Here is a 144,179-nt window from a genome sequence, read left to right on the forward strand (position 1 = left end):
TTTTTTTTTTATCTATGCCCAATGTTTGTGTATAGATATTTAGTAGAATAATTTAATAAGAAAAATAAGATTTCAAGAGCTGTAAATAGCGAGGTTATGATATATATTAAAGTTTGCCTTAAAATATGCAATTTATACAGTTAATTATAATATCGCCTGCTTACTTTTTTTTCTTTTCTTTTTATCGCGCTTGGGGGGCCTCAGATTTATTTTCGCCTAAGGCCTAAAAAAGTCTAGAGCCGCCTCTGCATGTAAGTCTATGGCTGATGGATGGCATTCATCACAGGTGTATGTTTTATAACATGTAAGTCTATGGGTGATGGATGGTATTCATCACAGGTATATGTTTTATAACATGTAAGTCTATGGCTGATGGATGGCATTCATCACAGGTATATGTTTTATAACATGTAAGTCTATGGCTGATGGATGGCATTCATCACAGGTATATGTTTTAGAACATGTAAGTCTATGGCTGATGGATGGCATTCATCACAGGTATATGTTTTAGAACATGTAAGTCTATGGCTGATGGATGGCATTCATCACAGGTGTATGTTTTATAACATGTAAGTCTATGGCTGATGGATGGCATTCATCACAGGTATATGTTTTATAACATGTGAGTCTATGGCTGATGGATGGCATTCATCACAGGTATATGTTTTATAACATGTAAGTCTATGGCTGATGGATGGCATTCATCACAGGTATATGTTTTATAACATGTAAGTCTATGGCTGATGGATGGCATTCATCACAGGTATATGTTTTATAACATGTAAGTCTATGGCTGATGGATGGCATTCATCACAGGTATATGTTTTATAACATGTAAGTCTATGGTTGATGGATGGCATTCATCACAGGTATATGTTTTATAACATGTAAGTCTATGGCTGATGGATGGCATTCATCACAGGTATATGTTTTATAACATGTAAGTCTATGGCTGATGGATGGCATTCATCACATGTATATGTTTTATAACATGTAAGTCTATGGCTGATGGATGGCATTCATCACAGGTATATGTTTTATAACATGTAAGTCTATGGCTGATGGATGGCATTCATCACAGGTATATGTTTTATAACATTTAAGTCTATGGCTGATGGATGGCATTCATCACAGGTATATGTTTTATAACATGTAAGTCTATGGCTGATGGATGGCATTCATCACAGGTATATGTTTTATAACATGTAAGTCTATGGCTGATGGATGGCATTCATCACAGGTATATGTTTTATAACATGTAAGTCTATGGCTGATGGATGGCATTCATCACAGGTATATGTTTTATAACATGTACGTCTATGGCTGATGGATGGCATTCATCACAGGTATATGTTTTATAACATGTAAGTCTATGGCTGATGGAAGTTATTCATCACAGGTATATGTTTTATAACATGTAAGTCTATGGCTGATGGATGGCATTCATCACAGGTATATGTTTTATAACATGTAAGTCTATGGCTGATGGATGGCATTCATCACAGGTATATGTTTTATAACATGTAAGTCTATGGCTGATGGATGGCATTCATCACAGGTATATGTTTTATAACATGTAAGTCTATGGCTGATGGATGGCATTCATCACAGGTATATGTTTTATAACATGTAAGTCTATGGCTGATGGAAGTTATTCATCACAGGTATATGTTTTATAACATGTAAGTCTATGGCTGATGGATGGCATTCATCACAGGTATATGTTTTATAACATGTACGTTTATGGCTGATGGATGGCATTCATCACAGGTATATGTTTTATAACATGTAAGTTTATGGCTGATGGATGGCATTCATCACAGGTATATGTTTTATACCGCATTGGCCTATGTCTTCTCGCACGATTTTGTTGAGCCAAGAAAAAAGTTAAGAGCGCACACGTCTATAGAACTAAACATAGCATTACAATAAGCTCTCTGGGTCTCCTCTGTTCTAGGAGACTGGGCACGGGGTCCATCTTTCATCTTATGCTGCTGCCTTGGCATTAGTGAGGGTCTGCCAGCAGAGAGGGAGGAGGGGAGCAATTAAACCACCAAACAACTTGACAAGTAATTGTTTCTTGACCAAATGGCAGGAGGGTGTACAGGTCATTTCTGAAGTACTATTGAATTAGAGAATGCTAATTCACACTGACATGTCAGCAGAGGCCAGGAGCGAATCCCGGTAACATTTTGGAAGCCTGAATTAAACAGATCAGGGAAGAAGTAATACACAGCCATGTTCCTAGGAAAACATGCCAAAGCTGCTCCAAAGACCCAGCTGTATTTACAGTTTCCATGGCTCCGTGCGCTGAGGAAGACTACTTACTGTGCCTCATACACATGCTATCGTAATGAAGATGGTTCCCGCTATAGTTTTTAACCAGCTGAATTAAAAATAACACTAAAAACTGAATAAATAATAGAGAAAATGTCATTAAAAGAGAAATAAAGAACAGATTTTAGATGGACTTCCCCTTAAACCTGGGAGCTTTACTGAACTGGCATCTTATTGATCAGGGATAGAAATGATGCAGATGCCTGGAACACAATAGGATTCACATTAGAATATATACAGTCATGGCCGTAAATGTTGGCACCCCTGAAATTTTTCTAGAAAATGAGGTATTTCTTACAGAAAAGGATTGCAGTAACACATGTTTTGCTATACAAATTTTTATTCCCTTTACGTGTATTGGAACTAAACCAAAAAAGGAGGAAAAAAGCTAATTGTACATAATGTCACACCAAGCTCCAAAAATGGGCTGGACAAAATTATTGGCACCCTTAACTTAATATTTGGTTGCATACCCTTTGGAAATAATAACTGAAATCATTCACATCCTATAACCATCAATAAGCTTCTTACACCTCTCAGTCGGAATGTTGGACCACTTTTCCTTTGCAAACTGCTCCAGGTCTCTCTTATTGGAAGGCGCCTTTTCCCAACAGCAATTTTAAGATCTCTCCACAGGTGTTCAATGGGATTTAGATCTGGACTCATTGCTGCCACTTCAGAACTCTCCAGCGCTTTGTTGTCATCCATTTCTCGGACGCAAACCCAGCTTTTTTACACTGGGCTGTAGAGTGCGACCCAAAATCCGTTGGTAATCCTCAGATTTCATGATGCCTTGCACACATTCAAGGCACCCAGTGCCAGAGGCAGCAAAACAACCCCAAAACATCATTGAACCTCCCCCATATTTAACTGTAGGTACTGTGTTCTTTTCTTTGTAGGCCTCATTCCATTTTCAGTAAATGGTAGAATGATGTGCTTTATGGAAAAGCTCTATCTTGGTCTCATCTGTCCACAAGACATTTTTCCAGAGGGATTTTGGCTTACTCAAGTAAATTTTGGCAAAATGTAGTCTTGCTTTTTTATGTCTGTGTCAGCAGTGGGGTCCTCCTGGGTCTCCTGCCATAGCATTTCATTTCATTTAAATGTCGACTGATGGTTCGCGCTGACACTGATGCTCCCTGAGCCTGCAGGACAGCTTGAATATCTTTGGAACTTGTTTGGGGCTGCTTATCCACCATCCGGACTATCCTGCTTTGACACCTTTCATCAATTTTTCTCTTCCATCCACGCCTAGGGAGATTAGCTACAGTGCCATGGGTTGCAAACTTCTTGATAATGTTGCGCACTGTGGACAAAGGCAAATCTAGATCTCTGGAGATGGACTTGTAACCTTGAGATTGTTAATATTGTGAGTTTGGTGTGATATTATGTCCATTTTGCTTTTATTGGTCCCTTTTTTGTTTAGTTCCAATGCACACAAAGGGAATAATCAGTTATATAGCAAAACATGTGTTACTGCAATCCTTTTCTGTGAGAAATACTTCATTTTCTTGAAAAATTTCAGGGGTTTCAACATTTAAATTCATGACTGTATATTGTATTCTGGTACCCATGCGACCCATGGACTGGTTTGAGTGGCATTGGGGCCGCTCTGCCAGTGGGTCGTTCCCCTGTGGGCACTGGTGTCGCGGCGGTGGTGGTCGTCGCCCAGTGCTACGCCATTTTATGCTAGGGACATTAGGGACCCACTCTAAATAGGTGGCCTTGATGTGACGAGTGGGCTTTGTACTTTTTGATCAAAACGTATATACTAACAACCTGTTAGTTTTTGAAATTATGCTGAGAAGCAATCAGATCATTATACAAGATTGTAGATGTGCACCATGTCTGTTTTCTACCTGAATTCTAATTTACATATCTGTTTAACTTTCTGGAGCCAGTTGATATGAATAAAAAATTTTTTTTCCTGGAATACCCCTTTAACAGGTTTATTGTGAGGCAGTAGGTTAGGGCTAGATGATGATTCTGGCCGAGGTTGCACGTTCAAAGATGATTGTGTTACACTACAGTAATAGTGCTGCATTACAGCCTAGGTAAGTGAATGGAGTCGTGTTACAACCCTTAAGTGGCCACGACCAGGAGCTGACAGTCACAAGAAATCCATCCAATGTGGATTTCTCGTGGTGGTCAGGTTTCTGTCACTACAACATACCTAGGCTATGATGCAGTACGATCACTGCACAGCAATATGGCAATCTTTGGTTGTGCGACTTGCATTATACTGGCAGGCAGTGATAAACCTGAGTAAACAGACCACCTTATAATGTGTCTAGAGCCCTTTCTTCCCTAATGGTGGTAGAGATGAGTGGATATGAACATAGATGGTGAGATCTACAGGACATCTCTATGAGAACTCATGACATAAATTGGAATGAACCTGTCACCAGGGTCTATCAGAATGTGCATCCATAGGATTTTGGACTGTAAGTGAGGATTCACACCAGGTACCGTATTTTTCGCCATATAAGACGCACTTTTTCTTCCCCAAAACTGGGGGGGAAAAGTCGGTGCGTCTTATACGGCGAATACACCCCTATCGCGGCGGTCCCTGTGGCCATCAACGGCCGGGACCCGCGGCTAATACAAGACATCACCGATCGCGGTGATGCCCTGTATTAACCCCTCAGACGCGGCGATCAAAGCTGACCGCCACGTCTGAAGCGAAAGTGACACTAACCCGGCTGTTCAGTCGGGCTGTTCGGGACCACCGCGATCTCACCGGGTTAGTGCTTACAGGACACCGGGAGGGACCTTACCTGCCTCCTCGGTGTCTTCTCCGTTCAGGGATCCCCTATATGGCTGGCGCTCTCCTTCCTCGTCATCACATCGTCGCGTATGTGCGTCGGTGTGCGTAACGACGTGATGGCGGCGACGGAGAGCAAGGATACCCAGCCGGCAGCAGAGACGTTCCGGAGCGACGGCGACAGCGATGGAGCGACATCCAGGGCAGCAGTAACGGGTCCGGAGCGGCAGGGACACGTGAGTATTACCTCCTATGCAGTGGCCTTCAATCTGCAGACCTCCAGATGTTGCAAAACTACAACTCCCAGCATGCCCGGACAGCCAACGGCTGTACGGGCATGCTGGGAGTTGTAGTTTCGCAACATATGGAGGTCACAGGTTGAAGACCACTATTGGGTTCAAAATCTTTATTTTTTTTAGATTTAGCACCTATAAATTGGGTGCGTCTTATACGCCGGTGCGTCCTATAGGGCGAAAAATACGGTAATTTCCTGCATGTACAGTGGGGCAAAAAAGTATTTAGTCAGCCACCAATTGTGCAAGTTCTCCCACTTAAAAAGATGAGAGAGGCCTGTAATGTTCATCATGGGTATATCTCAAGTATGAGAGACAGAATGAGAAAAAAAAAATCCATAAAATCACATTGTCTGTTTTTTAAAGAATTTTTTGCAAATTATGGAGAAAAAAGTATTTGGTCAATAACAAAAGTTCATCTCAAGACTTAGTTATATACCCTTTGTTGGCAATGACAGAGGTCAAACGTTTTCTGTAAGTCTTCACAAGGTTTTCACAATGTTGCTAGTATTTTGGCCCATTCCTCCATGCAGATCTCCTCTAGAGCAGTGATGTTTTGGGAATGTGTCTGGGCAAACTTTCAAAAAGAGGGAGAGCTCGGCACAGCTCTCATGCACTCGATATCTTGGCGCTTAGGGACCCACAGTCAGTACACCTTCCACGGGGTGCTTAATCCGAAATTCAGTAGATAATGCAAGAAAATAAATGATTATGGCACTCACCATAAACTGGGTGACAGCTGTACTTTATTCAATAACCGTCAGATTACAGCATGGGGAGGAGGGATGCCAGGAGCGCGTTATAGCTATTTCGTGCACCAGGTGCACTTCTTCAGACCCGAACACGGACTTTCAACTCCCTCCAAAGGTTTTCTATGGGGTTTAAATCTGGAGACTGGCTAGGCCGCTCCAGGATCTTGAAATGCTTCTTATGAAGCCACTCCTTTGTTGCCCGGGTGGTGTGTATGGGATCATTGTCATGCTGAAAGACCCAGCCACGTTCCATCTTCAATGCCCTTGCTGATGGAAGGAGGTTACATCTTCAATGCACTTGCTGATGGAAGGACGATACATGGCCCCATTCGGTCTTTCCTTTACACAGATCGGTCATCCTGGTTCCTTTTGCAGACCAACAGCCCCAAAGCATGATTTTTCCACCCCCATGCTTCACAGTAAGTATAGTGTTCTTTTGATGCAACTCAGCATTCTTTCTCCTCCAAACAAGATGAGTTGAGTTTTTACCAAAAAGTTCTACTTTAGTTTCATCTGACCATATGACATTCCACCAAACCTCTTCTGGAACATCCAAATGCTCTCTAGCAAACTTCAGACGGGCGCAGACATGTACTGGCTTAAGCATGCATGATTTGAGTCCCTGGCGCCATAGTGTGCTACTGATGGTGTCCTTTGTTACTTTGTTCCCAGCTCTCTGCAGGTCATTCACTAGGTCCCCCCATGTGATTCTGGGATTTTTGCTCACCGTCATTTACCCTTTGTTGGCAATGACACAGGTCAAATGTTTTCTGTAAGTCTTCACAAGGTTTTCACACACTGTTTCTGGTATTTTGCCCCATTCTTCCATGCAGATCTCCTCTAGAGCAGTGATGTTTTGGGGCTGTCGCTGGGCAACACTGACTTTCAACTCCCTTCAAAGGTTTTCTATGGGGTTGAGATCTGGAGACTGGCTAGGCCATTCCAGGACCTTGAAATGATTCTTACAAAGCCACTCCTTTGTTGCCCGGGCAGTCTCTTTTGGATCATTGTCATGCTGAAATACCCAGCCACATTTCGTCTTCAATGCCCTTGCTGATGGAAGGAGGTTTTCACTCAAAATCTCACAATGCATTCTTTCCTTTACACGGATCAGTCGTCCTGGTCCCTTTGCAGGAAAACAGCCCCAAAGCATGATGTTTCCACCCCCATGCTTCATAGTAGGTATGGTGTTCTTTGGGTGCAACTCAGCATTCTTTCTTCTCCTCCAAATATGACGAGTTGCGTTTTTACCAAAAAGTTCAACTTTAGTTTCATCTGACCATATGACATTCTCCCAATCCTTTTCTGGATCATACAAAAGCTCTCTAGCAAACTTCATACAGGCCCAGACATGTACTGGCTTAAGCAGGGGGACACGTCTGGCACTGCATGATTTGAGTCCTTGGCGACGTAGTGTGTTACTGATGGTAGCCTCTCTGCAAGTCCTTCACTGGGGATTTTTGCTCACCATTCTTGTGCTCATTTTGACACTATTGGGTGAGATCTTGCGTGGAGCGTGAGATCTTGTGTGGAGCCCCAGATCAAGGGAGATTATCAGTGGTCTTTCAAGTCTTCCATTTTCTAATAATTGCTCCAACAGTTCATTTCTTCACATCAAGCTGCTTGCCTATTGCAGATTCAGTCTTCCCATCCTGGTGCAGGCCTACAATATTGTTTCTGGTGTCCTTCGGCAGCTCTTTGGTCTTGGCCTTAGTGGAGTTTGGAGTGTGACTATTTGAGGTTGTGGACAGGTGTCTTTTATACCGATCACAAGTTCAAACAGGTGGTATTAATACAGGTAACAAGTGGTGGACAGAGGAGACTCTTAAATAAGAAGTTACAGGTTTGTGAGAGCCAGAAATCTTGCTTGTTTGTAGGTGATCAAATACTTATTTTCCACCATAATTTGCAAATAAATAAAAAAAAATTTTCTCATTATGTCTCTCATTATGTCTCTCATACCTATGATGAAAATTACAGGCCTCTCTCATCTTTTTAAGCGGGAGAACTTGCACAATTGGTGGCTGACTAAATACATTTTTGCCCCACTGTACATGCCAGAAATGGCCTGAATGTTATCACTAGCTGACTACCTTTGGGCCTTTGAAGTAAATGTGGCCCATTTTTGACAGGTTGCCAACATACATGCACAATAGTGGGCCAAATCGTGAAATGCTAAGCCCTAACTTCAAGAAATCATATCTTAGTTTAGGTTTCAGATATTTTTTAAACATTGTGTATATTTCTCATGCATTGCACAGGGATTTGTTAAAATCCATGTTATCTGATAGATTTCCTAAAAACTATGTGACTGTCACTTTATAAAGTCCCTTTTAACTTGTGTTAGCCATGTAAGACCCCTTCCAGACAGAGGAAGGCCGGTGAGTTTTTATAAGTTATAACATTTGCATTCTGACACTTTATCTTATATAATTGTGTTTTTACTTCTGTAGACAAAGACCGACCAATCTCATAATCTCACTGGCTAAACTATGACCGCTCTGAATAGCTTACCTGTCAGAGGAGATCTACCATGGAGCTCAAAGTAAATCATTGGGGGAGTTGAGTGTTAAGGGAAGTCTATTGTTGACACTTCAGGCCATGAGTTAATAATCCACTCTTTGCAAAATGTGTCAAATTTTAAAAGCTTGGTTATCAAACTTCATGCATTTAGAATAAACCTTCCCGATAGGTATTTTAAAGCCAGACGACACACCTTAACAGCACATGAGTCAGCGGCATATCGCAAAGCACCCTGTGCAACAATGAGTTGACTTTTTCAGGTTACAATCCAATGTTTACCTAAAATCTGAGGATATCAGAAGCGAGATAACGTGCAATAATTACAGCGGTAGATAATATATCGAATGGCAGACTATGCACATTTACTTTATGACTTTGGTATATTTCGGAGTACTATGCTTTGAGTGGAAACTCTTCGTCAAACATTCAGTAAGCAAAGGGCAATAGAACTGATAATAGGAAATTGTAAAGATTATATTCGAGTCTAGTAAAACTATCCATTCTGATTCTTTGGTTGCTGATGGTCATAATCCTGAAGGTTTGTCTATAACCTTGGCATAGACTACACTATGGGGGGTATTTATCAAAGGATTTATGTGGTTTTTTTTCCATGTAACTTTGGCGCAATACTTTGGCGCAGTGTCTTTTTGCACCAAAGTTTGGCGCATCTTCTCCACTGTCATTTTTACAACTTTCTCAAAATCACACGGTCCTGTGTGTGATTTCCACTTTAGTCAGTAATTCATCGACTGGCGCAATTTTGGCGCAAATCCCGTTTTTTGGGGCGCAAATCCCCGCCAAGAAATTTTGCACATGGAAAACACACTTAGCAATGTCAGAAAATGTAAAGGCGTCAAAATACATAAATAATTTTTTTCGTGAAAGCAGCGACGCCTCCAGGGCTGCTCAATACTATCCTGCGACATAGTTGTCTCTGAGGGACCTTCACCCTCCGTTGAGCCAGCATTGGACATGGCCGCACAGGTTCAGGAAAGGTAAGCACTAAAGCAGTGGTCTCCAACCTGCGGACCTCCAGATGTTGCAAAACTACAACTCCCAGCATGCCCGGACAGCCAACGGCTGTCCGGGCATGCTGGGAATTGTAGTTTTGCAACATCTGGAGGTCCGCAGGTTGAAGATCACTGCACTAAAGTAACAAAAAAAACTACCCAAGTTGAAAATAAAAATCATTTCACATGGTGGCTATAAAACCCACAAAAGAAAATAACTCATGTCGCTTGCTGATATACTGCAGGGGGGACTCCGAAATGGCTGCGCTACAGGGTAAAATACGCGTCCTCTGTGGTGGTAAGTTCTGGGTAAAAGGCGCTGGGAACAGCTGATTTCAACATTTCCGCCAAAATTACTAACAACTTTCACCAAATGATAAATTTGGTGCATGTCCACGAAAACCAAAGTGAAAAAAAAGGGTAAAAAGAAACTGTCAACAGGCAAAATTGATAAATACCCCCCTATGACTTTACTCACACAAGTGTATGAACATATAAGTTGCACTTAGTTCATGTCACTGTTGTTCTCTATAAGGCATGGCATCACAAACGGAAAGGACCACACACAGTTTGAGTTGTGACCAGGTCAGATGCTCCTTCTGCTATTTTTTATGGATGGCCCTATCTTCTGTTTGACCAAACTTCTCAACTTCAGACGTGCAACAAGGGTTATGTAGGCAATACAAATGCCTGCATAATGCCTGGATAACGTCAGCTATTTTCTTCTCTGAGGGTAGTAAGCTGGGAGCCCTCTGCAGTGTAGTCCAGAACCCTCTGCAGTGTAGTCCAGAACCCTCTGCAGTGTAGTCCAGAACCCTCTGCAGTGTAGTCCAGAACCCTATGGAGGGTTTTAAAGTTGAAGAGCCGGAAGACCCTTATACTCTCCAACCCCGGTCTAACCAACACCAAGTCTGATAGCAATTCAGAGTTTTCATTACTACTGCAGACCTCGCAACAGAATGTCAATGACAACAGTGGTACATTTCAGGGCTTAAAATTTACCAAGGACAAAATACATTCCACAACCCTTTTCCATGTTCTTTTAGGTTGCCCAGTATGGATCTCCTCTACTGGCCCTATTAGGCAGTGTTCCTTGCCCCAACAAATCCATTTATTTGAATAGCCGCATGTAATTGTGGTGTCCCAGCACCAAAGACTGTCCTGTGGGCTGCGGATCTTCTTGGGCATGCCTGCTGCTCTAGTGTTGGGTCCACTGTGAAAATGTTTACTATGTTCATGCACTTTATTACATTCATTATATTTGTTGCATTCATTTTGTTATTTATCTACTGTGCCTTTAAGAGAGAGATGCAGTGGTGATCAGGTGACCCTGTCTGCCTAATGGGAACCCCTAAATTCTCCTGTATATAGTGTAGGGGGGAGGAGTTGCCCCAGCCTAGTGCAGAGCTCCATGTGAGTCCAGTGTGAAAAAGAGGTGGAATACGTGTGTGGTGAATCAAGAGGGAAGCCTAAGAAAATATCTTCTCAAGTAAGCCCCGCCATTCTGCAAGCCCTGGCGGTGTTAGTAAATTGACCTTGTCAGAACCCTAGTCAGTGTGGGAAACCTTCAAGTCTCATATCTCAAGTCCAAACAATTCAAGTGGGTGAAGAGCACCAAAAATCCCAACAAGGCAAAAGAGCTCCCAAGGGTTACACTGCATCCCTTCTTCCATACTCCATACTGTGTGTTGTACCATCTACACCTGCTCAGTAAATACAGTTATCCTTCCCCCAATGTTGGTGTGTTTCTTAACCCCCCCCCCCCCCGTGTCTGGCCCAGGAGAAGCTGTCTCCACCTCGGACCATGTATAGGATAACTGTACCCTGGTGTCACTAGTTGACACGAATTCCTTGCACCCCCGTGCCACCACATAATACTACATTTCTGTACAAAGCCATGCCCCTTCTGAAAAAAAAAAAAAAAAGGAAAAAATGAAAAATGGCAAAACCTGCTGTTTACCAGAGATATTTGAAGCATTAACTGAATTTTCAGGACAAAATTGCAAAGTGGAAAGAAGTCCTCAGAAACTGGCATCAGTCTCTTTGTTTCATATCTGACTATTCAGAATCAATGTATGGTTGTCGATATTTTGGGGGACACATCTTTCAGTTAGAAGTTACTTAGGCTGAGAAAGACAAGGCAGGCACCAAAGCTGGGATGTCAGGGGTTAAAGACACGGTGTGGAGCGTGGAACCCGCGCAGAGGTGATGGATGCGTGTACTTCAGGGGGTGCTAATCAGAAGTTCAGACCTTGTAAATGCAATATGCAAGTGGAAAAAAAGTAGATTGCACTCACCCACTAGTGAAGTTAAAACGTCTTCTTTATTGGAACATCGTTAAAACAAGCTGAAGGGAGGGGTAGAGAGATGCGGTCTCTCTCTACCCCTCCCTTCAGTTTGTTTTAACAATGTTCCAATAAAGAAGACGTTTTAACTTCACTAGTGGGTGAGTGCAATCTCCTTTTTTTCCACTTGCATATTGCATCAGTTAGAAGTTAGCTTTACTGCCTTGCAATGCTGCGGGTGATGTCGGAATCTTGCAATGTTAGATGTTTTATGTCCTGTTTTTCTGTAGGATTCCTTTTAAGTCTATAGTTACTGCAACTCCAAAAACATACTGATGGGTGACCCGGCCTGCAATAAAATTGGCCCAAGTGTGTGTTGTAGACTAGATCATGAGCCTTATTAGGGGTAAAGTTAATTTGGATGATGTCAGTCTCTGTACAGTGCTTCGGAATGTGTTGGCAAAAACTCGAATTTGCACACAACATATAGAGTAAATAAAGGTATGTACCAATCCTGTTGAGATCAGTTGGGTTAAACTGTCCCACTTAAGGGGTTGGAACTAAAATTTCCCATGCACCATAAATCCATCAACGCCTACTATGCATCATTCCATGAAATCCCAGAAACTTTGATGATTTTCCTGGTGACAAACTGTATCATTTGCTGAACTCTGAAATTGATGTTAACAAAACATATGGGTCATGCAGAAAAACACAAAAGGTATCACAATTTTTGTGGTCATTAAAAGAAACTCAAATTCTCTGCTCAGCAAACCCTTTGATCTTCTTCACCCTAAAGGTTAAACCACTCTGACCTCTTCCATGCTCTGGCACCAAAGACCAGGCTTTCGGGTCAGCTGTTCCATTGTTTCCTTCATTGCACATTAACTTCAAAATGAAGCTACAATATTCCTGGTCACCTAGAAAATGTACCCAATCTTCCTGGAGGAGGTGAGCACCTATTGTTTCCTAGTGAGTCCACTGCCTATTGTGCCAGCCCTGCAGAACAGCTATTTCCTCACTGTCTTGACAACATCCTAGTCTGACCCCGCAGTGTTCTTTCACCGCTGACTTTGAGATCCTTTGATCTTAACTTTTTATTTTCATGTCGGTGAAGTTATCCATTCATCCTAAGCCAGGCTGTTTATACACTATAAAGATTAACTCCCATATCTTTATAACATGCATCTTAAACCTCTGGATTCCTCACATTCCCCATTCGTCTCTTCTATATTAAAATCTGGTGGTTTTAGTTTTTTTTTACTCATTTTATATAACATGTACTCATCTACTCCTTAGAAGTACTCATAGGAGTCTATGATATATGCTGCTCAGCCTCTGGTTTCAATAAGGATGTAAAAATCCTACTACCCAAGTGAATTACATCAACTAAGTTCATTTCGAAGCCTTAGAGCCCATAAGGAAAAGGGGCCTCCATAGCAAAGAATAAAATGACACTCTCTCCATACCTTTATACTACTTCACCTTTAACACCCCCATACCAATGCAAAAAGGAGGACTTGATACTTGTTATGCCTCTACCATTTCTCTTTCATAGTACTTGCATTAAATCCTGACCGCCATGTTTTCGTGGAAAAGATCTTGTGCACACCAATTACAATTAGTGATGGGCCTTTGTTCTTCAGGACCCCAATGTAGCCACAAGGGCTGCCTCTATGCCATGTATGCCCCTGGTTTACACAACATAATGGGCAGTGACAATATACAGATCATTCATTCCCTACTCCATGGACCAAGCTTGGCCACACAGAAGTGATGCAGGGTGTAAGAGAAGAAGGACCAGACTGAATGCACCTGCACTGTAATCGAGCTCTCTCTGCATCCTATTCAACTCACTGATTATACTGTACATAGGCCATAGGAATTATTAAAGGGTACCTCTCATCAAATAAACTTTTGATATATTTTAGATTAATGAATGTTGAATAACTTTCCAATAGCATGTTAATGAAAAATACGCTTCTTTCTATTATATTTTTCCCGATCAGTCCTGTCAGCAAGCATTTCTGACTCATGCTGGAGTCCTAAACACTCAGAGCTGCCAGCCTGCTTTGTTCACAGCCAAACAGGCTGTGAACAAAGCAGGCTGGCAGCTCTGAGTGTTCTCCTTTGTGAACAAAGCAGACTGGCAGTTCGTAGTGTTTAGGACTCCAGCATGAGTCTGAAATGCTTGCTGCCAGGACTGGTAGGGAGACCCCTAGTGGTCATTTCTTCAAAGTGGAAAATTAAATAGAAAGAAGCATATTTTTAATAACATGCAGTTGTGAAGTTATTCTGCATACATTAATCTATAATATATCAAAAGTTTTTTTGATGAGAGGTACCCTTTCACAATATAATCTCATTGTAAACCTCCTATTTGATCACTTGCGGTGACTGAATTCAGTTTATGAAGCACCAGAATTTGATGCGGAATACATCAACTTATGGTTCTATCCTGGCCAGTGTTGGGAGTATAATGGTGTGGAGGATGTTGTGTTAGCATATGTTAGACACCTTTCAGATATGTATATTCGATCTTTTAACCGCATTGTTTTATTTTATAATGATCCTAAGTAATAGTCTGTATTATAAACCAAAGAAGCACCAAAAATTTTGCAGGTTGTCATTGGAAACAGTCGACAAGGTTGTTGACAGATACATCCCTAATAGCTTATCTGAACAATGTAGAGGGACAGAGGACGTTTTAATGGCTGTACAGTGTCGGCTATACAGTACATTATTTAGAACTGTGAATCTGTTAAATTTTAGGGGATAAGATGTCTGATCACGGGGGTCCCGCTTCTGGGGACCCCCCGCAATCTAGCATGCAGCACCCACCTGTTAGCACTGCAGGAAGCGCTGGAGACTCCAAGTCTTATGCCCCCTCCCATAGACTTGCGTGGAGGGGGTGGAGTCGTGACGTCACTATACTCCGTCCCCGTGGTTGGAAGGCATAAGACTTGGAGCCTCCAGCACTTCCTACAGTGCTAACAGATGGGTGCTGGAGGCTAGATTGTGGGGGTCCCCAGCGGCAGGACCCCCGCAATCAGATATCTTATCCCTTACTTTTATCTTTTCCCATCCCTACTGCATCCTTTTTTTTTTTTTGGTACCCAAAAAATTTTGAAAAAAAAACCAAAACGCCTAAGGGGCCAAAAATGCAATTTCCACTCAAATGCAAAAATGCCAGAAAAAAATGCCAGAAAAAAACGTCAGATGCAAAAAACTTGCACTGGTGTTTTTAATAATATTAATGTGGAGAGAGTCACACCCTCTTCCCTTTATCCACCCATACCCCTTCCCTTCATCCCTCCTTCCCCCTCCTTTGTTAAACTTGATGGCCATGTGTCTTTTTCCCAACATGCTATGTAACTATGACACTTCCCATAATGCAGGCCACCAGCACAAGCTCTTTGCTGACATTGACCTCCAAATGATGGAGTAATTCTGCTCTAAATCTTGCAGTTTGGCTTGAATAATGAATGCATGAGTTACGTAATACAGACAACATTCCATCATCTTTTTTTTTGTTTAATTCACAATGTATTTACAAAGTTACAGAAGTATTGAGGAGTTGGTTCCAGATTGTTATACACATTTGAAAACTCTATTTAAAAATGTAAACATTCCAGGACTTATCAGCTACTGTATGTCATGGAGGAAATTATGTAGTTCTACTATTCAGACACAGTGCTCTCTGCTGCCCCCTTTGTCCATGTCAGGAACTGACAAGAGCAGGAAAGGATTCATATGGGCTTTGTTCAGGGTCTGGAAAGTTCCTGACATGGACAGAGGTGGCAGCAGAGAGCACTGTGGTTAAACTTCCTCCAGTGTATCTGTGTAAAATCTGTATACCTTCTGTTGCCATTAGAGTTGACATTTTAAGTTATTAAGTTATTCTATTACCTAAATGTCTCTGCCTACTTGATTATTATTATTAGTTCTGATTATGTGGCCACAGACACCAGAAGAAGCAACATGTTACAAAGCAAATCAAAGAGAACCATGACGATGTGACCAACTCCCACAGGCGTGAAACAGTGGTGTCGCTCAGGTGTGGCTCTTGCTGTTTCAAACAAAGAGAAGTGATCCAGCGTGGGTAAGTAGAAACCCAGACTTTATTAGAACTCACGGTAAAAGCAGTACAAGCAACCAGCAGATCAGACGCGTTTCAGGCGCATGCGCCTGAAACGCGTCTGATCTGCTGGTTGCTTGTACTGCTTTTACCGTGAGTTCTAATAAAGTCTGAATTTCTACTTACCCACGCTGGATCACTTCTCTTTGTTTGAAACAGCAAGAGCCACACCCATGTGCCTGAAACACGTCTGCTCTGCTGGTTGCTTGTACTGATTTTACCGTGAGTTCTAATAAAGTCTGGATTTCTACTTACCCACGCTGGATCACTTCTCTTTGTTTGAAACAGTAAGAGCCATACCCATGTGCCTGAAATGCGTCTGATCTGCTGGTTGCTTGTACTGCTTTTACCGTGAGTTCTAATAAAGTATGGATTTCTACTTACCCACGCTGGATCACTTCTCTTTGTTTGACTCTGTGTGCACCGGGCTGGGTACGGATCCCTGCCGGGGTGGAGCGAGCTGGATTATCGTGAACTACAGTGGCTCTTGCTGTACCTGCACGAAGGTATTTTTTATATGTACATTTGTATGGAATAAAGACTACAGCCAGAATTCCATAGTGAGTGCTCCATTTCCTCCTATCTATTTAAGTTGTGTGTACATGAAGCTTTTATCTACGATGTGAAGCATCACTGAAGGAAGCTGAATGGCTTTCTCCCCAGCTGAGCTGATAACGCATCAGTGTGAACCCGTTTAATACGTGGCCAGTATTATCTATTTTTGGAACTATATTATATCTTACGAAAGCAACAAGTAATGCTGCTCACCCCTTTCGAACAAATCCGTAGCACCTGCGCAAGGACACGCCGTTCCCGCCCTTGGGTTTGTACAATAGCAAAAAGAAGAATTGTCCAGCGCTGGGTTTGCAGGTAAAAACTTGCTTTTATTTAGAAAATCCGACAGAAACCCCTGACAGAGGACAATGCCTGACGCGTTTCGCACCTGGGTGCTTAATCGTAGACTGACTTCTTTTTATATTATATCTTAGTATAACAAGGAGATGCGTCAAATAACAAACTCAGTACAGCTACATCTTTATTTAACTCTCTTAAAAAGATTCCACCAGGGGTTGTTGTTCTCCCACCAGTGATAAAGTTCAAGGAACGGGCCTCAGGAAACCCTCCAATAGGTTGTGGAAATTTATGTAACACGAGGAGGCCCCGAGAACCCCAAAAAGAGGGGTCACACCTCCTTTTCTGTGAAATATGAGCGGACACAATAAAAATCATGAATCAGACCAGATAACTGAAAACTGAACCATTTCTGCAGAGGGAAATACATTATTCATTACACGTGATGCTTTCATAAGTGCCGGACAAGACCATCCATCAGGGTTCTGTGCTTCCAATGACCCAGTTTACGGGTCCTTTCGGGGGCACAGAAAGTAGAGACTATTGTATAGGGACGAGCGAAGTGTAATTTCAAGTTTGGGAATTTTCCCATTTTGTGTCTAGTAGATTCCTTGTTTGAAGTTCAGTTCAGATGCTTATGCTTTATGGACAGAGCTAAAGAGTTAAGGCAAAGAGTAGTTTTAGTGTAGGACAATGGTAATCTATGGAGGGATGAACAATAGACTGAAGAGCAAAGACCTCGACCCAATGTGCTTACACTCTAATGGGAGCGCATTAAGAACAACAGTAGGAGTGGAAGCGTATTGAAGGAAAAGTTCAAGGAAGGAAGGTCAAGTACATCAACATTCTGCTGTGCGGAGATGAATAATTTAAGAGGTTTATTCTGAAATACTCGGATTTTCAACTGAATTTTGGGATCGTTTTATATATATATCACCAAACTGTAAAAGACCAATATCGGATTATACGGAGTTCGTGTTTTTTTTGTTTTTTATGGCAATTTGTTTTTTAGATAAAATAGTGACATTTTTACATTCATTGACTTGTACTCATTCTATCAAGAGAAATAAATACTCAACATCTCAAGTCCTTGACATCAGGTTGATGAGTGCCCACTGCTGTATCGGGAGAGCAATACAGTGGTCCCTCAAGTTACAATATTAATTGGTTCCAGGACGACCATTGTATGTTGAAACCATCGTATGTTGAGACCAGAACTCTATGGAAACCTGGTAATTGGTTCTGAAACCACCAAAATGTCATCCAAAAATAGGAAAAAAAAGTCAGGATTAAAGATAAATAAATAGATAACTAATACAGGTAAAGCAAATCCTTACATGTAAAAGTAAGAAAGATCTGCTGGGAGCTGTAATCACTGTCTAATTTAGTGTTTCCCAACCAGGGCACCTCCAGCTATAGCAAAACTACAACTCCCAGCATGCCCGGACAGCCTTCGGCTGTCCGGGCATGCTGGGAGTTGTAGTTTTGCAATAGCTGGAGGCACCCTCTTTGGGAAACACTGTCTATGTAGAGGACAGAAGCTTCTTCAGGGTCCTGTACAGTACACACAGTGTCCTAAAAAAAGGAAAATGGAGCCCCCTCATCTGGTATCCAAAGGAGCAGCTAATCCTGGCACAGGTAAAGTGTACAGAACATGTAATACCTCCCTGTACTGTAGGGGGCGCTACCAGACACCAGTCAGTGCATGCACTTTAGGAATACAGGGGTTTTACCAGTGAAATGTCCATTCTGATTGGTCGGTTCTTTCAGCCATTGACACATTTCACAGATTCCATAGCATTGTATGTTGAGTCTGGTTTCAAGTTACAATGGTCCAGAAAAGACCATTGTATGTTGAAACTATTGCATGTTGAGGCCATTGTAAGTTGAGGGATCACTGTACAGATAAAGCAAGTCCTTACATATAAAAGTAATAAAGATCTGCTGGAAGCTGTAAATCACTGTCTATTTCAGTGTTTCCCAACCAGAGCACCTCCAGCTATTGCAAAACTACAACTCCCAGCATGCCCGGACAGCCTTCGGCTGTCCGGGCATGCTGGAAGTTGTAGTTTTGAAACAGCTGGAGGCACCCTCTTTGGGAAACACTGTCTATGTAGAGGACAGAAGCTTCTTCAGGGTCCTGTACAGAACACGCAACGTCCTAAAAAAAGGAAAATGGAGCCGCCCTCACCTGGTGTCCAAAGGAGCAGCTAACCCTGGCACAGGTAAAGAGTACAGAACATGTAATACCTCCCTGTACTGTAGGGGGCGCTACCAGACACCAGTCAGTGCATGCACTTTAGGAATACAGGGGTTTTACAAGTGAAATGTCCATTCTGATTGGTCGGTTCTTCCAGCCATTGACACATTTCGCAGATTCCATAGCATTGTATGTTGAGTCTGGTTTCAAGTTACAATGGTCTAGAAAAGACCATTGTATGTGTAAACTATTGTATGTTGAGGCCATTGCAAGTTGAGGGATCACTGTATAGGCAGAATATTTATTTTTATAGATATTCTAACTCTGAAACGTCTTCATAGGGCTGGATCAAGGTTGAGGTAGTGCCCTCTGGTAGAAACATGGTGAAGGCCTCATCCACAGTAGCATTATCACGTAATGGGTGGATAAGTTATGATGACAAGATGCTATAGGTATATGTTGGCAGATCTGGTTGGACCAGACCAAAATCTTTTGGGTATGAAATTAATTTGCATTGTCACATGGTCTGCTATTCAAAGAAACAAAGTTTAGAGTGTTGAATGTTAACGTGTTCTTTTCATCAAGCAGATAATGTGTTATAGCAATAGACATTCATATTTGCCCACTGGAGGTAGCAGGGCAGGTCGGACAATGAAGCCCTGACGTCTTATTTAAATATTTGTTAAAGTCTGGTATGATCATCTTCTCTTGTACATATTAGAACTACAGTGATCCCTCAACTTACAATGGCCACGACATACAATAGTTTCAACATACAATGGTCTTTTTTGGACCATTGTAAGTTGAAACCAGACTCAACATGCAATGCTACGGACAGTCCAGATCTGTGAAACGTGTCAATACCCGGAAGAACTGACCAATCAGAATGGGCAATTTACTGGTAAAACCCCTATATTACTGAAGCGTATGCACTGACTGATGTCTGGTATCGCCCCCTACAGTACAGGGAGGTATTACATGTTCTGTACACTTTACCTGTACCAGGGTTAGCTGCTCCTTTGGACACCAGCTAAGGGTGACTCCATGTAACTTTTTTAGGACACTGTGTACTGTACAGGACCCTGAAGAAGCTCCTGTCCTCTACATAGACCAGTGTTTTCCAAGCAGGGTGCCCCCAGCTGTTTCAAAACTACAACTCCCAGCATGCCCGGACAGCCTTTGGCTGTCCGGGCATGCTGGAAGTTGTAGTTTTGCAACAGCTGGAGGCTCCCTGCTTGGAAAACACTGACATAGACGGTGATTACAGCTCCCTGCAGATCTTTCTTACTTTTATATGGAAGGATTTGCTTTATCTATATTAGTTATCTACATATTTTTCTTTAATCCTCACGTTTTCCTATTTTTGGATGACATTTTGGTGGCTTCCGAACCAATTACCAGGTTTCCATAGAGTTCTGGTCTCAACATACAATGGTTTCAACATACAATGGTTGTCCCAGAACCAATAAATATTGTAACTTGAGGGACCACTGTATAATATTGTTGGAGCACCGTAACTTTTTTTTTTTCAACGTCTCATGTAGTGCTGCTGGAAAATATTAGGAAGGTGCAGAAGAAGTAGGTGGTGCAGGCCCCTGGAGAGTTACCCCTTTTGTCCTATCCCTATTGAATAGATTATCAAATCAAAATGTTATTGTTTAGGGGTCTGATCTGTGGGACCCCCAAAGACCCAGCAGAATGAAAAAGCTGCACCTCTTGCTGAAGCCAAAACTACATATGTGAACATATCCTAAAACCTCACAGACCTGTGGCATAATATGGTTTCGCACAGTTTAAAGGTTTTATAGAGCCAAAATGTCCCCAGGGCCATGATCGCTAACTCAGAACTTTCCAAAAGTCTCTATGTAGCCCCTTCCCTATTCATACCGAATGGATACAATTTAGAATTTATGCAAATAACATGCAGTTGAATCCACACGTGGTTTCCATTTTAGCTTCTATTATTTTGTCTAGCTTCCGCGAACAAAAATAAAATAAAATAAAAAAAAATAAGTAAATAAACACAATAAAGTTTCTAATGGCTAAATTCTGCGGTATATTACATTTTATTTTTTTTTTATTTTTTTTATTTCTCATTACGGTTGAGCCCATCAGTTTTCCATCAAGTTTTATACACTTCAGATTGAAATTTCCTCACCTGTGTTTTCGTAACTTTTATTGTGTTATCTGGGGCCAACAGGGAGCACAATACATATGCACTGGTTTGGATCTAATTGCCTTAAAAATGCTTAGCTAGGTTCATTGTAAATTGCAGGGCTCGGAGTTCTGTACAGGTTAGTTAACCTCAGTGTGTTTTATGGTATCAGTATAAAAAATTTTAAAAAAAGAACATTTGTTTTGTGTAATAGGAAACATGGCATAGAATATTTTCTCTGAGAAGGTCAATTTAAGTGCCAAGGGCACTCAAGTGGCATAATGCCACGTATCCAATAAGTAGGGCACAAGCCATAGCACGTGGGCATAGTAGAATGTATTCTAGCTGCCGGGTGTTGATCTCTTTCATTGTAAGTGAACTTGTATATGTAATGTTACAGTCTGCTCTATAAATGCCAGATGCCGTTATCGAAACTATGAACATTTTGCCTGGTGGTAGAAAGGACTTGGCTGCTTCCTGTTATTCAAATCAGTCTTAGAAGCAATTAAGGAACGGGGAAGTTTCTTAGAGACGGCAGCTTGAAATTGCTTCAGAAAAGGTTTTCAGAATAAGAGAATTATTCAAGGATAATTTGCTAGATACGTTTTCTTTAAAAAAAAAAAATTTATCTAGAACAACAGCTTCGAAATGTTCAAATGTTTACTGGGCAATCCAAAGCCATAAAAGGTCTCCAGCCTGTGGCCTTCCAGCTGGTGCACCGATGTTACTCCTAGCATATCATGACATCCTCCAGTTGCCAGGCCATGATTATTGTTGTAGTTCTGCAAGAGCTTGTATGTCATAGGTTGGTGACCAATGAGCTAGTACTTACATTTAGTAGTGTAGTGGTAAGGGGTTGCATAAGTAACATATTGATATTGGGAAATATTTACTTAGACTTTGCAGTGGTTGTGAATTTATCATGTGCGACTTGTGCGGGTGAAATCGTTCACCTACACAACCCTTGATAAATGCCCCCCCTGACTTGTATAAAAGAACCATCCACATGTATATTTTATCTGAAACAATTAGGTTCCTCTTATAGTGAGCAGCAAAGATGTATCTTTGTATTTTTACGGTCCTGACCTGGCTTTTTATGACGATTCTCCTCATTGTGCCCATCCTGATGTTCTGCCTGCTACCCATGAAATCAAACACTGCCAGCTCTGATCCAAAACCTGTTGCCCATGATGACCTTACTCCACCTGCCTTGACCCTAGCCTACACAACTTCATCTTCTGCCTTTTCCAATAATAATGTGCCTGGAAAGGTTAACTGGAAATTACCACACTACAAGTAAGCTACCTGTGGACTTCCTGGGAGAAAACGGTGTAATGGTTCGTCAGGCATTGTGGTACTATGGGGATTACCCTGTCTCTTAAGGTGCTAAGCTGGGCTTTCACAAGCTAAATAAAAAAAAGAAGAGAGAATGGTGCAATGTTGAGGTGGGTGTAATGCTGCTTCATACATAAGGGTACTGGGGCAAATTTGTCAAGTTCAGTCTTTGGTATGGTATTTTGATGGAGTTTTTTCTTGCTAAAACTCCTAGATTCCATAGTAGCCTAACAATTAACTTAGAGGTAGGTTTCTGGGTAATGCAGCCCAAGGAGTGGCGCAACATTTGCAACTGATAGGCCTTTATCTATACAGTATGTAGCAAGAAAGGAAAGTAACACGTAGCGACTCACCACTTCTGTAGAATCTTGTTTAATAGTGCTGGTAAGCGTACAGCTGGCACAAAACAACGGGAACGGGTGTGCAGGGAGGGCTAGACGTGGCGGGGGGAGCTCGAGACAATGGATCCTATTTCGCGTCCAGTGACGCTTCTTCCGGTCCTAGTGAGCCCAGGTGAGTCCGTATCTTATGCATCCCGCCCCTCTCGGGGGTGGAGCTAATAGGTGCGAACAGACAATGTGAACATAGACATATACATAAATGTAACACCGATTATAATGTGATCACCCAGTTAAAAAATATCAATCAGACCTGTCACAGGTAAGGGGACAGATCATGTCGATCATTCAGACCCAATGCGCCTAAAGCGTTGAGTCGGTTGATCCAATCGATTTCTTTTCTCATAAGAATATTATTGCGATCTATCCCTTGTCCCTGTATTAATACCCTTTCTATACCTGCAAACTTAATTGTATTAAGGTCATTTTTATGGACGTCTCTCATATGTAAGATGAATTTGGGGGCTCCTTTTCCAGTTTTTAAACTATATAGATGTTCTCTGATTCGTTGATTCAGCTGTCTTTTAGTTTTTCCTATATAGTAAAAACCGCAAGTACACATGAGGCAATAAACCACATGTGTACTGCGGCATGAAATAAACTGTTGTACGGTAGTGTGAACTCCTCCTAGTGAAAATTCCCGTTGTCCTAGATTGTATTTGCAAAAGCTACAGTTTTTACATAAAAAATTACCATTAGGAGCTGTTTTGTGTAGCCATGTTGTGGCATCCTGTTTATTTTGCCTAGCGGACAATTTTTTAATGTATCCTCCTATTGTGGTATTACGTTTATAGGTTACAATAGGGCGATTCTTTGCTATTTTTTCTAGGTCAGGATCAGCTTCGAGTATATACCAGTTTTTTTTTTTTTAATGGCTTGGCTAATATGACTATTCATGGGTGAGTTATGGAATGCAAAGACAAACCACTGTGTCTTGTTTTTTTGCTTTTTTTTCTTCCTAATTTCTTGTCTATTTTTGCTCTCTACCTTTTCATAAGCCCTCTCTATAATTTGTACCGGATAGTTGCGTTCTGTTAACCTTTGTTTTAACTCTTCTGCCTGTAGCTGGTATCCTGTATCTTCTGAATTAATTCTCTTAAGTCGCATAAACTGGCTGTATGGAATACTATTGTGGACGTGTTTGGGATGGGAACTATTGTAATGTAGTAATGAGTTCTGCATGATGTCCTTCCGATACCCTGTGGTTTTCATTCGGTTATCCTCTATCCAAATTTTAACATCCAGAAAATCTAATGATTTACCTCCGAACTGGTATGTGAAATACATATTTTGTTGGTTCTGTTCGTTCATGTATTTAACGAAATCATGGAAGGTTATTTCATCTCCATCCCATACTATGAAGAAATCATCCACATAGCGGAGATATTTTTTAATTCTGGAAATGTATGGATTGGACGTGGAAAATACCATTTTATTTTCTAATATGGCCAAATAGATGTTTGCGTACGTGCAAGATACCGGGGTACCCATTACGGTACCCCGGTTCTGCACGTACCATGTGCCATCCTGCATGAAAGTGTTCTGGGTCAAAACTAGATCCATGCCTTTACAGACAAAGTCTTTGAAAAGGTCGGACTTGTCCGAGCCGTTCAAAAAAGTCTGGAGAGCCCATAAACCCGCACGGTGTGGTATGCGGGTATATAGGCTCTCCACGTCAATGGATGCCAAACGATAGGTAGATTCGCAGCTGAAATCTTGCAAGATATCCAACAGCTCATCTGTATTTTTAAGATAGGCTGGGATGCTAGGTAGTAGGGGGGACAAAAGCCATTCTAAGTACGACGACAGGGCCTCGGTCGTTGACCCAATCCCCGAGACGATAGGTCGTCCCGGGGGCTGGGTCAACGACTTATGGACCTTAGGGACAATATACCATCGGGCTGGACGTGGTATCTTGGGGATAAGGCGTTCTGCCATTTTTTCACCTATAAGTCCCTGTCGTGTGAAGTTGGTCAAGAAGCCCCTGCGTTTATTCATAATTTTTCCCGTGGGGTTCTCATTCAATTTGGTGTACACTTCTTGGTCGGATAGCTGTCTAACCACCTCTTTGTCATGCTGGTCTTTGCTCCATATTACTATGGAGCCTCCCTTATCGGCTTTTGACACCCTTAGATGTGTCTGTTTTGCTAACCAGGTAAGTGCCTTTTTTTCTTTGGCAGTTATATTGTGTTGTTTCTCTGGATAGATTAACGCTTTGACATCTTTCATTACAGCTTTTATGAATAAACTCAGGGGCTTCTTGACCAACTTCACACGACAGGGACTTATAGGTGAAAAAATGGCAGAACGCCTTATCCCCAAGATACCACGTCCAGCCCGATGGTATATTGTCCCTAAGGTCCATAAGTCGTTGACCCAGCCCCCGGGACGACCTATCGTCTCGGGGATTGGGTCAACGACCGAGGCCCTGTCGTCGTACTTAGAATGGCTTTTGTCCCCCCTACTACCTAGCATCCCAGCCTATCTTAAAAATACAGATGAGCTGTTGGATATCTTGCAAGATTTCAGCTGCGAATCTACCTATCGTTTGGCATCCATTGACGTGGAGAGCCTATATACCCGCATACCACACCGTGCGGGTTTATGGGCTCTCCAGACTTTTTTGAACGGCTCGGACAAGTCCGACCTTTTCAAAGACTTTGTCTGTAAAGGCATGGATCTAGTTTTGACCCAGAACACTTTCATGCAGGACGGCACATGGTACGTGCAGAACCGGGGCACCGCAATGGGTACCCCGGTATCTTGCACGTACGCAAACATCTATTTGGCCATATTAGAAAATAAAATGGTATTTTCCACGTCCAATCCATACATTTCCAGAATTAAAAAATATCTCCGCTATGTGGATGATATCTTCATAGTATGGGATGGAGATGAAATAACCTTCCATGATTTCGTTAAATACATGAACGAACAGAACCAACAAAATATGTATTTCACATACCAGTTCGGAGGTAAATCATTAGATTTTCTGGATGTTAAAATTTGGATAGAGGATAACCGAATGAAAACCACAGGGTATCGGAAGGACATCATGCAGAACTCATTACTACATTACAATAGTTCCCATCCCAAACACGTCCACAATAGCATTCCATACAGCCAGTTTATGCGACTTAAGAGAATTAATTCAGAAGATACAGGATACCAGCTACAGGCAGAAGAGTTAAAACAAAGGTTAACAGAACGCAACTATCCGGTACAAATTATAGAGAGGGCTTATGAAAAGGTAGAGAGCAAAAATAGACAAGAAATTAGGAGGAAAAAAAAGCAAAAAAACAAGACACAGCGGTTTGTCTTTGCATTCCATAACTCACCCATGAATAGTCATATTAGCCAAGCCATTAAAAAAAAAAACTGGTATATACTCGAAGCTGATCCCGACCTAGAAAAAATAGCAAAGAATCGCCCTATTGTAACCTATAAACGTAATACCACAATAGGAGGATACATTAAAAAATTGTCCGCTAGGCAAAATAAACAGGATGCCACAACATGGCTACACAAAACAGCTCCTAATGGTAATTTTTTATGTAAAAACTGTAGCTTTTGCAAATACAATCTAGGACAACGGGAATTTTCACTAGGAGGAGTTCACACTACCGTACAACAGTTTATTTCATGCCGCAGTACACATGTGGTTTATTGCCTCATGTGTACTTGCGGTTTTTACTATATAGGAAAAACTAAAAGACAGCTGAATCAATGAATCAGAGAACATCTATATAGTTTAAAAACTGGAAAAGGAGCCCCCAAATTCATCTTACATATGAGAGACGTCCATAAAAATGACCTTAATACAATTAAGTTTGCAGGTATAGAAAGGGTATTAATACAGGGACAGGGGATAGATCGCAATAATATTCTTATGAGAAAAGAAATCGATTGGATCAGCCGACTCAACGCTTTAGGCGCATTGGGTCTGAATGATCGACATGATCTGTCCCCTTACCTGTGACAGGTCTGATTGATATTTTTTAACTGGGTGATCACATTATAATCGGTGTTACATTTATGTATATGTCTATGTTCACATTGTCTGTTCGCACCTATTAGCTCCACCCCCGAGAGGGGCGGGATGCATAAGATACGGACTCACCTGGGCTCACTAGGACCGGAAGAAGCGTCACTGGACGCGAAATAGGATCCATTGTCTCGAGCTCCCCCCGCCACGTCTAGCCCTCCCTGCACACCCGTTCCCGTTGTTTTGTGCCAGCTGTACGCTTACCAGCACTATTAAACAAGATTCTACAGAAGTGGTGAGTCGCTACGTGTTACTTTCCTTTCTTGCTACATACGTATATGCTTACTTTCCATACACGTTTAGCACCACACTTCACCAGTCAGGAACGGATAGGTCCCATCACCTTGCCACAGTACGGAGAGCCATCAGTCAGCTGTGCCAGGTCTTTCCGCTTTTTTGTTACAGACTTTATCTATACAGGTTGAATGCATTACCTCAACCCAATGAAATGGGCAGCTCCCGAGTCTGACTGACTACATCCTTACAGGCTTTTCTGTGACAACAACAAACCAACTAGTATTTACTGGTCTCAGGAGTGACTGCCTGCTCCGCCAAGTAACCCAGTGGATTCACCGCCACTGCTTAGTAGGCCTTGTACCATGTACAATGGGACGTGTACACAATTTGTCATTTGGCTGTATGTGTGTGTGTGTGGGGGGGGGGGGGGGGGAGACAAAATGCATTCAGAAAATACAGTGTCTTGCAGCTTCCATTACCATACACTATTTGTGGGGAGCTTCCACAGAAAGTACAGCACAGGGCATCATTTACTTCAAGATCATAAAATCATAAATGGGTGAGAAGATGTGATGGACTACCAGGAAGAGGTTGACTACTATGATTAAGTTAGCTATAAGGATTCCTCTACTTTATGTTTAATACTTTTTCATAATAATTCACAATATCTGAAATCCCAAAGGTCTGTTCAAGAAATTTAACAGAACGAGATGATTTTTTAAAAATGCCATCATTTGGCGGAAAATAACTAACAGAATGAAGTAAAGTCTGGTAAATCTAACATTTTATAGGAAAAGTCTGTGAGATTCCTCTGGTGCTAGAAGCGTTATTAACATTCACCAACTTGTGCCACTAGGCGGTGATTAGCATTTCAGAGAGCGCTATGGAGCTTGTAGCCATAATTAGAAGTCATATGTTAATGAGCCGGATTTTACCAGTGTGAATCCGTCCTTTATACAACATACCATTCACCATCAGCCTTTTGAAGCAGCCTGGTGTGCCTTGAGGTAACGCTATAGTCTTCGCAATCACCCCGCTCTTTGATAGGGATTCTCTATTCTTATTTCTTGTTTAAAGATGGAACTCATTCCAATTTACCACCTGTTGCTGGTATAATGAAAAGGGCATTTATTTAATTAGCGGCTTAAGTCGGACGCCACATCCGCAACCCTGCATTATATCATAGAGGCGAGTGTTAGCTCTTAAGATGATGAAGATGGATAGGAAGAGTTTATCTTTCTTTATCATTGGTAAATTTGAATTAATCTATGTAAGGGCCCCTGACCTTAAGCTGATCACAGGGTATCCTGCTGCTGAGATCTTCAGTGATCAGCTGTAATCCGTGGTTGAACCTGGCACAAAGCGTCCAACTTCTCTACAGCACCACTGCAGGCGAAATTGAGTATTACACAGTTTAATTTTAAATGACTCTTCCTTAAAATGAGATTTATTATTAGACAACTCTATGAAGTCTATTAAAATGCTACATCAATTCTAAGTTTAAAATAGTTTTTATTCATTTTTTTCTCAAGAAAAAAAAAATCTTTCTTTCATCTGAAGAATACAGCATCACAAATAAAATGAAAGCAGCAGCTGGCCAAAGACACATACATAGAAGAGTCCAGTGTATAGATGTGTATGAATGTGTAAGTAGCCCCCACTTTTAACATGTTGTTGATTATTGAAGCTGTCATTTATTTTGTGTTATTCATTTTGTGAGTCTATTGGAACCCTTAGTCGTCATCATTAACCGCCTCAAGGAAATACTATGGACTTTGAGGATCCCAAGGTTGCGGTTCCCAGAATAGTCATGGATTGGTTCTATAGGGTTGATGCAGTAGTAGAGTATTCAGAAATGGAGCTGAGGGTCAGAGCCTGGAGAATGGTTAGGATGTGACTGGTCAGAGCTTCCTATCGGAATGTAGTTAGGCATGGAGCCAGGAGATTTAAAAAAAAAAAAAAAAGAGAGAAACCAGACAAACCCCTTCAAGGAGCGAGGCAGAGGCTTTATCTTGAATGAGACTGAGGACAGGATCAAGGTCAGTCAGGAGTAAAACAAGGCTTGACAAAGGGGTGGAGCCCTGAAGCATAGCCAATTGTGGCTCTGAGTGTAGCTGAGCACTATGCCATTCTGTGTGGAGATCTCAGGGTATGTCCCTCCAAATCACCAGCTCTCCTACTTTGTGGCCAAACAGGGAATTGATGTGGCCAACATTGAATGTATGCAACTGTGGTGGACCACTACGGGAAGTGTTCCCTGGGCCCCATGCATCTGTCTCCCATGTAAATATGTTTTTTATGTATTATGCTGCATAATGTAGGAAGAAAGTGTTGTCACTTTGTGTCTGTTTAACATGTGATTTGTCATGTGATTGTTACCCAGGAGGTATCAGTGACCAGGTGACTTAAGGATGACCAATGGGACCCCCTAAAGTCTCCCCCATCATGTTGCTGTATCGATGCCGAAGTGGAACTGTAAAGATCCGACGCTTGTTGCCGGGGGAGCGAAAGTCAGCGCTGCACCGCTGATGCATTTCCAGCTGGCAGCCATTTTTCTGAAGCCCTGCATAAAAGGAGTAGCGTTGCCAGATCCTCCCAATTTGCAAGAAGTCAGCAAGTAGAGCAACATGGCGTAACAGGCAAGCAAGTATGCAGAGAGTGCCAAGATGCCGCCGGAGGCCCGGAAAGTCACCACAACCGCGGCACACATGTTTCAAGAGTTAGCTGACCGTCTCCAGAAGATATTCATCAGGCCGAAGAGGCCTGCTACCAAATCCTGCTGCTCAAGAACGATGGAAACTGGCCAGCAATCCTGGCAGAGGGAACGCTGACATCATCCCGTGCATCATCGCCGGTGAGGCTGTCCCCTCACCACCGGACTTGCGGTTCTGGGCCAAAATCCCCACCGAGGAGTCAGAAGTGAGTACCCTGGCTGAGGCCACTTTCTCACTCCTCCTTCTACCCCTAGCCCAGAGCAAACCCCCCAGGTCCAGAAGTCTGCTAAACGTCCCCGGTCACCATCATTACCCAAGTGGTTGTTTGGTGATGAGCCCGGACTGATACAATACATGAGGGAGGACCTTCTTCCCCTGCCACTGAAGTCCCATCCCCAGTCCGGAAGAGCCAGAAGAGAAGCCCAGGTGGCCGAGATTGTAGAAGGGCTGAGAGCCCAGAGAGTGGAAAGATATGGGCCGAAGCTGCTGCCATATGAGGTGCAACTTGTTTCTGACTTGTTTTCCACAATCAGACCTGTGAAGGACATTACACCAATATGCCCCGGGAGTTGTGCTCACCAGGCCTCAGTGGCCACTGTTAAGTCGTCCGCCCTCCAGGACTGGGTGCTGAGGACGGCTGTTTTTAAGAGGGGGAGTTTATGGTGGCTCAGTACAGGAGGTGTTACCCCGTACCCTTGCTGCCCTGTCAGGCAGCCTTCTGCAGTGTCCCCTGGGCCTCATGCATCCTTCCCCCATGTAAATATGTTTATTATGTATTATGCTGCATAATGTAGGAAGAAAGCGTTGTCACTTTAAGTCTGTTTAACATGTGATTTGTCATGTGATTGTTACCCAGGAGGTATCAGTGACCAGCTGCATAATGTAGGAAGAAAGTGTTGTCACTTTGTGTCTGTTTAACATGTAATTTGTCATGTGATTGTTACCCAGGAGGTATCAGTGACCAGGTGACTTAAGGGTGACCAATGGGACCCCCCAGAGTCTCCCCCATAAAAGCCCTGGGAGGAGTCTCTTCTCTCTCTTGCTCTCTTGTTGCTGAGGTCCAGTGCAGTCGAGCCTAAGTGTGTGTGTCCAGAGTCAAAGGAGGCCTCAAGTCCAGTCTGCAGCCACCATCTACAAAATCTGCAAGTAAGCCACAGTCACAGTCCTGTCAGTCATAAGTCAAGTCAGTCACAGTCATCATTTGTCAAGTCAACGTGGCCTGCATTATATTGACCCTATCTACTACAAGTCCCAGAAAGACACCGGTCAACTCCGTGGGCACTGGCTGAACTGTATAGAATTTTCCACCTGTCTAACCTCAGTAAAGCTACCCTTGTCCGTAATTTGGCGTCGGAGTCATTATTGCCCCCATGCCTAGCCCAGGATCCAGCGGTATAGCTTCGGGTGGTATTGAGGATAAACCACGCCCTGGCGTCACTAATACAAGGGGTTAATGCCATCCGCCCCTAGGGTAATTTCATCGGCTCTGCATTTCACACCCCTTACCACACAACTACTATAGCGTGTTTTTTTGCATAGGAGTTGGGGAACTCTGATTAACACAATTTCATCCAGAGATTTGTAAGCCTTGGCATTTATGGTATAAAAGTGGACTATATGACGTGACCCTGTAAAGTAGGTGATCCAATGATGGAGGTGAGACTCAGAGGTTATAGAGCAGCAAATTAAAGTAGGTTTCTTTAAAAAGGAGGTACTCTAAAGTTTTCTGCCGCTCCCTCCCAAATCTGCCACACTAGGCGCTAAAAGATTAAGTGGTTAAGAACTGTAGAAAGATCACAACTCACCAACTCTTCCTGGATGTGGCCAGACAAGTCATTTGATAAGTCTGCCACCAAATTGTAATTGTTCTATGCCAATTCTAAAGCCAGGGTGGGGAACTTGATGGTATATTTACTGGCCGTGAAAGTGCCATGTAACAGGGACAGCAATGTAGAGGTTATAGAGAATGTATGGCTCACAACCTCAAAATCTCTCCACAATGCAATCGGGAAGGAAGTCAGAGATATAATAGGTCATTTTGTTCCTACAAGCAGGAATGTTGGTGTCCTTACAACCAAAGAGTAGGGCCTAGGATTAGGATTTAGGATTTGTGTCCATTGTGTTGGTGCTGGAAGATAAGGCATGGACTGGTTTGTCACAAATGTCATCTGCTTGTTCATGAAAGAAACAGAGGCAGATGACTATACAGCATGCAGATGCCGGGGAATTTCCTGAAGGGCTGGCAGGAATTTTACCAGGCCACTTGTTTGGCAAGTTAACAAACATGTACAGGCAAGGAAATAGATGTAACTATGCTGTTGGAATCCAAGGCCTCCTAAAACTATTATTTTAATCGACTATTTTTTTTATCGACATATTTTATTTTACCATCTATATTTTAAGCTAATCCTGAAATCTTGCAGTTTTTATTCTAGCTATTAAACCTAAAACTGAGCTGAGGCTTTTGTTCTGTACAGCAGTGTTTATTTTTATCAGTATAGTGACACCAGTGTATAGATAAGAGACCATTCAAAATAGCTGAAGCTCAGAGCTCAGCCTTCCCCTTCCTGTAAAATAACATCTGCACAGGTCACAGAGCAAGCCTAGAAAACACTCCCAATCATGTCAATGGGTCAGCTCCAGATCATCATTGCCTATGTGCACGGGCCTTGCTGCAAAGCATATCTCTAAATGATGTTATTAACAGCTCAGGCAAGGTGACTGCCCCCATAATTATGTTCTTGCAATAAAATAAACAAATCTACAATGAGATAATAGAACCTGATTACAAAAAAGAATGCTACAGTATTTTACTCTAGTTTGCAAAAATAAAAATCTAGGCGATACATTCCCTTTAATGTTCATGCAGTAAAAAGTTATGGAAACTAAGGTGCAGATTGTAAAGAGGTTTAAGCAGGTTATTGGCAAATAAAATTATATTACCATAAAAACATTATGTTCCATTTATTCACCCCAGTAATCAAATGTGTGTGCTAGGGTCTTAAAAGAAAACTTTTATAATACATGATAGGATGAGATGCACCAGCTCAGCAATAAAGAAGATCAGCGTAGAAGATCAGATCCCAAATACTTTACCCATTTTTAGTAGCTTATCTCTGATGTCTGTGATAGAATATCTCTAAATAATACAGCCATACAGTTACCATGTAATACCACTATTTAACGGCCAAATACCATGATCACATCATGACCACACAATATCACGATATCATTGCTCAATAAACACACTATACAGTGACTATAGTAGTAGATACCATCTCTACACAGGCTCTGCAGCTGACAGTTCTTTCTGGCCTTTATGGTAACCTCCAAACATTTAGGGTGGGGTCACACGTAGCGCATCCGCTTTGTATTTGACACTGCAGATTCGCTACTGCCTGTCCCTAGAGTGTACCTCCGGCTGCCGCTGTTTTTCCCGTGTCCTCTTCACAGCAGCAATCCGCCGCTACAAGCAGACACAGAGGGAGCTGCAAATCGCAAGCAATACGCAGCTCTAGACAATGCTCCTTGAGCTAGGCCGCGAGCGGCCTCAATGTCTAGAGTACACTGCGCATGCGCACGCTCAAGTCGCAGCTCCCTCTGTGTTTTGCTCGTAGCGGCGGATTGCTGCTGCGAGCAGGACACAGAGGGGAAACAGCTGGAGGCACACTATAGGGATGGGCATTAGTACATCACCAGCGTCAAATACGCAGCAAATGCACTACGTGTGACCCTACCCTGATAGCGCCCCTTATTATCCCAGGATCAAATTTTTACCCCCAATTGCTGCTGCTAAATGTCTGGCTGGGCCCGGTGGCTGTGCCCGGTCCGGTGCTCCAGGGACGAGTTCATGCACAGACCACACTAGGGTGTCAAGGCTCTCAGCACCGGTGCACTCTCAACTCGGCCCTGATGTTGCCAATGTCCTACTGCTCGGCTCCGCTGATCCCAAAATTAGGGCTGATGTGCAAACAAGGCTACAGGTGCTGGGGGAGTGACACCTTACCATTTCTCCTGCCCAATGCATATAAAGGATTACTGCACCAGAGCAGATTGGATCCCAGCCCGACACCAACTTCTTCCACCATTCTGGGGCAGAGTGACGGATGTTGGTGCAGATGTGTGAATGCAGGATGCTCTTCACTCCTGTTCGGGGAACCAGCTGTCATTTTAACAACTGTTTCCCATGAACTTTTTAGAACCGGCTGAATCCCACCCCTGAGGAGGCCTGAAGTACACTGCAAAAGCTTTTCACAGGTCGGGACCTGGTGGCTCCCTGCTCCACTATAGTATTTAACTGTATCTATGATCCATGTCCTGTTCTAATCCTAAAGTCCAGCACTCATGGAGGAAATCAGGTAAAACCACTAAAAGTTAAGACAGTATTAAAAGTCCATATTTTAAAAACAAAGATATGGTCCCCAAGATACACAGCAACGCATTTTAAACCCCTTAAAATGGGTACTTTACCTTTTAGCTATGACCCTACAGCCAGATCCCTGCCAGATAAAAATTTTACACATTCTACATTCTACTTTCAGCCCAATGTCCCCCACCTAAATAAATGAAATAAACCAACATTTTTGCATAGAGGCCCTGCTACTGCAGTAATTTCTTATATGCAGCATCACAGTCACGGTAAAGCACTTTAAGCTCTGCATTGCCAAGCCAAAGCACGAATCACATTACCACTATATATATATATATATATATATATATATATCAGAAAGAATACAAAATAATGTAGCACTCATCCCCGTCTTTGGGAATGTGATGATGACTTATTAACTGTACATCTCGGTGCAAACAAACAGGGGCTCCTCTGGGCTCAAAGGAGCGGTGACAGCTCAGATTTGCAGGATAGCACTATATAACTTTAAAGACGCACTCCCGTATTTTGTTTGTCACTTATATAGTAGCGAGTAGGCTATTATTATAGAATAATGTAGAGGTTCTTGTATACGCCTTCTGCTTATATGTTTTAGCTGATGTGGCAGGCATGAGATTGGCTTCATGTTGGTTTTCAATAACACAAAAGTCATTATGTAATGCCGCCTACATTTTCCATGAATCCTCTGGATGAGGGTGTGGTGTTTGATTAATGCAACTGGCTGTTATACTGCAACTGCTAAATAGACTGCTGGTGCTGGAGTTCACAAAGGTGTACTCATTAGACCCATAAGTGGGCTGACAACAGTTCACACCATGTGTAGTTTTTGCCATTAGGTGAAAGTGATTTTACCTATATCAAGACCACAGGGCTGTGTTCATATGCTTAATTCTGCATTTTGGCATTTTTTTTTCTGCAATTTTCAAAAATTTTTGTAAAAATAACATGTTTTAACTGTGATTTGCACAATTGTGGTAAAATGTCACAATTTTGCTATGATGTGGTAGGGAGGGTTCTGGGAGCTAGCAGAAGGGGATCTAGTAGGTAATGATGTCATCCTGTAGTTCACAGGAAGTCAGCTGACCAAGAACAGACATCCTGTGACACACATTAAGCACGGTAACTTTGTTAGAGTTAGACTGGTGATCACATGTCCACATAGATGTAGCTTTGCTGGAATAAGAAAAATTGCTCTTTATGACCCAGAGTGCTTCTTTAAAGGGGTACTCGGGTGGACATTTTTTATTTTATTTTTTTTAAATCAACTGGTGCCAGAAAATTAAACAGATTTGTAAATTACTTCTATAAAAAAATCTTAATCCCTCCAGTACTTATTAGCTGCTGAATACTACAGAAGAAATTATTTTCTTTTTGGAACACAGAGCTCTCTGCTGACATCACGAGCACAGTGCTCTCTGCTGACATCTCTGTCCGTTTTAAGAACTGTCCAGAGTAGAAGAAAATCCCCATAGCAAACATATGCTGCTCTGGACAGTTCCTAAAATGGACAAAGATGTCAGCAGAGAGCACTGTGCTCGTGATGTCAGCAGAGAGCTCTGTGTTACAAAAAAGAAAAGAATTTCCTCTTTAGTATTCAGCAGATAATAGATACTGGAAGGATTAAGATTTTTTTATTTAAGTAATTTGCAAACCTGTTTAACTTTCTGGCACCAGTTGATTTAAAATTTTTAAAAATTCCACCGGAGTACCCCTTTAACCACACACCACCCTACAGTGCAGTAGACACTTCCAGCATCCTATATATATCTACACTGCTACAGCATTTGTTCACAAAATTCCCCTTCTTACATCTTCCATTATTAAGGTTGCCACCCTTCTTGCAAAAAAAAATAAAAAAAATACCGGGCATGCTAATTTGCATAATTAATTATATATGCAGAACATCACAGGATACACATATGCGGGGGAAATTTTGTCCTATTTTGACCCTTATATCTTTTTCAATTTTTTTTTTTATTTATCTTTATACAGGCCTAATTTTTTGCGCCCTGATCTGTAGTTTTTGACAGTACCATTTTTGTTTTGATGTGACTTTTTGATCGCTTTTTTTAAAATTAAAAATTCGGGAGTTGCAGTTAGTTGCTAACTACAACTCCCAGAATGCCCTGATAGAGCCTGTGGCTCAGCAGCCGCCCCAAGGGAAAACTATAACTCCCAGCATGTTGGACTATATAGTAGGATATAGTATAGGTCAGTGTTTCCCAACCAGCGGTGCCTCCAGCTGTTGCAAAACTACAACTCCCAGCATGCCCGGACAGCCTACGGCTGTCCGGGCATGCTGGGAGTTGTAGTTTCGCAACAGCTGGAGACACCACTGGTTGGGAAACACTGGTATAGGTTATGGTGCAAGATTCCGGGAGTTGGAGGATTGGTTGGATAAACACCGTCTATTGCATTGCTGGTGTTTTTTATATTTTAATATAAAAATACAGGGAGGGTGGCCAAAATACCAGGTGGCAACCCCATCCAGTATGGACGGAATCCCATTGCAGTCACTTCACAATCTGTAAGACCTGCACTTCTACCTCCAGCACAACAATACCCCCCCCCCCCTATTTCGGCTTCCCCCCCCCCCCTGCAGCTGCTCCCATTTCCTCCCAGCAGTACTGGGTGGTCTCCCATAGTGACAGGTCTATAGTGTTGTCATGTGTCGGGTGAGCGAGGTCTGGTGTATAAGTGTTAACATTGGTAGGGTGTCCCGGCAGGTGGTCTCTACTAAGAGCACCCTGCTGCACCATTCCAGTCAAAGATTTTGTCATGGCAATGCCCTGGCACATCCTGGCATGATGGACGCCCTTGTTAGCCTAGTCAGGAACTGAGCCAAGGGTTGTCACCGGGAGAGCAGTCAGGATGTGACAGGCCAGAGGATGGGTCAGGAACGGAGCCAAGGGACACAGCCAGGAGTAGGACAACAGCTTCTAGAAAAACCTTTGAAGGTAAGAGGCAGAGATAGGGATGCCACCTGGCCGGTATTTTACTGGCACAGCCAGTATTTTGTCCACCCTGCTGGTATTTTATATATTAAAAATACTGGCAATGCAATGGCTGGTATTTATCCAGCCAATACTCCAATTCCCGGAATACTATACCAGTGTTTCCCAACCAGAGCGCCTCCAGATGTTGCAAAACTACAACTCCCAGCATGCCCGGACAGCCAATGGCTGTCCAGGCATGCTGGGAGTTGTAGTTTTGCAACAGCTGGAGGCAAAACCTGGTTGGGAAACACTGAATTATACTATATGTATGTGTATATATATATATATATATATATATATATATATATATATAAAATTCAATGTGTATGTATGTATGTGTGTATGTGTGTATGTTCCAGCATCACGTCCAAACGGCTAAAGATATTAACATGAAACTTGGCCACATGTTACTTATATGTCAACAACAAACATAGGATAGGTAATTTAACCCTTACTCACCCCCATTTGCCAGGGGTGGGGTTTATGTTTAAAGTCCCATACAAGTCAAAGGGAAATATATGTTACTGCATAACTTCCAAACGGCTGGAGATATTTCGATAATACTTGGTCACGTGTTACTTATATGTCCACTTAAAATATAGGATAGTTAATTTAACCCTTAACTACTCCCATTTGTGAGGGTTGGGGTTTTTGTTTAAAGTCCCATGCAAATCAATGGGAAATGTATGTTCCCACATAACTTCCGTACGGCTGGACATATTTCAATACCTGGTACACATATTATGGGCCGGGATAGGAGGCCGGGATGTGATGATGGGATAGGAGGTCGGGATATGAGGACGGGATAGGAGGTCGGGAAAGGAGGTCGAGATAGGAGGTCGAGATAGGAGGTCGAGATAGGAGGTCGAGATAGGAGGTGGGGATAGGAGGTCGGGATAGGAGGTCGAGATAGGAGGTCAGGATATGAGGATGGGATAGGAGGTCGATATAGGAGGTTGAGATAGGAGGATGGGATATGAGGACAGGATAGGAGGACCGGATAGGAGGACCGGATAGGAGGTCGGTATAGGAGGTCGGGATATGGGGTTGGGATATGACAACAATATATGAAGACGGGATGTGAAGTCAAAAGCTTCCTCTGTTGATTTTCCTCCACTACAAGGATTAGGAAGGAAAAACCGGGCAACAGTAGGTACTCAGGTAGTACTACTATATAGTCCAACATGCTGGGAGTTGTAGTTAGGAACTAACTGCAACTCCCGAACTTAATAAAAAAAAAGTGATCAAAAAGTCACATCAAAACAAAAATGGTACTGTTAAAAACTACAGATCGGGGCGCGAAAAATGAGCCTCATACAGGCCCGTATAAGGAGAAATAAAAAAGTTATAGGGGTGAGAATAGGACAAAATTTCCTTCGCATATGTGTATCCTGTGATGTTACGCATACAAAAATAATTATGCAAATTAGCAGGGCCGGTATTTTTTTACAAGAAAGGTGGCAACATAAAGCAGAGACAACATCCAGGAACAAGGCTGAGGTCATGATTAGGGTTAGTCTGGAGTCAAATCAAGAACAGTACTGACCCACAGCCAGGAGACGAGGTATTGCTGGATAATTCCCGTTAATTTACTCTTTGAGTGCTGATTCAAAACAACTTTACAGTAACTTGTGTCATGTGTGCCAGTGCAATAGCATCATATGACTCAAGTGTTTTGATGTAATATCCAATTCCATTTTTTTTCCTGATAGAAGACTTGTGTGACTACCATAGACATACATTAAGAGAAAAAAAGCTATGTGTTCCTTTATTTGTGTTTAAAGAGATTTCGTCCCACAATTTATTATTTTTTTTGCACTTTAACTTTCATTGACTGACACCTCAGATTAGGGTGACCACATTTCCTAACTGCCATTCAGGGACACTTACTTTCACAAGTGCATTTCGTCAAACTTCGACAATTTCCCATGATAAAAACCTCTAAAGAAATCATACAGTTACAAAATAACACCAATATATAAGGAGAAATATTATCACAATACATATTACCATCATATTGTTTCTGACCAAATCCTGTATACTGAGACCAATATTACCAATAATACCAGTATACAAGGAGGAGTATTATCACTATACATATCAACATTATACGGTTACTGACCAAATCTGTATACTGAGACCAATATTACCAATAATACCAGTATACAAATAAGAATAATAGTGACTGTATAAAAACTACAGAAAATAAACCAATATCCCTCATACAAAGCCCATATAGTAGTGACCCTGGCTCTATACAGGCACTGCAGACCATATAAGTGATTACAGTGCAGTTACATCTACTGACTCACAGAAAGAGTCTTCTTGGAGTCGTTCTCTTATCTTTTCTTCTCTGTCTTGCTTAGATCGTCAGGAATTCTTCTTCCAATCATGAGTTGTCACCGCAGAATCTGCCAGGCAACAAACATATTAGGCTCCACACTTTTTAAGCACATTCCCCACCTGTTCCCTACCTGTGCCCTTGGTAATGCCCCCAGTAGGTAGGTAGAGAATCTCCCCAATAAGGTAGAAGCCCCCAGTAGGTTGGTAGTGCCCCCAGTACGTAGGGAATGCCCCTCGTATTGCTCCCAGGGAGGTAAAGCCCCCCAGTAGGTAGGATGTAGGTAATGCTACCAGAAAGTAATGCCCCCAGGTAGGTTATGCCCCCAGTAGGTACCAGGTGATGCCCCCAGGTAGGTTGTAGTTAATGCCCCAAAAGGTAGTAGGTAATGTCCCCCAGTAGGTAGTTCCCCCGCAGGTAGGTAATACCCCCAGTAGGTAGTAGGTAAGCCCCAAGACAGGTAATGTTCCAGTAGCTAGTGCCCCCCCCCAGGTAGGTAATGCACCTTGTAGGTAGTGCCCTCAGTAGGTAATGCCCATAATAAGTAGTGCCCTCAGTAGGTAGTACCCCCAGTAGGTACTTTACCCAGGTAAGTAATGCGCCCAGTAGATAGTGCCCCCAGTAGATAGTGCCCCCAGAAAGTAGTGCCTACCCCTGGCAGCCCATGTGCTGGCTTTAAAGTACCCGCAGCCCATCCTGCAGTCTAATTGAATAGAGATTTGGGGCTAGACTTGGGGTTAGGGGCTGGCAGCAGGCCCACCTTTCTGCCATTTAAAGGAAAACTGTCAGCAAAGCACCCTCACTAACCATTGGTACTGGCTGGTAGTGCGAGTGATGCTGATTAAAATGATGCTAACCTTGCCCGAATCCGTCACCTTGTTGCGCTGTTATATTCCGTTTTGTGATTATGGTAATGAGGACCAAGTGGCACAGGCGGGGTGAGAAGCTTGCCTTCGGGCACTGTGACATCGGCCGGGCTAATGAATATTCATTCCCTCTCCTCTCCGTGTCCCAAACACGTCTTCTGCTCATGTGCCGCTTCCTGGGCTGTACTGAAGCTGCGCAGAGGCCACTTCCGGGTGTACCCAGGAAGCAGCACATGTGCAGAAGACGTGTTTGGGAAGTGGAGAGGGAGAAGTGGAGGGAGGGAATGAATGTTCATTAGCCCGACCAATGTCACAGTGCCCTAGGCAAGCTTTTCACCCCGTCTGTGCCACTTGGTCCTCATTACCATAATCACAAAAATGAATATAACACCACAACGAGGTGACAGATTCGGGCAAGGTTAGCATCATTTTAATCAGCGTCACCCACACTACCAGCCAGTACCACTGGTTGGTGCGGGTGCTTTGCTGACAGTTTTCCTTTAAGTATGCTATGAGTAAATGGGAAAACATTTTTTTTTTTTTTTTAAATCTGTCCCCCTCTCAGGAAAGTCCCTGAATATAAGAGATATAAGATAAATAGAAAGACAGACAGATATAAGATAAATAGATAGATAGATATGATATAAGATAGATAGATATGAGATAGATAGATCAGCGTTTCCCAACCCCCCCCCCCCGTTAGAAAACACTAATAGATAGATTAATAGATTAATAGATAGATCAGTGTGTCTGAACCAGCAACTACAACTCCCAGCATGCCCACACAGTCAGAGACATGCTGGAGGCACCCTGGTGAGATGAAAGAGAGTGAGATGAAAAGTAGAGAGATATATAGAAAGTTACTTACTGTACATGGCACCAGCTGTGAGAAGAGAAAGGCTTCCTTTTCCCTGGGCAGCTTAAGGGTGCGTTCACACGTCGGTCTCTCACGGATGAATTCCGCAAGCGGAGCTTCCGCCTGGGGGCCGCCGCCGAAAGTACTTCGGTGCTAGGGCCGTGGGGCGCTAAGCCGTCACCATTCTTTCTTTGCGCGGAACACTTTCAGCGGCGGAAATGTCCAATGCTGAAATTCCGCAGTGTGAACGGGTCTCGCGGAAACCAGTTCACACTAATGTTAAAGTTCACAGGAATTCCACAGGAATTCCGTAGTGTGAATGGGGCCTAAGAGTCTGTTGTGGAGCAGGAAATACAGCATGATCCTGCTCCTCCAATCAGACTGCACACAGAGGGTCATGTGGGAGAGGGGGGAGGAGCATTGCTCTCAGCTGTTTTTCTCTTCCCAGAGAGTCAGTGCGGCCCCTGCGCTGATTGAAAAGTGCCTGAAGGGGGAAACTGTCAGAAAAAACTCCGGCAGCAGCGGCCACTTCACAGGCTCTCAGACCTGTCAGTCACTGTATCCCCTGATGACGGCCCTGGGCACAGCTCTTATAGCTGCGGCTGCTTAGTATTAAGAGCAGGCAGGGGGACGGCCCGGCCCACTGGGAAAATGCCTGGTGTGCCCAATGGCCAGTCCGGGCCTGATTCCAGGACACTGCATTGTCCCAGAATGATGGTGACCGGGACAGACTCTCCAAATGCGGGACTGTCCCGGGCAATCCGGGACACGTGGTCACCCTACCTCAGATAGGCGGCACAGTTAAATTGTAGACATATGAAGGCATTCCTATGAGCTGATGTGTAGCCCTAAGATGTAAGGATGAGCATACATAGGAGATCGGTGTTGGTCTGATGCTCATTTGGCATATGCTATGGCTTCCGATTCTACCATATACATACTACACGCCTGGAATGTGAATGTCAACATTTTTACTGGGAGAGGGTAATCAGCTGCTGTCAGACCCTGCTAGTCAGCCCATCCCACTTTCTAATGATAAGCCATTATCCAGGAAGGGTTCTGCCTGGAGGCACAGGGTGGACGCAGGGTCGTATACACAGAAGGGCCACTGGCAAGTAAACCCAGGTTCAGGAGGCACCACGGAGAGTCACAGAAAAAAACTTGCTTTATAACTGGAACAGACTGTACAATAAATAGTGAACGGCATTAGACCCCTAATGTCATCATCTCCAAAGACCAGCCATGATGTTATTCTGCTTGTTTTTGCTGGTTGCAGCACACACCTTGCATGGGCATGACTCCCTCTGCCAGGGAAAGGTGTGTGGGTCTGCCTGATCAAGTACATGACAACTCATAGGCCCATGTCGTCCCATGACCTGGCTGTAACACCAGGATACTAAGGCTACCTTTCCGTTGTGAGGTGAGCTCAGACATTTTAAAGGGGTTATCCAGGTATTAAAAATGTATCCCCTATCTCCAGAATGGGGCTCAACTCTCTGTGCTGAACACTCTGGCCCCCACCTGACAGTTTGACATAGCAAGTACAGGTGTAAAAGGAAATACATGTTACACATTATATAGTATATAAGCATGAGTACAACAATAAAAGAGGTAGCATAATATATGCTCTTAAAGGTACAGAGCATGGCTAAACACATAATGTAATGTCCGTACATATGTGTTTTGTATTTTCTGCTCTGGGATGTGTTCAGATATGCAGTTTATGTCTGAACAGTTTCTTGTGTTAATTCTTTCTTGAATGGGAAGAGTTAACCTTCTTGGCTTCAGCACTGGGAGTGGATATGAGGCCACTTCAGCTGTTGTTTGGTGCTGGTTATTATTATTGTTCGTTCTGTATATGATTTGTGTTTCCTGAATCCGTATTCACACTGTGCGTTTTGTCAGTCCTGTTTTGATCTTGTTTGATCCTGGATCTCCTAGGATAGAATCCTGTTCTGAGCCTTGTGCTAATCCGTCTATCTAGGAGTGAGTTAGTGTTGTATATGTACTTGTGTTTGCTTGTATTTGGGATATTTGTTTCCTTCTAGGTCAGTATCCTGAACACTTGGTGGAGAGTGCCCGGTAGTTAGGCTTTGGTATTTATGTCACTCCATGACTGGAGTGGGGTGTCCAGTGTGTTTCTAATTCTGAGTCCCGTGTAAACAGTGCTCTTCATTTCCTGACCTGTTAGTATGCTATTTCCTGCCTTGTTTGTATTTATATATCTGTTTGTTGGTTATTGAATTCCTGTTATGTTCCTGACTTGTTCCCCTGACTGTACAGTTCTGTTTGTTTTGTTGACTTTGACGCCCATGTACTTTAGCACATCTACCTCTTTTTCAATAGCTAATGAAAAAGAGGTAGATGAGTACCTAGAAATGCGTCTAGCCTCTATCACCTGTACCCCAGTATTGGCAAACCTGATGATCTTTACCGTCATTCACCGGATCGCAAGAAATTAACCGGAGCACGCTTCCTGGGTGGTACGCATCCCGCCTGCCAGCAGACGTCTCCCCAGTGAAAACCTTTTTCTGGCAACCAGGCTCCAGGACATTGCTGGTAAGAGGCACAGTGTGCCAAATCCAATCAAAACTTTCCCTGTGTCGCCGGGGTAGAGTGGTCCACATTTGAGGGGCCTTCAGCGCTGCAGAGCGCAGCCCCATGCACCCACAGAATTACAATTAAGAGACTATCTATATCCCACTCACCAATCTCTATCCCTGTTCCGCCAGGGTAGAGTGGGATACACACAAGGAAAACCCAGCACCACAGAGAGCATTGATTTTAACCCCTTATCAACACGCTGCCACATGCAGTATCCTGACCAGATACAAGTTATACAGAGACATTGCTACTCAGACTATTTGTAATCAACCATACAAGGCACGATCTCCGTGCATACATCTATAAGCGCTACAGACTATTTGCCACACTGGGATACCAGCACTTTTTTACCCTGTATATTACATGTCTATTTTATTTTATTTCATTGTATGAATATTTTATACATTCACTACCTTATTGTGGAGAGTCCGATGAAAGGGCCCTACAAAGGACACCACAAGCACTATCATTGTAATAATAAATTGTTTTAAATTAATTCATTGGATCTACATAATTTTTTTACATATATTTTATATACCCCCATTTATTGGTGACAATCAAGCCCAGACTTGAGAAAAGTGTACCCCCACTTTATACAATATCCCCCTTTAGCTAAAAAAATCACAGTGACCAGCATGTATAGGTTGGCATGTTGCTGCTGGGATCATTCATACAATAGCAATCCTGCGGACTATGTTTGTGGACGATTCTATATGTATGACCCGCATTAATATAGTTAAAATTACATATAACAAAAGGCGTGTGGTTTAACCAAAACTTCAAAAATGACCCCTGGGGGGGGGGCTATTAAGGCCAAAAGTCAAACCTAAATTCCTAACCCCAAGGCCGTAGCCCGGGGTGCAAAAACACCTCTAATTAACCCCCCTTTTAAAATGTAACTTTTATTATATATATATGTGGCCACATTTTGCCTCTTGAAAACGCCGTGCAGACGGCGAAACATGTAGAGGCGGCAATTTAGTGTTTTAATTTGGTGTCAGTGTAGGAATGTTGGGCTGCTGCAGAGCCCTTGACTTTGAAGCCATACTGCTCTAATCACATTTATACTATCCTACCTGACATCCCAATTTTAATCATCACCTTGCTGGGTTATTCTTATTTTTAAGAGTATATATAATAAAAGTTAAATTTTAAAAGGGGGGTTAATTAGAGGTGTTTTTGCACCCCGGGCTACGGCCTTGGGGTTAGGAATTTAGGTTTAACGTGTGGTTTAGGCATTAGTTTTTTTTTTTTTTTTTAAGGAAAGCAAAGATGAAACCCCAGTCATATGCAAAATACAATCCTTTATTTGTATGTTGTCTATGCCTAGCTTTCCTAGGAGAGTGTTATCTGATTAAAGAGCGCATTCCTAGAATTTCTGGCGTGATAGGTGAGCCTCATCAGTGGGGAACATATTAAGATAATTGTGTCTACTTTTGTTTCCTCTTCAACCCAAATCCTCCAGAGGACCCTTCAGGAGACATGGTCTTATTTATTCATCTAATTCAATCATCAGGCCTGTGTACCTACTTCCTATGGCTTGTACTGTTTACCAGCTCTTGGTATAGAACTCTTCCTAAGTCAATATCTAGAGGAAGCGCACAATACCCCACTGAGAGGCATGGAAACATTTGCTATATTCTCTCGCAGTTTAGTCTGGGGGTAATGAAGAGCTCACAGATGACCTGATTTCATTAAATTAGGTCACAACCAATGGAAGCTGGAAAGAGAGGACTCTAGCTACAAGGCCTTACTCCAGTTTTCACATTTCCCTAAGGAATATTGTAATGTTCCGAAAGTAAAGCGTCTGTATCACTTTGATGTCACTTTAAATATTTTTGTAAAACAAGTAATTTACATTATAACTTAAAAGGTTTATTGTAACTCATATTATGCTGCTGAAACATTGGCTTTAAGAATGTCTCTATATTTTAAATATATTATATTATTATATGTCTCTATATTATAAATATATATATTATTTTTCTGTGATATGTTCAACATTATATAATATAAATATATATATTTATTGGATTATATGTATTGGATATTATATATTGGATCAAATTAATATTAAAAATGTTATTTATATAGTTTATACTATGTCATAATATCTTATATTGCCTTGTGATTTTATTATCACTTTATTAAAATTTTATATGAAAGGATCCAATTCCACTCAGAGGTGACATGTAAGTATTGATAACTATAGATGATAAAAGGTAAGAAGGAAAATAAATGCAGATCACCAGGAGACATAAGGTACCCAGGGGTGTCCAAAACAATATTAACCTGTTCAGGACGCCAGGCGTATGCATACGCCCTGCATCCCGAGTCCTTAAGGACGTGGGGCGTATGCATACGCCCGTGGGAATTCCGGTCCTCCGCTAGCCGGTTGGGGACCGGACCGGAATGCCTGCTGAAATCATTCAGCAGGCACCCCGGCACATCGTGATCCCCCCCCCCCCCCCCCCATGTCGGCAATCGCAGAAAATCGCATGTCAATTCAGACATGCGATTTTCTGCTATTTCGGGCTCATTGGGTCTCTGGTGACCCGATCACCCGGAAAATAGGGATGATCGGAGCTGTCAGAGACAGCCCCGATCATCCTGAGGGCTAGGAGTGAGGTCGCAGTGCTGCGATCTCCTCCTATCCCTTGCCATTGGTCAGAACTGATTCTGACCAATGGCAGAGCAGGACAGTGGGTTGCCATGGCAACCCCCATTCTGCCCACCCCTGGATGTTGAGGGGAACATGGACAGAAGATGGAGGCTGGGTACCTGCAAAGAAGATGTCTGGGGACCGCCTGATCTTCGCTGGAGACTGCTGGATCCTGGCTCAGGTAGGGAAGCGACGGGGGGTGGGGGGGGGATTGAAAGTGAAAGTAAAGTGATCTTTACTGTGGCAACAACTAGGAAGGCCAAACTGCAACTCCCAGACTTTGGCTGTCTGGGCATGCTGGGAGTTGTAGTTTTGCAACATCTGGAGGGTCACAGTTTGGTAGCCCTCCAGATGTTGCCAAACTACAACTTTCAGCATGCCTGGACTGCCCAGGCATGCTGGGAGTTGTAGTTCTGTAACATCTGCCCCTTCAGATTTAGCAATTTTCATGACATTTTTGAAAATTGCTGCTCTATTTTGAAGCCCTCTAATTTTTTCAAAAAGCAAAAATATGTCTATTTTATGATGCCAACATAAAGTGGACATATTGTATTTGTGAAGAAAAATAAAATGTATTGGGAATATCCATTTTCCTTATAAGTAGAGAGCTTCAAAGTTAGAAAAATGCAAAATTTTAATGAAATTTGGGGATTTTTCACCAAAAAAGGATGCAAGTAGCGCCGAAAATTTACCACCAAAATAAAGTAGAATATGTCACGGAAAAACAATCTCAGAATCAGAATATTCGGTAAAAGTGTTTTCGCGTTATTAATTCGTAAAGCGACGGTGGTCAGAATTGCGAAAAAGGGCTCAGTCCTTAAGGTGAAAAAGGGCTGCGTCCTTAAGGGGTTAAAGTAGTTGTCTGGTGAAAAATAACTAATCCCCTATCCAAGGATAGGGGATAAGTTATAGATCGCGGGGGTCCTGCACAGAGTCCCAGCAGTCGACTGGAAGGGGGCGTGCTGACTCCCGCACGGAGAACCGGCTGACACACCCCTCCATGTACCCCATAGAGATACATGGAGGGGGTGTACCGGCTGCGGCTTCCTGTGGGGTACGGACGTCAGCTTCCGGCAGACTGCCGGGGCCCCGTGCAGGAGTTCGCAGGGGGTCCCAGCGCTCGGACGCCCCGCGATCTATAACTTATCTCCTATCCTTTGATAAGTTATTGTTCACCAGACTACTCTTTTAATATTGTCTTTTAATTCCATGTGTAATATCCTCAGCTGGTCACTAGAAGGCAGAACTGGGCTTAATCTAACTGTGGCCCTCATTACTAAAATACCCTTAGGACTTATGGTAGTGCTTAATAGTATTGTGGTGCACCAGTACTGAATATGGCCCTGTCAAGTAAATGCTGCCCCAGGTGCTTCATGAAATGTCTGTTCTGGGCCCCACTATTTCAAGTTCAAATATGTTATAATAGAATATAAAATATGATAAATCTTATAATTTATTTCACTGTAACACGTATTGTCAATGCACTTTTATTCTCTTTGTCTCCTTAAAGAGGTACATCTTATCCCCTATCCAAACGATAGGGGATAAAATGTCTGATCGCAGGGGGCCCGCCGCTGGTAGCCCCCGCCATCTCCGTGCTGCACCCGCATTCTATGCAGGGCTGCGTCTGGTGTTCTTTGGATAGGGGATAAGATGTCTAAGCGCCGGAGTACCCCTTTAAAACTCTCCAGGCGACCTTCCAAGTTGCTTGTTGTTACACCCTTGGATATTTTATCTAGTAATGTAATAGACACTGATGGAATCATTGTTGTGGATATCACTGATATGGGGGCACCATGCAGCTGGTACTGTTATGTCGAGCCCTGTGAGGCTGTATGAGTTCTATGCTAAAGCTGGACCATATACAGTACATTAGAATAATGTCAGTCAACTGAGATAATTCCCATCTTCTGTTTACATGGAACAACATGGTAAACACCTTAAATATCCTTCAAGGAGCCATGTCTATGTTTGCCTAATTCCTTCTAATAGAGCTAAAATAGTTCCTCCATGCCCTACATTTTGACACACAACCGTTAACTGTGTAACTCATGAATGAGGACCTGTGAGGGTCATCCTGAGCACAAAATGTATTTTCTTTTAGTAGTTTTGAAAATGTCTGTTATGTGAGTCTATTACCAGTGGGCCCGAATGATATTTACATTACAGTCAGAGACAAGTCAATGATTCGGATCATCTGAAGACTAGGTCCCAATTGCCCCACATAAAGAAAATACTATTCATGGCCTCTATTGATACAAGACATATGTATGAAAAGAAAGAGTTTAAGTAATAAAAATACATAGAAATGCCTAGACATAATGATAAAATAATATACCGTATTTTTCGCCGTATAAGACGCACTTTTTCTTCCCCAAAACATGGTCCCTGCGGCCATCAATGGCTGGGACCCGCGGCTAATACAGGACATTACCGATCGCGGTGATGCCCTGTATTAACCCTTCAGATGCAGCGATCAAAGCTGACCGCCGCGTCTGAAGCAAAAGTGACACTAACCCGGCTGCTCAGTCGGGCTGTTCGGGAACGCCGCGGTGAAATCGCGGCGTCCCGAACAGCTTACAGGACACCGGGAGGGACCTTACCTGCCTTCTCGGTGTCTGCTCCGTGCCGGGATCCCCTGCATGGCCGGCGCTCTCCTTCGACGTCATCACATCGTCGCACACGCCGTCCCGTCATCCAATAGGAGCGGCGTGCGTAGCGACGTGATGACGGCGACGTAATGACGGCGACGGAGAGCGTGGATCCCAGGGAAGAAGATGTCCGGAGTGTCGGGGACACCACGGGGACGAGGCGACAGCGATGGAGCGACATCCAGGGCAGCGGTGACGGGTCCGGAGCGGCGGGGACACGTGAGTATTACCTCCTATACCAGTGGTCTTCAACCTGCGGACCTCCAGATGTTGCAAAACTACAACTCCCAGCATGCCCGGACAGCCGTTGGCTGTCCGGGCATGCTGGGAGTTGTAGTTTTGCAACATCTGGAGGTCCGCAGGTTGAAGATCACTGTTGGGTTCAGAAATGTTTTTTCTAGATTTTGCACCTTTAAAATTGGGTGCATCTTATATGCCGGTGCGTCCTATAGGGCGAAAAATATGGTACATAACAACATTCCAGTCTACAGTTAGACTGGCCTACCATGGGACTGGAGATGGGCCTGAGGTCTAATACAACAATGACTACCGAAGCTCCAGCAAAAGACAACACCATTTGAGGGTGACATTGGAAACCATCACTTACAACAAGGCTCTATATCTCATTTAGATTCATTTGCAAATAATATTTTAGATACACTGTAACATGCAGTAGATTTAAGAACTAGCTTTCAAAGTGACAAAATGTTGCTACCTATACAGTAATACGCCAAAATACCCTATTAATAATTCCCCTTTGTGCTAAAAAAAATTTGTTTTACTTACCTTGTCCCCACTGCAGCATCGTTTCCTGTGTCCGCTAATTGTGACAAAGCACGTTGGCTCCCTGCTATTCTATAATAGGCCATTAACAGCTAAAGACATGAGAACTCCAGCTAATCTTAAAGGGGTATTCCCGGATTTTTTTTTATTTGACTATGCTACAGGGGCTGTAAAGTTAGTGTAATTCATAATATAGTGTCTGTACCTGTGTGTGACGGTTTTCTCACAATTCTTCTGTCATTTTCACCCCACTATTTATTTTTACCAGCATACAAAATGACTGTTGTCTCAGATTTTTCCCAGCTTGCAATGCGGCCGAGACCTGACTCACTAGTCAGCTGATGACAGGGAGCCTGTCTGCTTCAGTGGGTGGAGCGATCGCTTGGTGGGAGAGAGATCAATCTGCAACTAATGCAACAGATGGAGGCACCCTGATTGAAAACCACAGGTCTGCAGCTCATTTATGTTTCAATGGGTGGGGTGGCTGATGTGTGGGAAGGAGGAAAATGGATGGAGGAATTGTGGGATTTGTAGTCAAAAAAAAGGACAGTCAAACAGGAAATACAAGTTCACAAAAAGCTAGCCACAGTATTATGGTAATCTCATGACATAGCCATTTAGCCCAAAGACAAGCGCAGATCCTTCATAAGCATGTCCATTACTGTCTGCCAGATACGTACTAAAATCACCTTATGGTGGATAACCCCTTTAACTTATCCCTTATCCACAGGCTAGGGGATAAGTAGCTGATCGTGGGGGGTCCGACCACTTGGACCCCCTGTGATCTCTGGAATGGGACCCTGGCTCTCTCAGTGAGGAGCACGTGTTGTCTACCAGTAGACGGCATGTGCTCCGTTCATTTCTATGGAGCACCAATGTTGCCCAGTGCTGTACTCGGTTGTCTTCTACCTCATGCGCTCCTCACTGAGAGCCGGGTCCCATTCTGGAGATAACGGAAGGGGGGGGGGGGGGGGGGGGGGAAGGGGGATAAAGGATAAGTTAGTTTTGGCTGGAGTTTTTCTTTAAGCTTCACAGTGTAATGCAGCGTCAGTGCGTCACGCCAAGAAGCTGACATCTTTAGCTACACCTGGCCTCTTTGGCAGAACAGGGAACTAATGGCTCTCTGCTTCATCATGGTTTTTCAACTAGATCTGCATTTTGAAGGTGCAACTCCAACAGAAAGCTGCAGTGACTAGGGGCAATTGACTGGACAGGAGGGAGATGGGACCATTCAGCTCTGAGTAGTGATGAGCGGCATTGGCCATATTCATATTCCCGATATTATGCAAATATATAGATGAATATTCATCCTATATTCGCGAATTTCGCGTATTCATTATATTCCCATATTCACATATTAGAATATTCGCATATTCGAGGAAGAAAACAGTGAGGGGGTGGACAACTTTACTATTGGTTGCTAGGGATGTTGTTGACAGAAGTGATTGCGTGCCAGTCTGACACAGTAACTAGTATTGAAGCCTTGTTTAGACCACAAGCTGGAGGCAGGGAGGGATGATCACTGTGATGTGTCCTGTGAAAAAAAATTTGAATATTCGTAATTGCTAATGTATAGCGCTATATTCACAATATTCATGAATTCGCAAATATGCGATATTCACAATAAATATTCACGCATTGCGAATATTCACAACCAACCCCTCCAGCTCGCAGGCCCCATAGCATCCATGTGCTCTGCTTCCATGTAAGGTATACCACTTGGTATAGGTTGTATTGTTATGTTATGCCATTTCCTGCATTTAACCAATTTTGTTTTGATCTTGGCAAATCCTTTTAATATTTGCAGTACTGTCTCAAGCAGAGAGATCGAGCAGATCACTTTATGAGCACTCTACTTAAAGGTACTCAGGTGGAGAACTTTTTTTTTTTATCGACTGGTGCCAGAAAGTTAAACAGATTTGTAAATTACTTCTATTTAAAATACTTTATCCTTCCAGTACTTATTAGCTGCTTTCTACTACAGAGAAAGTTCTTTTCTTTTTGGATTTCTTTTTTTTTTCTGTCCACAGTGCTCTCTCATGACATCTCTGTCCATATCAAGGACTGTCCAAAGTAAGATAGGTTTGCTACGGGGATTTGCTCCTGCTTTGGAGAGTTCCTGAACCCCCCCCCCCCCCCCCCCAAAAAAAAAAAGAACTTTCTCTGTAGTATATAGCAGCTAATAAGTACTGGAAGGATAACTATTTTTTAATGGAAGTAATTTACAAATCTGTTTAACTTTCTGGCAACAGTAGATTAAAAATAATGTTTTTCACTGGAGTACCCCTTTAATCACTAAGAAACTGGTCTATGGGCAGGAGAAACTGGTAAAGGTTTGAAGAAGTACAATATGAACTACGCCAAAGTACAGACAATAATAAAAAGTAAAAATTCCTCTTGTACATTTTTCTGTTGACTGTACCTTGTTCTTATCTATAATGCTGTATCTTAATTTGCAAAGTTATGTTTTACAAATAATTACAATGTGGTTAAGATGCCACAAATTGCCAAGGTTACTTCAGGTGAAAATGAGATTTTAGATTAGAACTTATGTAAAGTTAAAACATGAAAAAGATAAAATAAAACACACCGTGCATCACATGCTTCTTATCTGGGTTCAGCAATGTAAAACGATAACACTAACACAGTCCTGTTTACAGTTATGCTGTTCATATGGGTATATTAAAGGGGTAGTCCAGTGGTAAAAAAAAAAAAACTGTCCGAAGCATTAGAGGTTTGCTATGAAGATTTGCTCCTACTCTGGACAGTTCCTGAGACAAGGAGAGGTGTCAGCAGAGAGCAATGTTGTCAAACAGAAAAGAACAACTCAACTTTAGCAGCTGATAACTACTGGAAGGATTAAGATTTTTTAATAGAAGTAATTTACAAATCTGTTTAACTTTCTAGAGCCAGTTGATATATAAAGTTTTTTTCCTGGAATACCCCTTTAATGGGAGACTTTTTTTTTTCGAACTTGTTATTGTGGATAAGACAAACCAAGTCCAACTGAATTCATACATCATAGGCCTTTACTCATCCAAATGGGTGCTGCTCAACATATGTCTTTTCCATTATATAAAGGTAGTATTCTGAAGTGTAATAAACACACTATGCTATTATCTTTAAATCCAAGTGTCCCGAGATACCCCAAATGTTTTGAGCTTCAACCGATGCCCCTAATGGCCAGTTTAAGAGATGCAGCTATTTACAGACTTTTTTTTTTTAACCTGGAACTCACCCTGAGATGAGACATTTTGGCAATACATGGGTTTTTATATCACTGGAGTATATGAAACTGCTAAATTTTCAGAGCTTTTATTACATGCTAATAACCGGGAGATAAACATTAGATTCCTCATTCTGTTTCGCGCTCCAGGGTGACTTGGTGAATTAAGGACAAAGCATTTAAATTCTGACATATGTAAAATGATTGTTCATTGGACATTAAGCGCATTTAGGCTGTAGACAGGAATCATTTGTCACGCCTTTCCTATTGAAGACGTCACGGTGCAGCAGTCGCGTTCACACTACCCTGGGCTTATTGCTTGATTAACAGACATTCTTTAGTAGGGAAAATAAAAATATGCTTTCATTGTAGTTCGAGTTTGTACATTCCTTTTTCTGCACGCTGAATTTATTTTTCCACTGAGCTTTGCTATAATACCATCCGAGAGACAGTAGATGATAATGTTAAAGGGACATTTCACAGAAGATTATCATGATATAAAGCAGTGGTCCACAACCAAATGCTCAAGGCCCACCGGCATTCTGTTTTTTTAGTTACTCTGTTAGAATAAAGAAAAATTCTAACCCTGGACTGTCGGTGGGCTTCGAGGACAAGCTTGGAGAACTCTGACATAAAGAGTACAGACATTTTAAAGCTCCTAGAGCCTAATTCTAAATCTTTAAAGGGGTACTCCACTGACCAGCATGGAACTAAATGTTCAGAATGCTATTTTCACGCTGCGGGGGTCGGCCACGCCCCCTCGTGACATCACGACCATGTCCCCTCAATGCAAGTCTATGGGAGAGGGCGTGACAGCCGCCACGCCTCCTCTGATAGACTTGCATTGAGGGGGCCGCGGTCATGACCTCACAAGGGGGCATGGTCGACCCTGCAGCGCTGAAACAGCATTCAGAACATTTAGTTCAACACTGGCCAGTGGAGTACCCCTTTAATAAGCCTCCATTTGGGTGAAGCTTTAAGCATAGGTAGGGCTTAAAGTGTGGGTGGAGCCTTAAGCTTAGGTGGAACAAGAAGCATAGTTGGAGCAACTAAAGGAGTTCCTGTGTCCCCTGAGCACTTTGGACTGCCTCCCCCCTGCTGATCCTGTGTATGGTAGGGACATTCTGAAGGACAGCCCTTTTGTTAAATGGGCACTATCAGATACAATAACTTCTGATATGTTATAAAGCATGCAAAAACAATATTTTTGCAATTGCTTTCATCAGAAAATTTTCAGTATTTCATACTGTCAAAGACAGTCAAAAAAGTTGCTACTAGGGGTCCCCCTGCCTCTTGGGACACATACCAGTCCGGTAGTGTCCAGTGGTCATCGACACATCATGGACACCATGGGGGAGATTTATCAAAACTTGTCCAGAGGAAGAGTTGCTGAGCTGCCCAAAGCGACCAATAAGATTGCTTCATTTTTTTTAAAGGCCTCTGAAAAATGAAAGACACGAGCTTATTGGTTGTTATGGGCAACTTAGCAATTTTTCCTCTGGACAGGTTCTGTTGAATCTCCCCCCATGAGTGATTGACAGGGCTGAAGGCAGGTCCAGAGCTGCTGTGCTTGCTCCCAGCCCTCTGTGAGTAAGAGCAGAGTGAGGGAGGGGGAGGAGTCATCACAATGAGGAGAAGAGAGGGACATGCCTCTGCATGGACAGAAACTTCACTGAGCAATGATGGCAAGAAAATAAAGGTAATTCTGAGCGAAATATAGGTCATAGACACAAAATTAGATGTACATGATCAGGATGATGTACTGAGCAACATATAAAGGTTTTTTGGGGTGGGGGATCTGACAGGCATGCTTTAACCCCTTTAACTTCCGCTGATAATGGCGGACATCAGCAATCATGCTGATGTCCACCATTAACCCCTGAGATGCCGGGATCAATACAGATCATGGCATCTTCGGCAGTGCTGCACTTAAAATGGATGATCAGATCGCCCGCACCGCTCCTGTGGGGATCAGATCATCCAGCATGGTGGCCGGAGGTCCCCTTACCTGCCTCCAGCCATCTTCAATGGTCTTCTGCTCTGGTCTGAGATCGAGCAGACCAGAGCAGAAGATCGTCGATAACACTGATCAGTGCTATTCCCATGCATAGCACTGAACAGTATTATCAATCAAATGATTGCTATAAGTATTCCCGTATGGGGACATAAAAAGTTTAAAAAAATACATTTAAATGTAAAAAAAAAATGTAAAAAAATTTGAAAAATCCTCTTCCCCAATAGAAATGTAAATCGTCCCTTTTCCCCATTTTACCCCCAAAAAGCGTAAAAACAAAATGTATAAACATATTTGGTATTACCGCATGCGTAAATGTCCAAACTATCAAAATACAATGTTAATTATCCTGTATGGTGAATGGCGTAAATGTAAAAAAAATTTTTTTACAAAATTGCTGACTTTTTTGTCACATTTTATTCCCAAAAAAAATTTATAAAAAGTGATTGAAAAGTAAAATATAAGCAAAAGGGGTACCAATTAAAAAAAACTACAAATCACGGCACAAATATATGAGCCCTCATACTTCCTCATATACGGAAAAGTTTGAGATTTTTTTTAAAGCAGTATAATTATAGGAAAGCATATAACATGGGGATCATTTTAATCGTATTGATCCACAGAATAAAGAAAAAATGTAATTTTTACCGAAAAGTGTATAGCGTGAAAACAAAACCTTTTCCCCCACCAAATTATATTTTTTTGGTTGCACCGTACATTTTATGGTAAAATTTGTGATGTTATTACAAAGTAAAATTGGTGATGCAAAAAACAAGCCCTTATATGGGTCTGTGGATGGAAATATAAAAGAGTTATGATTTTTAGAAGGTGATGAGTAAAAAATAAAAAGTAAAATTGGACTGGTCCTTAAGGGGTTAAATAAGGGAATGATGAAGCAGTTACTTCTGGGGTGCCCTTCAGCCATAGGGAGAAAACCCCTACCTAACAGAACTTGACCAGCACTGGCCTATTGTTAAAGACAGAGACTGCTACCATCCAGGGTCTCTTGTAGAACTGTCCTGCTACAGTAGGGAGAAACTGAGAAGTGTAGGACACTGACAACTGGGTTGCTGCTGTAAGCAAACACTCCATCCAGGATCGGTGAGTGTGGATGGTCAAGTTGCACAGCAGCCATACCCTTGGGGTAAACCAGAGACCTAAATAGTGGCTAGCCACCACAGGGACCTTCCCGCAGGCTTGCTATGGGGCAACTGATGCAAGTATTATGTAAAAGCATCCCATGGCGATATTGGTTCGTGACCTGCTTTCAAGCTTGTGAAAGGGGATGGTGGCTTAATAAGTGAAAAAAAATAAGGAACCACCTTAGTATACTTACCTTTTCACTGATTGAATACATGGTAGGTGAAAAACAAAACACAAATACCCCCTTATCAGTTGTATCTCTGTTTCTTAGTTTTTAATGCACCCATACACTTAAGACAAAAGTTGGCCTACCACTTCAGTGGCTTCTGCCAACTCCTGACTGTCTTCCAACAGAGCTGTCCAGCAGCGGCTTCTCCTCTATTCACAACACATGAATATTCAGCTGTGCCGAACATTTATGTGTATGTGGAGATCTGGAGAGATAGCTCAAGGCCAAACATTCAGCTGGCAGCTATTGAAGGTCTACGAGGGGAATTTTTTCATTGTATTTAGAGCTTTTTTGTGTGTATTTTTTTAACGCAAAAATGTTTGCGTTTTTTTTTTTGCCGCAAAATCTGATAGAATTCTTCATAGCTGTCACGATTCGGCTTACGGGTTGTGGATCCGCTGTGTCAGCGAGGGATTGGCGGGGACCGTGCTAGTGGACCGGTTCTAAGAGGCTACTGGTTTTCACCAGAGCCCGCCGCAAAGCGGGATGGTCTTGCTGCGGCAGTAGCAACCAGGTCGTATCCACTAGCAACGGCTCAACCTCGCTGACTGCTGAGAAGGCGTGGGACAGAAGGACTAGGCAGAGGCAAGGTCAGACGTAGCAGAAGGTCGGGGGCAGGCGGCAAGGTTCGTAGTCAGGATGGATAGCAGAAGTTCAGGTAACACAGGCTTTGGACACACTAAACGCTTTCACTGGCACAAGGCAACAAGATCCGGCAAGGAAGTGCAAGGGAGGAGATTAGATATAGCCAGGGAGCAGGTGGAAGCCAATTAAGCTAATTGGGCCAGGCACCAATCATTGGTGCACTGGCCCTTTAAGTCTCAGAGAGCTGGCGCGCGCGCGCCCTAGAGAGCGGAGCCGCGCGTGCCAGCACATGACAGCAGGGGACCGGGACGGGTAAGTGACCTGGAATGCGACTCGCGAGCGGGCGCGTCCCGCTGTGCGAATCGCATCCCCGACGGCCATGACAGTGCAGCGCTCCCGGTCAGCGGGACTGACCGGGGCGCTGCAGGGAAAGAGACGCCGTGAGCGCTCCGGGGAGGAGCGGGGACCCGGAGCGCTAGGCGTAACAGTACCCCCCCCCTTAGGTCTCCCCTTTTTTTTGTCTGGTAACTGCCTCCCCTGGGATGAGGACACCGGGAAAGAATGGAGGGTTTCCTCAACGGCAGGCAGTACAGCAGGAGTTGGAATGGGGAGGGAGGGCAGAGGGTGAAGCTTGGCACGGGGCAGGGTGACACAAGGACGGGGGCCATGAGGAGGCACTGAGGTTTGCCTGACGGGACTGGGAGGGGGGGAGAGGCACTTCCTATGGCAGGCAGAGTCCCAGTTCTTGATCTCCCCGGTGGTCCAATCAAGGGTGGGGGAATGAAGCCGGAGCCATGGCAGACCGAGGAGGACCTCAGAGGTACAGTTGGGTAGGACGAAGAGCTCAATCACTTCGCGATGGGGTCCGATACACATCAGGAGGGGTTCTGTGCGGTAACGCACAGTGCAATCCAGTCTGGCTCCCTTGACCGCGGAAATGTAGAGCGGCTTGACAAGACGGGTCACCGGGATGCGGAATTTATTCACAAAAGACTCCAAAATAAAATTCCCGGAGGCACCAGAGTCCAAGCAGGCCACGGCTGAGAGGGAGGAGTTGGCTGAAGGAGAAATCCGCACGGGCACCGTGAGACGTGGAGAAGCAGACTTAGAACCAAGAGACGCCACACCCACGTGAGCTGGGTGCGTGCGTGCGTTTCCCAGACGTGGAGGACGGATAGGGCAATCCACCAAGAAGTGCTCGGTACTGGCACAGTACAGACAGAGATTTTCTTCCCTACGGCGATTCCTCTCTTCCAGGGTCAGGCGAGACCGATCCACTTGCATGGTCTCCTCGGCGGGAGGCCCAGGCGTAGACTGCAAAGGATGCTGTGGGAGAGGTGCCCAGAGATCTAAGTCTTTTTCCTGGCGGAGCTCTTGGTGTCGCTCAGAAAAACGCATGTCAATGCGGGTAGCCAAATGGATGAGTTCTTGGAGGTTGGCAGGAATCTCTCGTGCGGCCAGCACATCCTTGATGCGACTGGATAGGCCTTTTTTAAAGGTCGCGCAGAGAGCCTCGTTATTCCATGATAACTCGGAAGCAAGAGTACGAAATTGGATGGCGTACTCGCCCACTGAAGAATTACCCTGTACCAGGTTCAACAGGGCAGTCTCGGCAGAAGAAGCTCGGGCTGGCTCCTCGAAGACACTCCGGACTTCAGCGAAGAAGGCCTGGACTGTGGCTGTGGCAGGATCATTGCGGTCCCAGAGCGGTGTGGCCCAAGACAAGGCCTTTCCTGAAAGAAGGCTTACTACGAACGCCACCTTAGACCGTTCTGTAGGAAACAAGTCCGACAACATCTCCATATGCAGGGAACACTGAGACAAAAATCCACGGCAGAGTTTAGAGTCCCCATCAAATTTGTCCGGCAGGGACAAGCGGAGGCTAGGAGCGGCCACTCGCTGCGGAGGAGGTGCAGGAGCTGGCGGAGGAGATGGTTGCTGCTGTAGCAGAGGCAGAAGTTGCTGTAACGTGGCGGTCAACTGCGACAGCTGCTGTCCTTGTTGGGCAATTTGCTGCGATTGCTGAGCGACCACCGTGGTAAGGTCAGCGAGACTTGGCAGCGGCACCTCAGCGGGATCCATGGCCGGATCTACTGTCACGATTCGGCTTACGGGTTGTGGATCCGCTGTGTCAGCGAGGGATTGGCGGGGACCGTGCTAGTGGACCGGTTCTAAGAGGCTACTGGTTTTCACCAGAGCCCGCCGCAAAGCGGGATGGTCTTGCTGCGGCAGTAGCAACCAGGTTGTATCCACTAGCAACGGCTCAACCTCGCTGACTGCTGAGAAGGCGTGGGACAGAAGGACTAGGCAGAGGCAAGGTCAGACGTAGCAGAAGGTCGGGGGCAGGCGGCAAGGTTCGTAGTCAGGATGGATAGCAGAAGTTCAGGTAACACAGGCTTTGGACACACTAAACGCTTTCACTGGCACAAGGCAACAAGATCCGGCAAGGAAGTGCAAGGGAGGAGATTAGATATAGCCAGGGAGCAGGTGGAAGCCAATTAAGCTAATTGGGCCAGGCACCAATCATTGGTGCACTGGCCCTTTAAGTCTCAGAGAGCTGGCGCGCGCGCGCCCTAGAGAGCGGAGCCGCGCGCGCCAGCACATGACAGCAGGGGACCGGGACGGGTAAGTGACCTGGGATGCGACTCGCGAGCGGGCGCGTCCCGCTGTGCGAATCGCATCCCCGACGGCCATGACAGTGCAGCGCTCCCGGTCAGCGGGACTGACCGGGGCGCTGCAGGGAAAGAGACGCCGTGAGCGCTCCGGGGAGGAGCGGGGACCCGGAGCGCTAGGCGTAACAATAGCCACATCTACGGTTAAGTTTACCATAGAGCACTTCCTACTGTCCCTGGATTATAACTGTCTCAGCCCCTGGACTATAACTCCCACCATGAATGGAGTCTGTCCATGATGGGAATAGTAGTCCTAAAAGTCCCGCAGTTGGGGGATGTGAAAGTGCCATCCCTCAGCACTGCTGTACTACAACTACTCCCATCATGGGACAGACCCTGTCCCATGATTGGAGTAGTAGTCCAAGGGCATAGGGACAGATCGAAAGGGAGTCTCACTCCTGATATCCCCTGCGACCTTTAATGCTCCACCCCTAGTGATGACATAATTAGGGGTGGAGCTACACTGTCCAGTCCTGACTCTGTTCTCATTATGCGTTTTGCATAATGGGAACAGAGCCTTTCTGGCAGTGTGTTCCCAAACAGGGAGACTCCAACTGTTGCTTAACTACAGCCCCCATGATGGGAATTGTACTGTAGTTTAGCAACAATTGGAGGCTCCCTCTTTAGGAACATGCTGCATTATGTGCGCTCTCCCAGGGGAGAGCGCAAAAATGTACTAACCCATATTTCTTGTTGTTCTTTTCTTCTCATTTCAGATACGTGAATGTGGAGGACTACATCAGATTTGGTGGACTGCAACGATGACCAGAGGTGGCGGGAAGAGCCGGTACCAACAGGCCTGGAGCGTCAAAAATGATGGTAACAGGCTGGCGTTATTTAGGCTGGGGAGGGCCAGTAACAACTTGTCCACTCTGGTAACGTTAGGCTGTTGCTGCTTGGTTGGTATCATGCTGATACTGAAAATAGGGGGAACCCTATTCCTTATTTTTTAAATAAATAAATAAAAAAACGTGTGTGGTTCCCCCAACATCCTGACGTTACCAGGGTGGGCGAGGACCATTGTTAATGGCCCTCCCCAGCCTAAATAATGCCAGCCTGTTACCGCCTAGGCCCAGGAGCGCCATTTTTGATGCTCAGGGCCTGTTGGTACCGGCTCTTCCTGGCACCCCTGTTGCGGTGAGTAATGGGGTAATAATTGGGGGTTAGCACTAACTGACTTTGAGGCTAACGCTAAGCCCCAGCAGTAATGGATTCTGTCTACAAGACGCCTTCCACTACTAAGCCTGAAAATTCTATTATAAAAACACAACACATTGAAAAAAATGTTTTATAAAAAAAAACACTCCCCCACAGCCCTCGTAAACCCTTTTATTGACATTTAAAAAAACGCTGGTCATCATCGCAATCCACCGAATCTGACTTTGTCCTCCCAATTCACGTATCTAAAATGAGAAGAAAACCAAAACAATAAAACTACAACCATTTCTGTGATTTCTACACTGATGTGATTGTGTGATTTCTACACAAAGCTGATGTGAAATTTTTGATGTGAACTGGACTCTCACCCCATGTAAAGCAGACAATATACATGAACACGCCCACTTTTACAAAACTGACGTGAACAGTGTAAACTGCCGCACAAAGCTCTTTGAAAATGTGGTTGATACTTTTCGTGCCAAAATCTTATATATTTTTTTTTTTTGGTGCAAAATTCTTTGAGAATCTCCCCTCTGTGTACTTTATAAAGATTTATGATTTTACTATTTTGCAGAGTTTTGTTCGGCACACACTGCTCCTCCAGCACTTCTAGCTATGTGAGCAGTGTACCGCGGGAAAATGCCCCAGCTCTGTGAAGTGTGCGGTAGAGAAGGAATGCACGGTAGAGCGAGGGGGGGCATTTCTATGTTTACACACAAGAAATCGAAGGACGTGCGCAACTTTTGTAAATCTTGACCAAGAGCGTAAATTAGACAAGCAGTTTAAAGGGGTAGATCTGTGTCTACAATAGACACCTAAGCACAAAGAACAAAACAGTACACCATAAAGCACACACCCGAATAAGGCTTTTCCACTAGTTTTTTTTTTCTGGCAGTTTTTGGAATGCTGCCACTGCTGTTTTTGAGCCAAAGTCAGAAGTGGATCCATAAGGGAGGAGAAGTGTATAATCCTTCCTTCATATGTTCTATTCCTTTTGAATACACTTCTGGCTTTAGCTCAAAAACTGCAGTAGCAGATATCCAAAAACTGCCAGAAAAAAAACAAGTGGAATCTTAGCCTAAATGTACAAAAAAATACACAATACACTTACAATATGTCTAATCAGACAACAAACAAACCCCCATAAAAACATTTAAAAAAGAAAAACATGCCCTCCTACAAGAGGGGGGAGCCCCTCGGACTCCTCCCAGGACACCTGTATCTATAGTAAAGTTCTAACACCACCTCTGAATATCTGTCCAAATAACACAAATATATCCGTATATCTATACAGTCTGCATGTGTTATCACAAAAACTCTGTGCTAAGTACAAATATATAGTATACCACCTGATCCACAGATATGACAGACAGGGAACTGGGAAATGCAAGAACCAGAGGTAGTGCAGTAGAAAATCCCTGTACAGGTGTCCTCCTGATCCCCACGCGTTCCGTCACCTACTAGTGACTTCCTCAGGGGTGTTAACAACAATAGACACCTAATGATATATGTCCCCCTATATCCTTATTTAATTGCCTGTTACAAGCTCCATCCGGCAATATAGCAAAAGGTTGATCAGCGCTAAGTAGGAACTACATGGAATTACATGGGGCAATTGTTGTGGGGTGAACAGTCATGTCGGCAATCTTTTATAGCCTAAAATGACATATGTTTGCTTGTTCTTCAGCTGGTTACGGGGCAAAACTTGCCATGTTCTCATGTTTTTTGTAAGCGTGCACCTTTGACAAAGGCTCCGATTTAAGCCAAAACGTGAAGTGACTTATGCTGCCTATCTGCAATAATAAATATAATGAACAAGAGAATACATTGCATAGAAATGTAAATGCCGGTCTATTTTTCTTCTTTTTTACTTGAAAAAGGGCATCCCTAAAATATGAGCACCGCCAGCTGGTTCCCCTTCACTATCTGGAGGATAGGTCATCAATTTTGGGAAGCTGGATAACCACTTTAAAGGGGTATTCTGCTGGAAAACATTTTTCTTTTTTACATCAACTGGTGCCAAAAAGTAAAACAGATTTGTAAATGACTTCTATTTAAAAATCTTAATCCTTGCAGTACTTAGCTGCTGTATGCTCCACAGGAATTTCTTTTCTTTTTGAATTTCCTTTCTGCCTGACCACAGTGCTCTCTGCTGACACCTCTGTCCATTTTAGGAACTGTTCAGAGAAGAAGCAAATCCCCATAGCAAATGTATCCTGCTCTGGACAGTTCCTGACATGGGCAGAGGTGTCAGCAGAGAGCACTGTGGTCAGACAGAAAGGAAATTCAAAGAGAAACTAACTTCCTGTGGAGCATACAGCAACTGAAAGTACTGGAAGGGTTACGATTTTTAAAGGACTACTCCGGTGAAAAATTTTACCTGTGAAAAAAAAGCATTAAGGAAAGTTATATAACATTATAATGTACTTACGCTGTCCATAGGGTAAGGATCCCGGTCCTCCTCTTCTTTCTGTCGCTCACCGGAAGTTTTGTACTTTTCAGTTTTCTGATGACGCTCGACTTCTTTTTTCATTGCTCCGCCGCCATCTTAGCCCGGTGACTCATATCTCCCGTGAGTCAGCGCGGGCTCTGCCTGCCTCCTAGCCCGGAGTCGGCTACTCCCCCCTCGCTAATCTATTCATTTATTCGGGTTTGCTGAGCTGCCATAGGCTTAGCTCAGCAAACGCCGCTGGCTAATCTACATTATAGATGTGCACATGCGCACATCGCTATTGCCGCTGGCCGATAAATCAGGGGGAGGGCAGGAGCGAACAGGAAATTAGACTAATGCATTATGGGAGATGTAGTCTTTTACTCTACACTCCATATGCACTGTACCCGGAAGTGACCGGATTTTCGGATGGGCATAGCGGACAAACGGCTGGACCGATTCGCGTGGAAATGGCATCTTTGGAAAGGTAGGAGTCTAGGCTACATTATAGTATTAATTTAGAGCATCGGAGTTCTCCTTTAAATAGAAGTAATGTACATATCTGTTTAACGTTCTGGCATCAGTTGATTTAAAAAAAATACACATATAAAACAGTTTTCCAGGGGAGTAGCCCTTTAAAACATGTGACTGGAGAAGGATCAAGCCACATTTTCCATTTGATTTTTATATGAAGATGCCCAGAGAAATATCTTGTATCTGACAACTGACTACGTGTGCAATCTTCTCATCAGAGCTCCCCTGTACCTAATACCACTGGTCTGAGGCCACTACTGGGCCTGAATGCCTCTTCTATTCTAGAGACTGGCCCTTGCATACATATTGGGGGAGATTGATCAAAACCTGTGCAGAGGAAGAGTGGTGCAGTTGACCATAGCAACCAATCAGATTGCTTCTTTCATTTTCCACAGGCCTCTAAAGAGGCCTGTGGAAAATGAAAGAAGCAATCTGATTGGTTGCTATGGGCAACTGCACCACTCTTCCTCTGCACAGGTTTTGATAAATCTCCCCCCATTGAGCTCACAAAGAAGTGATTCTGAAAAGGGCGAAGAACTGAGTATATTAGAAAATTGCAGAAGTTTTCATAATAAAATGATTAAGCTTTACATGAGGCCGGAAATCTGTTTAAGGCTCTAATAGGAAGTAAAGGACTGTCAAGTGTCAGCAAGCCAAGCTCAATGCGGAAAGATGTTTATCATTTTCTTTTCAACAAAACCACATCTGTCATCGAGCCAAATCCATTAAGTCTCCTCGCCAAGGGTTCATTCTGGGATATTATTAAGAGGAAGATGGTGCAGGCCCATATATTATTTGAAGTGTTCAGGAGATAAGGTCTGCTCCTTTGATGACCACTTGTCTGACAACGCCATTTTCATCACCTCCTTTCAATCTTCTTCGAGATCTCTCACTTCCTGTCTGCCACTTCAGAAGTCGGTGATGTAATCGCATCTTGTCTATCACGGCCTCGTTCCATCTTCAGCGTTCTTACACACAGCTGTCAAGGTGCTGACATTGGAGGAGTGGGGGAGGTGTTCGTAGGGATATCACGGACTGTCAAATATATCCACTCATTAAAAAATTTTGATAATGCAGAACTTATAACAATGGTAGTAAGTAGACTTTATAGGTGACTAATAACCCAGAACATTTCATAATTTACCTTTACAACATAATTAGTCTATTACAGCAACACAAATATGATAGTGTTTGCATTGGCTCTGTTGTGAGTTTTCCGTTGTGTAAAATCTGTAGCATTTCTGCAGCATGTGACTGTCTCTTAAAGGGGTTGTCCACCATAAGGAGATTTTAAAGGGGTACCTCGGACATCATGAGCACAGTGCTCTCTGCTGACATCTCTGTCCATTTTAGGAACTGTCCAGAGTAGAAAAAAATCCCCATAGCAAACATATGCTGCTCTGGACAGTTCCTAAAATGGACAGAGATGTCAGCAGAGAGCACTGTGGTCGTGATGTCAGCAGACAGCTCTGTGTTTCAAAAAGAAAAGAATTTCCACTGTAGTATTCAGCAGCTAATAAGTACAGGAAGGATTAAGATTTTTTAATAGAAGTACTTTACAAATCTGGCACCAGTTGATTAAAAAAAAAAAAAAAAGTTTTTCACCGGAGTACCCCTTTAATACTTACCTGCCAGACAGTAATTGTCATGCATAGGAAGGATCTGTGCTTGTCTTGGGGCTAAATGGCTGTGTTGAGATTCCACTATATTCACTGCTGATTGCTTTTTGTGAAGTGGTGTTTTCCTGTTGGAGTTCCCACCTATCAACTACATTCCCAGGTTCCCTTGTTTGACAGTGTGAGGTCACTTTTCTCCCTCCCACACATCAGCCACCCCACCCATTAAAACACACACTGAACACTTTCCTGCAGCCCTGTGGAGAATGATCCCCCCACCCAGCAGTTGCTCCACCCATTGAAGCAGACAGGCTCCCATTCAACACCTGACTAGTGATGTAATGTCTTAGGCTACACTGCAACCTAGGAAAACCTGAGGCGACACTCATTTTGTATGCTGTTAAAAATAAACATTGGGGCAAAGATCCCATAAGAATATTGAGACCATCCATCAAACACAGGTACAGATATTGGCTCTGATTTATCAATTTGTATAAGACAGAAACTGAAGTGATTTTCCCAAGCAATCAATCACAGCTCATGTTTTATATCTTAAGGAGCTCTAGTCAAATGAAAGCTAAGCCGTGTGTTATGAACTAAAAAAAAACTTTACATCACCTGTAGTAGTTGTACAGCCAGCCTGAAGCTATTCCCCAATAAAATAATATATACAAAAATAGGGGGGGGGGGGGGGGGGGGAAGTGCACTTAAGACATAACTTTTGTTAAGGTTATGAAAAGCTCATCGGTCAATATTATGAACCCTACTACCATTAAAATGCAATCTTGCCAGCCACTGCCGGTCTTACTGGACAATATTCGATTCAAGAGTGTCAAAAGGCCACATTGGAGGGAATTTAAGTATCAATATTATCATAGGTGTATATAGATTACAACACCCAAATGAATATGACACAAAGTAAAGTACATATAAGGGTGGCAATGTGTACAGAAAAATATGACAGCAAGGTGGATAGTAAGTTTACAAGGTTCAGGGTTTGCTAGCCCAAAACAATACCACCTCCTGTATACTCCAATGCATCAGTAAGCATATAGGGCCTGTAGTTTAGAAGCACAATGCAACCTGAAATACAAAAACCCCTCTATCTGCATACAAATCTGCAAAGAAAGTTCCCAGTCAGGCGGCATCAGATGATTGGAAAGGGTTGACTCTTCCGGGCAGTTACCGCCTGGTATCCGGCAGGGAGCTAGTTACACACGGCTGCACTGTGCTCCCCTTTAAAGGAGAAATGCGATGGAAAACTTTTAGCATCCCCTATGCCCAGGTTGCAAAAAAAAAAACTAAAAACTTTAACTCACCTTCCTACGTTCCCCCGTTGCGCCAATATCGGTGTCCAAGTCCTCCGGTGATGCTCGGTTCCCTGCTTCTTAGGCTCGGAACCTCACACTGTGGTCAGTGTATCGCCTGCTGCAGCGATGTCCCACCTCGGCCGGTGATGGGCTGAGCGCACTGTCATGTAAGGTGCCCGGGCAGCAGGGTGAAGGTGGGCCCAAGCTCCTTACATGACAGTGCACTCAGCCTATCACCGGCCAAGGCGGGACATCGCTGCGGCCGGCGATACGCTGACCGCAGTGTGACATTCCAAGCCTAAGAAGCAGGGATCCGAGCAGCGCCAGAGGAACAGGACACCGATATCGGCGCAACGGGGGCACGTAAGAAGGTGAGTTAAAGTTAGTTTTTTTTTTTTTTGCAGCCCAGGCACAGGGGATATTAAAAGTTTTCCGCCGCATTTCTCCTTTAAGTGCCCATGCACATTATAGAAATTCTGTTTCTGTGCACAGAGCAGTAAAATCCCATTGAAAACAATGGACGGCTGAATTCCACTCAGAATTGCACTAAGAATAAGTTAGAGTAGAATTTCTATAATGTGCGTGGGCACTTAAAGGAGAAATGCGGCAGAAAACTTTTAATATTCCCTGTGCCTGGGATGCAAAAACAAAAAAACAAAAAAAACTTTAACTCACCTTCCTATGTTCCCCGGTTACGCCAATATTGGCATCCCGTTCCTCCGGCGCTGCTCGGATCCCTGCTTTGTAGGCTCGGAATGTCACACTGCGGTCAGCATATCGCCTACTGCAGTGATGTCCCGCCTTGGCCGGTGATAGGCTGAGTGCACTGTCATGTAACGAGATTGGGCCCACCTTTCCCCTGCTGCCCGGGCTCTTTACATGACAGTGCACTCAGTCTATCACCGGCCAAGACGGGACATCACTGTGGCTGGCGATACGCTGACTGCAGTGTGACATTCAGAGCCTAAGAAGCAGGGATCCGAGCAGCGCCGGAGGAACGGGACGCTGATATCGGTGCAACGGGGGAATGTAGGAAGGTGAGTTAAAGTTAGTTATTTTTTGTTTTTGCAGCTCAGGCACAGGGGATATGAAAAGTTTTCTGCCGCATTTCTCCTTTAAGTGCCCATGCACATTATAGAAATTCTGCTCTAACTTATTCTTATTGCAATTCTGAGTGGAATACAGCCGTCCATTGATTGTTTTCAATGGGAGTTTACTGCTCTGTGCACACTACAGAAGTTCTGCAGCAGAACTTCCAAGGTGGATCCGGATTGCACTGAAAAAATAAAAATGTTCAGTCTTTTGTCGAAATCCGCCAGTGGAATCCCATTTCTCAATGGGCTTATGCTTATTTCCATAATAAAATACTTAGGAGATAAGCACTGTTCTCGGGTGGCACCGATCCTGCAAGTGTACAAGCGGAATTACCATAGTGTCCATGGATCCTAAGACATCTGCAATGATTATATCGATTCTCAAATGTTTAACAATTAGGGTTAAGAAAACCTCTTTAAAACCGACCTCCCTCATGGAAAACAGGTCATTTTAATGAGGGTAGACAGCTAGTCTGTCCGGTCAGTATTACATAGCAGCCGTTCAAATAAATGTATGAAGCAGATGCTGATGCCAGAACTACAGGAGCTTCTATGTAAACTGACTTGAGAACTACTTTAATGAGGACATTTTACCACCTCTCAAAAAATAAGTAAAAGTATAATTGTTATTATTGATCAGTGTTCAAATTTTTTGTTACAGGTTAATTGTCACTTCCATAGATGCATTAATCTGCAAAAATTCATTTTAATTTTAATTCGATAGACAGTTTGAATTTTTCTGTACACTAGCTGTGCCACATCAATATCACTTACGTATTGGTTGATATACATGCGCAGGGACTCTTTTCAAAGACAGGAATCCCTGCTTGTGTATGTACTGGGAAGCGAGGCATACACTGTATGGGGAATGTGAGTGACGAAACATGCAATGTAGCCTCACTGCTTGGTAAGTATTGTACAGGAGCAGGGACTCCTGCCTTTGACAGGAATCCCTACTCGTCTACTGGTGTGAATCACTTAAATGATAAGACAGACTCGATTTATTCCAAATTGAGCAACTCTATAGCTAACTTCAATGGGCATCATAGAGACATGACAAAAGCTTTGATTGGTCCGACTGATCAATGCGTGCTAAGCGCATTCTCTTCCAGCTATGTGCACGTGATCAAGATCAACTCCTAATGTAATTGTTACGCCGAGCGCTCCGGGTCCCCGCTCCTCCCCGGAGCGCTCGCTTCACTCCCTCCGCTGCAGCGCTCCGGTCACGTCCTCTGACCCGGGGCGCTGCGATCCTGCTGCCAGCCGGGATGCGATTCGCGATGCGGGTAGCGCCCGCTCGCGATGCGCACCCCGGCTCCCCTACCTGACTCGCTCCCCGTCTGTTCTGTCCCGGCGCGCGCGGCCCCGCTCCCTAGGGCGCGCGCGCGCCGGGTCTCTGCGATTTAAAGGGCCACTGCGCCGCTGATTGGCGCAGTGGTTCCAATTAGGGTTTTCACCTGTGCACTTCCCTATATTACCTCACTTCCCTTGCACTCCCTTGCCGGATCTTGTTGCCTTAGTGCCAGTGAAAGCGTTCCTTGTGTGTTCCTTGCCTGTGTTTCCAGACCTTCTGCCGTTGCCCCTGACTACGATCCTTGCTGCCTGCCCCGACCTTCTGCTACGTCCGACCTTGCTTCTGCCTACTCCCTTGTACCGCGCCTATCTTCAGCAGCCAGAGAGGTGAGCCGTTGCTAGTGGATACGACCTGGTCACTACCGCCGCAGCAAGACCATCCCGCTTTGCGGCGGGCTCTGGTGAAAACCAGTAGTGGCTTAGAACCGGTCCACTAGCACGGTCCACGCCAATCCCTCTCTGGCACAGAGGGTCCACTACCTGCCAGCCGGCATCGTGACAGTAGATCCGGCCATGGATCCCGCTGAAGTTCCTCTGCCAGTTGTCGCTGACCTCACCACGGTGGTCGCCCAGCAGTCACAACAGATAGCGCAACAAGGCCAACAGCTGTCTCAACTGACCGTTATGCTACAACAGTTGCTACCACAGCTTCAGCAGTCATCTCCTCCGCCAGCTCCTGCACCTCCTCCGCAGCGAGTGGCCGCTCCTGGGATACGCTTATCCTTGCCGGATAAATTTGATGGGGACTCTAAGTTTTGCCGTGGCTTTCTTTCCCAATGTTCCCTGCATCTGGAGATGATGTCGGACCTGTTTCCCACTGAAAGGTCTAAGGTGGCTTTCGTAGTCAGTCTTCTGTCCGGAAAAGCCCTGTCATGGGCCACACCGCTCTGGGACCGCAATGACCCCGTCACTGCCTCTGTACACTCCTTCTTCTCGGAAATCCGAAGTGTCTTTGAGGAACCTGCCCGAGCCTCTTCTGCTGAGACTGCCCTGTTGAACCTGGTCCAGGGTAATTCTTCCGTTGGCGAGTATGCCGTACAATTCCGTACACTTGCTTCAGAATTGTCCTGGAATAATGAGGCCCTCTGCGCGACCTTCAAAAAAGGCCTATCCAGCAACATTAAAGATGTTCTGGCCGCACGAGAAATTCCTGCTAATCTACATGAACTTATTCACCTAGCCACTCGCATTGACATGCGTTTTTCTGAAAGGCGTCAGGAACTCCGCCAAGATATGGACTCTGTTCGCACGAGGCGTTTCGTCTCCTCGGCTCCTCTCTCCTCTGGTCCCCTGCAATCTGTTCCTGTGCCTCCCGCCGTGGAGGCTATGCAGGTCGACCGGTCTCGCCTGACACCTCAAGAGAGGACACGACGCCGTATGGAGAACCTCTGCCTGTACTGTGCTAGTACCGAACACTTCCTGAGGGATTGTCCTATCCGTCCTCCCCGCCTGGAAAAACGTACGCTGACTCCGCACAAAGGTGAGACAGTCCTTGATGTCTACTCTGCTTCTCCACGTCTTACTGTGCCTGTGCGGATGTCTGCCTCTGCCTTCTCCTTCTCTACAGTGGCCTTCTTGGACTCTGGATCTGCAGGAAATTTTATTTTGGCCTCTCTCGTCAACAGGTTCAACATCCCAGTGACCAGTCTCGCCAGACCCCTCTACATCAATTGTGTAAATAATGAAAGACTGGACTGTACCATACGTTTCCGCACGGAGCCCCTTCTTATGAGCATCGGATCTCATCATGAGAGGATTGAACTTTTGGTCCTCCCCAATTGCACCTCGGAGATTCTTCTTGGACTTCCCTGGCTTCAACTTCATTCCCCAACCCTGGATTGGTCCACTGGGGAGATCAAGAGTTGGGGGTCCTCTTGTTCCAAGAACTGTCTAAAACCGGTTCCCAGTAACCCTTGCCGTAACTCTGTGGTTCCTCCAGTAACCGGTCTCCCTAAGGCCTATATGGACTTCGCGGATGTTTTCTGCAAAAAACAAGCTGAGACTCTACCTCCTCACAGGCCTTATGATTGCCCTATCGACCTCCTCCCGGGTACTACTCCACCCCGGGGCAGAATTTATCCTCTCTCTGCCCCAGAGACTCTTGCCATGTCCGAATACGTCCAGGAGAATCTAAAAAAGGGCTTTATCCGTAAATCCTCCTCTCCTGCCGGAGCCGGATTTTTCTTTGTGTCCAAAAAAGATGGCTCCCTACGTCCTTGCATTGACTACCGCGGTCTTAATAAAATCACGGTTAAGAACCGCTACCCCTTACCCCTCATCTCTGAACTCTTTGATCGCCTCCAAGGTGCCCACATCTTCACTAAATTGGACTTAAGAGGCGCCTATAACCTCATCCGCATCAGAGAGGGGGACGAGTGGAAAACGGCATTTAACACCAGAGATGGACACTTTGAGTATCTGGTCATGCCCTTTGGACTGTGCAATGCCCCTGCCGTCTTCCAAGACTTTGTCAATGAAATTTTTCGTGATCTGTTATACTCCTGTGTTGTGGTATATCTGGACGATATCCTAATTTTTTCTGCCAATCTAGAAGAACACCGCCAGCATGTCCGTATGGTTCTTCAGAGACTTCGTGACAACCAACTCTATGCCAAAATTGAGAAATGTCTGTTTGAATGCCAATCTCTTCCTTTTCTAGGATATTTGATCTCTGGCCAGGGACTACAGATGGATCCAGACAAACTCTCTGCCGTCTTAAATTGGCCACGCCCCTCCGGACTCCGTGCTATCCAACGCTTTTTGGGGTTCGCCAATTATTACAGGCAATTTATTCCACATTTTTCTACCATTGTGGCTCCTATCGTGGCTTTAACCAAGAAAAATGCTGATCCCAAGTCCTGGCCTCCTCAAGCAGAAGACTCCTTTAAACGACTCAAGTCTGCCTTTTCTTCGGCTCCCGTGCTCTCCAGACCTGACCCTTCCAAACCCTTCCTATTGGAGGTTGATGCCTCCTCAGTAGGAGCTGGAGCTGTTCTTCTACAAAAAAATCCTTCCGGGCATGCTGTCACTTGTGGTTTTTTCTCTAGGACCTTCTCTCCAGCGGAGAGGAACTACTCCATCGGGGATCGAGAGCTTCTAGCCATTAAATTAGCACTTGAGGAATGGAGGCATCTGCTGGAGGGATCAAGATTTCCTGTTATTATCTACACCGACCACAAGAACCTCTCCTACCTCCAGTCGGCCCAACGGCTGAATCCTCGCCAGGCCCGGTGGTCTCTGTTCTTTGCCCGATTTAATTTTGAGATTCACTTTCGTCCTGCCGATAAGAACATTAGGGCCGATGCTCTCTCTCGTTCCTCGGATGCCTCAGAAGTTGATCTCCCTCCGCAACACATCATTCCACCTGACTGCCTGATCTCCACTTCTCCTGCCTCCATCAGGCAGACTCCTCCAGGAAAGACCTTTGTTTCTCCACGCCAACGCCTCGGAATCCTCAAATGGGGTCACTCCTCCCATCTCGCAGGTCATGCGGGCATCAAGAAATCTGTGCAACTCATCTCCCGCTTCTATTGGTGGCCGACTCTGGAGACGGATGTTGGGGACTTTGTGCGAGCCTGCACTATCTGTGCCCGGGATAAGACTCCTCGCCAGAAGCCCGCTGGTTTTCTTCATCCTCTGCCTGTCCCCGAACAGCCTTGGTCTCTGATTGGTATGGATTTTATTACTGATTTACCCCCTTCCCGTGGCAACACCGTTATTTGGGTGGTCGTTGATCGATTCTCCAAAATGGCACATTTCATCCCTCTTCCTGGTCTTCCTTCTGCGCCTCAGTTGGCTAAACAATTTTTTGTACACATTTTTCGTCTTCACGGGTTGCCTACGCAGATTGTCTCGGATAGAGGGGTCCAATTCGTGTCTAAATTCTGGAGGGCTCTCTGTAAACAACTCAAGATTAAATTAAATTTTTCCTCTGCATATCATCCCCAGTCCAATGGACAAGTAGAAAGAATTAACCAGATCCTGGGTGATTATTTGCGACATTTTGTTTCCTCCCGCCAGGATGACTGGGCAGATCTCCTTCCATGGGCCGAATTTTCGTATAACTTCAGGGTCTCTGAATCTTCCTCCAAATCCCCATTTTTCGTGGTGTACGGCCGTCACCCTCTTCCCCCCCTCCCTACCCCCTTGCCCTCTGGTCTGCCCGCTGTGGATGAAATTTCTCGTGACCTTTCCATTATATGGAGAGAGACCCAAAATTCTCTCTTACAGGCTTCTTCACGCATGAAGAGGTTCGCGGATAAGAAAAGAAGAGCTCCCCCCGTTTTTTCCCCTGGAGACAAGGTATGGCTCTCCGCTAAATATGTCCGCTTCCGTGTCCCTAGCTACAAGTTGGGACCACGCTATCTTGGTCCTTTCAAAATTTTGTGTCAAATTAATCCTGTCTCTTATAAACTTCTTCTTCCTCCTTCTCTTCGTATCCCTAATGCCTTTCACGTCTCTCTTCTCAAACCACTCATCCTCAACCGTTTTTCTCCCAAATCTGTTCCTCCCACTCCTGTTTCCGGCTCCTCGGACGTCTTCTCGGTCAAGGAAATTTTGGCTGCCAAAAAGGTCAGAGGGAAAAATTTTTTTTTAGTAGACTGGGAGGGTTGTGGTCCTGAAGAGAGATCCTGGGAACCTGAGGACAACATCCTTGACAAAAGTCTGCTCCTCAGGTTCTCAGGCTCCAAGAAGAGGGGGAGACCCAAGGGGGGGGGGTACTGTTACGCCGAGCGCTCCGGGTCCCCGCTCCTCCCCGGAGCGCTCGCTTCACTCCCTCCGCTGCAGCGCTCCGGTCACGTCCTCTGACCCGGGGCGCTGCGATCCTGCTGCCAGCCGGGATGCGATTCGCGATGCGGGTAGCGCCCGCTCGCGATGCGCACCCCGGCTCCCCTACCTGACTCGCTCCCCGTCTGTTCTGTCCCGGCGCGCGCGGCCCCGCTCCCTAGGGCGCGCGCGCGCCGGGTCTCTGCGATTTAAAGGGCCACTGCGCCGCTGATTGGCGCAGTGGTTCCAATTAGGGTTTTCACCTGTGCACTTCCCTATATTACCTCACTTCCCTTGCACTCCCTTGCCGGATCTTGTTGCCTTAGTGCCAGTGAAAGCGTTCCTTGTGTGTTCCTTGCCTGTGTTTCCAGACCTTCTGCCGTTGCCCCTGACTACGATCCTTGCTGCCTGCCCCGACCTTCTGCTACGTCCGACCTTGCTTCTGCCTACTCCCTTGTACCGCGCCTATCTTCAGCAGCCAGAGAGGTGAGCCGTTGCTAGTGGATACGACCTGGTCACTACCGCCGCAGCAAGACCATCCCGCTTTGCGGCGGGCTCTGGTGAAAACCAGTAGTGGCTTAGAACCGGTCCACTAGCACGGTCCACGCCAATCCCTCTCTGGCACAGAGGGTCCACTACCTGCCAGCCGGCATCGTGACAGTAATTCTATGGGACCATCTTGTGTGATGCACAAAGAGAATAGGGAGAATTCCTGCATAAATGTGTCACATTTTAGGACTCCACTTACCCATGCCTCTTTTTTGGACACTTTAAAAAAATATCTTGTAAGGTACAAAAAGTGTTTAAAATGCATAAAATGTGGTGCATCATGGCATGTATAGCAGTTTTAGAATTTTGAGGCATTTTCCATAATACATGTTCCCCATTGTTTTAAAGAGACTTTCATTGCATAACAACTCCAGTTATCTGCCTGTGATATATTGACTGAGAAAAGATTGGGCAATATCACCCAACCGTCTGTAGCAGGACACATTTCCTGTAAGGGCCTTCTGTAGTTCCTTGTAGGTAAAAAAAATCAGCCATGTGTATATATAAGATGAAACGACCCAATGAAAATTGTGACACTTCCCACGAGAGCTGTTTTCCTGAATAATGTAACTCTAAAGTGAAATGAGATAATGTCAGGATCAGGTTTTAGACTCCTGAGACAGGACATGGTCTAAAAGCATAAATATTTTTCCAGAACATAAAACCAGACACCTTTACATGCTCACCACTGGCCCTGAGCCAGCCGGTACATAATTCATTGCCCACACCATAGCAATGTTATCTGATATAAACATAACTTCCCTCACCACAACTTCCCTGTATCGATACCATTCTACAGCCACCAGTAAGAAGGAAACCAAAAATACCACAAGAATCTTTTTCACTTTCTCTTGTTTTCACTGAAATTAAATTCTCTTTACAATAATTCACATATTCATTTATTTTCATTAATGTCTTCAAATAATCACATTATTAATAATACCTTTTATTATCTTTAGTATCTTTTATACTAAGGGTTCGATCTCATCAAGCTTGTGCCTTGATGCCAACGTATACAAGTATGAACAAGCAGGGAGCGTATTGACTCTAATGGCTTGAATACAGGCAGGGCTGGTGCAAGGATTTTTGCCACCCTAGGCAAAAGATACTTTTGCTGCCCCATTGGCTCCGTCCATTGCCCCACCCTTTGACATGCTCCACCTTACTACTGGGGTGACACACTGTAACAAACCTTCTTCCCATGTAATCTCCTTACTACTGGGCTGACACACTGTAACAAACCTCCTCCTCATGTAATTACCTTACTAAAAATGATTTCAGGGACTTAGGCCACAAGCTTAAGGCAATGACCTCCAAGGTAATATTTTCTGAAATATTACCTGTACCACGAGCCACACCAGGGAGGCAGTGGGAGATTAGGGAGGTAAACAAGTGGCTCAGAAGCTGGTGTAGGAAGGAGGGGTTTGGGTTCATGGACAACTGGGCCGACTTCTCTGTCGGACACCGTAGGGACGGCTGCACCTCAATGGGGAGGGTGCTGCTGTGCTTGGGGAGAAGATGGCTAGAAGGGTGGAGGGGTGATTAAACTAGGGACTGGGGGGGGAGGGAACCTATAACATAGAGGGGGAAGATAGTGTAGATAGAGAGGGGGAACTTATTAATGTACCTGGGGTTGGAGCAGAGGGAAGGGTTAGAATAGTTAATAGGGATAGGCTTCATAGACAAAAAACATACACCTTTGAATTGCATGTTAACTAATGCCAGAAGTCTGACCAATAAAACTGATGAACTGGAGTGGTTGATGTCTGAGGAGGATTATGACATAGTGGGTATAACAGAGACTTGGTTGGACGATAGCTGTGACTGGGCGGTCAACTTGCAGGGTTATAGTCTATTCAGGAAGGATCGGACAAAACTGAAAGGGGGAGGAGTCTGTTTTTATGTAAAGTCCAGTCTGAAGGCCGCACTGCGGGAGGATAGATGGGAGGGAAACGATAATGTGGAGTCATTATGGGTAGAAATATACGGAGATAAAAATTAAATAAATTCTGATAGGGGTTTGCTATAAGCAACCAAACAAAATGGAAGAGGCAGAAGATCAATTACTGAGGCAAATAAACAAGGCAGCAAATCAGAATGAGGTGATAAAAATGGGGGACTTTAACTATCCTCATATAAATTGGGAGACTGAGTCCTGTGAATCTCATAAAGGAAACAGGTTTCTTACTATAGCTAAAGACAATTATCTTTCCCAAATGGTGCAGGGCCTGACCAGAGGGGGTGTCCTACTAGACTTAATATTAACCAACAGACCTGACAGAGTAACTAATGTGCAAGTAGAAGGACACCTAGGACATAGTGATCATAATATAATACATTATAACTTGTTCTTCAATAAGGGAATCTCTCGAGGGGCCACAAAAACAATGAACTTTAGGAAGGCAAAGTTTGATCAACTCAGAGAAGCCCTTAACAATATAAATTGGGATAATGTCCTCAAAAACAAGAATACTGACACTAAATGGGAGACTTTTAAAAATATCTTAAATTCTAACTGTAAGAGATATATAATTTATGGGAATAAAAGGGTCAGGAATATAAGAAAACCAATGTGGATGAATACAAATGTTAAGGGGGCAATAAATGACAAAAATAAAGCATTTAAACTACTTAAACAGGATGGCAATGAAGAAGCATTAACAAGTAATAGAGAAAAATGTAGAGTATGTAAAAAACAGATAAAAGTCACAAAATTTGAGATAGAAAGACTCATTTCCAAAGAGAGTAAAGCTAATCCAAAAATGTTCTTTAACTATATAAATAGCAAAAAGGTTAACAATGAAAGTGTTGGCCCTTTAAAAAATGATGAGGAAGAAATTATAGACGGGATCAGGAAAAAGCTAAATATTAAACACATTCTTCTCCACTGTATTCACTGAGGAAAATGAAATGCCAGGGGAAATACAGCAAGATAAGGTAAACTCAGTACAGGTCACCTGTCTAACCCAGGAAGAAGTACAGGTCACCTGTCTAACCCAGGAAGAAGTACAGTGCCACCTACAAAATATCCAAATAGACAAATTACCAGATGGCATTTACCCCTGTGTTCTGAGGGAGTTAAGTAATGTAATAGACAGAATCCTATTTTTAATATTCAATGACTCTATAGTGACAGGGTCTGTTCCCCAGGACTGGCGCATAGCAAATGTGGTGCCTGTATTTAAAAAGGGGTCAAAAGGTGACCTCGAGAATTATAGGCCTGTTAGTTTAACCTCCGTTGTATGTAAATTGTTTGAGGGTTTTCTAAGAGATGCTATTTTGGAGTATCTTGAAAAAAATAAATGTATGACTCCATATCAGCATGGCTTTATGAGGGATCGGTCCTGTCAAACTAACCTGATCAGCTTTTATGAGGAGGTGAGCTCCAGACTGGACCAGGGGGAATTGCTGGATGTCGTATATCTGGATTTTTCCAAATCATTTCATACAGTGCCACATAAAAGGTTGGTGTATAAAATGAGAAGGATTGGGCTGGAGGAGAATGTGTGTAAGTGGGTATGGGTGGTTATTAATGGTACTTATTCTGATTGGGTGACTGTTACTAGTGGGGTACCACAGGGGTCAGTCTTGGGTCCTATTCTATTTAATATATTCATTAATGACCTTGTAGAGGGGTTGAATAGTAAAGTCGCAATCTTTGCAGATGATAATAAACTCTGTAAAGTGGTTAACACAATAGAGGACTGTGCACTGTTACAAATGGATCTGTATAGGTTGGAGGTTTGGGCTGGGAAGTGGCAGATTAGGTTCAACCCTGATAAATGTAAGGAAATGCACATGGGGAGAAAAAATCCAGGCTGGAATTATGTATTAAATGGGAGAACACTTGGGATGACTGACATGGAAAAGGATTTAGGGGTCTTATTTAACAGTTAATTAACTGTAGTGACCAGTGTCTGGCAGTGGCTGCCAAGGCAAATAAAATCATGGGGTGCATCAATAGGGGCATAGATGCCCACGACAAGGAAATAATTCTACCGCTGTACCTTTAAAGGGGTACTCCAGGACTGGAAAATTTATAAGTTACAGATCACCAGGGGTCCGACCGCTGGGACCCCCCGCAATCTCCCATATGGGGCCCCGGCAGTCCACGGGATAAGGGCATGTCGACCAACCCACAAAGCGGCGGCTGACATGCCCCCTCAATACAACTCTATGGAAAAGCCGGAACTCTGCCTTCGGCCATCTCTGGCTCTGCCATAGCACTGTATTAAGGGGGCATGCTTTGTGCGGTGATCAACACACACTATGTGGTTGGACAGCTGGGGCTCCGTACGGGAGATCAAGCGGATCCCATTGGTTGGACCCCCAGTGATCTGAAACTTATCCCCTATCCTGACTTCTCCAGGAAAAATATAGATCAAGTACAGATCCATTAGCATCGACCCAAGCATCTGAAGAGAAATACCTATGCTGCAAAAAACTTCAGAGCTGTGGAGCAAATAGTGTGTATCTAACACTTAAATTTCTCTTACAAATACCTTCTTTTTAGTGCTCACTTGGTTTGCTATCCAGTGCACTGGAGGGGGCATGTCCGTCTCTTGTCCTCACTCGCGATGCATTCACTTCCTCCCTGAGTCTTTTGTGCTTGGTCTCTTCATCCAATCACTGCAGGCTGCTCTGTGACCTCCCCAACTCTGTTTTTCAGACAGGAGTCTAATAGACAGGACAGGAGTGGGCATATAGGAATGCTAGTCCCGCCCTCACTTCCTGGACTTTTTCCCAGCCTGTGCTTCAGCTGGGACAAAGATGATGTTGCACCCAGACAGGATTATGCTCTGGATGATATAGGGACCCTTAGTGAAGTTTTTTATAAGACACAATTTGTATAAAAAGATAACATTTTATAAAATATATTTCAAAGGTTAATGTTTGGCCAAGATGTACAACATATAAAAAGTTTTGACAGTACCCATATAATATTACCTGTCAATGCCTATATGCTGCTATAACCAACATACACTTCTGCAGCTTCTGTTGTAGTGTCAGCTATTCGTGTATGAATTTTGTACCAATTGGCAATCACCTTACATAGCCTCGTAATGGAGCATTTGTTTTATCACTTCTTCTGGATCAACGCAAGATGGCAATTAAAGTGAATGAGGTAATCTTCTTGAGTCTTTGTTTTAATATCTCTGTAATCTCACTTGTCATACCACAAAGTGATAACTGCATCCAGCATACAGGATGCCGTTGTCTATTTTACCAAGAAAAGAGAAGTGACATTGTGCAATTGCTCCATGTGTGAAGAAAATTGTTAACTGTTAACTCTTCACATTGAAGGGTTTGTAATGTCTAATATGGTATTTGCATATGAAATGTGCTACATGTGCCCAAGCCAGTGGTTCTCAACCAGGGTGCCTCCAGCTGTTGAAAAACTACAACTCCCAGTTGTAGTTTTTTTTAAAGAAATACTGTGAGCCCCAATGGAGGCTTATGTGAGGAAAAACAGTCTCGCTGCACTGCTGTGGAATAGGCTGCTGCCATCCGAATGAAAAAAAAAATGTGATAAATGCGATACACCAAATATGATGTTTTTGCCTTTTTTGCCCCTCCCAAAAAAATCCATGATATTTGGCATATTCTTAAATTTATTTTTATTATTACTAGTAGAGTACAAGGCATTCCCCGGTCTTCCTGCCTAAACCTTGTGGGAGAGAAAAAGTAACAGTGACACTCTTGTCCTCATTTCCTGACCCCATAGCATGTTCTCATATACCGACCTCATATCCCCTTCTCATATCCTGTCCTCATATTCACATCCTGACCAGACAGTTGGCAGGATGTTTAAAAGTCCTGGTCAATCTCTGCAGCCTGAGAGTGATGTGATCATGAGATGTGCCAGAAGCCTCATAAACGTGCATGGAGTGGATAAGGGTTGATTTAACTATCTTTATAGTGATTTTACTATATTTTTAGTTGACATACAAGTAACATGTGTACCAATTTTCGGTAAAATATCTCCAGCTATTTTAAAGTTATGCTAGAACATACATATATATATATATATATATATAAATAAATATATATATATATATATATATATATATATATATATATATATTAGGGATGAGTGAATCGAATCTGATGAATTCAAATTTGTTGCGAATTACAGGAAAATTTTGATTAAAAATGAATGCCAATATCGCCCCGATTCTATCGCGCTAATCGCTTCTGTAAACTCCATTTTGTGCGGTCCAGGCTCCAGGGCATCTAAAATGGCGGATCCACATGTGAGGACATGGGGCAAGGAATCCTGGGAAGGCGGGAACAAGGGTAGGCGGGTTGACCCTGAATCACATGCAGCATGCAGCCTATCAGCAGCCAGTCACCCCTGTGATGTCACAGCCCCATATAATCGGCAGCCATATTGCGGTCAGTCACTTCAGCCTTTTATTTCAGAGAGATAGAGAGGGACAGTCAGCGCTGTGTGTTGCACAGAAAAGCATTTTTCCATCAGCGATTCATCTCCCAGTCACATCAGTGTTCTGTGGCACAGAGAGAGGTAAAGAGAGCAGTGTGTGTTGCACAGAAAATAATTTTTACAGCAGCGATTCACCTCCCAGTCACTACAGTGTTTTAGAGGGACAGAGAGCAGTGTGTTGCACAGAACAGCATCAGAACAGCCAAAAGTACACACCAGCTGGTGTTGCACACAAATACTGTTTTAAGCGTACTGGAGCGCATTGTTCTCCCATCATAAGTGCATACCACATACATACATCTAAGTGGTGTACTATTTTGTTCCTGTTAAAGTCTTAAGGGCCTAGATACTGTGAAAGGCCAGGCAAAAGTACACATCTGCTGATGTTGTACACAAATACTTTTTTAACCTGTTGGGGACCACGGGCTTATGGATATGCCCTTGCGTCCTGGTACTTACTGTAAGGACTAAGGGCGTACCTGTATGCCCGTGGGAATTTTGATCCCCGCTGCTAGCCGGACGGGGATAAGAACGGGATGCCTGTTGAAATCATTCAGCAGGCATCCCATGCAAATGCCTCAGGACCCCCCCCCCCCCTCATGTTGCCGTTCGACGCAAATTGCCGATCAATTCAGATCGCTGTGGCGATTCCGGGCTGATCGGGTCAGAGACAGCTCTGATCATCCTTAAGGATAGGAGCGAGGTGACAGGGGTGCCACCTCCTCCTATCCCCTGCGATTGGCCGATCAGTACTGGCGAATCGCAGGGTAGGGTCGGGGGGTGTCAGTTGAGATCCCCCGCTCTGCCCCCCCTGGATGTCGGGGCAGAGCGGGGTAAGATGGCAGCGATGTGCAGGGAAGATGGCAGGGACAGACGGCCGTTACCTCAATCGTGGCGCGGGGACCAGGAACTAGGACCGGCGTCTGACAGGAGGCAGCAGGCAAGTGGAGGCAGCGGCATCCCAGATGCAGCAGTGAAGATTGCTGTAAAGTGATCTTTACTTCTGCTTCTAGGAGGTTCAAAACTACCACTTGAACCATGCCCAGACAGCCTTTGGAGTTGTAGCTTTGCAACATCTCGAGGGCCACAGTTTGGAAACCACTGTCCTTCCAGATGTTGCAAAACTACAACTCTCAGCATGCCCAGACAGTCCAGGCATGCTGGGAGTTGTAGTTTTGCAACATCTGGAAGGGCACTGTTTGGAGACCACTATACAGTGGTGTCCAAACTGTAGTGCTCCAGTATTCAGTTCAAAGCATGCCGAGACTGTCCAGGCATGCTGGGAGTTGTAGTTTGGCAACATCTGGCCCTTCAGATGTTGCCGAACTACAACTCCCAGCATGCCTGGGCAGTCTGGGCATGCTTAGAGTTGAAGTCTTACAACCTCTGGAGGACTACAGAATGGAGACCACTACACAGTGGTCTCCAAACTGTTCTCCTCCAGTTATTGCATAACTACAACTCCCAACATGACTGGGCATGCTGGGAGTTGTAGTATTGCAACAAATGGAGGCTAATTGGTTTGGAAACATTGTCTGTTTCCTAACTCAGTGTTTCCCAACCCGTGTGCCTCCTGCTGTTGCAAAACTATAACTCCCAGCATGCACTGACAGACCATGCATCCTGGGAGTTGTAGTTTTGCAACAGTTGGAGGCACATAGGGTTGGAAACACTGAGTTAGGAAACAGACAGTGGTGTGGAAACACTGCGGTAGTCAGTTACCTAACTCAGTGTTTCCCAATCCCAACCAGTGTGCCTCTAGCTGTTGCCTAACTACAACTCCCAGCATTCATGGTACATGGTCTGTCAGTGCATGCTGAGAGTTTGCCCCCCCCCCCCCCCCCCCTTGTGAATGCACAGGGTAAATTCACATGGGCAGGGGATTACAGCAAGTTTCCTGCTTCAAGTTTGAGATGCGGCAAATTTTCCGCTGCAGTGAGAAACTCACTGTACCCTAAAAACACTACACTAACCCTAAATAAAGAGTAAAACACTACATAACACTACACCCTTACACTGTCGCCGCCCCCAAATAAATATGCAAAACACGTCTTGTACATTAGTTTTTCCAAAACAGAGCCTCCAGCTGTTGCAATATAACAACTCTAGTATTGCCAGACAGCCACTGACTGTCCTGGCATGTTGGGGGTTTTGCAACAGGTGGGGGCACCCTGTTTGGGGAAAACTGACGTACAGTATTTTTGGTGGAGGAGGCAAGTGTAACGCTTGCATCGGGGTACACCCCTATGAAAATCCTTAATTTAGGCCTCAAATGCACATGGCGCTTTCTCCCTTCAGAGCCCTGTCGCATTTTAAGGCAACAGTTTAGGGCCACACATGGGGTATCGCTGTACTCAGGAGAAATTGTGCTACAAATTTTGGGGGGCTTTTTCTCCTTTTACCCTTTATGAAAAGGTAAAGTTGGGGTCTACACCAGTATGTTAGTGTAAATTTTTTTTTTTTTTACTCTAACATGCTGGTTTTGCCCAATACTTAAAACTTGTAACACAATTTCTCCCAAGTACGGAAATACCCCATATGTGGGCGTAAAATGCTCTGCGGGCACACAACAAGGCTCAGGAGTGAGAGGCTTTTTCTCCTTTTACCCATTGTAAATAATAAAAAATATGGGTCTACAAGAACCCTAAAGGGTTAATAAACTTTCTGAATGTCATTTTGAATACATTGAGGGGTGCAGTATTCATAATGGGGTCTAATATTGGGTATTACATACTCTTCAAATCTGGACTGGTCCCTGAAAAATTCAGATTTAGAAATTTACTTGAAAAATTGGAAAATGGCTACAATACTTTGAAGTCCTCTGATGTCTTCAAAAAGTAAAAACATGTCAACTTTATGATGCCAACATAAAGTAGACATGTGAATCAACATATCATTTATTTGGGATGTCTATTTTCCTTACAAGCAGGGAGCTTCAAAGTTATAGAAATGGTGCAAGTATCGCCAAAAATTTACCACTAACATAAAGTAGAATATGTTACGAAAAAACAATCTCGGAATCAAATTCATAAGTACAAGCATCCCAGAGTTTTTAATGCTTAAAGAGACAGTGGTCAGAATTGCAAAAAATGCTCTGGTCCTTAGGGTCAAAATGGACTTGGTCCCCAAGTGGTTAAACATCCTGAAGTGCATTGTTCCCCCCTCATAAGTGCGTATCACATATGTACATCTAAGTGTTGTACTATTTTGTTCCTGTTAAAGTCTTATGGGCCTAAATCAGGGGTCTTAAACTCCCGGCCCTGCGGGCCATTTGATGCCCCCGGAATTAAATTTTGCAGCCCACACCAGGGATCTGAAATTTGTATTGCGCGATGCCTGAGACACGCAGTTCCGGGCGCCGGGCAGGTGGCCCACGGGCCTGGCGTTTGAGACCCCTGATCTAAGCCCTTAAGATTTTAACAGGAACAAAATAGTACACCACTGAGATGTATGTATGTGATATGCACTTATGAGGGGAGGACAATACGCTCCACTACGCTTAAAAAAGTATTTGTGTACAACACCAGCTGGTGTGTACTTTTGCCTGGCCTGTCACAGTATCAAGACCCTTAAAACTTTAACAGGAACAAAATAGTACACCACTGAGATGTACGTATGTGGTAAGCACTTATGAGGGGAGGACAATGCGCTCCAGTACGCTTAAAAATGTATTGGTGTACCACATCAGCCAATGTGTATTTTTTCCTTGCCTTTCACAGTATCTAGGCCCTTAAGAATTTGCAGGAACAAAATAATACACCACTGAGATGTACATATGTGGTATGCACTTATGGGAGGACAATGCGCTCCAGTACACTTAAAACAGTATTCGTGTACAACACCAGCTGGTATGTACTTTTGGCTGGCCTTTCACAGTATCTAGGCCCTTAAGAATTTAATAGGAACAAAATAGTACACCACTTAGATGTATGTATGTGGTATGCACTTATGAGGGGAGGACAATGCACTCCAGTACACTTAAGAAAGTATTTGTGTACAACACCAGCTGGTGTGTACTTTTGCCTGGCCTTTCACAGTATCTAGGCCCTTAAGACTTTAACAGGAACAAGATAGCACACCACTGAGATGTGCATATGTGGTATGCACTTATGACAGGAGGACAATGCGCTCCAGTACACTTAAAACTGTATTTGTGTGCAACACCAGCAGTACACACCAGTGCTGCAGCACACAGTTGCTGTGTTCTACACCCAAAATTGCACTTAATCTCACTCCCTTCCCTATCAGTGTTTCTAGGCAGGATTTGGGCTTGAGGTGAATCGCTGCTGCTCTGTGCAACACACTGCTCTGTGTCCCTCTCTGTAATAGAACGCTGTAGTGACTGGGAGGTGAATCGCTGCTGTAAAAAAAATATTTCTGTGCAACACACACTGCTCTCTGTCCCTCTCTCTGTGCAACATGGGAACCGGTGCATATATAACAGGACAACCAGTCTTGCCCCATCACTCAACGGCTACTTACATCTGCTTGTGGGGACTTCCTGGTGGAGGTGCACGTGGGGAGTCATGTCATCGCAAGCGCAGCACAGGGATGCCGACGTCCTGCGCACGGAGTGCGATGACGTCACTTATAGCGTGCACCTCTGCCAGGAAGTCCCTGTAGGCAGATGTAAGTAGTGCTGTCCAGGTGGGGAATCTGTGCTACGGCTACCTAATATGGGGAAACTGTGCTGTGCTACCTAATGTCGGGAAACTGTGTTACGGCTACTTAATGTGGGGAAACTGTGTTACGGCTACCTAATGTGGGGAAACTGTGCTACGGCTACCTAATGTGGGGAATCTGTGCTTTGGCTATCTAATGTGGGGAATCTGTGCTAAGGCTACCTAATGTGGGGAATCTTTGCTAAGGCTACCTAATGTGGGGAAACTATGCTACCTAATGGGGGGAAACTGCTTCCTACCTAGTGCTTCCCCGCCAGCTGTAGCACCCCCATCATCAGTCAACTCATTCTATTGCCACAGGGGGGTAGGGGGAATGGGGAGGGTGTTGCTGGTGGATGACAGGGGTGCTACTGCTGGTGGGGGGGTGTTGCTGGTGGATGATGAGGGACGCATGATGGGGGCATTATATGTGAGGGGCGCATGCGGCCCAGCCTCACCCACCCGCCACCTCCAGTGGCCCCAGATAATTAGAGTTTGAGACCCCTGGCTTAGATACTGTGAAAGGCCAGGCAAAAGTACACACCGGTTTGTGTACACAAATACTGTTTTAAGCATACTGGAGCGCATTGTCCACCCCTCATAAGTGCATACCACATAGATACATCTAAGTAGTGTACTATGTTGTTCCTGTTAAGATCTTAAGGGCCTAGATACTGTGAAAGGACAGCCAAAAGTATACACCGGCTGGTGTTGTACACAAATACTGTTTTAAGTGTACTGGAGCGCATTGTCCTCCCCTCATAAGTGCATACCACATACGTACATCTCAGTGGTGTAATATTTTGTTCCTGTTAAAGTCTTAAGGGCCTAGATACTGTGAAAGGCCAGGCAAAAGTACACACCGGCTGGTGTTCTACACAAATACTGTTTTAAGTGTACTGGAGCGCATTGTCCTCCCCTCATAAGTGCATACCACATACGTACATCTCAGTAGTGTACTATTTTGTTCCTGTCAAAGTCTTAAGAGCCTAGATACTGTGAAAGGCCAGGCAAAAATACACACCGGCTGGTGTTCTACACAAATACTGTTTTAAGCGTAGTAGAGCGTATTGTACTCCCCTCATATACGCACTAAGTATGTCAGGCAGAGAAGTGCCAGGACGTGGCAGAGGCCTAAATTCATCAGGCAGAGTTCGCAGCAGACTAGGGGAGAGTGGCAGCAGGACTCACAGCGAGAGGCCTGAGTTCCTGGTATCAGCTGGCAGTCGTGTCTCGACCAGCAACCCATCTGCCATCATCGATTGGTTAACAGGGTGATCCACTTCATCACAAGTGACATCTGACACCCCCAGTCAACAGTTGGTTGGTTCCTCAGAAACAACCCTCAGTTGGCATGGCCCGGGAGCAGTCCCTGTCCTCCCATGTCCTCTGTCCTATGCTGTTCCCTCCCCCACAGAAGTATCTTATGCAGTGGGTTCAGCTCCACTATTTAGTGAGGACAATCTAGAGGACAGTCAGCAGCTACTGCCCAGCCAAGAAGTGGAGGAGACATCTGCTACTTCCTTTGCTAGGTGGGCAAGTAGTGATGAGGAGAGTGGTGTGGGAGGTGGTGTTGCGAGCATTCATGCTCCTGAAGCAGACACTGTTGAGGAACCTGTGGAGGATATCAGTGATGTGCAGACACAACTCGATGATGATGAAGACAATTGCACTTGGGAGCTGGGTGCAGAAGGGGCTTCATCAACATCAGGAGAAGAGGGTTGCAGGTTGCCTGTGAGGCTGCAGCTGAGCCAGCAAGGTGGTAGCATGGTTGGCAGACAGCATGGTGGCAGAAGTGGAAAGTCTGGAGCCAAACGTGCCCGGGGTAGACCACCTGCTTCGCGGCAGCCTACCTTCCCGGGAGGTAGTGTAACAGGAGTTCCTGGAGATGGCGGCAGTACTAGTCAATCAGAGCGGACTACTCAGCAGTGTGGCAGTTTTTCATCAAGCATCCGGAGGAGGTTAACATGGCCACATGCAAGGTGTGTCGGCAGAAGGTGAAGTGTGGCAAGGGTCCCAATGTTGGCAACACGGCCCTGTGTCAACATATGCACAGTCACCATAAAGCGGCCTGGGAGAACCGTGGCTCCAATGTGGTGGTCCAGCCTGCTGCATCACCCAGCTCCCTGTTTGGGCCAGCCAAAGCTCCACCACTTCAGTCGAAGGGAGCTTTGTGTCATACCCATCTTCTGTCGCTCCAGATGCGCCTGCTCCTCCTACTTCGAGTCAGTAATTCTGCCTGCAATCCATCGGCGAAACCATGTCCAAGAGACAACAGTATGCACCCACTCATCCAACGGTGCAGAAGCTGAATGTGCTCCTGTCCAAATTGCTGGTGCTGCAGTCCTTCTCTTTTCAAGTAGTGGACTCTGCACCTTTCAGAGAACTGATGGCTTGTGTTAAGCCGAGGTAAAGAGTCCCAAGGATTTCTTTGCGAAGAAGGCAGTACCAGCCCTGAACAATTTTGTGGAACAGAAGTTGGGCCAGTCCGCGAGCCTGTCAGTGTGTACCAAAGTGCACGGCAGCACCGATGTGTGGAGCTGTAACTACGGTCAGGGACAATACATGTCCTTTACGGCCCTCTGGGTGAATGTTGTTCCTGCACAGCCACAACAGCAACTTGGACAGGTCACACCGCTTCAACCTCCACGCTCTTAGGCTGTTGGGCCTGGGACAGTGTGCGACTACACCTCCTCATCCTCCACGTATCCTGAGCCTCCACTGCCTGGACAAGTCTCAGTGCCCCTCCAGCATATCATGTGTGCAGGGCACGGCGGCGTCACACTGTTCTTCACAGGGTTTGCCTTGGCAAAAGGAGTCACACAGGGGAGGAACTGCTAAAAGTCATTCATGAAGAAATTGAATCATGGCTTACTCCATGAAAACTGGAAATGGGAAATAGGAACCATGGTGACCGGAAGAGCATCTTGTCTGCCCGGCGACAATGAAGTCTGAGCCAATCGCCCTGCATGGCACACGTGTTCAATCTGGTTGCCAAGCGGTTCCTGAAGTGTTCTTCCCATATGCAAGACATCCTAACAATGGGAAGGAAACTTTGCATACACTTCAGCCACTCGTACACTGCAAAGCACACCCTCCTTGAGCTGCAGCATCAGAACGGCATCCCCCAAAATATGTTGGACCGACTATACGAACAGAGAAAAGCGATCACTGATTTCTGGATGATCCAAGCAGATAGGGGGACTTCCCTGTGTAACTTCAATGTCACCAGTGGCAGCTCATATGTGACATCTGCCTTTTGCTCAGGCGCTTTGAAGAAGCCACATTATTAGTCAGTCGCCAGGATTATGGGATGACTGACATCATTCCACTGCTTCATTTCCTACAACACGTGTTGGAAACAATGGCTGGTCAGGGCACTGGAGACATGGAGCCTCTATCTCATGGCCACATGAGCCCTGTGGGGGCTGAACTGGAGGAGGAGGAGGGGGGAGGGGCACAGTGGAGCACAGTTTAGATTTTGCGAGATGGGCGGTTTTTCTAGTCATCTGACAGGAGAGGAGGAACAGGAGCAGCTAGAGGGTTATGAGGAAGGCGAGACAGAGGACCCAGACACACCGTGGCAGTATGCAGTGGAGATGGAGGCAGGGAGTTCCTCCAAGTTACTTGCACAAATAGCACGATGCATGCTCGCTTGCGTAGCGACCATTCAGCAGCTGGATGACTTCTGGCTCTCCACCTTATTGGACCCTCGCTACTCCAATAAAATGGGGGCCTTTTTTACACCCACTGAGAGGGAGGACAAACTACAGAGACATCCTCCACACAGGAACCAATCCCTATTTCCACCGAAAAATCCTCAGAAATGGCAGTGTTTTGGAAATAGGCAGATGTTCCTCTTTGGATCTGCCCTTTATAGGTTGAGTAACACTTGCCAAGCCAAGAAGGGAACTAATAATGCATGAGTAGGGTCTTACAGGGGAAGTTTTTACCCCCACCAGTTACAATGGATCATACGTTGTTCCCTTCCACCTTTGAGAGGTCTTTGTATCACATCAATACTTGGTGGTGTAGGTGGCACATGGTGTTTTTTGCACACCTTTCCTTTTGTTTGATTTAACCCCTTCACAACGAGCGACGTACATGTATGGCGCCGCGAAGTGTCACTTGGCGCGCTGCGACGTACATGTACGTCGCGGGGTTCCGGGAGCGCCGCGTCACCGGTCGCGGTGATCGGGCCGGGCTGACTGCTGTTATCTAACAGCAGGCATCCCGGCACATCGCCGAGGGGGGTTCTGAGACCCCCCCATGACCGCGATGCGCGCAAATCGCAGGTCAATTCAGACCTGCGATCTGCGCGATTCCGGGTCATACGGGTCACTGGTGACCCGGTGACCCGGAAAATAAGAGGGATCGTAGGTGTCCGAGACACCCTCGATCCCCCTAAAGGGATAGGAGTTTGGTGGCAGGGGTGCCACCCCTCCTATCCCTGCTATTGGTCGGCCGAGCAACCGACCGATAGCAGACCGGGGGAGGGGGGGTTAAGGTTCGGTTCCCCCGCTTTGCCCACCTATCGGTGTCCGGGCAAAACGGGGGAACCGTCCAGGGAAGGTTGGCGCCGAAGGTCCCTACCTGGATCCCGGATCCCGGAGCGCGATCCTCCATGCGGGGATCCCCCACGTGCGGCGGCGGCGGCGGCTTCCGGGTCCTGCTAGGTGAGTTGTTGCCTAGCAACATCCGGAGGGCCACAGTTTACAGTGGTCTCTAAACCGTGGCCCTCAAGATGTTGCAAAACTACAACTCCCAGCATGCCCAGACAGCTGTTTGCTGTGTGGGCATGCTGGGACTTGTAGTTTTGCAATATTTAGAGGGGTTCAGGTTGTAGATCACTAAGTGGTCTCAAACTGTAGCCCTCCAGATGTTTGCTGTCTGGGCATGCTGTGAGTTGTAGTTTTGCAACATCTGGAGGGCCACAGTTTTGAGACCACTGGACAGTGATTTACAACTTGGACCCCTCTAAATCTTGCAAAACTACAACTCCCAGCATTCAGGAACAGCATAAGGCTGTCTTGGCATGCTGGGAGCTGTACTTGCGTGCCTCCAGCCATTGCATAACTACATCTCCCAGCATGCCCATCCGCAATCAGTACATGCTGGGAGTTGCAGTTTTGCAACAGTTGGAGGCACACTGGTTGGAAAATACTGAGTTAGGTCATAGAACCTAACTCAAGGTTTTCCAGCCAGTGTGCCTCCGGCTGTTGCAAAACTATAACTCCCAGAATGCATGGTCTGTCAGTGCATGCTGGGAGTTATAGTTTTGACCCCCCTCCCGTGTGAATGTACAGGCTACATTCACACTGGCGGCAGATTACAGTGAGTTCCCCGCTACAAATTTGAGCTGCGGCAAATTTTCCGCCGCAGCTCAAACTCCTAGCGGGAGACTCAGTGTAATCTGCCGCCAGTGTGAATGTAACCTAAAAACACTACACTAACATAAAATAAAGAGTAAAACACTACATATACACACTTACACTGCCCCCCCCACCACCCCCTTCCCCAATAAAAATGAAAAACGTATTGTATGGCAGTGTTTCTAAGATGGAGCCTCCAGCTGTTGCAAAACAAAAACTCCCAGCATTTCTGGACAGCAATTGACTGTCCAAGCATGCTGGGAGTTTAGCAACAGCTGGAGGCACCCTGTTTGGGAATCACTGGCATAGAATACCCCTGTCCACCCCTATGCAAGCCCCTAATTCGGGCCTCAAATGCGCATGGCGCTCTCACTTTGGAGCCCTGTCGTATTTCAAGGCAACAGAATAGGGTCACATATGGGGTATCGCCGTACTCGGGAGAAATTGCCTAACAAATTTTGGGGGGCTTTTTCTCCTTTTACCCCTTATGAAAAGGAACAGTTGGGGTCTACACCAACATGTTAGTGTAAAAAAATAAAAAATTTTACACTAACATGCTGGTGTTGCCCTATACTTTTCATTTTCACAAGAGGTAAAAGGGAAAAACGCCCCCCAAAATTTGTAACGCAATTTCTCCCGAGTACGGAAATACCCAATATGTGGGCGCAAAGTGCTCTGGGGGCGCACAACAGGGCCCAGAAGGGAGAGTGCGCCATGTACATTTGAGGTGATTTGCACAGAGGTGGCTGATTGTTACAGCGGTTCTGACAAATGCAAAAAAAAAAACACACCCACATGTGACCCCATTTTGAAAACTACACCCCTCATGCAATGTAATAAGGGGTGCAGTGAGAATTTACACCCCACAGGTGTCTGACGGATCTTTGGAACAGTGGTCCGTGAAAATGAAAAATTTTGCACAGCCCACTGTTCCAAAGATCTGTCTGACACCAGTGGGGGGTAAATGCTCACTTTACCCCTCATTACATTCTGTGAGGGGTCTAGTTTCCAAAATAGTATGCCATGTGGGGGTTATTTTGCTGTTCTGGCACCATAGGGGCTTCCTAAATGCGACATGCCCCCCGAGCAAAATTTGCTCTCAAAAAGCCAAATATGACGCCTTCCCTTCTGAGCATTGTAGTTCGCCCGCAGTGCACTTCAGGTCCACTTATGGGGTACCTCCATACTCAGAAGAGATGGGGTTACAAATTTTGGGGGGTCTTTTCTGCTATTAACCATTTAAAAAATGTGAAATTTGGGGGAAAACCAACATTTTAGTGAAATTTTTTTTTTTTTTTTTTACATATGCAAAAGTCGTGAAACACCTGTGGGGTATTAAGGATCACTTTATTCCTTGTTATGTTCCTCAAGGGGTCTAGTTTCCAAAATGGTATGCCATGTGTTTTTTTTTTGCTGTTCTGGCACCATAGGGGCTTCCTAAATGCGACATGCCCCCAAAAACCATTTCAGAAAAACGAACTCTCTAAAATCCCATTGTCGCTCCTTCCCTTCTGAGCCCTCTACTGCGCCCACCGAACACTTTACATAGACATGAGGTATCCGCTTACTCGAGAGAAATAGGGCTACAAATATAAGTATACATTTTCTCCTTTTACCCCTTGTAAAAATTCAAAAATTGGGTCTACAAGAACATGCGAGTGTAAAAAATGAAGATTTTGAATTTTCTCCTTCACTTTGCTGCTTTTCCTGTGAAACACCTAAAGGGTTAAAACATTTACTGAATGCCATTTTAAATACTTTGGGGGGTGCAGTTGTTATAATGGGGTCATTTATGGGGTATTTCTAACATGAAGACCCTTCAAATCCACTTCAAACCTGAACTGGTCCCTGAAAAATTGCGAGTTTGAAAATTTTGTGAAAAATTGGAAAATTGCTGCTGAACTTTGAAGCCCTCTGGTGTCTTCCAAAAGTAAAAACTCGTCAATTTTATGATGCAAACATAAAGTAGACATATTGTATTTGTGAATCCCCAAAAAAAAAATTTGGGAATATCCATTTTCCTTACAAGCAGAGAGCTTCAAAGTTAGAAAAAAGCTAAATTTTTTATTTTTTCATCAAATTTGGGGATTTTTCACCAAGAAAGGATGCAAGTTACCACAAAAATTTACCACTATGTTAAAGTAGAATATGTCACGAAAAAACAATCTCAGAATCAGAATGATAACTAAAAGCATTCCAGAGTTATTAATGTTTAAAGTGACGGTGGTCAGATTTGCAAAAAAGAGCTTCGTCCTAGAGGTGAAAATGGGCTCCGTCCTTAAGGGGTTAAATAAAAAATTTGGGACCATATATTTTATCCTAAGCATATTATTAAAAGTTAAGTTTTACGTAATGCATATCCTCAATACTAACGCTTTTACAAAATAGACCATTTTCTTCTGCCTACCTGCCTCTTGCCCCTGACTATTCTGATCCTGCCACCCGCCTGATGCCACACATCTGATGCCAAGTTCTCCTTTTTTCACCCATCTTTGTCACCGGGTACTGGTATAACCACCCACCGCACCACTCTGTCACCGGGTCACTTTCAGAACTCCTGATGCTGCTGTCACCTCCAGGCTGTCTCATTCTGCCACCATATATTCTCCTCATGCTGATGCCAGCTCCAGGCTGTCTCATTCTGCCACCATATGTTCTCCTCATGCTGATGCCAGCTCCATGCTGTCTCATACTGCCATTATATGGTCTCCACATGCTTCCACCAACTCCAGGCTGTGTCATTAATCCTCTATATGGTCTCCTCATGCTGCTGCCAACTCCAGGCTATGTCATTCAGCCACTATATGTTCTCCTCATGCTGCCACCAACCCAAGGCTGTGTAAATAAGCCACTATGACAGACATTTATCAAGCTATTTAGTTAAAAAAATTTTACTAAAAATGTCGCACAAATGTCGCACCTGCGACTACTCGATTTTTCGTGTGACATTTTGACTGCAAAGCAAGAAAAGCAAGTTTTCCAAAACTTAACTACGCAGTAATAATTTTAAAATAGACTACGGGTAGTCTGGTATTTATTAACTGTGACAGTCGCAACTGCGCAAAAAAAAGTCGCAACAAGGTTAAAGATTTACTAAATTTACTCCAGCTCAAACATGGAGCAGAAAAAGCCACTACCAAAGTAAAAAAGAAAAAATTACTCACATGAAAGAAAATTATCAACAGGCTGAAACCAGTTGATAAATAAGTCACACATAAGCAAAAAAAAAGTAAAAAAATAAGTACTAAAAAAAGGAATACATAAGCAAACATTGATAAATATCCCTCTATATGATCTCCTCATGCTGCCGCCAACTCCAGGCTGTGTCATTCAGCCACTATATGGTCTCGTTATGCTTCCGCCAACTCCAGGCTGTGTCATTCATCCACTATATGTTCTCCTCATGCTGCCGCCACCTCCACGCTGTGTCATTCAGTCACTATATGGTCTTCTCATGCTGCCACCACCTCCACACTGTGTCATTCAGCCACTATGTGATCTCCTCATGCTTCTGCCACCTCCAGGCTGTGTCATTCAGCCACCATATGTTCTCCTCATGCTGCCGCAAACTCCATTCTGTGTCATTTAGCCACTATATGCTGCTGTCAACTCCAGGCTGTGTCATTCATCCACTATATGTTCTCCTCATGCTTCTGCCACCTCCACGCTGTGTCATTCAGCCACTATATGGTCTCCTCATACTGATACCACCTCCAGGCTCTGTCATTGTGTTGCTCTGCAACAGTGATTCTAATAGCAAAACCTCTGATCTGCATGTCATACTGAATAAAAGTTTTATTTCACTAACCCAGCACACACCTTATGCGTGTTACAGCAAGGCAATTCGCCGCAAATAAATTTGGACCGAAACTATTTTGAGGGGAAAATTCGGCGAATCAGCCTAATCGAATTTAAAAAAAATTGCTCCTCTCTAATATATATTTAGGTATATTTGTACAGCATGTGACTAAGGAAAGCTTCAAGTATGGACCTACCAAAGACTAAAATCAAATTCCAAGAAACTGCAACAGATCCTTGATGATTTTGCCCATATTTTCTTTCTAGCTGCATTATAGCCATACGGCACTGTGCAGATCACAAACTTACCATAAAATTGTGAATAATTTACACAATACCCGACCAATGAATTTTCAGTGTCGTTCCAATGGAACAGCTGAGCTGGAGATGTCTAGCACTGCAGACACTTATGACAGCCCAAGCCTAGTGTTCACTGTACTCGTACATAGAAAGACATTGAGTGGCTGAGCCCTAATAGATGGAGACACACCGCTGCGCTGCCTGTAATCACATCGCTTCATGTTTTCCCTGTGTTAGGGAAACACTGACTTTCCTGGGGAACGGTAAAGGTTTTGACAGCACATTCTTTCTTTTCTGCTCAACCAGTCAATGGTCAATACAGTCAGTTAGGATTTGACATGGTCAAATGGAAACAGAGACCGCGCATAAGAGAGAAAATACTACAATTCGCTCTTTCACTGCTGCTGGTACAACTAATAAAGAATTCCCACAGATAGCTGGAGCTCCGCTCTGCCATGAAACCTCACAGCCTTCCTGCGTGTCACGTGCCCTGGAGTGAGTATGAAGCGCGGTCCTCAAGCAAGTTACAATAAGCCATGTTTAATAAAGTGAATCTGTCATGGCCGGGAACTTCGTGTATTAATCAAACTCGCCTCTCGCTGGGGGTGAGGCCGGGGTCCAAAATTCTTATTTCAATGCCTAGTTAAATAACTGATTCTTGTAATATGTGGTGAATCAAGCAGGGGCGTAGCTAAAGGGGGTGCAGAGGTAGCAGTGACAACCAGGGCCTGGTGCCCCAAAGGTCCAGGTTACAGATTCTGCAACCTGGACTTTAAGATCTTTGAGTTCCATGTGGAAAACTATGTGAATGACAACCTGCAAGATAAATGTAAGAGGTCCTTCATTTGTATATGGTAAAGAAAAACACAAACAAACACCCCAAACACACTCTCTTAACTCATTCATTCCTTTTCCCAACTACCTCCTCCCCCCTTCATAGAATAGTATAGGCAGCATGTAAACTAATCCCTCAGTGAGTTGCTGGTCCATCTTGTAAACACCAGATTGAATTGACCTGTTTTATGACCATGTATAAAAGTTTAGCAGGGGGAGGGATGAGGAAAGATGCCTGATAAGAGGAGAGATTGGAATGGTCTATATTTGGCCATACCCTTTAGATAAGTGTTTGCCAAACCTGACTTTTTCGGCAGGACTACCCGATCATCTAATGTATATATGGTGGCCTTTAGACTCGAAGACAAATATCTGAGATTAGGATCGGGTTTTGGAATTCAACATGCCGGACCCTTTTATCCCAAATGTAATAAACCATCACCAGTGGAGTCTGGGAGCTGCTTACATCCCTTCTCTCTATTGACACTCACTCAGCCAAGCTGAGCATGCATGTGTATGAGATAGGGTTTCCACCTGGTTGGTATTTTACCGGCACGGACGGTATTTTGGCCACCCTACCGGTATTTTTATATTAAAAATACCGGCAATACAATGGCCATATACCATATAATATACCAGTGTTTCCCAACCAGCGAGCCTCCAGCTGTTGCAAAACTACAACTCCCAGCATTCTCGGACAGCCGTTGGCTGTCTGGGCATGCTGGGAGTTGTAATTTTGCAACAGCTGGAGGCACCCCTGGTTGGAAAACACTGACCTATACTATATACTACTATATAGTCCAACATGCTGGGAGTTGTGGTTTTGCATCAGCTGGAGGCACCCCTGGTTGGGAAACACTGACGTATACTATATACTACTATATAGTCCAACATGCTGGGAGTTGTAGTTTTCGTTTGGGGCAGTTGCTGAGCCACAGGTTGTATCAGGGCATGCTGGGAGTTGTAGTTAGTAACTAACTGCAACTCCCAAATTTAATTTAAAAAAGCGATCAAAATGTCACATCAAAACAAAAATGGTACTGTTAAAAACTACAGATCAGGGTGCAAAAAAATTTTTGTCATCATACAGGCCCGTATAAGGAGAAATGAAAAAGTTATAGAAGTCAGAACAGGACAAAATTTCCCTTGCATATGTGTATCCTGTGATGTCACGCATATATAGTTAATTATGCAAATTAGCATGGCCAGTATTCTTTTTTGTAAGAAAGGTGGCAACCCTAGTATGGGGGATCAAGAGACAGCTATTTTCTATGTAGGACAGTGTGGTAGCTTGGGGGTGTAGGATATATGGGGTGTAGCTGTGCGGTACTTTAATGGGGTCTGTTTAACCCTTTCTACTCGTGACACCAGGATGAGGGCTCCTCTGTAATGCATGTCCTACCGCCACCCTTCCAAAGAGCGATAGGGAGGTATGAAATAATTGAATGTCCACAACCGGAGAGTTTGCTGAAGTTTTACTGAAGATTTTATGCAAGCTTTATAACCGGAACAGTCTCTGTACAAGCAAAGTCTCTTAAATATTGACAGTGGTTGGGACCTTAAGCGTTTTAGAGTCCGTAGACTGATTTGCCTTGTTCCGCTGCATTTAGGGGATTTAGTTGAGGTCCAGCAGTCACGCTAGCTTTAGCAGGGGTTCAGTTTAAGACTCACGTTTTGAGTTCACACTGAGGCAAGCAGGCTTCAGGCCTAGGGTTGTCTTTGCAAGTTGCACGGATCTGTCCTCTCTGACAGAGCGAACCCCAAGAGAGCGATCATTGGCTGCAGCTCCCTTATATGGGCAGGGGCTGGCCTTAAGCTGATTGGTCCAATACTTCTGTCAATTATCTGTACAAAGAGTTATGGGTAATCATGTGACCCAAGTGTCACGATCACACCCTATCGGTCCAGCCAAGACATTAGAGAGAGTGTGATGGTGCAAGGGTTAAGGCCACCAGACCTCTGGGTATACACTACTAGTCCCAGCAAGTCACCAAATTAACCCTTAGATAAACGTGTTTCCACCAGAACTGCCTTCAGAAAGGTGAGCTCATATATTTAGAGATAAAAGACCAGAGCTGATTAATTAAACATTTAATCTGATAAAAGGTATCACAGTGCTATATATATGTGTGAAGGCTGACGCAGTTAGCCTGTATTTGTGAGAGGGGGCGGGGTTAATCACTATAAGAACCCGCGGTGCCCTAGCACAGCACGCCGCGGGTTCTTCACGTGATGAGAGGTCAGCTGACACACCAGTCAGCTGACCGGAAGCTGTTTCCGGCGGTGCGGTGCGGTACGGTACGGGTAAGTGGCCGGGGCTGGCCTGGGTCGCGGCATTTCTCCGCAACTCTCCGGAGGTAAGCCGGAGTCCGGGGGTGTACCCTCGGCCAGGCCCCGGCCCCGGTTTCAGTAACAGTGGGACACGTGGCCCGTTCTCTTCCTCCGGCTGGTCTGGCACGGCAGTGCATAACGAGTCCCCTCCGGCAGTGGGACCCGTGACGGGGGCATGCTGCTGCTACTGTCTTGGGATGGCTGCGTGAGTCCTCGCTCCCCCACGAACCCCCGTGGCACTACGGTACCGGCATTTCTACAGCCGGGTCGGTGCTATCACCTTAGGGTTTTCTGCCAGGGTAATGGCCCCTGTTGTGGTATCGGGGAGCTTATAGGCTATCATCATACCCCCGCCACCTGTCATGGTTATGTAGTGTATATTGTGTGTGTCGGTTACCGGGTTCGTGCACAACGGGGGAAGGGGGGGGGGGGGTTTAGTCACATGCCAGCACGTTCTCTGGCTGCTCAGCTCTGCATTTTACTACAAGGGGTTAATTATATGCCGGCACGTTCTCTGGCTGCTCAGCTCTGCATTTTACTACAAGGGGTTAATTATATGCCGACACGTTCTCTGGCTGCTCAGCTCTGCATTTTACTACAAGGGGTTAATTATATGCCGACACGTTCTCTGGCTGCTCAGCTCTGCATTTTACTACAAGGGGTTAATTATATGCCGACACGTTCTCTGGCTGCTCAGCTCTGCATTTTACTACAAGGGGTTAATTATATGCCGACACATTCTCTGGCTGCTCAGCTCTGCATTTTACTACAAGGGGTTAATTATATGCCGACACGTTCTCTGGCTGCTCAGCTCTGCATTTTACTACAAGGGGTTAATTATATGCCGACACATTCTCTGGCTGCTCAGCTCTGCATTTTACTACAAGGGGTTAATTATATGCCGACACGTTCGCTGGCTGCTCAGCTCTGCATTTTACTACAAGGGGTTAATTATATGCCGACACATTCTCTGGCTGCTCAGCTCTGCATTTTACTACAAGGGGTTAATTATATGCCGACACGTTCTCTGGCTGCTCAGCTCTGCATTTTACTATTAGGGGTTATTATATGCCAGCACACTCTCGACTGCTCCGCTCGTTGCATTACAGTAAGGGATATTTAAAAAAAAAAAAAAAAAAAAGAGGTTATTCTATGCACTCATTCCTTCCACGCATACAGTCAGATAATTATGCCGAGTACACGATTCATTTTCTACGCATACGGTCATGTAGTTGTTGGTGTTCACGCTCTTATAATTTATTCCTCATACACGGTCATATAGTTGGTCTGAGCAGGTTCAAAAAAAAAAAAAATAATTTTTTATCTTCGTTCCTATAATTATTCTACGCATACGACCATATAATCGGTTCCTTGCACACGCCCCCTTAATGTGCTCCATGTATATGATTATATATGTATATATACACGTACACGTTTAGCTTATTCAAGGTTTACGACACGGCCCTGTTTCATGTGTTTGTCAATACACATGCACTTGTAGCATTGGTGCAGTTCAGGCGCACGTAGTATGGGCGCTGGTAATTCTGTACATGCACTCATGGTATTTGTACGATTCATGCACTCGCGCACGTTGATTACGCTCATGGCATTTTTCTGTTTACTCGTTCGTAGCATTTGTGCCTTACGCACGCTTGTGGGATTTAGGCCTTACAGGTGCTCGTGGGATTAATGCCTTACACGCTTGTAGAATTCATGCTGTACACACGCTTGTGGGGTTTATACAGTACACACGCTTGTTGGTTTCATGTGGTACACATGCTTGTTGGGTTTATACTGTACACACGGTTGTAGCGTTTGTGCTGTACACACGGTTGTAGCACTTATGCCGTGCACACGCTTGTAGTGTTTGTGCTGTATACACGCCTGTACATGCTTGTAGGATTCATGTTGTACTCACGCTTGTAGGGTTTATACTGTACACACGCTTTCACATGCTTGTTGGATTTATACTATACACACGCTTGTTGGATTTACACAGTACACACTTGTAGGATTTATGCTGTACGCACGCTTGTAGGATCTATGCTGTACACATGCTTGTAGGGTTTATACTGTACATACTCTTGTACATGCTTGTTGGATTTATACTGTACACACGCTTGTTGGATTTATACTGTACACACGCTTGTAGGATTTATGCTGTACACACGGGGGTAGCGTTTATACTGTACACTCTTTTGTTGGATTCATACTGTACACTCTTGTAGGATTTATGCTGTACACTCACTCATAGGATTCATACTGTACAAACGCTTGCACACACTCGTAGGATCCATACTGTGCACGCGTTTGTTGGATTTAGACTGTGCACGCTGGTACGTGCGTGTGGGGTTTGTGCTGCACGCGCGCTTGTAGGATATATTCTGTGCACGCGCTCGTGGGGTTCATAGTGCACACACGCTTGTACACGCTTGTAGGATTTATACTGTACACAGGCTTGTAGGATCATCCTACACACGTGCTTGTAGGATTTATTCTGCACACGCGCTCGTAGGATTCGTACGGTACACGTTCGTAGGATTTGTACTGTACACACGCTCGTAGGAATTATACTGTACACATGCTTGCAGGATTTATACTGTACACACGCTTGTAGGATTTATATTGTACACACGCTCGTAAGGTTTTGTACTATACACGCTCGTAGGATTTGTTCAGTACATGCCCTTGTAGGATATATACTGTACGCTCGCTTGTAGGAATTACGATGTACACACGCTCGTAGGAGTTACACTGTACACACGCTCATAGGGTTTTGTACTGTACACACGCTCGTAGGATTTATACTGTGCAGTGTACACACGCTCGTAGGATTTATACTGTGCAGTGTACACACGCTCATAGGGTTTGTACTGTTCACACGCTCGTAGGGTTTATACAATACACGCTTGTAGGATAAGTACGGCGCTCTCGCTTGTAGGATTTATACACGCTCGTAGGATTTATGCTGGACGTAGGATCTATACAGTACATGCGCTAGTAGGATTTATACAGTACACGCGCTCGTAGGATTTGTGCTGTACACGGGCTCGTAGGATTTGTGCTGTACACGGGCTCGTAGGATCTGTGTTGCACACTCGCTTGTAGGAATTGTACTGTGCAGGCTCGTAGGGTTGCAGTGTACATGTGCTCATAAGAACCATGCTGTTCGTGTGCTCGTGGCATACGTCTAGTACATGCGCTTGCGATGCTTGTGCGGCTCTTGCGCTTGTAGCATTTGTGCCGCGCGTGTGCTCGTACAGCGCATGTAGTGTTGTTCTGTGCATGGGTACGTGGTCATAGAATTACTGCATGCATGTATTGTTTTATCGGTTGTCGTTGGCCATACGCACATGCAGTTTGGTTGTGCATTTGCGCATACAGTTGTCCTGAGTATAGGTTCATCAAGTTTGTTGGTAGAGCCACTCATAGCTGTTAGACGGCACAGTTCTATACATATGCACATAGTTGTTCCGTTCATATTTTTGTATAGTGGGGCCGGGCTTACGTATATAGTTTGTTCTGGGAGTTCGTGTACGCGCATTTAATTCATTCGGTCTATACGCTCAGTTTCCATGCATACTCTCGTATAGTCTGTCCTGTGCATATGCTCATCCAGTTGGTTGGACAGTTGCCCAGTTTGTTAGAGGCCATATAGTTTTGTGCATACGCTCATATAACTTGTTCTGGGTGTTTGCTTACGCAGTTCGTTCTGTGCATGTAGTTAGCTTATGCATACAGGTCATTCGGTGAACACAGGCAGTGGTTCGGCCATACGTCCGTATGGTTCTTTCTCTGTAAAACGCATATACAATTTGATCGGTGCATACGCTCACATAATTGTTAGGTGCTCACATAGTGTGTTCCGTACATACCAACATATAGTTTGTTCCACGCATGTTCACATAGTTCGTTTGTGCATATGCCCGTATAGCTTGTGCATACGCGCACACAGTTCGTTCTCGGCATGCTCACTTAGTTCTATGCATATGCGTATAATAGTTTTTCGGCATACGCTTACTTAGTTAGTCCATGCAGACGCACTCATAGTTTGTTCTGGCATACGTTCACTCAGTTAGTCCTGTGCATACGCGCAAATAGTTCTGTGCTTACGCTTATGTAGTTGCCAAGCGCACTCGCTCATCAAGTCGTGTGCATTCACTTACTTAGTCTGTTCCATGGACTTGCTCTGGTAATCGGTTTATGTTGTTCAGTGTTTCTGCTAGTAGTTATTGTGATGTACATATTTGATAGTTTGGTGCATACACTCGCTCGTGTAGTTCATTCCAGCTCACGTTCATATGCTTTGTGCGGAACAGGCTCCCATATAGTTTGGTCGGTGTATGCGGTCAAGGTGTCTGGTGTGGACACGTGGTCTGGGTGTTATTGATGAACACATGGTCTGGTTGGTTTGCCGGGCCCACTTTCAGTGTCATGTGCAGCATATGTGCCAAGGAGTTATACTTGGTATATGCTTACGGTATTCATACTCGGTACATGTTCATATACATTCAGCACATACGTTACTTTGTTTGAGGTTTTCAATTTCGGATTGACCAGTCACGTCTACAGGTCGGTCCGGATACAACCTGTCACGGCTTCAGGTTGGCGACAGTGTCATCACATACGTTGTGCTTAGGTAGCAGTTGGGTTAGGCTACAGGTATAGCTTTATTTTCGGATGCCACGTATATACGTCAATCATGGTTACGACCTGTCGTGGCTTGGCGGTGATACTTTGTTTTATAGTTAATTAAGTTTCAGACCTGTCACGTCTACAGGTCGGTTCAGTTACTACTCGACACGGCTTCGGGTTGACGACAATGTTATGTGTTTTCACAAGTTCATTAGCATCAGGGGCCACGTATACGTCAATCATGGTTACGACCTGTCGCGGCTTGGCGGTGATACTTTTAGTTTCGTAGTTAATTGAGTTTTCAGACCTGTCACGTCTACAGGTCGGTTCAGTTACTACTCGACACGGCTTCGGGTTGACGACAATGTCATGTGTTTTCACAAGGTCATTAAGCATCGGGGTCATGCATATAGCTTGGTTTCAGTTGAAGTTTGGCTGTCTTAGCTTCAGGTTGATCATTATTTTGGTTATACATTGGCTGAGTGTCATGATCAGGCTTGCCGCATGAGTGGTGTCATCACCTGTCACGTCCACAGGTCGGTTACAGTTACAACCTAACACGGTTTTAGGTTGACGACTAGGTAGTTATGTTTTAGGTACATATGCACTTGGGATTATGCATACGGTCAGGGTTTGGTTTGTAGCAAGTACTCGGAGGAGCTTACACACACTTTACTTTCCTACTTGGTTTTATAGGGTTTTTGCCACTCTTCTCTTCATCAAGCACGATTAAGTCATACCTAGCGGTGGTTCAGCTCCACATCTCATCGGCACATTCCGACTTGGCCTCCTTGTTTCATTCGATACAGTTAAAGCGGAGTTGAAAGGTGCGCTAAGGATCCAAGCCTTCTTCCTGTCAGCCTTTGTCGGCCGACTCGTTCAGACAGTTAGTAGATGTTCTAGACAGGACCCCCGTTCAGCTGCAAAGATAGTTTGTGTTGTAAAGCAGCTTTGTTTCTGGGTTACTATGGCTTCCTCAAACCTGGTGAGTTCTCTAGTAAAACGAAAAATGACATTTGTTGGAGACTGAGCCAACTGATATGGAATTCCGATCACCATTAGCTTGAGTTGAGCGCTACCAATACATCGTTACCCGGGCAAGTCGTTACCATATGCTGCTTTTCCACATTTCATTTCATAGGTAGTGCCCGGTTTGTCTGCTACGTGACCCGTTGTTCACACGCTAGGGAGCCAGTAGGTCACAGCCGTTATTATTATTCTGAAGTTTTGCTCTCACCACTCCGCAATTCGTTAAAGTACGCATTTTAGTGATATGCTTTGGGGGGTGACTTGGCTGTGATATCTGGACACCCCCTTCGCATCAGGTGCCTCCTCATCAGCATCACGTCAGGGGATGCCAGCCCGTGTGATTTGTAATTTGAGTCGCTGAAATCTAGCTCATACATGCGCCCATCCCCTATCCAAAGTCTGGAAGGTCCCAGGCTTTCCAGTTTCTGGTTCGGTAATGTTGTCTTATTTCATAAAGCGTTTTTGTTTCAATATATTGAAGTTTTGCCCTCTATTTTATTCAGGTGTACCTACACGCGGCAGTATATGGCACAACTCAGACTGCCTGTTAGTTAGTATATCAGTGGTTAGGTAGGTACGCTACGCATTTGAGCCACCGATCACAAGTGTGAAGGCTGACGCAGTTAGCCTGTATTTGTGAGAGGGGGCGGGGTTAATCACTATAAGAACCCGCGGTGCCCTAGCACAGCACGCCGCGGGTTCTTCATGTCCCACCCAACCCCCCCTCTTTTAAAAGATTAATTTAATCTCTTAGGAGTCTTTTTCTATCTAAGGTATGCCCTCTATTTTATTCAGGTGTACCTACACGCGGCAGTATATGGCACAACTCAGACTGCCTGTTAGTTAGTATATCAGTGGTTAGGTAGGTACGCTACGCATTTGAGCCACCGATCACAAATATATATATATATATATATATATATATATATATATACAGAAACAAATGACATACAGGTACAAAAATATATAAAAGAGTTTAGCAAGGCAAGTTCAGAAAACAAAAATGAAGTTCTTACAGCATGATGATATAGCAGTCCTTTGTGGGGGAGAGCTCTTGTCAGCTTTTGGGCTCAGCCTTGAACACCCTGAGTCTAGCATTGTTAAATATTATATATCTGCCTTTTTGGAAGGGAGACTCCATTCCCCCCTCCCCTCTGATCCCACCAGGGGGTCTTCTCTCTTCCTGGCCCCTTATCTGTTTGATTATATGATGGGACCAGAGTGCATGACTTCAAAAAAGCCTTTGGCTTCAAAGGAGATGTAAACAAACAGTCAGACCCCCCAATAAAATGCAATACACAAACCCACAGTGTGAACGACCTCTCACCCATGGCATGGATAATACATCACACAGTTATAATTATAATACACATATAGGATTTTAATAATCAGGCCTTGGGCCTGACACCAAGGACCTCCGAAGGTCCTCCAACATACTATAGAGGAATCAACATAGTCACATGACCGAAGGTCCTGCCACGCTACCAAGGTAAGCATACTAATATACATTATATTAAATATATACATTTAGACATTACAAAACTAGAAAAGAAAAAGGCGACTAGGGGCTGTCCCACCTGGGGCACCCTACCTGAACGTAGTAACTCTGACTTTGGAGACGACCACTCAAGGTACGGTATGCAATACGGTATCGGGACACCACAACAGCTTCACACATGGACAGCTTTACATTATATGTATGGACAGCTTTACATTGTATGTATAGACAGCTTTACATTGTCAAAATATTTCCATAACTAACACAGATTTCAGTGGAAAGATCTACACACTTGTAGCCATCACTACATTCAGCCTCTGTCTTCAGCTACTATGGGTTGCAGTATGGGGATCAGAGGATCCTGTTCACCCATAAAGTGAGGGTCCCAGACTAAGGACCATAGCTTATAGATACTTATCCTAAAGTGAAGCCCATAAATAAGAGTACATTTTGTTCTCAGATTCCATCTAAAGAAGTCTGCTCTTGAAAAAAAATGAAAAAGGTTGACAGTAAGACTTGAGCTGATCCTGCTGCTTTATTGCATCCATTATGGTGCCACAGTTTGGGCAGGTGTTAGCTTTTTATTTTACCTGGGTCTCAGGTATTGAAGAAGAATTCTCTGCCAATTACACACATAATTACATGGTGCCGCTTGACAAAATGGGATTGACTGTCATGAAAAGTATGTGTGATTAAGGGAATAAAAGGAAAATTCACAGGGTGTGTACAGAGCCACGGCTCACACTATTAAGCACAAAGATGTGTCCCGCAGTAAAGCCAAACTAATAGCCTTTTTCTTCCTCTGATCCTCTAAGTAAAATAACTCAGCCAGCTGTTTGTGTGTTTCGCAGCCAACTTCCAGCTATGTACTTTTCCTTGTCCCCCCCCCCGCTTTTCCAGACTCCATTATCGTTATTATTACACCTATTATACACCCAAATCTGGGGCCACGATGAAGAGGAAAAGAGAAGGAGAATGTAATTAAATGCATAAATTAATTGGGACACATGGGTTTAACCATGCGGCCGTACAACGAGACCAAACAGGAAAAAGATTGGCAACCAAAGAGCAATACTGCCCCCCACAATACTGTCCCCTTTACTAAATATAAATCCTTAAGCTGTCACAAGCTATTATCAAGCTGGTCCTTTTTTATGCTGCACATTTAAGTAAATATTTTTTTTTTCTAGTGACCAAAAAACTACAAAACGGCTGCTGCTACAGCTCTCAAGGGAGTTGTTATGTAGCTTTGCCAGGTTCCTGGATTTACACCTTTAGTGCCTATATCACTGGACAGTTTTGCTGCTGTCAAGTCCGGGAACATGGTTGACAACCCCTGTGGGAACTGTGATGGGGCTGTTATGGTTGTCACCCTGCTGTGTATGATTCCTGGGGTCAGACCGCTGGGACCCCCAAAGATCTCAGCAATCGGGGTCCAGAGTCTCCGACTAAAATGGAGAAGCGGTCACACATGTATATTTACATTTACTGTTCATTAGGCTGCCAACAATAGACTATTATTGGGCAAGGCAAGCATTCTTAGGTAGTTAGGCAGTGTGCATGCTGGACAGCCACTCCTTTCTGAAGGGAGACACAGGACTTCCATTCTTGGGAACACTGGGGGTACATTTATCTGCTATAGGAGATAAGTGTTGTTAATGGGACAATTCCTTTAAAGTGAATGCCCACCCTTGATCAATATATTTCAATATATTTGAAAATGAAAAGGTTATAATTGCTTTGCCTATTCATTTTTCGTAAATATTTAAACCAGTCTTTTTCCTGATACAAAATTCCAAATACCTTGCAAAGACATAAAGAGATAAAATTCAGACTACCCACAGCAACCACTAGAGCAGGGGTCTCAAACTCCCGGCCAGCGAAATGAAATTTTGCGGCCCACACCAGGGTTCTGGAATTTGTATCGCCTGACGCCTGGGACATGAAGTTCCGGGCGCCAGGTAGGTGATTTCTTCAGGCATTTAGCCCTGCTTTGGGCAAACAGGGCTAAATGCCGAAAGACTTAACACACTTTGGCAAACACTGCTACATGGGACCCGATGCCCGTATGACGGGGCAACCAGTCTTACCCCATCACTAAATTGCTACTTACATCTGCCTGCTGGGACTTCCTGGCGGAGGTGCGTGCAGTGAGTGACGTCATCGCAAGTGCAGTGCAGGGACGCCGACGTCCTGCAGAGCGAGTGCGATGGTGTCACTTATAGCGCCCACATTCGCCAGGAAGTCCCCGCAGGCAGATGTAAGTAGTGCTGTCCAGGGGGGGAATCTGTCCTACGTCTACCTAATGTGGGGAAACTGTGCTGTGCTACCTAATGTGGGGAATCTGTGCTTAGGCTACCTAATGTGGGGAATCTGTGCTAAGGCTAACCAATGTGAGGAAACTGCGCTAAGGCTACCTAATGCGGGAATCTGTGCTAAGGCTACCTTATGTTGGGAAACTGTGCTGCGCTACATAATGTGGGGAAAACTGTGCTGCGCTACCTAATGTGGGGAAACTGTGCTACGGCTACCTAATGGGGGGAAACTATGCTACCTAATGGGGAAAAACTGCTACCTTCCTAATGTGGGGAAACTGCTTCCTACCTAATGCTCCCCCCCCCCAGCAGTAGCACCCCCATCATCCGTCAGCTCATACTATTACCACGGGGGGTAGAGGGAATGGATGGGGGGGGGGGGGTGTTGCTGGTGCCAGTTAAGTTCAGCCAGGGCCCAAGGAGGTGACCAGTGATGCAGAGACCTTAAGGGCTTGCTGGGACTTGTAGTACGACTGGACAATTTAATGCAGACCATGCTGACTTGACATGACAGGGACTGACTCATAAAGCTGTGACTTTAGCTTACATGAATTGATGGTGGCTGCAGGACTGGACTTTGAAGTCTCCAACACTCTGGACACACACACTAGGCACGACTGCACGGGAGAAGAGACAGAAGATAGCTCCACCCTGGACTTATATGGGGGAGACTAGCAGGGAGCCCATAGGTCACTCTTGGGATCACCTGGTCAATGGTACCTCCTGGGTAACAATCACATAACATATCACATGGTATAACTCTTAAAGCAACATTACATTTTAAACACTTTACATGGTAAAACATGTTTACAATGAGGAAACAATTGCAGGGGGACTTGGGGACACTGAAGGAGGCTGCCTGACAGGACAGCAGGAGCACGGGGTAAACACCTCCCATACTGTGCCACCACATAGATATTTCAGTGTATTGTTTAGGAAACAGTGGGGCGTTCTGTAACTTTTCACAGGGCATCTGCTCCACAGCGTAACATCTATTTATGGTGGGGAAGTGATCAATGCTCGTGTGTGTTTTGCTGGCGTTATCAAATTTCTGCCTTCTGCCGCCACTGAAGTTTAGAGCGGATTTATGCCTTTAATCTGCTGTGCGTGCATGATCCCCAATCTGAGGGCATTCTCTGTAGGGGATATTCAGGCTCACAGTGCTGGGCATTGTACCGCAGCAGACATTTGAACATAGTATCCTCATTACTGACCTTCCATGGCCCACAGCAGAGGTCAGAGAGCAGATGATCTTTCATTAGTTTCCTATGACCTAAAACTATAAGGCAGATGGGTAGTGCCCGAGGGCCACTTAGATTTGTATGGGAGGTCTGTGCTGATCAGATATTGTCTTCCAGTGTGACTACTGGCAAAGTTTATATAATATGTTGTAATGTAGAAATTGGCGGCTATTGTGTGTGTTATAAAGTGTTTGACCCCTAGATAATTGTGTGTAATGCTGAGCTTGCCTTGTTGTCAGGGTCACCTTTCTTCTGTTACCATCAAAATATAAAACCTAAAGCACTAACTTACCTGTATTTACCTAAGATCATAGCTGTAAACCGGTTGTGATACTGTTTTAGGACAGTCTGTAGTCTGTTTTGCTGACTCCTATTCACTCACTTTGGACACCAGAAGAGAACCACCAGTGACCTAAATTTATGATAACTTACTGCTTCATAGTATATCAGCAGCTCTATAGAGATCTTTCTAGCTCCTGACATTAGTTTGGTCTTCCCAGTGACGTACATCAATATTGAAACACATGAAGGGCTTAGATTGGTTATGAGGATATACAGTGGTTATCCACATGTTTAAGTCTCACCAAAACTCATCATCACCCCTTCTTTACCCTAATTTTGCTTTGAGTTAAGCGGGAAGATTTATCAAAACCTGTGTAGAGAATGTGTGGAGTTGTTGCCCATAGCAGCCAATCAGATTGTTTCTTTCATTTTTCACAGGCTTTTTAAAAAAATGAAAGAAGCGATCTGAGTTGCTATGGGCAACTGGACCGCTCTTCCCTTACTCAGGTTTGGATAAATCTCCCCCAAGGTATCTAACACAGGCTGGTTGCCACAGAGGTGGTGTTCAACAACCAAATAGATACTAGTTGTTAGGCAGGGTATATTTAGCAACCAGTCTGTCAGGCATGGTTTAGCGGGGCGGCTCAAACTTGCACTGACTACAGTGTGAATAGGTACAATGGAAAATCCCAGCTGTAATCGGTTTCCCTTGAACCACTCACCCAGGCACCTTTGTGGAATCCTGATCATGAATATATCAACAATTCCATTGTAAAAGCTAGCTGAGAAAGTGGAAATCCAAAACAGAGGAGGAAAGTGGGATGCTTCAGGCATACAATACATACAAAATGGAGGAAAGGCCATGCTAAGGCTTCCTAAAGGAGTAAAGAAGTGTAGATCATTTTGCCATTTCCAGCCACGGTTGAGGGTATGCTTCTTTGTGCTTACTGGTTGGACCTACCCTCCCCTCCATCTGTACTGACTATAGTGTATGTGTAATATCCAAGCACAGGACATGGTCCTGTACTACCTTTAGGCCCTGTCAGGTTGAGACCCTCAGTGACCTGGGGGCTTCCCTGCAAGGTCTCCCCCTGTGGTTCCATAATGTTGTGTATATCACTTTAATGCCTATACAGTATTCTTATGTATAGGCAGTACAAAGGACCTGTGCGAGGCCTAAAGGACCTGTGTAAGTCTGTCACATGTTATGTTATGCAGTCACATGATTTGTTGTCACGTTCTCCCAGAGAGCACCAGCTTAAGCTATGACCCGCAGCTTGACCAATGGGCTTTAGTCCAGCCCCCCACTATATAAAGGGGTGGCCATTACAATTCTCTCTCTTCTCTTAGCTCTTATGTTACCTAACTGAGCACAGCAACCACTAGAGATCTCAGTGCAAGTGATTAGCATCTGGAAGACCCCAAAAGCTACAGTCATTCCAGTAAGTCTCAAGTCTATGTCTGCTGTCACTGAAACTAGTCAAGTCCTGCATATAGTCAAGTCCAATCTCGAGTCAAGTTACTTAGAATTATATTGGTCCAGCAAGCTGCGTGGTCCTTCTGGGTCTTGGCTACCTCTCTGGGAAATCTGGCCTTAGCTGTGAAGATAATTCCACCTGTCTTATACTCAGTAAAGCCTCCGTTTGACCATAACTGGTTGTTGGCTCTCATTTCACTACTAGCAACTGGGATAGTGGAGAAGCCGGGTGTGTGGTATACCGGAACCCTAAAACCACACTGGCGTCACAAACACTAGAGGGGAACAACATCTTGCCCCCGGGGTTAATACCATCTGGTCCCACCACTCACACCGCTCCACCCGTGGTCCCGCCATACACCCGTGGGTCACCACATATGCACGTACACATTCATGTATGATCCATAAGTTGTGAAATGGTCTAATAAAAAAGTAGACCATAGTCATCTCCGATCTGTTGTCTTCTGCTAGAAATTTGGTGCCAATTATTGTGTATTATTTTATTTAGTACTTTGGTTGGCTAGTCCAGTCCTGCCCTCACATCCTAGAGGAGTATTGCTTTTCTAGTTGGGTCAATTGCAGGACTGGCTAATTGTCTAAAGGCCTTCCCACTCTGCCCTAGCAATCATGTTATGGGAGAGTGTGATCAGAGATGGTGGATTTCTGCTCCCTGACCTATTTATTTTTGGGGAGCTAAGCCACCAACATAACTGTCAGCAATGGCCTACATTCCATCTCCCTAGTCAGAACACATGAACGTTTAGCAAAGTCAAACAATCATGTGTATAGGGCCGTGGTTGCCCGGCACAAGCTGTTCCAGCAGCTACTCTTACACTAGTCAGGTAATTAAAGTGTTAAATGGTTTACTGGAAGTAAAGTGCGTATTTCAGTATTTCAGGGGCTAAAGGCCTAGGTAAGTGTGTTTCTACATTGCATATGTATGAACTCAACAGCATGTAGAGAAGTGCAGGAGCCTGCCCCAACTGCCCCCACCCCAAGCCTGAAAATAGAGGTGGATGTTTTCTTGGCAGTCTGAGTTTATCCCTGTTATAGCCCAGGGCATAGCTCCTCAGCTCTGCTCTCCTGAGGAGATTGAAAGTCTGTGAGCCTAGGTATAGCTAATGGTAGACATACCTCAATCGTATAGGCCACATTGTCACTAGTCTTGTCCTCAATCAAGTCAAGCCTGACCCTAGCCCTAGTCCCACTGAGAGGATATTTCTGCTCTTTATAATTTTCTTGTCAAAGTGTTTTTATTGGGTTTTCATAATCATTTTCAAGGGGTCTGCAAGGATAAGGTGTACAAGGACCTTGCTAAGTTAACACTGAATCTCTTACTTAGGCCTCTGGTTGGACCAAAACCCACCTGTTGAGTCAGGGTAGCTTCATCTGGATACGCTTCTCCAACTGTCACAGTTTGCTACAAAAGTATGTGATGTTCTACAGTCTGCATTACTACACTTTGCCATGGTCCCCCCTGTAAGATAATTTGGACTTTAGCGCATCAAAGATCTGTCTATATCTGCTTAGAACATATTTCCGCAAACATTCAAGAGCACCAAAATAGTATTTCTGCAAAAGAATAATTGCAAAGTCAGCCTTCAGGAGAATTGACAGTGACGAGATGGGACAGTGACGAGATGGGAAAGTAAGCTTACAGGGGTCTCTTTCCTGGGCATTGTGGGCGAAAACAGTTTCATTTTAAAAAGGATATTGTGAAGATTTACTGAGGGACATTGGGTTGCACCTCTTAGCCACGTGATACTTATGAAGTACTACTACCCTCATCATTCCAACCCTCTACAGCTCCCATAGCCCCCACTGGGGGAATCGGGTGAGATAGCTGTTGGCTAAAGAAAATCTGTCCAACAGATTATGAAGATGTATGGGCACCTTAAATTTAACCAATAGAAATCCTAAAAGCATTTCCTAGGGCAGTGTTTCCTAACCAGGGTGCCTCCAGCTGTTGCAAAACTACAACTCCCAGCCGTTGGCTGTCCAGGCATGCTGGGAGTTGTAGTTTTGCAACAGCTGGAGGCAATGTGGTTGAAAAACACTGTCCTAGGGTCTTGAAGCAACCACCACAATAGCAGCAAGAACTACAAGTACAATGTATGTTGCATTTGATTGTTAAAGTAGATGTCGGGTGAAGACTTTTTCTATTCCATCCTGCCTGGTTGCAAAAAAAGACAAAAAAACTTTCACTTACCTTCCTACGTTTCCCCGGAGCTCCACAACAGCTGATCGGCCAGGCTGTTTACTTCCTACTTCCCTTAGCCCGGTACGTCACACGGCGCTTCAGCCTATCACCGGCCGAGGCGGGACATCGCTGCGGGCGGTGATAGGCTGAAGCGCTGTGTGAGGTACCGGGCTAAGGGAAGTTGGAAGTAAACAGCTCAGCCGACTGATCAGCTGTTGTGGAGCTCCGGGGGAATGTTGGAAGGTAAGTGAAAGTTTGTTTTGTCTTTTTTTGCCGCCCGGGCTGGATGGAATAGAAAAAGTCTGCGCCGGACATCTCCTTTAATAGAGTTTTGGATGGTACTATTACATTTCCATTCCTTGGTGCAAGGACGTGCACAGATTGACTAGAAAAGGGTCTTGAGCCCCTGCCCTTTTGATGTTCCTCCTAAAAGTGCCATGGGCCGTGCTGGGCAGTCTGGCATCATTATGTGGGGCATTTATATAAATAATTATGAGAAGTGCCCTTTTTTTCCAGTTCAGCCCCCCCCCCTCCCAAATGTCTGTGCACACCCCTGCCCTGGTGTATTCTGCCAACCTTCAGTTTTTACTTATTTACTTAATGTTTTGGAAAGTAGAACAAGCTTCTAAGCTGTACACTTACTTAAAGGTTGCCTTGAGCCTTATTCTGCATTGAAGGAGGGGTGGACGGGTGTTATCTGAGGAAAAAAAAAAACTCTTTTGGTAGAAATATTAGGGGAACATTGGCATATTAATATTAGGCATCCATTTCTCATTAAAGTAGCTCTACAGTTGCATGAATTGTTTTTCCATGGTCCCTAAAGTCACATAAAGTATAGCAGCGCAAGAAGTATTTCACTATTTTGTAGTCCTTGCTCTGGGAGTTTTTACTATTACCTAATGTTTCCATACCAAGTTACTGTAACAGCCCTATAAATGGCACCTTTCATGAGCCAGTTTTTGAGCATAGTACTTTATTTTTGTAGCACACTGGTGGAATCCCTTTTTTCTCTGAAAATATCCCTTCTGTCTGGGAACGCTTACAAAAGCAGGATTTTCCAACACAGATCTCAGCTGAAATAAATTGTAATGCCGCTCGGAATGGCTGCTCAACAATTATGTACAGGGACCCTGGGGATCATTTATGAACCGGATAACTTGTAAAAATGCGGGAAAGTATTTTCTGGTTTTGTTTTTGCTCAAACATGCCATCTGTGTGCCAGGGGGAACGTACCAGCCAGCTCATCAGTCAGGTTTTTTAAATCTGTTTGTTTAGTACATCTTGGCGATTTTTGCATTTATATTTATTTTATTATTATCCTTTGTGTTTACTCCGCAACAATGATTTCAGTGCAATCCAATCTGGTTTATATTAGCTGGGATCTTGTTAATCTACCTGATATCTCATGTGGTCAAACCCTAATTTGGGTACGTTCAGACGAGCGGATCCACAGTGTATTTTACGCTGTGGATCCGCCGCTGAAGGGCCCCTACAGGGTGCCTTTAGATGTGCCTGCTCGGAGCGGCAATACGCCGCTACGAGCAGACACACTGCTGCGATGTTCGAGTTGCCGCGCAGCGCAGTGTCCTCGCACATATCCCAGCCGCTCCCCCTGCTCCCTAAGCTAGGCTGAGAGCAGCCGCGATGTGCGAGTATACTGCGCATGCGCACGGCGACCCGCACATCGCAGTGTGTCTGCTCGTAGCGGCCTATTGCCGCTCCAAGCAGGCACATCTAAAGGCACCCTGCAGTGGTCCGCAGCGAATCCGCAGCGTAAAATATGCTGTGGATCCACTCATCTGAACGTACCCTTTATATTCACATGGGGGAATTCCCCTGACAGCAGAGGAATTCCCCTGACAGCGGAGCACCAGCATGTTCTGCTGTGAAATGCGCCATGTCATAGACAGCAATTTCCGTGCGGAGTCCGCAAAAAGAATAGACATATATATTCTTTCTGCGGACAACGGAATTTGAATTTCCGCACCAGGTGTTTCCAGCGCTGGAAATCTGCTATGTGAAAAACGCAACAGAATCCCATTGAAATCAATTCCGCACAGAAATTCCATTGTGTGAACGAAGCCTTAGGGGGCAATCACACTATGGAATTTATGAGCGTAATGTTGCTTAAAAATGATATTAGGAAATTCCAGTGCAGCAGAATCCTATTGTCTTCAATGGGATTCTGCTGCGCCATGTGTACTGATGAATTATCATGGTGGAAAATTCTGCAGTGAAAAATTCAAATTCTGGACTCCCCCGAAAGAAGAGACTTTTTTTTCCGGTGGATACTCTCAGATATACCTTGCAATAGACTCTGTAAACAAGTGGTGATCTAAGAGGGCCATTGTACGTTGGGCCATCCTATAGGTCACCCAGTTACACTACATGAAAAAACTATTATTATGGACCTTTAGGCACTGCTAGTAGCGCTCCATGGTGCTTTAGTGCGGCATCACAATCTCAAAAACTACATATTTAAAAAAAACAGTATATAAACAAAGCCAGTAGTGTCAAAAGTGTCTATGATTGTTGTGTATTCACTGGTTATATATTTCTGTGTGATTAGCCAATAATTTTAGTCAATGGCCTGGCCTGCCATACTTATTAAAGAGGGTCTACACTTTGTTCACCAGCACTCAGCTGTAATCTGTGGGGAATAACTGCAGTAAGGGTCTATTCACACAGCAGAATATCTGCTTGCGGAATTCCACCTCAAATAAAAGCTCACTTCTGCGAAAGTGTGAATGGGAGTGAGGAATCCCATATAAGTCTATGGGCTTTAATTTGAGGTGGAATTCCGCAAACAGAAATTCTGTCGTGTGAATAGACCCTTAGTGCAGTGGCGTTGCGACCCGGGTGCGGGGGGTGCGGCCCGCACCGGGTGACACCAACCTAATGGGGTGACACCAAGACGCTCCGTAGCCGCACCCCCCAGCTACACAGACACTACCTCCCCCATCGGTGCCCGACCGGCCTCCCATCCGTCAGCACAACCCCCCCCCCCCCCGCGCTGTGTGTGCCCGTCCATCAGCAACCCCCCTCTTTCTCCTGCACTGTGCGCCCGTCCATCATCACACACCCCCTCACCTTCACCAGCATTGTGCCCGGCCTCCGCTCCCACGTCTGCGCCGGCCTGACGTCACACCGTATGGCCGCGCAGGAGGACGTCAGTTACGTCACTCGCACGGCGCCCGGTGAGAAGGAGCGCTGCGCTGGATGGGTGAGTGTGTGTGTCTGTCTCTATCTATGTTTGTGTGTGTGAGACTCTGTGTGTGTATGAGACTCTGTGTGTGTGTGACTGTGTGACTCTGTGTGTGTGTGTGTGTGTGTGACTGTGTGCATGTGTGTGTGACTGTGAGTGTGTGTCTCTCTGACTGTGTGTGTGTATTTGTGTGTGAGTCTCTCTGTGTTGTATGTGTTTTTTTTTGTGTGTGTGTGTGTGTGTGGGGGGGGGGGGGGGGTATAACCAGCAATCTATTGTGGGGAACCTGCGGCCTAATGTGGGGAAACTACTACCAAGTGTGGGGAGTGTATGCTACCTTATGTGGGGAGTGTATGCTACCTTATGTGGGGAATCTGTGCTACCTAATGTGGGGAATCTGTGCTACCTAATGTGGGGAATCTGTGCTACCCAATGTGGGGAAATTGCTACCTAATGTAGGGTAACTGGTACCTACCTAATGTGGGGGAACTGGTACCAAATGTGGGGAATCTATGCTGCCTAATGTGGGGAATAGATGCTACCTAATGTGGGGAAACTGCGACCTACCTAATGTGGGGGAACTGCTGCCTACCTAATGCTCCCCCCCCCTGGCAGTAGCACCCTCATCATCCACCAGCAACACCCCCCCCCCCCCCCAGCAGCACCTCCATCAGCAGATCCTGATGGTGGATGATGGCGGTGCTCCTGCCAGGAGGATGATCCTGCCGATGGATGATGGGGATGATACTGCCAGGGGGGATGGCTAGTAGCACCCTCATCATCCTCCAGCAACACCCCCTGAGTAGTAGCACCCCCATCATCCACTAGCAACACCACCAATACCCCCCTCCCGTGGTAATAGCATCAGCTAACGGATGTTGAGGGGTGTTACTGCGGTTGTGGTATTATATTCAGAGGGTGCACTGTATGGCAACGTTATATTCAGAGGGCGCAGTTTGTGGTAGTATTATATTCAGAGGGCGCAGTTTGTGGTAGTATTATTAGAGATGAGCGAACTTGCAGTAAATTCGATTCGTCACAAACTTCTCGGCTCGGCAGTTGATGACTTATCCTGCGTAAATTAGTTCAGCCTTCAGGTGCTCCGGTGGGCTCGGAAAGGTGGATACATTCCTAGGAAAGAGTCTCCTAGGACTGTATCCACCTTTTCCAGCCCACGGGAGCACCTGAAAGCTGAACTAATTTATGCAGGAAAAGTTATCAACTGCCGAGCAGAGAAGTTTGTGACGAGTTGAATTTACTGTAGTTTGCTCATCTCTAATTATTATATTCAGAGGGCGCAGTGGGTGGTAGTATTATATTCAGAGGGTACAGGATGTGGCGGTATTATATTCAGGGGTACAATATGTGGCAAATTTATATTCAGGGGTACAGTATGTGACAGATTTATATTCAGGGGTACAGTATGTGGCAGATTTATATTCAGGGGTACAGTATGTGGCAGATTTATATTCAGAGGGTACAGTATGTGGCAGATTTATATTCAGAGGGTACAGTATGTGGCAGATTTATATTCAGAGGGCACAGTATGTGGCAGATTTATATTCAGAGGGTACAGTATGTGGTAGTATTATATTCAGTGGGTACAGTGTGTGGCGGTATTATATTCAGGGGTACAGTATGTGGCAGATTTATATTCAGAGGGTACAGTATGTGTTGGTATTCAGAATGTACAGTGTGTGGTAGTATTATATTCAGAGGGTACAGTGTATGGAAGGTTTATAATCAAAGAGTATAGTAGTATTATATTTAGAAGATACAGTGTCTCTCAGGTTTATAATAATAATTGTTTTCATATAGAGGATGAGAATGCGCTGACATAGTGAGGAGACGTGTGGGCATCACATTCTGCAGAGAGAAGTTTTAGCTGGAACAAGTCCTGGCGGTATGTACCATCCGAATTAGATAAGGAAAGACTATAGAGAAGACGTCACCTGTAGTCACTGATATCATTGTACATTCTCCTCACTATAGAGAAGACGTCACCTGTAGTCATTGATATCATTGTGTATTCGCCTCACTATAGAGAAGACGTCACCTGTAATCACTGATATTGTGTATTCTCCTCACTATAGAGAAGACGTCACCTGTAGTCACTGATATCATTGTACATTCTCTTCACTATAAAGAAGACGTCACCTGTAATCACTGATATCATTGTGTATTCTCCACACTATAGAGAAGACGTCACCTGTAGTCACTGATATCATTGTGTATTCTCCTCACTATAGAGAAGACGTCACCTGTAGTCACTGAAATCATTGTGTATTCTCCTCACTATAGAGAAGACGTCACCTGTAGTCAGATATTGTGTATTCTCCTCACTATAGAGAAGATGTCACCTGTAGTCACTGATACCATTGTACATTCTCCTCTCTACATCAGAGCTGTAGTCACTTGTCAGTTCTACAGTTAGGTCAGTGAAACTACAACTCCCAGCATAACCTCACCACTGCTCAAAGGGGTACTCTACTGGAAAACATTTTTTTTTTAATCAGCTGGTGCTACAAAGTTAAACAGATTTGTAAATTACTTCTATTTAAAAATCTTAATCCTTCCAGTACTTATTAGCTGCTTTATAAGCGATTCACAGGAAGTTATTTTCCTTTTTAATTTATTTTCTGTCTGACCACAGTGCTCTGTGCTGACACCTCTGTCCATGTCAAGAACTGTCCATAGTAGGAGCAAATCCCCATATCAAACCTATCCTGCTCTGGACAGTTCCTGACATGGACAGAGGTGTCAGCAAATAGCACTGTGGTCAGACTGGAAAGAACTACACAACTTCCTGTGGAGCATACACCAGCTTATAAGTACTGTAAGTATTAAGATTTTAAATAGAAGTAATTTAAAAATCTGTTTAACTTTCTGGCACCAGTTGATATAAAAGTAAATGTTTTCCAGTGGAGTACCCCTTTAAGTAATTCTGGGAGCTGTATATTTCAATGGTGAAAACTTCTTTAACACTTTCCCATTCTGTGGCAACTGGTATATCTGATTATTATACTGGAATTTCTCACAATGCGCTACACCAGTGGTGTCTGTCACAACAGGCTAAAAACTTACTGAGGGGGGGGGGGAGGTATGGGGGTGACACCATTTTCTACCGCACCGGGTGACACCAACCCTAGCAACGCCACTGCCTTAGTGTTCAATTTCCCTGCAGTGCCGCCACCACAGGGGATATTGACAGAGCACTTCAAATCAACAGACTTGCTGTGTAATGCAGGAAAAGACATGTCCTCCAGAGTGAGAGATGCAAGATCTCGATTCTGACTGTCCTCTACAAACTCAGGATTCCTCAAAGGGGTGTATAAATTGAGTTTTATAAACTAGACAATCCCTTTAAAGGGGTACTCCATTGGAAAACTTTTTTTTTGTTTTTTAAATCAACTGGTGCCAGAAAGTTAAACAGATTTGTAAATTACTTTTGTTAAAATATCTTAATCCTTCCAGTAGTTATAAGCTGTTGAATACCATTTTAAGGAATCTCCAGAGTAGGAGAAAATCCCTATAGAAAACATATGCTGTTCTGGACAGTTCCTAAAATGGACAGAGATGTCAGCAGAGAGCACTGTGGTCATGATGTCAGCAGAGAGCTCTGTGTTCCAAAAAGAAAATAATTATTTCCTCTCCCCAGTATGCTGCCATTTATTGTACTGTAATGCTTATACTAGCTCCTGTACTGGATCTGTCCCAACTCATCTGGCTGTGATGGCTCCTCTATATCTTCCTCTTATGGTATTGCCATACTGCCTAACTGACCTATCTTAGGGCCCTATTACACTGGATGATTATTGGGCTAGGATTAGGCGATGCACAAGCTTATGCTCTTACATCGGCTGTATCATTTTGGTAGGTTAAAAATTCCTTGATCATCAGCCATATGTGGTGACCCAGTACTGAATATATTATACTGCCCATCCTGTGGGGCAGATGTTGCCTTCAGTGTCCGTCTTGGGCCCACACTACTCAGGACTCAATATGATGCAATGTTGTGCTATGGTTTATGTTCTGGAATTTTCTATGTACCTGTTGCTTTAAGCCTGTTAAGCCTATGTGCATGAGTTAAACCAGGTGACCTGCCAGCCCAATGGGAATCCTCCAAATTTTCCCAAAATATAGTGGGGTTCAGGGGTCAGAGTCAGTCTAGTAAGAGAGTTCAGTGTAAGATGAGGTACAGTCTGGAAAAGTTTGAATAGAGAGTGTGAGGTGTTCTGAGGAGGCTTCAATCTAACAAGTCTAATCCTGCAACCACACATCTTCTAAAGCAAGTCCCCTGTGCTCGCTCAGGTAAATGTCAAAGCCTGTCCCGGGGATTCAAGTCAGTCATTCAAGTCAGTCATTCTGCAGCACTAAAGTCAGCATGGATTGCCATACAACAAGTCAGTCATTTACAGCACAATTCAAGCTACTACGAGTCCCAGCAAGGCGATAGGCTTCCGAGGTTTACCCTGCACCTCCCTTAGTACCAAATCTAACAGATTTTACCATCTATCCTGCCTCAGTAAAGTCAGTTTATCCGCAAGCTTGCATTGGAGTATTTATTGCTCCGTGCCTGCCCCAGGAGAAGTTGGCTCAATCTCGGACAGTGTTTAGGTTAACTGTACCCTGGCGCCAAAAAGGTTAATTTGCACATTACCATCACCCGACACCACACATATACCACCCTGTGTGATAGGAGATGCATGACCGTCAAATGATAGAAGAAAAGTCTTGCACAGACGATCCAATAATCATTTGTACAATAAACAAGCAATGTTAAACCTTGTTAAACAATGTTAAAGGCTTGTTAAACCTCTGCCAATATAATTGATTGGCACTTTCGGTCTCATACCGCCCTTAGAATGGGTTAATATGAAGGGGGGACTTCATGGGTGGGAGTGGGACTTTTGAAATGGAGCAGCCTTAAAGGGGTACTCCGCCCTTAGACACCTTTGGATAGGGGATAAGATGTCAGATCGCCATGGTCCCACTGCTGGGGACCCCGGGGATCACTGCTGCAGCACCCCGCTATCATTACTGCGCAGAGCGAGATCGCTCTGCACGTAATGATGGGCAATACAGGGGCCGGAGCATCGTTACATCACGGCTCCGCCCCTCGTGACGTCACGGCCCGCCCCCGTCAATACAAGTCTATGGGAGGGGGCGTGGCGGATGTCACGCCCCCTGCCATAGACTTGCATTAAGGGGACGGGCCGTGATGTCATGAGGGGTGGAGCCATGATGTCACGCTGCTCCGGCCCCTGTATCGCCCGTCATTACGCACAGAGCGAACTCGCTCTGTGCAGTAATTATAGCGAAGTGCCGCAGTGGCGATTCCCGGGGTCCCCAGCAGCAGGACAGCGGCGATCTGACATCTTATTCCCTATCCTTTGGATAGGGGATAAGATGCCAGGGGCGGAGTACCCCTTTAATGAATTACGCAAAACACATATAAAATTAATACTGCACCCATTTTCCAAGTACCATTTTCACCAACTAAATGTATGACATAAATATATATTGCCCATAAAAATTACCCAGACCTTTTTTTTACTTGTTCTATTCTCCCTTGTATTGTGGACTGATTGAATGCTTATTCCCACTTTTATCAGTGTATTTCCTGACTAAACAGGAAGGAGGAAGATTTTCGGCAATGGTCACATTGTGGCGGCTGAGCTCAGGTCATCCTCTAATAAGTAAACATATTTCAAGAACTACCTCTCTCCCATTACTCATCAAAGCATATAAGCCCCATCACAATTCCCTTCTTCACATGGTAGCATTTTACTGATTAAAATTGTCTGATTAAAATCTGAAGCAGGAAGATGCCCGGGAGCACTGACTGATGATGGGAAAAAGAAGTGTGCTATGTAAAGAGTTAATGTCTGAGAAATTTTAGGTTCTAATCTTTACTTTTTGAATATTGGGGGTGATTTCTTTGTATATATTTTTGTATTGAACAATTTGATTTGATCCCTAGGACACTAGGAAGGGAATATATCAATGCTTTTTTTTGTTGCAAACTTTTGAAGCAACTGCACATTTATGCAAAAAGAAAGCTACTTTTTATGCTAGTTTGCTGATGAAAGCATTAAAGGGGTACATCGGCAAAACATTTTATTCTCCCATTTTGCTTCAACTGCCGCAATAAAAAAATTAACCTTGACATACCTTCCGCCGCTCCCCCCGGTGCCGCCGCTATCACTGTCCTGTCTGCTGTCCTGAGCTTCTGGAGCCCAACACGTTACTCTGCTGCTTAGCTAATCACTGGCCGCAACAGTGTCTCACCTTGACCGGTGATGGGCTGAACAGCAGTGTGATGTCTTGGGCCCATGCACCAGGAAGAAGAACGGGGCTTAATATGTCACACTGCTGCTCAATCTATAATCGGCCACAGTGGGACATTGCTGTGGTCAGCGATCAGCTGAGCCGCAGCGTGACGTGTCTGGCCCCAGAAGCATATAGAAGACCAGGGCCGAAGGACAGGACAGTGATACCGGCGGCAACAGGGGAACTGCACGAGGTAAGTCAAGGTTTTTTTTTTTTTTTATTGCAGCAGTCTGGCCATACTTAGATAATTTTGCCTGAATACATCATTTGGCTGTCCGTGAATGCTAGGAGTTGTAGTTATGCAATAGCTGGGGGCACCCTCGTTGGGAACACTGGTCTGAGGACAAGAACTGTCTGTTTTTCCATAACAACCAGTCACAGCTCAGCTTTTATATCTTAAAGAGCTCTGGTAAAATGAAAGCTTAGCAGTGATTGGTTGCTATGGTTACCTTTAGGCCCCATTTACCTTCTGAAAGTTCCACCTGAAATTTCCATAAGGAATATCTGCACTGAATCCTCTTGCAGCAGCCTCTCATTTATTTTCCTGAAAGTTTCATTATTCTGCTCTGTTCACACATGGGAAGTTTTGTGTTGGAACTTTCTATAAGGATTTTTCAAGCATCTGGCAGAATGCACCAGAAAAGTACAGTATTGTCAATACTGGTCTCCGGATAATTTCTGCTCAGTGCAGAAGATTTTGGATCCACAGAGAAAATTCTGAATTTCTTCAGCGTGAACAGATCCTTACAGTAACTGCATACTGGATGGATTTGCTGCGTTTTTTCCTCATGGAAATATGCAAGGGAAACCGGCAGTGGATACAGTGGCAACAAAGTAGATCAGCTCATATACGCGCTGTGGAAATTTCCCAGAGTAAAGTTGGCCTGGGGTATGGATTTTACTGTACAATCCGTCACATGTCACTTTATGTTTATGACTGAAATTAATGGGGAAGGTAAAATTAAATATACACATAATACTGTAGAGTCACACAAAGGGTATCCGCAGTGTATTTCACGCTGAGGATTTCCCACTGGCAGTCACGAGCGGACATACTGGACTACCTGCAGCTATGGCAGGGAGTTCTCTCTGCCATCGCTCTGTGACTGCCGATGGTACATCCGCAGCACGATATGCTGTGAGTGCGCTGTTGGTGACCCTACCCTTAATGGGCTTTACCCTTAGGTCATGTTTTCACACCATAAAATCAGACAAAAATGTAAAAAAAATATATAATAATTTGTGGTGGCCAAGTACAGGAGTTGCACCCCTGTACCCTAGCTGTCCTGTCCAGCAGACTCCATCCTGTGTCCCCTGGGCCCCCTTCACTTATCTCTTGTATATATCACCTCCAGTGCCTATATTATATAATGTATTGTACATATAATGTGTTATGCCTTTAAGTAATGTGTCATGTGAGTGTAACCAGGGAAGGTCCCAGTGACAATGTGACCTACAGGGTGGCCTATGGGACCCCTCCTAGTTTCCCCCATATAAACCCTGGGTAGAGCTAGCTCACTCTCTTATGCTCTTCCTGCTTAGCCGAGTTGCAGTGAGGTCAAGTCCTGTAAGAGTGTGTCTGGAGACCAGAGGAGGCCTAAAGTCTACCACGCAGCCATTGATCCACAAGTCCACTACCCCCCAGGTCCAAGTCAAAACCTGGTAAGCTACGAACGGGGTATAGTCAGTCTCAGTCAAGTCAGTCCAAGTCAATCTGTCTCAAGTCAGCGAGGTCGTGCATAAAATTGTCTAAGTCAACTATAAGTCCCAGCAAGCCCTGTGGTCTCTGAAGTCACTGGTCACCTCCTTGGGCCTAGCCAAGCTGTATAGAATGTTACATCTGTCTGACTCAGTAAAGCTGCTGTTGTTCCGTAACTTGGCGAAGGATTCATTATTTGCCCCCGTGCCTAGCCCAGGATCCAGCGGCCTACCATTGGGTAGTGAAGTGGTTAAACCATGAACACAAGGGGTTAATGCCATCTCCCCCTTGGGTAATTCCATCTACCATCATCACACCCTCACCACAACTTTTCGCGACCTAAGAACAGGATACGGGTGTGCGCCTTATGCCTAAAGTAACCCCCCCAGTCTAAACTGTGTCCAGTATTGCAGAGTCAAATTCGCATGCATGCGAACAAAAATTGCGCAACAAAGTGTACGGGAATTTGCCAGTAATAAGTGTTTAATCTGAGGCTCTTTTGAAATAGAGGGGGAGGAGAAGAAAAGACTGTTATCTGCCATTGTGAACTGTCCTAGAACTGTGCCAACCATGTATAAGATCAGTTCTGAAGTTGTGCTTAACAAATAACAAACCATTGCCTTTACCTGAAAGGTTTAACCCCTTAAGGACTCAGCCCATTTTGGCCTTAAGGACTCAGACAATTAAATTTTTACGTTTTCATTTTTTCCTCCTCGCCTTCTAAAAATCATAACTCTTTTATATTTTCATCCACAGACTAGTATGAGGGCTTGTTTTTTGCGCGACCAGTTGTCCTTTGTAATGACATCACTCATTATATCATAAAATGTATGGCGCAACCAAAAAACACTATTTTTGTGGGGAAATTAAAACGAAAAACGCAATTTTGCTAATTTTGGAAGGTTTTGTTTTCACGCCGTACAATTTATGGTAAAAATGACATGTGTTCTTTATTCTGAGGGTCAATACGATTAAAATGATACCCATTATTACATACTTTTATATTATTGTTGCGCTTAAAAAAAATCACAAACTTTTTAACCAAATTAGTACGTTTATAATCCCTTTATTTTGATGACCTCTAACTTTTTTATTTTTCCGTATAAGTGGCGGTATGGGGGATAATTTTTTGCACCATGATCTGTACTTTTTTTGATACCACATTTGCATATAAAAAACTTTTAATATATTTTTTATAATTTTTTTTTTATAAAATGTATTAAAAAAGTAGGAATTTTGGACTTTTTTTATTTTTTTTCGTCCACGCCGTTCAACGTACGGGATCATTTTATTTTAATAGTTCGGACATTTACGCACGCGGCGATACCAAATATGTCTATAAAAAATGTTTTTTACGCTTTTTGGGGGTAAAATAGAAAAACGGACGTTTTACTTTTTTATTGGGGGAGGGGATTTTTCACTTTTTTTTTACTTTTACTTTTACATTTTTTTACATTTTTTTTTACACTTGAATAGTCCCCATAGGGGACTATTCATAGCAATACCATGATTGCTAATATTGATCTGTTCTATGTATAGGACATAGAACAGATCAGTATTATCGGTCATCTCCTGCTCTGGTCTGCTCGATCACAGACCAGAGCAGGAGACGCCAGGAGCCGCACGGAGGAAGGAGAGGGGACCTCCGTGCGGCGTTATGAATGATCGGATCCCCGCAGCAGCGCTGTGGGCGATCCGATCGTTCATTTAAATGGCGAACTGCCGCAGATGCCGGGATCTGTATTGATCCCGGCACCTGAGGGGTTAATGGCGGACGCCCGCGAGATCGCGGGCGTCGGCCATTGCCGGCGGGTCCCTGGCTGCGATCAGCAGCCAGGATCAGCCGCGCATGACACGGGCATCGCTCCGATGCCCGCGGTTATGCTTAGGACGTAAATGTACGTCCTGGTGCGTTAAGTACCACCTCACCAGGACGTACATTTACGTCCTGCGTCCTTAAGGGGTTAAAGATGTGCTGGAGAAGCACGCCAAAATGTCCCACATTGGTCAAGGTCAGCATTGGAAAGCATGTAGCTGTATCAACGCTGAAGTGGAACTGTAAAGATCCGCCCCTTGTTGCTGGGGGAGGGGAAGTCAGCGCTGCACCGCTGACATACTTCCAGCCGGCAGCCATTTTCTCAAAGCCCTACATAAAAGAAGCAGCGCCACTGGATCTTCTCAGTTTGCCAGAAGTCTGTGAGTCCAGCAACATAGCAGAACAGGAAAGCACGAGGTCGGAGAGTCCCAAGATTGCGCCGGAAACCCGGAAAGTTGCTGCAGCCACGGCGCACATGTTTCAGGAGCTGGCAGATAGTCTACAATCTCCATCAGGGCCAAAGAGGCCTGCTACCAAGTCCCGCTGCCCGAGGACGATGGAAACTGGCCAGCAACCCCAATTAAGGAAATGCTGCCATCTTCCTGAGCAGCATCGCCGGTGAGGCTGTCCCCTCACCACCAGACCTGGGGATCCTGGGCGGAGATCCCTACAGAGAAGTCAAAAGTCAGTACCCCAGCTGAGGCTGCTTTCTCTACCCCTCCTTCTACCCCTAGCCCAGAGCAAACCCCCCAGGTCCAGAAATCTGCAGTAAGCTCCCAGTCCCCACTGTTGCCCTGTTGGTTATTTGGCGATGAGCCCGGACTGATCCACTATATGCAAGAGCACCTTCTTCCCCTGCCAGGGAAACCCCATCCCCCAGTTCTGACAACCCACTCCAAGAGAGATAAGAGGGAAGTCCAGGTGGCCGAAATAGTGGAGGGGATAAGGGCACAAAGAATGAAGGCGCATGGGCCGAAACTGCTACCTTATGAAGCGTGCCAGTTGCATCAGCAACACACCGATACCCTGGAGGCTCTATACATCAGAATGTTGGATCATCCCCGACAGGGAGAGCCACCCCTGGAAAGCAGAGCTACAGTTGTGAAATTTGACAACGTGCGTGGGTTTGGCACCCTCTTGGGCTGTCATCATGGTTGGACCATCTTGGTCAATCGTTGTGCAGTAAAAAGGGACTGTCTCTCCACACCATTGCTTTCTCTAGAGAACGGGTTGTGGAATACACTCCTGTTCAAAGCATGAGAGGAGAGTAGGCGGAAGCAGTGATCCCTCTGAAGAACCCCACGCAGATCCCCTTTCCATATTTTCCATCAGACAACTTGGACGCAGATCCCTTCGGATTACTATCTTCCTTGTCGAAAGAATCTTGTACAGAGGAAGAAATCTTCTTGCCCCAAGGCACCTGTCATGGCACCAAAGTATCTACCCAAGTCATCTGTAAATGTGCCCATGCCTACTCCTTACACTGAGGAGGTTTGGCCTAACCAGCGGGCACCAACAAAAGTGCCACGGCCTACTCCTGTTGAGGAGGAGGCTTGGCCAGCCCAACATAAGTCCCAGCAAGCCCTGTGGTCTCTGAAATCACTGGTTACCTCAGTGGACCTAGCCAAGCTGTAGAGACTATTACATCTGTCTGACTCAGTAAAGCTGCTTTTGTTCCGTAACTTGGCGTCGGAGTCATTATTTGCCAGCAGCCTACCTTCGGGTGGTGAATCGGTTAAACCACGCCTTGGCATCACGAACACAAGGGGTTAATGCCATCTGCCCCTCGGGTAATTCCATCTGCCCTCATCACACCCTCACCACATATTCGTTTTTTCCTCACAGTGTATGAACATGGTCCTGAAGGGTACTCCGGTGGAAAACAAATTTTTTTTTAAATCAGCTCGTACCAGAAAGTTAAACAGATTCGTAAATTACTTCAATTTAAAAATAGAACTGTCCAGAGTAGGAGCACATCCCCTTAGCAAACCTCTCCTGCTCTGGACAGTTCCTGACATGGACAGAGGTGTCAGCAGAGAGCACTGTGGTTAAAGGGGTACCCTGGTGAAAAACCTTTTTTTTTTTTTTTTTTTTTTTTAAATCAACTGGTGCCAGAAAGTTAAACAGATTTGTAAATTACTTCAATTAAAAAAGCTTAATCCTTCCAGTACTTATTAGTTGCTGTATAATACAGAGAAAGTTATTTTCCTTTTTGAATTTATTTTCTGTCTGTCCACAGTGCTCTCTGCTGACACCTCTGTTCGAGTCAAGAACTGTCCAAAGCAGGAGAGGTTTGCTATGGGGAATTGTTCCTGCTCTGGACAGTTCCTGACACAGACAGAGGTGTCAGCAGAGAGCGCTTCCTGTGGAACACAGTAGCCAGGAGCAGTTGTGTGTGAAGCAGCTTTGGGTGTGTCCCTTTTTGTGTTCCTCCAGAGATCGAGGGGCAGAGCAGGCGATTCACCAACCTTTCCCAGGGGTGTGGCAGGCTCCTTGGGAGAGCTTCCCTGCATGGAGCCCCTGGCCTCCACTCCCCGTTCTTCCAGGCTGGCGGGGGGTGGAGAGAAAACAGCGACAGCCATTTTGGCAGATCTGGCAGAGTCTGCAGCAATGCAGGCTCGGCTCCTCCGGCAATGGGTGCCAGCCAGAGATCCAGTGGAAGGAAGGCAAGGAGGCAAAGTATTGAGTTGTGGGCTGAGAGAGGGCCCGAAGAGTCCAGCGAGACCTACTGCTCCCGCATGACCGCACGGTTTGCGGAATACGACCGCTGCGGTAGGGAGCTTAGGTTGTTGAGAGAGGACCTGCGTGGAGCCCAGAATCTGGCATGCTCTGGGTCCAAAAGGAATAAACTGGAACTGAAAAAGAGGATTGCAGCCCTGAAGAAAGACATTGCAAAGCTGGAGGAGAGCAGAGATCCTGGAGGGGAGCGGTCTCTTCAGGGAGAAGATGGAGAACCAGGATCGGTTTGCCGCCATGAAATCCCCAGGAAAGGTGGAGGTGGATGATGGGGAGAGTAGTGGCGGTGAAGAAAGAGAGGATGGTGGTGTTGGTGTAAAGGAGGTGGAGGAGAAGTTGGAGGAAAGTGTACAGGTTGTGGAGGATGATGTATTGCCTGACCCTACTCCCTGTGACACCCAGACCACTAAGACTCAGGACAGCTACATAGAGCCGGCTCAGGTGGCACTACCGCTAAGCGATAGTGAGGATGATGATGTGGAGAGTGAGGCTGGGGGATTGCTGAGGGCTATAGTGATGCAGGAGTCCCCAGCCCACCTCCAGAATTTTACATTTGGTGATGACCAGTGTGATGACACATTAGTGAAGAGAAAAGCAAAAAAACAGAAGACCCAGGAAACAGAGCATTATGTGTTCCGTCCTTTCCAGCAGTCTGGGCCAGCTGCAAAGCTGGTTCAGGCTGCTGGGTCCTCTAAACTGCCAGACTCCGTTTCTGTGGTGGAACGGATCCAGCATGGGAGATACAGCAAGGCGTCAGTAAAAGCTGCAGACGCAATAGATGTGAAGCCCACCCATCCTGCCGGTAGGGAGGGGCAGGATGGGCTCATTGTGGGCAGCGCGAGTTATGCCCCTGCGTGCTCGGGGGGCGGTTCCCCGAGTACTGTGGGCATTACCGGCACTGCGGGGCACTCCCCTGTGAGGGGGGGAGTGTCCGTGCGCCGGGATTGTCCACAGAGCCTGTGAAGTCGGGTGAAGCAGGTGCTAGCGCTGTGGGAGGAGCTGGGGAGCGCCCGGTGGGGCAGTCCCAGAATCAGGATGTGATAGCAGCCATGAAGGAGAAGCCATCGGCGTCGACCCCAGCAGCGGCTAAGCCAGCACAAAGGACTTTACTAAAGCCAGCCATACTACAAGTCCCAGCCAGCCCAGAATTTGTTAGTCAGGACAAGAATGTAGGATGTGATATTGATGGGTGTAGTAGTGTTGTGGGTGAGAGGAGTGTATGTGGGAGTGTCAGTGGATTGAATGTTGATGGGAGTGGTAGTAGTATGGCTGGAAATAAAGAGGTTGAGAGTTGTGGTGTGAATGGTGTTGTAAGTGGTTCTGGCTCTGGGTCTGGTCCGGCTGCACCCCCGGTAGTGACTGCTCCTTGGAGCTATGCTAATGTCGCTGCCGGGGGCTCAGGGGGGTCCCCGTCTCCGTCCGGCCCTGGGGGCCATTTGCAACAGCGCCTCCTGGAGGCTCTACGCAGGGGTGACAGGTCGATTCAGGTAGAGGGAAGGGGTGAGGTCGACCTGTCTTTCTGGATAGAGAGGCACGGTTTGGGGGCTTTCCGAGAGCGGAATGGGGAGGTGGTCTGGTCCCTGCCGACAACCGGGCAGGACAATAACCATAGGAATGTGGTCCATCTGATTTGGAGGGGCGAGGATGCGTGCCCACCTCGCGCTAAAGTGGTTGAGCTCCTCCTTCAGATGGAATTCAGAGCGAGTGACATCTTTGCCCTGATTCACCCCTACGGATCGTCTGAGTTTGACGTCAGTTTCGTTCGGCCAGAGGGTCTCGAACTCTTCTGGTCGAATTACGAAGTGGCAAAAAACGAGCCCGGCTGGCGGGATTTCGCCGTAAAGGCGATTTCCCGTCAGAATGCTGTCAAGAAGGTGACCGTTTTGACCAGTAACGAGTCACTTTCTTGTTATGACATCATGACCTGGCTCGGACGGTATGGGGATGTGACGGACATGCCCAAGAAAAACTTGGATGAGCACAGGATCTGGTCCGGGGCCTGGACGTTTTCCGTCAAACTCAAGCGTTCAGGGAGTACGGTTGCCCACATTCCGTCAGCCGCCTTCCTTGGACGTGATAGGATCCAGGTCTTCTACCAGGGGCAGCCTAAGGTCTGTCACAGGTGTGGCAGCCCCACCCACTTTAGCGCAGCCTGTACTGTACAGGTCTGCGCTTTGTGTGGTGGGGTGGGACATCTGGCCGCATCCTGTAGGCAGATCCGGTGCCACCTGTGTGGTGTCCTTGGGCACCCATTTAGCCGTTGTCCTAGCGCCTTCGCCCGTGCAGCGGCCGCTCCGGCTGAGGAGAGCTGTGAAGTTGCCTCGGCCGGGGAGGGTATGGGCAGGGATGGGGGTGCAACAGGGCTCGTGAGGAGGAAAAAGGGCCCCGCCAAACTAAGGCGGGAGGAAAATCGTAGAAGGAGTAGGGAGCTGGAGAGTGCCCAGGTGACGGGGGTAGCTCCGGCCTCTGCTCCTGAAGCTGGCCCTGTAACCGCTGAAGCCCTGGAGGAGGATGTGCTGGATGGGGAGATCAGGAGGCTTCACAGAGAGGAAGGCAATAATGGCCGACCCTTCCGATTCCTCCCACTATGAAAGTGTGGATGAGGAGAGTGGAGAGATGCCTAAAAAGAAAGACAAGGGCAAAAGGAAAGGGAGAAAGAAGATGTCAGAGCCCTCTGTTCCTTGTACTACGGGCCAGGTTCAAAACGGAAGCCTGACTGCCCCCCTTCTGGTTGACCTGTCAAACCGGTACCTCGTCCTCGATACCATCTCCTCCCCCTCCTTGGCTGGGGAGGGTGAGGGCGAGGTGCCTAGGGAGAAAGAGCCTCTGGGAGGAACTGGGCCCTGTCCTATTGAGGCACCTTCCTCAGAGGGCAGGGCTAGACCGGGGCCGGACGGAGACGGGGATAATATGGATCTATCTGAATCAAAAAAAAGATCCAAGAGTGGTCCTGCCCTCTCGTCTTCTTCGGGGGATGAGGGGGCAAAAAAGAAGGGAAAACAAAAGTAAAGGGTGTGGCCGTCTAATTTAATCACCCTGTATGGCGGCACTCACCCCATTGACGCTGGCATCTATTAATTGTGCCAGCATAAAGTCGGATACGGCTAGATTCGCAGCCTTTGATTTTCTCGGCCGCGTTGAAGCCGACATTTTCTTTTTACAGGAGACCAGGTTGTCAGATCTAGCCTCTCTGGTAAAAGCCAGAAGAGAGTGGAGGCGTGGTCCCTCCCACTGGTCTCTTGCGGCTGAGCCGTATAGTGGGGTGGCGGTCCTTTTTACCGCTCCTGTTGAATGCCGACGGGTTATTGAATTAGAAATGGGGAGGTGCCTGATCTTAGATGTCTTCATGAAGGGACAAGAGCTCCGGCTCATTAACATCTACGCCCCGCAAACTAAGCGGGGCCGTAAAGATCTCTTTATGAGGATTAAGCCCTTTCTTTTTACGAGTCGGCAGGTGATCTTTGGAGGGGACTTCAATAATGTCACGAGGTCCCAAGATAGGAGAGGCTCCAATAGTCCGCTGACTTGCGATAGTGTGGCACTGATTAGCATAGCTAGAGAAGCTCGCCTAGAGGATGCCCACATCCGGAGCCCCTCGGGCCACGCGGGTTTCACCTATCATCAAGGTAGTCGCAGGTCTAGGATAGATAGGTTTTATTTAAAGGAGGAAGCCGTCTCTTCCGCAGTGTCCATGGTTGAAGTGGATGTCACGATGCCGGCTGGCAGGTAGTGGACCCTCTGTGCCAGAGAGGGATTGGCGTGGACCGTGCTAGTGGACCGGTTCTAAGCCACTACTGGTTTTCACCAGAGCCCGCCGCAAAGCGGGATGGTCTTGCTGCGGCGGTAGTGACCAGGTCGTATCCACTAGCAACGGCTCACCTCTCTGGCTGCTGAAGATAGGCGCGGTACAAGGGAGTAGGCAGAAGCAAGGTCGGACGTAGCAGAAGGTCGGGGCAGGCAGCAAGGATCGTAGTCAGGGGCAACGGCAGAAGGTCTGGAAACACAGGCAAGGAACACACAAGGAACGCTTTCACTGGCACTAAGGCAACAAGATCCGGCAAGGGAGTGCAAGGGAAGTGAGGTAATATAGGGAAGTGCACAGGTGAAAACCCTAATTGGAACCACTGCGCCAATCAGCGGCGCAGTGGCCCTTTAAATCGCAGAGACCCGGCGCGCGCGCGCCCTAGGGAGCGGGGCCGCGCGCGCCGGGACAGAACAGACGGGGAGCGAGTCAGGTAGGGGAGCCGGGGTGCGCATCGCGAGCGGGCGCTACCCGCATCGCGAATCGCATCCCGGCTGGCAGCAGGATCGCAGCGCCCCGGGTCAGAGGACGTGACCGGAGCGCTGCAGCGGAGGGAGTGAAGCGAGCGCTCCGGGGAGGAGCGGGGACCCGGAGCGCTCGGCGTAACAGTACCCCCCCCCTTGGGTCTCCCCCTCTTCTTGGAGCCTGAGAACCTGAGGAGCAGACTTTTGTCAAGGATGTTGTCCTCAGGTTCCCAGGATCTCTCTTCAGGACCACAACCCTCCCAGTCTACTAAAAAAAAATTTTTCCCTCTGACCTTTTTGGCAGCCAAAATTTCCTTGACCGAGAAGACGTCCGAGGAGCCGGAAACAGGAGTGGGAGGAACAGATTTGGGAGAAAAACGGTTGAGGATGAGTGGTTTGAGAAGAGAGACGTGAAAGGCATTAGGGATACGAAGAGAAGGAGGAAGAAGAAGTTTATAAGAGACAGGATTAATTTGACACAAAATTTTGAAAGGACCAAGATAGCGTGGTCCCAACTTGTAGCTAGGGACACGGAAGCGGACATATTTAGCGGAGAGCCATACCTTGTCTCCAGGGGAAAAAACGGGGGGAGCTCTTCTTTTCTTATCCGCGAACCTCTTCATGCGTGAAGAAGCCTGTAAGAGAGAATTTTGGGTCTCTCTCCATATAATGGAAAGGTCACGAGAAATTTCATCCACAGCGGGCAGACCAGAGGGCAAGGGGGTAGGGAGGGGGGGAAGAGGGTGACGGCCGTACACCACGAAAAATGGGGATTTGGAGGAAGATTCAGAGACCCTGAAGTTATACGAAAATTCGGCCCATGGAAGGAGATCTGCCCAGTCATCCTGGCGGGAGGAAACAAAATGTCGCAAATAATCACCCAGGATCTGGTTAATTCTTTCTACTTGTCCATTGGACTGGGGATGATATGCAGAGGAAAAATTTAATTTAATCTTGAGTTGTTTACAGAGAGCCCTCCAGAATTTAGACACGAATTGGACCCCTCTATCCGAGACAATCTGCGTAGGCAACCCGTGAAGACGAAAAATGTGTACAAAAAATTGTTTAGCCAACTGAGGCGCAGAAGGAAGACCAGGAAGAGGGATGAAATGTGCCATTTTGGAGAATCGATCAACGACCACCCAAATAACGGTGTTGCCACGGGAAGGGGGTAAATCAGTAATAAAATCCATACCAATCAGAGACCAAGGCTGTTCGGGGACAGGCAGAGGATGAAGAAAACCAGCGGGCTTCTGGCGAGGAGTCTTATCCCGGGCACAGATAGTGCAGGCTCGCACAAAGTCCCCAACATCCGTCTCCAGAGTCGGCCACCAATAGAAGCGGGAGATGAGTTGCACAGATTTCTTGATGCCCGCATGACCTGCGAGATGGGAGGAGTGACCCCATTTGAGGATTCCGAGGCGTTGGCGTGGAGAAACAAAGGTCTTTCCTGGAGGAGTCTGCCTGATGGAGGCAGGAGAAGTGGAGATCAGGCAGTCAGGTGGAATGATGTGTTGCGGAGGGAGATCAACTTCTGAGGCATCCGAGGAACGAGAGAGAGCATCGGCCCTAATGTTCTTATCGGCAGGACGAAAGTGAATCTCAAAATTAAATCGGGCAAAGAACAGAGACCACCGGGCCTGGCGAGGATTCAGCCGTTGGGCCGACTGGAGGTAGGAGAGGTTCTTGTGGTCGGTGTAGATAATAACAGGAAATCTTGATCCCTCCAGCAGATGCCTCCATTCCTCAAGTGCTAATTTAATGGCTAGAAGCTCTCGATCCCCGATGGAGTAGTTCCTCTCCGCTGGAGAGAAGGTCCTAGAGAAAAAACCACAAGTGACAGCATGCCCGGAAGGATTTTTTTGTAGAAGAACAGCTCCAGCTCCTACTGAGGAGGCATCAACCTCCAATAGGAAGGGTTTGGAAGGGTCAGGTCTGGAGAGCACGGGAGCCGAAGAAAAGGCAGACTTGAGTCGTTTAAAGGAGTCTTCTGCTTGAGGAGGCCAGGACTTGGGATCAGCATTTTTCTTGGTTAAAGCCACGATAGGAGCCACAATGGTAGAAAAATGTGGAATAAATTGCCTGTAATAATTGGCGAACCCCAAAAAGCGTTGGATAGCACGGAGTCCGGAGGGGCGTGGCCAATTTAAGACGGCAGAGAGTTTGTCTGGATCCATCTGTAGTCCCTGGCCAGAGACCAAATATCCTAGAAAAGGAAGAGATTGGCATTCAAACAGACATTTCTCAATTTTGGCATAGAGTTGGTTGTCACGAAGTCTCTGAAGAACCATACGGACATGCTGGCGGTGTTCTTCTAGATTGGCAGAAAAAATTAAGATATCGTCCAGATATACCACAACACAGGAGTATAACAGATCACGAAAAATTTCATTGACAAAGTCTTGGAAGACGGCAGGGGCATTGCACAGTCCAAAGGGCATGACCAGATACTCAAAGTGTCCATCTCTGGTGTTAAATGCCGTTTTCCACTCGTCCCCCTCTCTGATGCGGATGAGGTTATAGGCGCCTCTTAAGTCCAATTTAGTGAAGATGTGGGCACCTTGGAGGCGATCAAAGAGTTCAGAGATGAGGGGTAAGGGGTAGCGGTTCTTAACCGTGATTTTATTAAGACCGCGGTAGTCAATGCAAGGACGTAGGGAGCCATCTTTTTTGGACACAAAGAAAAATCCGGCTCCGGCAGGAGAGGAGGATTTACGGATAAAGCCCTTTTTTAGATTCTCCTGGACGTATTCGGACATGGCAAGAGTCTCTGGGGCAGAGAGAGGATAAATTCTGCCCCGGGGTGGAGTAGTACCCGGGAGGAGGTCGATAGGGCAATCATAAGGCCTGTGAGGAGGTAGAGTCTCAGCTTGTTTTTTGCAGAAAACATCCGCGAAGTCCATATAGGCCTTAGGGAGACCGGTTACTGGAGGAACCACAGAGTTACGGCAAGGGTTACTGGGAACCGGTTTTAGACAGTTCTTGGAACAAGAGGACCCCCAACTCTTGATCTCCCCAGTGGACCAATCCAGGGTTGGGGAATGAAGTTGAAGCCAGGGAAGTCCAAGGAGAATCTCCGAGGTGCAATTGGGGAGGACCAAAAGTTCAATCCTCTCATGATGAGATCCGATGCTCATAAGAAGGGGCTCCGTGCGGAAACGTATGGTACAGTCCAATCTTTCATTATTTACACAATTGATGTAGAGGGGTCTGGCGAGACTGGTCACTGGGATGTTGAACCTGTTGACGAGAGAGGCCAAAATAAAATTTCCTGCAGATCCAGAGTCCAAGAAGGCCACTGTAGAGAAGGAGAAGGCAGAGGCAGACATCCGCACAGGCACAGTAAGACGTGGAGAAGCAGAGTAGACATCAAGGACTGTCTCACCTTTGTGCGGAGTCAGCGTACGTCTTTCCAGGCGGGGAGGACGGATAGGACAATCCCTCAGGAAGTGTTCGGTACTAGCACAGTACAGGCAGAGATTCTCCATACGGCGTCGTGTCCTCTCTTGAGGTGTCAGGCGAGACCGGTCGACCTGCATAGCCTCCACGGCGGGAGGCACAGGAACAGATTGCAGGGGACCAGAGGAGAGAGGAGCCGAGGAGAGGAAACGCCTCGTGCGAACAGAGTCCATATCTTGGCGGAGTTCCTGACGCCTTTCAGAAAAACGCATGTCAATGCGAGTGGCTAGGTGAATAAGTTCATGTAGATTAGCAGGAATTTCTCGTGCGGCCAGAACATCTTTAATGTTGCTGGATAGGCCTTTTTTGAAGGTCGCGCAGAGGGCCTCATTATTCCAGGACAATTCTGAAGCAAGTGTACGGAATTGTACGGCATACTCGCCAACGGAAGAATTACCCTGGACCAGGTTCAACAGGGCAGTCTCAGCAGAAGAGGCTCGGGCAGGTTCCTCAAAGACACTTCGGATTTCCGAGAAGAAGGAGTGTACAGAGGCAGTGACGGGGTCATTGCGGTCCCAGAGCGGTGTGGCCCATGACAGGGCTTTTCCGGACAGAAGACTGACTACGAAAGCCACCTTAGACCTTTCAGTGGGAAACAGGTCCGACATCATCTCCAGATGCAGGGAACATTGGGAAAGAAAGCCACGGCAAAACTTAGAGTCCCCATCAAATTTATCCGGCAAGGATAAGCGTATCCCAGGAGCGGCCACTCGCTGCGGAGGAGGTGCAGGAGCTGGCGGAGGAGATGACTGCTGAAGCTGTGGTAGCAACTGTTGTAGCATAACGGTCAGTTGAGACAGCTGTTGGCCTTGTTGCGCTATCTGTTGTGACTGCTGGGCGACCACCGTGGTGAGGTCAGCGACAACTGGCAGAGGAACTTCAGCGGGATCCATGGCCGGATCTACTGTCACGATGCCGGCTGGCAGGTAGTGGACCCTCTGTGCCAGAGAGGGATTGGCGTGGACCGTGCTAGTGGACCGGTTCTAAGCCACTACTGGTTTTCACCAGAGCCCGCCGCAAAGCGGGATGGTCTTGCTGCGGCGGTAGTGACCAGGTCGTATCCACTAGCAACGGCTCACCTCTCTGGCTGCTGAAGATAGGCGCGGTACAAGGGAGTAGGCAGAAGCAAGGTCGGACGTAGCAGAAGGTCGGGGCAGGCAGCAAGGATCGTAGTCAGGGGCAACGGCAGAAGGTCTGGAAACACAGGCAAGGAACACACAAGGAACGCTTTCACTGGCACTAAGGCAACAAGATCCGGCAAGGGAGTGCAAGGGAAGTGAGGTAATATAGGGAAGTGCACAGGTGAAAACCCTAATTGGAACCACTGCGCCAATCAGCGGCGCAGTGGCCCTTTAAATCGCAGAGACCCGGCGCGCGCGCGCCCTAGGGAGCGGGGCCGCGCGCGCCGGGACAGAACAGACGGGGAGCGAGTCAGGTAGGGGAGCCGGGGTGCGCATCGCGAGCGGGCGCTACCCGCATCGCGAATCGCATCCCGGCTGGCAGCAGGATCGCAGCGCCCCGGGTCAGAGGACGTGACCGGAGCGCTGCAGCGGAGGGAGTGAAGCGAGCGCTCCGGGGAGGAGCGGGGACCCGGAGCGCTCGGCGTAACAGTGGAGTTCTCCGATCACTGTATGATTTTGTTTTCCCTGAATGTTTCAGAAACCCCCCGGATGAGAAAAGGTTATTGGAAGCTGAATTCATCCCTCCTGGAGGAAGCGGAGATAAGACAGTCCTTTGAGGATTTTCTTCAGAGTCAGGTACCTTTACTGGGCCTATGTAGTAGTAAGTCAGAGTGGTGGGAGATATTCAAGAAGCGGGTTGCGGGGTTCTTCCGCCAGCTCTCGAGCCTCAGGTCCCTGAACAGGTATCGCCTGTATCAGGGTCTAAGGAGGAAACTCGAGCTTCTCGTCTCGACTGGAGGTAGCCGAGAGGATATCTCCAGAGTTAAATCCTTGCTGATGAGGTGTCAGTACGATAGGCACGCATCTTTGGTTTTTGAGAGGGATTACGGGAGGTACCGCTCGCCCGACCCTTACAGAAACTGTAAGATGTCAGTGAGTAGTAAAGTCATTTCAGGACTGATTGATAGTACAGGATCTCTGAATCGGTCCAGATCAGGGATCTTGGAGATCGTCAGATCCTTCTACTCTCACCTCTTGGGAAGGAAGGATCTGGATCGGGATGTGATGTCGGGTTTCCTGGCTGAAACCATTCCTGAGCCAGGGGTAGACCCCTCTCTTGGCGTTTTGGCAGAAGAGATCAGGAAAGAGGAAGTGAGACTGGCGATCGAGGGGCTTGCCCCCAAGAAGTCGCCAGGTCCGGATGGCTTAACATCTGAGTGGTACGGGACCTTTAAGGAGTCTTTAGCTCCCCTCTTGACTGAGGTATTCAATGAGTGTCTCTCCTCGGGCACTCTGCCGAAGTCAATGAGGAGGTCAGCCCTGATTCTTCTCTCAAAGGGTAAAGATCCCAGCCGTATTGAGAATTGGAGACCCATAGCTCTTCTCAATACGGACAGGAAGCTTCTGGCCAAGATACTGTTTAATCGGCTGGTGAAGTTTGTACCCCGGCTCCTTTCGGAGGCCCAGCACTGCACTGTTCCAGGCCGAAGCGCCTTAAGTGCTGTCCTTAGTGTCAGGGAGGCAGTGGAGCGGAGTAGTGCGGGTTTCTGGAAGGGGTACTTGCTGTCCTTGGATCAGGCCAAAGCATTTGATCGGGTGAACCACGAGTACCTCTGGTCCGTCCTCCTGAGATATGGCTTACCGAGTACTTTTGTTAATTGGCTTAAGATCTTGTATGCAGGGGCAGAGAGTTTCCCACTGGTGAACGGGTGGTCTGGCCACTCTTTTGGATTGGGGTCTGGAGTCCGTCAGGGTTGTCCTTTGAGCCCGCTGTTATATGTGTTCGCGATCGATCCCTTCCTTAGGAGGGTGAGTTGCGGACCGTTGGCGGGAGTCGGGATGAGTTTGGCGGAGCCGGGGGCCATCCAGGGGGTAGTGGCGTACGCCGACGATGTCACTATTTTCGTCTCCTCGAGAGAGAGAGGGGGTTGATGTGGTGATGTCGGAGGTGGAACGCTACTCGGAGGCATCCGGGTCTAAGATCAACCGGGATAAGTGTGAGAGTCTCTGGCTGGGAGGGGGGGATCCCACGTTTGATCTCCCGGACACCCTTCCAGGGCCCCAAGAATCAGCAATTTGGCCAGGATGATTATCCCACCAAAAACTGGGATGGTAAGCTCCAGGATGCCACTCAGAAGGTGGACCAGTGGAAGGGTTGGTCTTTGACCCTCAGGGAAAGGGTACACCTGATCAAATCGTACCTGCTCCCCTTGTTTATCTATCTGGGCAGCGTATGTATCTTGCCAGAGGCCTACCACACTAGGATCTACAGCCTGTTTTTCCAACTGTTATGGGGGAACAGGATGAACCTAGTCAAGAGGGAGGTTACGTACCGCACGAGGAGACTAGGGGGTTTATCTATGGTAAACCCTGTGGTGTTCTTAACGAACACCTTTTTAAAAGCTAACATCTCAAACCTCTGGTCAGAGAGGGCTCCTCCGTGGGTACTCTCCTGCAGGGAATGGTTTCGGCCTTTCTTCCAGGAATGGGAGACAGGAGGGCAAGTGAAGGACCTCCGTACGCCCCATAGATATCTTCCGGCTTACGCTACCCTGACTCTGAAGGCGGGGTATGGGAGTGTGGGAGATCAGGACCCAGTCAAGGCAGTTCCTTGACAAACGGGTTCTGTTGACCCCTTTTCCAGAGGCCTCTGGCGCTCAGGGACTGCCCAGGTCGGGATCTGAGGGTGGGGTTGTACCTTTTAAACATGAAAAGGATCCCCCAGAAGTTTTGGGACTTGGCCTGGTGCTGCTTTCAGGGGAAGCTATATGTAAGGGACAACCTGAAGTGCAGGAACTCTGATAACCGGGGATGTCCCCGAGAAGAGTGTGGGGACACGCTGGAAAGCATGGACCACTTGTCCCTTTAATATAGGGGTTTACAACCGGGTGGGTGCTTCCATCGGCTGGAGTCAGCTTGCCGGCCTTACCTACCCGGAGTGGGCTTATGGGGCATTCAGGACACTGGGTGGCCGAGACCAGGGCACTTTATTCTTAGTTAGTTTAGTGGTTAGGTACTACACGTGGAATGCACGGTGTTTAGTGTCGACCCAGCAGAAAATCCTCTCCGAGGTGGAGGTCTGTAGGAATATCACCGGTGACCTCGGGAAGATCAGGTCTTTGGAGTATGGCAGTCTTGGTACCAGTAGGGCTTCTCTCCTGTGGAGAGGGTTTTCTTTTGATGTGCCCTAGGTACTAGATCTTTTGGGTAGAGTACCTTTATTTTGGATAGGGGAAGTGTGATAGGGATAGAGATAGGGTGAGAGTAGGGTTAGCTTTAATGGAGGGATAGAATTAGGGAGAATTGTAGGGGGAGTTAGGAAAAGAGTTAAAAATTATTTTGGTGTATCAAGTCTGCCATCCTTCTTCCTGGTGGTGGGCTAATGCATGTGCACGCTAGCTTTTTTGTTTTGTTTTAAGCTTATACGGCATGAAGGGCTTACAGGCGACCAAACTTGGGCCTAAAGTGGGTTGTGGTTCAGTGTTTGTTAGTTAGTATGTATAAGTTTGTGTATAAGTTGGTTGGGTGGAGTGCTAGGTGGGGAGGGTGTATTTGTGGGTGGTGGTGTGTTTTCGTGTTTTTGGGGGACCTGACATGGGTCAGTTAAGGACAGAACTTTGTAAACTGTAGAGGAGCGGTATGGACTCTGACCCATGTGCAGGAGGGGTGGTGTGGGTGAGGGCACAGTTCTAGTGTAGGGATTTCGTGTGTTTTTTGTTTTTTTTTGTAGGTTTCTGTAAATAGGGTGCATATATTTATGTTTATATACTATATTTTATTAATTTCTATTAGTGATTTTGTATCTATTTGGTTTTGTATCTACATTGTTTTATATTGTCTCATATTATAGTTATGGCAGTCGGACCAGTTGTTGTGTTATGTGTTTTTGTTTATTTATTTATATGTTTAATTTTTATATTTTTAATTTTTGATTTATTTATTTTCCCCTTTTGTTTTGTTTCCCGAGTATGGATGGTTTTGAGTCACAGCCGGGTAGTGCTAATTTTATGTTTATGTTTAAGCCAAGTTGTGCTGTTTATTTTTATTTATTTATTTTTATTTATTAATTTATTTTAATAATTATTATTATTATAATTTTTTTTTGTTTGTTTGTTTTTTTTTACCCCCCCCCGAGTATGGATGGTTTGAGTTACAGCCAGGTAGTGCTAATTTTATGTTTATGTTTAAGCCAAGTTGTGCTGTTTTTATGTTCATTTTTGATATGTGTGTCAGTGTGTTTTTGTTTGTTTTCTTTTTGCTTTGTAAAGCTGGGCTGGCCGGTTAGGCAGGGTATTGTTTTTGATTTATATTATAGCTGGTTAAGCTTGTTTTTTGTTGTATTGGATAAGTTTTGTATTTTTATAATAAAAAGAGTGTCAGCAGAGAGCACCGTGGGCAGACAGAAAAGAAATTCAAAAAAGGAAAGCACTTTCTCTGTATTATACAGCAGCTAATAAGTGTATGAGTACCCCTAATGAGTACCCCTTTAACTTTCTGGCACAAGTTTTCCACCAGAGTACCCCTTTAAGGTTAAAAGTGGTTTTCGTGACTTTTTATTATTGTACTTCCTAAACTGTGGTCTTTGGTAACTTTCTCGATTGATGTTGCACGATACCAGTGACATCTGTCTTTGGCAGATGGCCCAGCAATGCTCTAGTTTTACATGTACATTTATATATCCACTTTCAGCAAGAATACGGTTGAGAAAACAATAAGATCCTTCTGGTTGTATCAATTTATAGGGATATCTTAGCTTCTTAATCAGATCAAATGGATGCATGTTTAAGTGTGTTAGATATTACATGTGGGATAATGTGTTTCTTACTGTAAATGATAGGAATATAAGAAGTGCAAGGGGCAGAGGCCAAATTCATGCAAATCCATAGGCAAGGAGACCACCAGGTGTCCTGTAAACTCTATAACTTATTGAGTGATACCATCTTTAAGGAGTAGCTCCATAGCTGCAATACCACATCAGACCCTTGGGCAAGAGTGGTGCTGTTTCCATAAAAGACAATTTCTTGGAATCTTAGACAACCCTTAAAAATGTGGAAAGATTTAAAACAAAGTGATGACATCACAATTTGTGAGACTTATGTGTGTTCACCTTACATTAGTGGTATAGTGTGTAGTAGCCCTATAGGAAGTATGCATGGGAAAGTACAAGAAAGACTTATTATTGTAACTGTAAATGATAAATAATAGTAGGAGGCAAAGTGTGCATATTCATACAGGTCACAAAACCCAGATGTGGCCTACAATATTCCTTGGCTATGTTCACACACAGTATTTTGAGCCGTAAAACGACTGTTTTATGCCTTAAAAATTGACTTAGAAATGATGATGTTTTGGAAATACATGAGGGGTGAATTACGAGTTTCTGCAGCAGCTGTGGTGTGTATTATTTCATTTGTCAGCACTTGCAATGTGTATTATGCTGCAGCATCTGACTTTATTTATCTGTAGTTTAAAGTGGTACTCCGCCCCTGGCATCTTATCCCCTATCCAAAGGATAGGGGATAAGATGTTAAATCGCCGCTGTCCCGCTGCTGGGGACCCCGGGGATCGCCGCTGCGGCACCCCGCCATCATTACTGCACAGAGCGAGTTCGCTCTGTGCGTAATGACGGGCGATACAGGGGCCGGAGCAGCGTGATGTCATGGCACCGCCCCTCATGACATCACGGCCCGTCCCCTTAATGCAAGTCTATGGCAGGGGGCGTGACGACCGCCACGCCCCCTTCACATAGACTTGTACTGATGGAGGCGGGCCGTGACGTCACGAGGGGCGGAGCCGTGAAGTAACGATGCTCCGGCCCCTGTATTGCCCGTCATTACGTGCAGAGCGAGCTCGCTCTGCGCAGTAATGATAGCGGGGTGCTACAGCAGCGATCCCAGGGGTCCCCAGCAGCGGGACCCCGGCGATCTGACATCTTATCCCCTATCCTTTGGATAGGGGATAAGATGTCTAGGGGCGGAGTACCCCTTTAAGTTTGACAGTATCTGAAATATAGATAAAATAGCCATCTTGGTTTGTTGAGTCCAAGCAGCTACCCAGTAGATTTTTCGCCATTGTCTGGGCAAGGTGGGCTGCATTCTGGGGGAGTATAGTTCACACTCCTTTTGGATTGGGGCGGCCACGGAAGCATCAAGGTGGGGGTTGGGACAGGAGTTCATTAGGGAGTTATTAATCTTCTGCTGCTGTTTCTTAAAGATCCCGGGCCCTGCTTGGTTTGGATAGTGGGGCATTCCTACGTGC

Source organism: Hyla sarda, chromosome 3, assembly GCF_029499605.1.
Source record: "Hyla sarda isolate aHylSar1 chromosome 3, aHylSar1.hap1, whole genome shotgun sequence".
Lineage (NCBI taxonomy): Eukaryota > Metazoa > Chordata > Amphibia > Anura > Hylidae > Hyla > Hyla sarda.